Below are 121,896 nucleotides of genomic sequence, written 5' to 3'. Positions count from 1 at the left end.
TTTCCTGCATCAGCTCCTGTTCAATCATCACCCCTCTGCTTGCTAATGTTCCGAGATCCTGGTTAAACAGCAACTCGCCTTTAAAATTCTCACCCTTGTTTTCAAATCCCATCCTAGATCCCGTTTCTAATCTTCACCCCCAGCTGCCCAGCTCCCTCCAATTTTCTGGTCAATGCTTTTGGTCTTATAACCTGATGTCTCCTTATGAGGTTTGGCCTCAAACTTTGTATGGTAACGCTCCTGTGAAAGGCTTTGTGACATCACATCACCTCAGAGGCGCTGTAAAATGCAGGTTATTGTTGCATTCCGATCTAGACCTAGGTTTGAATTCATGATTCCTATCTCAGTGCTGGACCTGAGCCATGCTTTGAATAGGAATGTGATACGGTCAATAAAGTACATCAACATCAACTGCCAGGCAAGTACACACAGGACTAGATTAGAGGCGAGCAATCGGTCTAGATAATGATAAAACACAGGTAAATCTGATAGTTACAGATGCAAAACCACATCCATTAGGGAATTCCTTCATGCTAGTTACAACAGGAAACAAAGACTGAATGGATGGCAGGTGTTAAACTATTTTGCGGAACCAAACAACAGCAGGGATCACTACACATTGGCCTGATACCCAGCCTGATTAAGTGTCTGGAATGATAAGGCTAGACTGTCTCCTGGCTCCTCATATTTCCTCATATTTTCTTCCGACACAGGAGGAGACCTGGAGCGTTACCCTGTCTCTCCCTCCACAGAATGCTGGTCTTTGTTTTTACTTCACTTATATTCCTTCTGACATAGGAGGTGGCTGTTTGGGCCCATCGAGAATATGCTGGCTTCTCAGAGCAATCCCATTTCCCCCACTTGTTTCCCCATGACCCATTCCCTCTCACATGCCCATCGACCTCCAGCCTGATTCTCCTACCCCCCACTCCACATCCCCCCCCCCACGGACAGATGGTGCAAAGGACAGTGGCCAGTAAACCCACAGGCACCCTGAGTGGATCTGTGTGACTGCAGGAAGACCATGCAAACTCCACACAGACAGCGCCGAAGGTTAGGGTTAGGGTCAAACTCTGGTAGCATGTGCTATGTGGCAAATGCCCTTCCTTCTGTGCCACCCTCCCTCGACTTCCCCCCATGTTATTCAACACTTTAGATTCATAGAGAGAGTCCCAGAGCCACACAGCACGGAAACGGGCCCAGGCCCACTGGATCTGTGCCAACAACCGAGCTAGTCCTATTTACTCTCCCCATTCCCATCAACCCCCCCACCAGATTCTACCCCTCACCCACACACTAGGGGCAATTTACAGTGGCCAATTAACCTACCAACCCGCACGTCGTTGGGATGTGGGAGGAAACCGGAGATTTCCTGGGGAAAACCCACGCGGTCACAGAGAGGTTCTGCAAACTCCACACAGACAGCGCCCAAGATCAGGGTCGAACCCGGGTCGCTGGGGCTGCGAAACAGCGGCTCTACCTGCTGGGCCACTGTGCCCACCACCATTTTGGTGATGCCAATCATCCTACGCTGTGCACAAACATTTTAAGATGCTCCGCTGTCTGTAAATCACATTGGGCAGTCCAGTGATTGAGATTGGCTCCTCCTGAAGGGATGTTTGGCTTACTGTTTACAAAAGAGAAGGAATCCTCACTGATTAATTGGAAGTAAAGTTGATAACAGTTTAAAAAACACAGACACACACAAACTCTCATCTAATGCAGCACTCAAAGTTTTGACTGTAATTTAAATATAGTGAATGCTGCCTGTATAGTCTGCAGTACATTTGCATTGTTGAAGACAGCAACTCCCTCCGATGAAGAGATACTCCAGGTCTGGCAGAAGGGACCGGTTCTGGGATAAGTGGAAAGTTGTAGAAGGGACCTGGTCCTTGCTGCCCTCTTCTCTGCCACCATCCCCTCCCCACCTTCTCGGCGAGGGGGCTCCTGTTCACCAAGGGTAGTCACGTCAGGAAGTACAAGGATTATTCACCCCTCTTCCTCTGTCACAGCAGAATGAGGAAGTGTCACCATTGTTCATCAACGCTGAGACACTTTCTTCTCAACGTCTCTCCATGGCACAGACGGCAATCACAGTCCACCTCAGCCCGATGGCCATGATCTTCCTCTTCCTTCAAGCTGTCTGGGGCTGCTTCTTCCTCGTGATGGGGCATCTGAAAAGGAAGAGAATTTGTGCTCAGTTCTGGTCGCCTCACTACAGGAAGGATATGGAGGCCATAGAGAGTGTGCAGAGGAGATTTACAAGGATGTTGCCTGGATTGGGGAGCATGCCTTATGAGAAAAGGTTGAGTGAACTTGGCCTTTTCTCCTTGGAGCGACGGAGGATGAAGGGGGACCTGATAGAGGTGTATAAGATGAGAGGCATTGATCATGTGGATAGTTGGAGGCTTTTTCCCAGGGCTGAAATGGTTGGCACAAGATGACACAGGTTTAAGGTGCTGGGGAGTAGGTACAGAGGAGATGTCAGGGGTAAGTTTTTTACTCAGAGAGTGGTGAGTGTGTGGAATGGGCTGCCGGCAACGGTGGTGGAGGCAGATACGATAGGGTCTTCTAAGAGACTTTTGGATAGGTGCATGGAGCTTAGAAAAATAGAGGGCTATGGGAAAGCCTAGTAATTTCTAAGGTAGGGACATGTTCAGCACAGCTTTGTGGGCCGAAGGGCCTGAATTGTGCTGCAGGTTTTCTATGTTCTATGTTCTATGTTGAGAGGGTATATTTTGTTCAATGCCTTCCAGAGTCCTGAGACACACAAATCCACCCTGGAGAAGGATTCCGTCCCTTGTTCCGATCTGCACCAGTTGAATTTTCCTACCTTCCACGATCTTTGAGACAAGTGAAGATCTACTGAGCTCAGTCCTGAAGACTTCACTTTTCCCTCAGCACTCCAGCTTTTTTGGCAGGAGGAGGCCAGTTGGCCCGCTGAGTCCATGCCGGCTCCAAGCACGGCGATGCCATGAGGGCCATGCAGATACGAGAGACTGCGGATGCTGCAATCTGATGCAAAAAAAAACCAAACTGCTGGAGGGACTCAGAGGGTCAGTCAGCATCTGTGGAGGGAAAGAGATTGTCGACATTTGGGTCTGGACCCTGCGGGAAACATCAACCATCTCTTTGCCTCCACAGATGCTGCCTGACCCACTGAGTTCCTCTAGCAGTTTGTTTTTTGCCTCATTAGGACCCTTCCCCCTCTTATTTCCTTGTAGCCCAGCAACTTATGCTCTCAATGCCCATCAACTCCCCTTTGATTCTTTTGCCACTTAAGATATCTTTATTAGTGACATGTACATCAAAACACACAGTGAAATGCATCTTTTTGCGTAGAGTGTTCTGGGGCAACCCGCAGGTGTCACCACGCTTCCGGCGCCAACATAGCATGTCCACAACTTCCTAACCCGTACGTCTTTGGAATGTGGGAGGAAACCGGAGCACCCGGAGGAAACCCACGCAGACACGGGGAGAACGTACAAACTCCTTATGGACAGCGGCCGGAATTGAACCGGGGTCACTGGCGCTGTAATAGCATTACGCTAACTGCTACACTACCGTGCCTGCCACCTAGCTTGCGCTAAGGGGTAATTCACGACAGTAATTAACCTGCCAGCATGTCATTCCGATGGGGAAGGAATGTGGAGCACCAGGGGCAGCCCATGTGATCAAAGGAGAACATGCAAACTCTATGCAGACAGCACCTGAGGTCAGGATTGAACCTGGAACCTGGCAGCAGTGTTGACTGATAGTGATAAAATGATGGGGGGAGGGGCGGTGAATGATTTTCCAAATTTTTACTGTCCTTCTGTGAAAATAAGTGCTTCCTGATTCAATCCCGAACTTCCTAGCTCAGAGTTCAAAATTAAGATTATTTCCCAATATTCTATTCCTTCATCAGAGGATGTAGTTGTCAGTATTAACTGCTTCCTTTTACCATTCTGAAAATCCTGATCAGATCACCCCACAATTTTCCAAATTGTAAAGAAATACAAGTCAGATTTCTGCCCTCTGTGTCACACACTTATAGCCCAGGCACCAGCTTGATGAATCTCTACCCTATCTGAGACCAGTAAGTCCTTCCTGAGGAACTGCCCCCTTTTGCAACCTGGCCCTCACAATATACAGACCAACATTAGATTAGCTCTTTTATAACTTATTGGCTTTAATGATTTGTCCTTCCAATGTCTTCAGTTCTCTACAATACAATCGCAAGAGGCCGCAGAGGGTTGTAGACTCAGCTAGCTCCATCACAGGCACAACCCTCCCCACCATCGAGGACACCTTCAAGAGGCGGTGCCTCAAGAAGGTGGCATCCATCACTAAGGACCCTCACCATCCAGGACATGCCCTCTTCTCGTTACTGCCATCGGGGAGGAGGTACAGGAGCCTGAAGACCCACACTGAACATTTCAGGAACAGCTTCTTCCCCTCTGCCATCAGATTTCTGAACCCATGAACACTATTCCTTGCTATTCCTCTTTTGCACCATTTATTTATTTATTGGTAATTTTATGTCTTGCACTGTACTGCTGACACAAAACAAATTTCATGACATATGTCAGTGATAGTAAACCTGTTACTGATTTTTCCCATTTGGAAAATACTCTTGGGTCCTAGGAATTAACTTCATACTTTCTCACATGCCCTGATGCAGGGTCTTGACCTGAAGTTTCGACAATTCCTATCTCCCCACAGACGCTGCTCGAGCCACTGAGTTCCTCCAGCAGATTGTTTGTCGCTCCAGATCCCACCACCTGCAATCTCGCGCGTTTCCACTTTCCCACAAGAACTCCATTTTGTCTTAATTTTAAAATTCAATTAATTTGTGTATTCCCTGTTTGTAATTTCCCACAGTGAGTACTCTTCAATACTTGCTTTGTTGTAAGTTGCTTGGTAGTTTGCTGACGTCATGAAAGGTGCTATACAAATGCACTACTTACTAACCCACAAAACTGAGTGTCAGCTACAGACTTGGATACAGCATTCTATTCAAGCTATTAATATGGTCTCAGAACAGAATCCAGGGGAACCTCACTTGATAACTTTTACTGTTCAGAAAATCTACTCTTTATTCCCAGTGTTTTAGCTCTCAACTTCCAATTCAAAAATTTGACTCCAATTTTTGCAAATAATCTCTGATGGAACCTAATTGAATGCACTGTGGAAATTCATATGGACAACATTCATAGAATCATAGAACAGTACGGCACAACACAGGCCCTTTGGCCCACAGTGTTGTGCCGACCTTTAAACCTCGCCTAAGACTATCTAACTCCTTCCTCCCACATATCCCTCTGTTTTAAATTCCTCCATGTGCTTATCTAGTAATGTCTTGAATTTGACCAATGTACCTGCCTCCACCACCGCCCTAGGCAGCGCATTCCACGACCCAACCACTCTCTGGGTAAAAAACCTTCCTCTGATATCTCCCCTGAACTTCCCACCCATTACTTTAAAGCCATGCCCTCTTGTATTGAGCATTGGTGCCCTGGGAAAGAGGCGCTGGCTGTTTAATCTATTTCTCTTAATATTTTGTACACCTCTATCATGTCTCCCCTCATCCTCCTTCTCTCCAAAGAGTGAAGCCCCAGCTCCTTTAGTCTCTCCTCATAATCCATACTCTCTAAACCAGGCAGCATCCTGGTAAATCTCCTCTGCGCCCTTTCCAACGCCTCCACATCCTTCCTATAATGAGGTGACCAGAACTGGACACAGTACTCTAAGTGTGGTCTAACCAGAGTTTTGTAAAGCTGTATCATTACCTCGCGGCTCTTAAACTCGATCCCACGACTTATGAAAGCTAACATCCCATAAGCTTCCTTAACTACCCTATCCACCTGTGAGGCAACTTTCAGGGATCTGTGGATATGAACCCCCAGATCTCTCTGCTCCTCCACACTACCCAGAATCCTGCCATTAACTTTGTACATTGGAAGATCTTTGTGCCCTCCCTTTCCATATCTGCCTTCTCTCCATCATTATAGCCTTAGCAAGCAAAAACTTATCGATCTCTGACTTAAAATGAATGAGCCTAGCTGCAACTTCCAATTGTGAAGAGTTTTCCAATTTCAACCCCTTTCTGTATGGAAGGGTCATGGAGCTATGTTGCATGGAAACAGGCCCTTCAGCCCAACGTCCGAATAACCCACCCTTTCACATGTCTTTGGGACATGGGAGGAAACTGGAAGCCCATGCAGTCACAGGAGGAGCGTGCAAACACCACACAGGTGCTGCCTCAAATTTTTCCACATTTCATTACTTTTAAAGGTTTGGCTCCAATTTTAGAATCTGCTTCCCAGTCCTACTTTCCTCAAGCAGCAGAAATAGTTTTCCTCCATCTACTCCAACAGCTACCTACATTATCTTGAAAGTTCAGTCCAATCTTAGATTCATACAGTCCTAAAACAGAGAAGGGGTGCCTTAAGCTCATCATGTCCATGCCAACATTGACCCTTCTATTCTAATTCCACTTACTAGCAACTAGTCACCAGCCTTCTATAGGCTGTCTCCGGGTAAATAACGGGTTTCGTTTTAACAGATGTCCAAAGGTTGACTTTGTCCATAAGTTGGAAAACACACAAAAATCACTCAATACGGTAACCACATCTCCGCTGTGCTGTAATGAATGGCATCAAAAGTGTAAAAGGCTGATAAGAAAGGATGATGACTAAAAGTGGAGAGAGGGAGAGAGAGGCAACTAGTTCTGCCGTTCGTAGGAATGAACGTATGTTTGTACGTCGGGCATTGTTGAAAGTATCCTGACTGGTTGCATCACGGTCTGGTACGGCAATTCGAATGCACAGGAATGTAAGAAGCTGCAGAGAGTAGTGGACTCGGCCCAATACATCACGGGCACATCCCTCCCCACCATCGGTAGTATCTACAGGAGGCAACATCTATCGTCAAAGATCCCCACCATCCGGGCTGTGCCATCTTCTCGCAGCTCCCATCGGGCAGGAGGTACAGAAGCCTGAAGTCCCACACCACCAGGTTCAGGAACAGCTACTTCCCTTCAACCATTCGGTTCTTGAACCAACCTGCACAACCCTAATCACTGCCTCAGTATAGCAACACTATGACTGATTTGACCTATGACGGACTTAGCTTTTTTTTGTTCTAATTGTCTTCTTTCTGTAAAAGTTGTGTTTAATTTATGTTTTTCTTGTGAATGTTGTGTATCTGATGCTCTGTGCCTGTGATACTGCTGAAGGAAGTTTCTCATTGCACCTGTGCACACATGTACTTGTGCATATGACAATAAACTCAACGTTGACATTTTTTCTTACTTTGACTTTTGAATTTAATAATATTATGGGAGCTCGTCTGTATGTAAGGGTGGCCAGAAGTAGGGTGTTCCTAACCCGGGGACAGCATTTATACTGAGGCAATTCAAGTGCTCATTTGGATACTTATTAAACATTGTACCTGCTTCTAGCACCAGCTCAGACAGTGTGTTCCAAATAATTCCTCCTCAGATCCCCTCTAAACCTCTTTACCCACCTTACCCTAAACCCATGCCCCCTAGTTTTAGACAGGCACGGTAGTGTAGCGATTAGCATAACGCTATTACAGCGCCAGCGACCCGGGTTCAATTCCAGCCACTGTCTGTAAGGAGTTTGTATGTTCTCCCCGTGTCTGCATGGGTTTCGTCCAGGTGCTCCGGTTTCCTCCCACATTCCAAAGACATACAGGTTAGGAAGTTGTGGGCATGCTACGTTGGCACCGGAAGCGTGGCGACACTTGCAGGCTGCCCCCCAGGACACTCTACGCAAAAGAGGCATTTCACTGTGTGTTTCGATGTACATGTGACTAATAAAGATATCTTATCTTATCTCTGCTATGGGGAATAGTTTCCTATAGATTGCCTGAGTAGTATGTGGGAGCCCTACACCCAGTATCAGAGCCCTGGCTGTAAAAAGCTTAAAATCAGTCAAGGAATAACAGTGGGACTAGGGGGGTTAGGGGATGCATGTGAGGGTGAGGGTACAGTAGCAATGGGTTAAGTTAATGAACTATTAGACAGGCCTCTGAACACCTGGAGATGGATGGGGAATTTAAAATTTGAGTAATTAAGTAAATCTGGGAAAAAATGCTAATCTCAGGAATGTGACCAGAATGTTATGTATTTACATAAAGGGTCATAGAGTCATACAGTCCAGAAGCAGGCCCTTCAGCCCAACATGTCTATACTGACCATACATGAACCAAGTACACTAATCCCATTTTCCAGTAAATGTGATTAGTGATACAAATGCTTCTCTGGTTCATTGAAACTCCTTGGGAAAGGCAAGCTGCCATCCTTACCTTGTCTGATCCCGAGGTCCACAGCATTGTTTCTGGCTAGCCCTGACTCCATACAGTTTGCTGCCTCACAGCTTCAGTGACCCCGGTTCGATCCTGACCTCCGGCACTGTCTGTGTGGAGTTTGCATGTCCTCCCTGTGACCACGTGGTTTCCTCCCAGGTCCCAAAGGCATGCGGATTGGTAGGTTAATTAGCCATTGTTAATTACCTCTAGTATAGGGGCTGGTGGGGACATCAGGAAACAGTTGATGGGCAGGTGAGAGAGTATAGGTTGCAAGGACATAAATGGGGAAATGGGGTTGATGTTATTTTTCAGAGAGCTAGCAGAAGCTCAGTGGGCTGAATGGTATCCTACGTTGTAATGAAATATATGCACAGGACGTATGGATGGATGTTAACTGCTGTAAGGACATAAGGGGGGTACAACGGGCATTGATGGGTGAAGTGAGGAGGCAAGGACCTGGCAGATGGAGTGCAGTGTGGGAAAATGTGATAGTGACTAGTTTGGCAGTGCAAAAGGAGGCATTATCTAAACAGTGAGAGATTGCAGAGGGATTTGAGTGTCCTAGTGCGTGATTTGCAAAAGATTAGTCTGCTGGCAGAGTAAGTAACTAGGAAGGCTTACAGAATGTTATTGTTCATTGCTAGCAGAATTGAATACAAAAGTTAGGGGGGTTATGCTTCAGTTATGTTGGGCATTGGTGAGACCATGTCAGGCAAAGTGTACAGTATTAGTCTCCTGAGGATAATGTAAATTCATTGGGTTTGTCGGAGGAGGTTTACTAGACTGACACCTCAAATGGGTAGGTTGTCTTATGAGAAAAGGTTGGACAGGCTAGGTTTGTATCTGCTAGGGTTTACAAGAGTGCAAGGTGACTTGATTTGAACATCAGATCCTGAGGGGCCTTTACAGGGTGAATGTGGAAACGGTGTTTCCTCTTGTGGGAGAGTCAAGAACTATGGGCCACTGTCTTAAAATGTGGGCTCCGGGTGCTCCGGTTTCTTCCCACATTCCAAAGACGTACGGGTTGGGAAGTTGTGGGCGTGCTATGTTGGCGCCGGAAGCGTGGTGACACTTGCGGGCTGTCCTCGGAACACTCTATGCAAAAGATGCATTTCACTGTGCGTTTCCATGTACATGTGACAACCTTATCTTATAAAAATCTGAGACAAAGTGAATTTTTATCTCCGAGGATAGTGTGTCTTTGGAACTCCCATCCTCAAAGGGGAAATGGGTCTTAGAATATTTTTAAGGCAGAGGAACACCATAAGACCATAAGGTATAGGAACAGAATCAGGCCATTCGGCCCATCGAGTCTGCTCCGCCATTCAATCATGGTTGATTTTTTTTAAACCCCAATCTCCCGCCTTCTCCCCGTAACCCTTAACCCCCTACCAACAAAGAACCAATCAATCTCTGCCTTAAACACACCAACGACTTGGCCTCCACAGCCCTCTGTGGCAACAAATTCCACAGAGTCACCACCCTCTGGCTGAAGAAATTCCTCCTCATCTCAGTTTTAAAGGGACATCCCTTTATTCTGAGGCCGTGCCCTCGGATCCGAGACTCTCCTACTGATGGAAACATCCAAGGGAAGATAAATACTCAATAAGCAAATGGATGAAAGTTACCTGGAGTAGGTAGGGGTGTGGAGTTGAGGTTATTGATCTTATTGAATGACACAGCAGGCTCAAGGGTCCTAGTGACCTGCCCCTGCTCATTATGTAGGCTGGTGAGGTCAGTGACACCCATTTCCCATGAAAAAATTAAAATAACATTTACCATATAGGAAGGATGTGATTAAACTAGAGAGGGTGCAGAAAAGATTCACAGGAATGTTGCCAGGACTGGAGGGCTTGAGTTATAAGGAGAGACTGGATAGGCTGGAACTGTTTTCCCTGGAGTGGAGGAAGCTGAGGGGTGACCTTATAGAGATATATAAAATTATGCGGAGCATAGATAAAGAGTCACACACTTTTTCCCAGGGTAAGGGAGTCTAAAAGGGTGAGGGTACAGGTATAAGGTGAGAGGGGGAAGGTTTACCAGGCAGGGTTTTTCACACGGTGGGTATATGGAATGAACTGCCAGAGGAAGTGGTTGAGGCAGGTACAATTAGAACGTTTAAAAGACATTTGGACAGGTACATGGGTATAAAAGGTTTAGAGGGATATGAGCCAAACGCATTCAAATGGGATTAGCATAGATGGGTATCTTGGTCGGTATGGATGAGTTGGGCCGAAGGGCCTGCTTCCTTGCTGTGTAACTCTATGAACCTGTGAATCTATAAGCCAACACAGCAAAATACCCCAAATGCATAACAGGACATCTATCAAAATTCAACAGTCAAGGAGGTATTCATGAAGACAGAGGTGCACTTAAACGAGTGCCACACCCGGGTGGTGGGTGCCTGGAACGGGCTGCCAGGGAAGCAGATACAACAGCCACATTTAAGAGGCATTTGCAGAGGCCCGAGAGCAGGCAGGGAATGGAGGGTTGCGGACCGTGTGCAGGCTGATGGGATTAGTTTTGACTGGTATCGTGATCAAAGGGCCTGTTCCTGTGCTGTACTGTTCTACGTGAAAGAGATGGAGAGGTTTAGGGCCTGGACAGCTGAAGGCGATTAAATTTGGGAATGATTAAGAGGCTGGATTTGTACAGATTGCACAGGAGGGATTGCACGAAGATTTATCAGGATGTCGCCTGGGCTGGAAACATTTAGCCATGAGGAAAGATTAGATAAGCATGGGTTGTTTTCTTTGAAACCAGAGACTGAAAGGAAACTTAATTGGGGTGGATAAAATTATGAGGAGCCTAGAGAAGCAGTAAAGACCTACTTTGCTTAGCAGAAGGGCAGTGTAGTGGTTAGTGTAACGTTATTACAGCGCCAGCAAACCGGGTTCAATTCCAGCCTCTGTCTGTAAGGAGTTTGTATGTTCTCCCTGCGTCTGCGTGGATTTCCTTGGGGTGCTCTGGTTTCCTCCCACATTCCAAAGACGTATGGGTTAGGAAGATGTGGGCATGCTATGTTGGCGCCGGAAGTGTGGCGACACTTGCGGGCTGCCCCCAGAACACTCTACGCAAGAAGATGTCTTTCACTGTGTGTTTCGATGTACATGTGACTAATAAAGATATCTTATCTTATTAAAAAAAACCCAGAGGGAATAGATTTAAAGTAATTGGTAGAAGGATTAGTGCAGAGATGAAGAAACAAAAATGTTTCACCGGGAGGACAGTGGGGGTTTGGAACCCACTACCTGAGGAGGTAGTGGGAGCAGGAACCTTCATCGCATTGTAGAAATACTTGAGATTTCCTTGAAGAGGTGTGATCTTCATCTCTATGGACCAAAGGTGCACCTCTTTTTGACAGGCAAAGACCCAATGTGATAGAAAGGCCTTCTCACTGCTAACATTGTTGTAAAATTCACCACAGCAGAGGATTAATGAGAAGGAAATCTCCGCAGGCAAAGAAAGCCAATCACCCGACCACAGACTGAATCCACCAACGACACACGTAGACCACGGTGACCTCTCTCTGCCGCACTTGTACAACAGAAGCAGGCACCTGTACTCATGGAATGACTGCACACTCACTGGTTGAGTTCTGGCTCATCTTCCAGCTTGGTCCTCCTCCTGTGACCTTTCCTCTTGCTGCTTCTCCTGAAAGAAAAACAAATTGCCTGTGAGGGACAAGCAGAGGCTTCTGGTTTGAAATGTTCTCCCGAGATGTGCGAGTTTGTTGAACTAATACTGGGATTCCTGTACCTGTCGCCTTTCAATCGCTTCCGCCGTGGTCTGAAACAAAGAAGAGGAGAGACTGAAGAGGCAATTATCATACGAGACACCCTACAAAAGAGGCCATTCAGCCCATCTTAAATATGCTAGCTCTTTGAAAACTATCCAACTCTTTTCTCCTCTCCCAACAGCCCTGTAAATTTCATGTTTAAACATTTATTAATTCTGAATCTTCTATCAGGGCTCTGAGGAGACGTTTTCTACATCATAATAGCTCGCTATGTAAAATTAAATTCCCAAAGCCTCTCTAGTTCCTTTGCTGTTCCGGTTGCCTGCCTCCAGTTCCCAGATACAGTTTATCTTTAAAATAGAAACATGTTGCTGGAAATGCTCAACAAGTCAAGTATTTTAAGAGCAGGTTAAAATATTGATGAAGTAAATAAGAATAAAACGTCCAAAAGCAGATGCTGGAAATCCAAATTAAATCAGAAAGTGCTGGAAACACTCAGCGGGTCAGGCAGCATCTGTGGAAGGGAAACAGAGTTAATGGTTCAGGTCTATGATCCTTCATCTGAGCTGGGCTAAACTGGGTTGAGCCAATTCTGATGACCTGGACTTTTACCTCTGTCTCACTCTCTGTAGATGCTCCCTGACCCGCTGAGTATCTAGAGCATGTTCGGTTTTGCTTTAGATTTCCAGCATCTTAATTTCTTCATTAAGGTTTTGGCTTGCTACATCTGCTCTTAAAACTGCTCCAAATTCGGACAACAGAAGTCTTCCATCCCTGGTATTATTCCAGCAAATATTGTGTTCAGTTTTGGTCACTCTGTTATAGGAAAGGTGCCATTAAGCTGGAAAGAGTGGAGAGGAGATTTACAAGGATGTTGCCAGGACTTGAGGGACTGAGTTATGGAGAGAAGTTGAGCAGGTTGGGACTCTTTTTCAATGGAGTGTTGGAGAATGAGGGGTGATCTTATCGAGGTGCATAAAGTCATGAGGGGCATAGATCGGATGATTGTGCACAGTCTTTTTCCCAGAGTTGGGGAATCAAGAACTGGAGGGCATAGGTTTAAGGTGAGAGGGGAGAGATTTAATAGGAAACTGGGGGGAGAGCAAATTTTTCACCTAGAGGGCGGTCAGTATACGGAATGAGCTGCCAGAGGAAGTGGTTGAGGCAGGTACATTAACAACATTTAAAAGACAGGTGTGGTAGTGTAGCGGTTAGTGTAACGTTTTACAGCGCCAGCGACCCCAGTTCAATTCCGGCCACTGTCTGTAAGGAGTTTGTATGTTCTCCCCGTGTCTGCGTGGGTTTCCTCCGGGTGCTCTGGTTTCCTCCCACATTCCAAAGACGTACGGGTTAGGAAGTTGTGGGCATGGATAGGAAAGGTCCATATCCCTAAACACGGGCAAATTGGATCAGCTTAAATGGAAATCTTGGTCGGCATGGACCAGCTGGGCTGAAAGGCCTGTTTCCATGCTGTAGGACTCTATGACTGTAAATCTGCTCTCCACCTTCCCAAAGGCAGGTGCATTGCTATTATATGGACAACTGTATATGTCTACAGGTTCTGAGCCTACCTTGCTGTAGGGGGTCAGCTCTTAACCTCAGTATGGGCTGGGGCTACAGTTGGCTAGACCCCTTGACCATTATCCAGTGACTCCCGACAGTGACTTGCAAATGGGCATTGAGGGTAGTGGCGAGATGGGAAAGTACTCACTGGTTCGGGGCTCACCATTGTTGACCTAGCAAGGTCTGCGGACCCTCACTGGGGGATCGGCCACTTGGGACGGGTCCTAGTGAGAGCCCAGTGCCTTTGGATGCACAGAGTGAGGTCAGCACTTTAATCCGACGCAGACCCACTTGAACCCCACGCTCACCGGCATTCACAGCTACCGTGTTCTGTGAAGATCATCTCCTCCTGTTTGGTCACCTGCTCCAAAGGTTTTAACTTAATGACCTGAAAAATAAGATAGATAAATGTTTGTTATCTTAAAACAACATGAGTTACTGCAGCTGTTCACTCAGTAAGCAGTCGTCCGAGTAAGTCACCGCGATAACCCCAGGGTCGACAGAGAACAGGCTGCCTATCCCTAACAGCTCCATTCTTAAAGTCTCCACTGAGCCCCCTCTGCACCTAGGAGAACAACTTGACCTCTCCAGTTTCTCCGTGGATCCAAGATCCCACCGCAGGAATGGTTCCAGAAATGAGGGATTCCCAGGATGGATCAGGGAAGCTGGGATTGTTCTCCTTGGAGCTAACCAGGTTGAGAAACAACCTGATAGAGGTGGATAGGATTGTGTTCTGGTTCCGACAGGATAAAGGCAAGCTGTTCCCATTAGTGGAGGATTCAGGACCAGGGGAAATATATTCAAAACTTTGGGTAAAATTTATAAAGGAGATGTGAGGAATTTTTTTTGTTTAACTATGATCTGGAACTCATTCATTGTAAGGTTGGTGGAGGGAAAAATAATGGTAATTGGTATATTATTGTCACATGTACTGAGATACAGTGAAGAGCTTTTGTCTGCATGCCATCTGGATAGATCATTCCGTACATTGAGGTAGTAAAAAGGAAAACAGAATGCAGAATATAGCGTTACAGTTACAGAGAAAGTGCAGTGCAGGCAGGCAAATAAAGTGCAAGGGCCATGATGAGGTAGATTGGGAGATCAAGAGTCCGTCTTTAGCATATAAGAGGTCCGTCTGAGAGTCTGATAACAGAGGGATAGAAGCTGTCCTTGAGCCTGGTTTGTATATTTCACTCAACAAGAGAGGTAGATAAAACTAGAGGACATAGTTTTAGGATAAAGGGTAAGAGGTTTAGAGGGAATCTGATGGGGACCTTTATCACCCAGAGAGTGGTGAGTACCTGGAATTCCTGAGAGAGTGGTAGGAGCGGGTTCACTGACAGCATTTAACAAGTGTCTAGACAAGCACTTGAATCACCCAGGCATAGAAGGCAGTGGGCCAAGTACTGGAAGGTGGGATCGATACGGATGGGTCCCCATTGGTCGGCATGGGTGTGGTGGGCCGAATGGCCTGTTCTCTTGTTGTATAATTCTATGACTCTAAGTGGTGGGGATCTGGAACTCACGACCTGAAAGCAGAAACCTTTGTCACATTTTGAAAGCATCTGGTTGAGCAGTTGTAGCCTGCACGGCCATGGGCCAGAGCTGGGGAGTGGGTTTAACCCAAAGTCCATGTTCAACTGGCAGGGACGTGATGGGCAGAGTGGCCTCCTTCTGTGCCATTTCTGATTCTTTGATCCAAGCTATAGTGTTCCACAAAACTTTCAAATTGGCTAAAACAGTGTTTCTAATGCAGACTGCCTCAATTCATTCCATTGCCACTTTCTGCAATAAAACTATGTGGTAATTTGTTGAAAACCACTTTATTTTATGTATTTCATGGTGCTGAGTCATTTGGTAACATTTATTTGATTGTACAACTTCACCCTGAAAAGTTAAAGCCAATGGTATGACAAAACTTCCAAATTGGCTAAAACAGTGCTTCTAATGTAGATTGCATCAATTCATTCCATTGCCACTTTCTACAATAAAACTATGTAGTAACTTGTTGAAAATCATTTTATTTTATGTATGTCATGGTGCTGAGTCATTTGGTAACATTTATTTGATTGTATAACTTCACCCTGAAAAGCTAAAGCCAATGGTATGACAAAACTTCCAAATTGGCTTAAACAGCGTTTCTAATGTAGAAAGCATCATTTTGTTCCATTGCCACTTTCTACAATAAAATTATGTAGTGACAAGGCCTTTCAGGTGATGGAAAATACGTTTTTCAACTATTTCAAAGAAGAGTTGGGGTTTTTGTGACAGCGTCTTGTGGGAGCTTGCTATGCAAGGACATGCGGCCACGAAAGGTAGGACATAAATCCAAGTCTCTGCCTCAGTGCTGCAACCTGTGGCACCTGCACCCAAGGAGCTATAAACTCTCTCCCACCAAATGGTTAAGCTTCTCAACATGTATGGACAGAACTGTTCTCTCCTCTGAACTCAACACCAGTAGCGCGGAGGTGATGAACCTTTACCAACACAGTGGCGCAGTGGGTAGGGTCGCTGCCTCACAGCTCCAGAGACCCGGGTTCAATCCTGATCTCGGCTGCTGCGTCTGGAGTTTGTACCTTCCCCCTGTGAGTGGGTTTCCCCCGGGTGCTCCGGTTTCCCCCCACGTCCCAAGGACGTGCAAGTTGGTTAATTGGCCACTGCAAATTGCCCCTAGGTGCAGTTAAATGGCAAAAGAATCAAAGGGGAGTTGCTGGGCATGAGGGGAAGTTGCAGGGGTACAGGGAAATTAGGAGAAGGAGGTCGGGACAGATGAGAGTGCTGGTATTGACAACAGGGATAATGGTTTCCTTCTACGTTGGGGGAACTGGACATCCCCCCTCCCTTCCATTGGGAAAATCTTGGGGTGATGCCATTCTAAGGCCCAATCAGCATGGTTTCAGTATTGATGCTGCTTGGCACTGCTCCTTGCCCGTGCAGTGAGGTTACCTGTATCGTCACGTTGTACATCTCTCGCACCGTACAGCGCAGCTTCTCATCCCCACAGCAGCCAGCACACCGCAGGAGAGGGACACAGGAGGGTTTGAAGATGTACTCCGACTCGCTCGGATACTCCCGGACGACATCCACTAGCACCTCAATGGTCCTGCAATAACTACGGTTCCAAACCTCCTCAAACGGGACCACTGCAAAGGCAAAATGAAAGGCACCAGTCACTCACCTGGTGCAGGGCAGTGGATATTATAGGCTGGCTGAGCCTGAGACAGCTGCTTCCAGGAACCCCCACCCACCTGAGTATCAGAGGTTGCTGTGCTAAGGTTTGAGCTTGTGGACAGCAGGAAATTTGCCCCCTTGTGTCTGGTAACTGCCCCTATCATTTGGTTCATTCCTGCTTTTTGTCCCAATTTCCTTCCTTATTCAGACCGGGATAATACAGTCATACAATATGGAAGCAGACCCTTTGGCCCAAAAATTCTGCACTAGCCCACCCTTACTCTAATCCTACATTAAACCCATTTGCATTCCCATCGACTCCGCCCAGATTCCACCCCTCAGCCACACACTGGGGGCAATTTACAGTGTCCAATTAAACTACAGACCTGCACATCGTTGGGATGTGGGAGGAAACCGGAGCACCCGGGGGGAAACCCATGCGGCCACAGGGAGAACGTGCAAATTCCACACAGACAGCGTCAGAGGTCAGGATCGAACCCGGGTCTCTGGAGCTGGGAGACAGTGCCTTAACCTGCTGCGCCACTGAAGTATTTTAGCGTTCAGAATTAATGTCCAATTCCCAAAAGAGAGAGTACTGTATGTAGGTCAGGGTTAGGATGGCCATGAAATAACTCCCTTACGTCCACCATCTGGTTGTTATACGGAATGAGTTCCTGGCTGGTTCCCAACCATCCAGCTGTGGTTAATTAACAACGTGCTTTTATGAACATGTTAAAAGCTACATCCATGCCCTTGTTCCTGCTAGATCTGCCTTTTCCAATCCAAGTCTCCCATAACCGATTCCTGCAAGGATCACTCACCCCAAAACCCTGCTGCCTGCATCCCATCTCCCATTCAGCCATCGGTCCTGTTCTTGCCCATTGCCTCCCATCTCCATTTCAAAAAACCATCCCTTGGGTTCAAGTTCCTCCCCATCACCTCCCCATCTCTGCAGCTTCCTCCACACCCCAAGGTCCCTGCAACCATACAGTTCTGCCCTCTGGTTAGTCCCCAGTTTCCCTGACACAACCACAAGGGGGTGTATTGTCAGCGAACTGGGTTCCAATTCCTGGGAATTCCCTCTCCTGTAGCTAAACATCAACCACCAGAGGAACTCAGCGGGTCAGGCAGCACCTGTGGAGGGAAACGGACAGTCGACGCTTAGGGACAAGACCCTTCTTCTGGTCCAGAAACATTAACTGTTCATTTCCCTCCACAGATGCTGCCTGACCCGCTGAGTTCCTCCAGCAGATTGTTTTTTGCTCCAGATTCCAGCATCTGCAGTCGCTTACATCTTCAATTCTCTCTCCTGACCTCTTTCACCTTTAAAATCGTTGTTAAAACCTTTCTCGTTGACCAAGTTGTCCTTAAGGCTAATTCTCTGGCGCACTGCCAGTTTTACCTGAGCAAACTGCTACAAAGCCCCTTTTGGATTTTCTGTTCCATTGGTTGTATTTAATCCATCTCTATTGCTCTCGTTATCTCCCACTGCATGGACAATAAGTGCCATCTTGATGGAATTAGCCAGCTCAAGCATGTTGCTCCAATGAAAAAGACAAGCTGTTTGGTACAAGGCAGATTCGAAAAGCAGCAATCATATAACCCAGGCGCGGGACTGGTATTGGATTTGAGAGGAGGAGAGGTGACCCAGCTTTGTGTGCTGTGGGCACCACAGGTTTCCTGACCGACGTGAGACAATGCATCAGTCAAATAGCAGAGCGAAGAGTCTGGGGTTGATACCGCGCGCATCCTTGGGGGTTGGGAAATGCCTTCAGTTACTCCGGGCAGGGAGGTGAGAACGAGAATCCTGGCAGTGTTCACCTTGCCACTTTTCAAAGTTAAGTCAGCACACCCACCCCACTCCGCAATGCCACCCACCTCGTACCCAATCCTCATCGCTGCCCCTCTCTCATCCATTGGTCCATTCCCCTCACCCAGCCGGGGGAGGCCACACCTTCCCTGTCCAAGCCCCAGTCCCTGGACTCCTCTCTCCACCCCCCTAACTCCCTTTCAAATATTTGCCTAAAACCTGCCTCTTTGATGAAGATGTCCTAATGGCTAGTTCACCAGTTCAGAGCCAGTCTTCGATCGATTAAGTTCCTGGAAATGTCCTTTACCCCGATCAGCTTGTACATAGGCCGAGCCTCATCCTGCTCGTCTTCCCCGCCCCACCTCCCTGTCCCCTCTCCCACCCGTCACATTCCCCAGACTTCCATCGAGACCAGGCACCTCTTTACCCATTGCTTCCACTCATCCTCCACCTCCGTCTCCCCCCTCCCCTACCCCATTTATTGTGACACGGAGATCCATTCATCTCTGGTGGCTCGATCAGTGGCTGTGTGTGTGTAGTTGTGAGAGAGAGAGAACACAAGAAAGAGAGCGCAAGAGAGAGAGAAAGTGTGAGAGTGCAAATGAAAGAGAGAGAGAAAAAATGAGTGTGAGAGAGTGTGAGAGAGACAGTTCAGGAGAGGGAGAGAGAGTGCAAGAGAGAGAATGCAGGAGAGAGAGAGAGAGAGAGAGAAAGTCCAAGGGAGGGAGTGTGATAGAGAGTGTGAGAGAGAGTGTGCAAGAGAGGGTGCAAGAGCGAGAGAGAAAGTGTGAGAGTGAGAGAGTGCGGGAGAGAGAGACAAAGTGTGAAAGAGAGAGTGAGAGAGGGAGACAGTGCAAGAGAGAGAATGTGCGGGAGAGAGCGAGAGTATGAGAGAGAAAGAGAGTGCAAGAGAGAGTGCGAGAGAGTGCAAGAGAGACTGTGAGAGAAAGTGAGAGAGTATGACAGTGTGAGAGATTGCGAGAGTGCAAGAGAGTGTAAGTGCGAGAGAGAGTGTGTGAGAGAGAGAGTGACAGAGGAAGAGAGAGTAGGACAGAGAGAGAGTGAGACAATGTGTGAGAGACTGTGTGAGCATGTTCAGAGGAGGGGGGGTGGGGAGGCACAGCTCCCAGACACACAAGGTGGACATTCAACCGGTGACAGTTCTGGTTTTCCTCCAATCACGTTTCTTTGCCCTGAACTTAACACTGGGTCCTATGTGTAACAGGAAGGCCACCGCTTACCTCCCGGAGCCTGGCTGGACAGCTGGAAGAAAGAAGAAAAAGTAATTTAGTGCTTTTTATTCAGAGAAGGAAACCGTCCTCCCCTTCCTCAGCCTCTCTGTTCCCAGCTGACAGGGTCCAGGCTAAAAATGAGCAGAACACCCGCAGTGAAGATTCACACTTAGGGAGCTTGGTAACAGGAAAGGAACAACCTCCTCGGTGAGCTCCAAGTTCCTCTTCCTCTACCATCACATGCCAATGCACAGGGTGCCTGGTCAGGAGTTCTTTAACTAAGCATTTGGGCTAAATGTCTCCTTATGTGCTCAGTGTCACATTAATAGACCAATGAATAGCGTTGGGAGATATATCCTTTAATTAAGTCATTCACTGGTAAGACCCAGTTTTTATTGCCCATTGCTAAGTGCCCTTGCTGGGAGATTTCGGAGGGCAGTTCAGAGCAAACACATTACCATCAAAAGACATCAGATTTCCTTCCATAAAGTACATTAGTAAACCAGATGGGTTCTAATGTCAATCCAGTAATTCTGCAACTTCTGGCACCATCTCACAACTCCAGATGTGTTCAATTAATAATATTAATTCTACAGCAGTTGTGGTGGGAATTACACTCATTCCTCCAAGTCATTATGCCAAGTCTCTTGATCATTATTCTAGTAACATAACCACCATTGCTACCAGACACCATCAACACAGGTGCACCTCAGCGATGCATGCCTAGCCCACTGCTCTACTCTCTCTACACATGACTGTGTGGCTAGGACAGCTCAAACGCCATCTATAAATTCACCGTTGACACCACTGGTGTTGGCAGAATCTCAGATAGTGACGAGGAGGCATACAGGAGTGGGATAGATCGGCTGGCTGAGTGGTGTCACAACAACAACCTCGCACTCAATGTCAGCGAGACCAAGGAGTTGATTGTGCACTTCAGGAAGGGGAAGTTGGGAGAACACACACCAGTCTTCATTGAGGGGTCAGTAGTGCAAAGGGTGAGCAGCTTCAAGTTCCTGAGCGTCAACATCTCAGAGGATCTATCCTGGGCCCAACACATTGATGCAATCATGAAGAAGGCACGCCAGCACCTCTACTTCATTAGGAGTTTAAGGAGATTTCGTACATCACCAAAGACTCTTGCAAATCTCTATAAATGTACGGTGGAGTGCATTCTGACTGGCTGCATCACCACCTGGTATGGAGGCTCTAATGTGCAGAATTGCAAGAGGCTGCAGAGGGTTGTAGACTCAGCCAGCTCCATCACGGGCCCAACCCTCCCTGCCACCGAGGACATCTTCAAGAGGCGGTGCCTCAAGAAGGCGGCATCCATCACTAAGGACCCTCACCATCCGGGACATGCCCTCTTCATGTTACTACCATCGGGGAGGAGGTACAGGAGCCTGAAGACCCACACTCAACATTTCAGGAACAGCTTCTTCCCCTCCGCCGTCAGATGTCTGAATGGTCCCTGAACCCATGAACACTACCTCGTTATTCCTCTTTTGCACTATTTATTTATTTCTGTCACTTATACTAATTTTTATGTCTTGCACTGTACTGCTGCCGCAAAGCAACACATTTCACGTCATGTGTCAGAGGTAATAAACCTGATTCTGATTCCATCCATCACATTTTACTGGTTAAAGAGGTGTCAAAGCAATAAAAGTTGCTCCTGTTAAAAAATCCATTATCTTAGATTATTCCTCTTAACTAATCGATTTTTGACCCAATACATTAATGTCAGGGGTGCTTGGGAGATACAGTAGATTTTTTTTTTGGTTTGAAGCGGTTCTATATAAATGGATGTTGTTGTAATTGTCTCCGCAACCTGGTTGGTTGTTGGAAAGATTTCCTCTCCCCCCACTTTATGTTGAGAAGAGATGAGTTGTGGGGAACATGACTGTAATATACAAAACCCTGAAGGGTGTGAAATATATTTATATCTTTTTCCCCACATAGGAAAAGGCCATTCGGCTCACTCAGTCTCTGTCAGCTCTCACAGCTATCCCACCAATCCCATTCCCCCACTTATTTCCTTGTGACCTATGCCCATACAACACTACAGGAAGGATGTGACAGTGCTGGACAGGGTGAAGGGGAGATTCCCCAGGGTGTTGCCTGGGACAGAGCATTTCAGTCATGAGGAGAGACTGGGTCTGTTCTCCCTGGAGCGGACGGGGTTAAGAGGGGACATGATTGAGGTGTAAAACATTATGAGAGGTATAGATAGGGCAGACTACAGGAAACTTTTCCGCATATCAGAGGTGGATAAAACGAGAGGAGGTAGATTTAGGGGAAAGGGCGGGGGAAGAGATTTAGAGGGGATCTGAGGGGGACCTTCTTCACCCAGAGAGAGGTGAGTACCAGGAACACACTGCCCGAGAGAGCGGTGGAAGCAGAGTTGCTGTCAACATTGAGGAAGTATCCAGACAAGCACTTGAATCACCAGGCAGTGAAGACTATGGGCCAAGTGCTGGGAGATGGGATTAACATGGAAGGGTGTCTGCTGGTTGGTACAGTGCCCTGTTTCTGCGCTGTTCGACTCTGTGATCTATTATCTGAGCCTTAGGGCACGTACCACCAGGCTCAAGGACAGCTTCTATCCCACTGTGATAAGACTATTGAATGGTTCCCTTATACGATGAGATGGAGTCTTGACCTCACAATCTACCTTGTTATGACCTTGCACCTTATTGTCTACCTGCAATGCACTTCCCTGTAGCTGTGACACTTTACTTTGTATTCTGTTATTGCTTTTACCCTGTACTACCTCAATGCACCGTGTAATGAATTGACCTGTATGATCGGTATGCAAGACAAGTTTTTCACTGTACCTCGGTACAAGTGACAATAATAAACTAACACCAATACCAATACCAACCTACTCTCTCTCACATGCCCATCAACATCCCTCCTGATTTTCCTACACTGGAGGCCTGTTACTGACCAGTGCATATTTGGGATATGGGAGGAAACCGGAGCACCCGGGGGAAACCCTCACGGTCCCACGGGTATGATGTAACCTCCACACAGACAGCACCAGAGGTCGGGATCGAACCTGGGTCTCTGGAGCTGTGAAGTAACAGTTCTATTGGCGGCACCATTCTGCTCCCCTCATAGAGTTATACAGCATGAAAACAGGCCCTTCGGCCCAACTTGTTCGTGCAGTCCAAGGTGCTTCCCTGAGCTAGTCCCATTTGCCTGTGTTTGGCCCATATCCCTCTAAACCTTTCCTATCCATGTACCTGTCCAAATGTCTTTTAAACCTTGTAACTGTACCCACCTCCACCACTTCCTCTGGCAGCTCGTTCCATAAACCCACCATCTTCTGTGTGAAAAACTTGCCCTTCAGGTTTCCTTTAAATCTTTCCCCTCTCACTTTAAACCTATGCTCTCTAGTTTTAGATTCCCCTACCCTGGGGAAAAGACTGCCGACCATTCTCCTTATCTCTGCCCCTCATGATTTTATAAACCTCTATAACCTCTATGGAGGAAGATCTAAGGGGGATGACAGGGGTAAGTTTTTTTACATAGAGAGTGGTGGGTGCGTGGAACGCACTGCCCGGCAGAGGTTGTTCGGGCAGATACATTAGGGACATTTAAGAGACCCTTAGATAGACACATGAATGATAGAGAAATGGGGGGGGGGGTGCAATGTGGGAGGGAAAGGTTAGATAGATATTAGGGCAGGATAAAATGTCAGCACAGCATTGTGGGCTGAAGGGCCTGTACTATGCTGTAATGTTCTATGTTCTAAGGTCACCCCTCAGCCTCTTTCACTCAAGGGAAAACAGTCCCAGCCTATCCAGCCTCTCAAGCCCTCCAGTCCTGGCAACAGCTTGTGAATCTTTTCTGCTCCCTCTCCTGATGAAGGCAAATGTGCCAAATGCCTTCTTCACCACCCTGTCTACCTGTGTCACCACTTTCAGGGAACTATGTATTTGTACCCCAAGGTCCCTCTATTCTACAACACTCCCCAGAGCCCTATCATTCACTGTGTATGTCCTGACCTGGTTTAACTTCCCAAAATGCACCGCTTGTCACTTGCCTGAATTAAATTCTATCTGGCATTCCTTTGCCAGCTTTCCCAGTTGATCTGGATCCTGTTGTAACCTTAGATGACCTTCTTCACTGTCCATAAACTTACAAGTCACATCACCTACATTCTAATCCAAATCGTTAATATATAAACAACAGAGGACCCAGCACCGATCCCTGCGGCACACCACTGGTCACAGGCCTCCAATCTGAATAACAACCCTCCACTACCACCTTCCACCAAACCAATTTTGTATCCAGTTACCTGGCTCACCCTGGATCCCATGTGGTCTCACCTTCTGGACTAACCTACCACACAGGCCCTTGTCAATAACCTTACTAAAGTCTAGGTAGACAACATCTGCTACCCTGCCCTCATCGGTTCTCTTGGTCACCTCCTCAAAAAACTCAACTCTTGTGGGTTTATGGGAGAATGCAGAACAAGGGATCACTGTTTAAAAATAGAAATGAAGTAAAGTTTTTTTTAATCTCAAGAGGTTGTGAGTCTCTGGCACTCTCTCTGGTAGAAGATAGCTTTGAATGTTTTTAAGACAGAGGTAGATAAATTCTTGATACACAAGGGATGAAAGGTTACAGGAGTAGACAGGAATGTGGAGTTGAGGTTATGATTAGAACAACAACACTTTTGAGCAGCTCAGTGGCACAGCTGGTAGAGCCACTGCCTCACAGCACCAGAGACCCGGGTTCAATCCTGACCTCAGGCACTGTGTGGAGTTTGCACGTTCTCCTTGTGACCGTGTGGGTTCCCCCCCCCACCCCCCCCCCCCCCGCCCCCCGGGTGCTCTGGTTTTCTCCCATGTCCCAAAGACATCAAAATCAGGTTTATTATCACTGACACATGTTGTGAAATTTGTTGTTTTATGACAGCAGTACAGCGTAAGACAAGTTACAAAAATAAATAAATGGTGCAAAAGAGGAATAACGAGGTAGTGTTCATGGGTTTATGGACCGTTCAGAAATCTGATGACGGAGGGGAAGAAGCTGTTCCTGAATCGTTGAGTGTGGGTCTTCAGGCTCCTGTACCTCCTCTCCGATGGTAGCAACGAGAAGAGGGCATGTTCCGGATGGTGAGGTCCTGATGCAGGTTGGTGGGTTAATCAGTCGCTATAAATCACCCCTAGTGTGTAGGTATTGGTATTGGTTTATTATTGTCACTTGTACCGAGGTACAGTGAAAAGCTTGCCTTACAAACTGATCGTACAGGTCAATTCATTACACACTGCAGTTACATTGAGTTAGTACAAAGTGCATTGATGTAGTACAGGTAAAAACAGTAACAGTACAGAGTAAAGTGTCACAGCTACAGAGAAAGTGCAGTGCAATAAGGTGCAAGGTCACAACAAGGTAAATTGTGAGGTCAGAGTCCATCTCATTGTATAAGGGAACCATTCAATAGTCTTATCACAGTGGGGTAGAAGCTGTCCTTAAGTCTGGTGGTACGTGCCCTCAGGCTCCTGTATCTTCTACCCGATGGAAGAGGACAGGAGAGAATGATCTGGGTGGGTGGGGTCTTTGATTATGTTGGCTGCTTCACCAAGACAGTGAGAGGTAAAGACAGAGTCCAAGGAGATAGAATTGAGGAATAGAATTGGTTCCATGGAAAATTAGTGCGGTGATGGGATTGGTCTGTGAGCCAGTACAGACCTAAAGGGCCAAATGTCCCCTTCTACATCTGAGGAACTGTAAATATAATATAGATTAAACTATAATATAATGTGACAAAACAATATGGATTTTATTGAATGGCAGAACAGGCTTGAAGGGCTGAGTGGCCTACACCTGCTCCTAATTGAGCCGTAGAGATCGTGGTGGGGAGAGCCTTTAAATGCAGAGATTGTCGTCACATGACCTCCTCCCCACACGCACAGGACGTCATTGGCCAGTCTCCTACCAATCTCCGAGGCACTCCCTACATTAACAAGGAGATGAACAGGCTCATTATTTCCTAATGTCAAGAACCATCAATGTGAGCTTCCAATATTTTTATAACTAATAAAAAGACACCCCAACAACGTGCGGGTCGGTAGGTTAATTGGCCGTTGCAAATCTAGGGGGGAATTATAGAGTCATAAGCATGGAAACAGGCCCTTCAGCCCAACTCATCTATGCCAAGCAAGGTGCCCATCCAAGCTAGTCCCATTTGCCCGCATTTGGCCCGTATCCCTCTAAACCGTTCCCATCCACGTACTTGTCCAAATGTCTTTTAAATGTCGTACCTTCCTCAACTACTCCCTCTGGGAGCTCGTTCCATATACGCACCAGAATTGATGGGAATGTAAGGAGAATAAAATGTAGGCATAATGGGTGTTTGATGATTAGCATGAACTCAGTGGGCTGAAGGCCTCTTTCCTTCCCTGAGTCTATAAATATGTATTCAACTTTAATTAAAAATAAAATAAAAAGGTAGCCTATGAATCTTCTCCCAGCTGTTGATCGCAGAAGTGACAGCGATTAGTCTTCCAGGGTCACCCTGAAGAACTGGGATTCTACGCTGACTCAAGGTGATTCCCCAGGACTGTATAAAGATTTACTATCCCAAGCTCTTTTTCACATCTGTTCCATAAACAGCTCCTGGTTACGGCAGGAACTCCACGTCTCTGGTGACGGACAGACCGACCGAACCCCACATCTACTGCCGGTTGGGGCGGTGGGAGAGAAGGAAGGGAAAGCACTCAGGGGATCCTGGATCAACAGTCTCATCAGCCTCCGAGCTAACATGGGGTTAAAGTTCACTCTTTCCAACATTCCCAGTGGAACACTGGATCAGTTGAATTCCTTGCTGGGTTTAATTGTTTCTGTGGTTTGCTGTGGTAGAGTTTGAAAAATTTGCAACATAGAAGCTCCTCCAAAAAATAGGACAAAATGTTCTTGGCAGGAAAAAGAAGAGAGTGAGGTAAGTTTTCTCCTAATGCCAGATCTTTCCTGTGGCATAGTGCGGCTTCATGTCTTATGGGAGGAAAAGGAAGGGGGAGATGGAGAGGGTGGGCAATGTTGCCCCTTTTGAGGGCTCCAAGGGGGTGATGATGTCCTGAGGGCTGTGGGGTGGAGGAGAGGCGCCAGTGGGGGCAAGTTGGGGAGGAGCCAACCATGAGTGGATGGGTGATGGGGAGGGGCCATGACTGGGAAAGGGGTAACAGTGGAGTGGCATTGACCCAAAAGGAAAGCAGTGGTAAGGAAATAGGGGACAGAGAGAGGGAAGCAATGATGGGGGGGGCACCAGAGAAGTGGGGGCTCGCTCAGCGATGGGGAAGGGATGGGTGAGCAAAGAAGGGAAGAAACCATCACAGCAAAGTTCATCACCGTTCAATGACCACCTGAATCACACATGGACTCCTTTGGACACCCAAACTCCCAGAACCCTGAACTTTTAATTCCTAAACTTATGCCAACCAGAACTGTGACAGAATTGGAGTATTGGACAAACCAGTAACAATGCAGCTGTGAAGACAATTAGGGCAAGGGTAGGAAATGGGGAAGGAGTTGAACTAGCGTAACCTCACTGGAACTGCTTTACAGAGAAGCATTGATAATAACCTCCCCATCTGCACAGGAACAGTAGCTCAGAGAGTATTGGTCCACTGCAGCCAATCATGAGGAGTTTCACTTCCTCCGCAGGCTATTTTTGACTAGTTGCAGCTTTCAGTTTAAGAATGCTGCTGATGCAATTTCTCCAGTCATTGCTGGAGTTTAATAAACCACCTGGGGCAGGCAGCCAGATCAACCCCCCCACCACGGCTGAAGTGACCTTGCTATTCCCTGAAGGCAAGGAGGGGTCAGAGAGACTGACCAGGGGCAGGATTCAGGGAGCTGAAGAACAGCTGGGAAATCAGGAGTTTCCCGGACACTTTTATACAGAGGGCAGGCACGGTAGTGTAGCAGTTAGCGTAACGTTTTACAGCGCCAGCGACCCGGGTTCAATTCCGGCCGCTGTCTGTAAGGATCCTGTACGTTCTCCCCGTGTCTGTGTGGGTTTCCTTTGGGTGCTCTGGTTTCCTCCCACGTTCCAAAGACATACAGGTTAGGAGCTGTGGGCATGCTACGTTGGTGCTGGAAGCGTGGCGACACTTGCGGGCTGCCGCCAGAACACTCTACGCAAAAAGATGTATTTCACTGTGTGTTTCGATGTCCATGTGACTAATAAAGATATCTTATCTTAAAGGGGCTAAAAACCTGAGTTGTTCATGCAGATAAATCCCCAGAAAGGTGGTATGGCAGTGCACTGGTTAGTACTGCTACCTCACAGCTCCAGAGACCCTAGTTCAATGCTGATCCTCAGGTGGCGTCTGTGAGGAGTTTCTCCCTCTGACCACGTGAGTTTCCCTCTGGGGTGATCCGGTTTCCTCCCACATCTCAAGGACCTGCTGGTAGGTTAATCGGCCGCTGTGAGTGATCCCTTAGTGTAGGTATGTGGCAAACTGAGTCAAACGGGAGTTGATGGGAGTGAGAGAGAGGTAGGGCTACAGGGGAAATAAGGAGAGGGGAAATGGGACTGCTGGGATTGCTCTGCTGGGAGTCAGTATGGGTTGAATGCTCTCCTTCCGTGTCATCAACTCGTGTCTCTGTGGGTTCGATTCTCAGTCCAGCCCAGTATGAAGATGCAAGAGACTGCAGATGCTGGAATCCGAAGCAACAAACAACCTGCTGGAGGAACTCAGAAGGTTGAGTTGGGGCATCTCTGGTGGTGGGGGTGGTGGGGCGGGAGTGGGAAAGGAATTGTCGATGTTTTGGGTCGAAAGCCTGCATCAGGACAACTTGAGTATGAAACCTACACCAACTTTCCTTATGCAACGCGAGGGGAGTGTGCTGTTGTCCAGGAACCACCTCTCAGGCCAAGCATTAAACCATATCGAGCAAAAACTCCCACAGCACTCTTTTAAGTAAGGGCAGGGGAGATGCCCCAGTATCGTGGCCCGTTTGTAACCTTCAACTCAGCAACTAAAATCTGATGAGCCGGCGGTTCCAGTTTGTGCTAATTGGTTGCTGCAGACCCGACGTTACAACATGCAGAGAACAGGCATCCAAAGGCCTTTTCTAATCAAGGGTGGCTGCCACTTTACAACAAGGTTGCGTTCCCAAAGAATGGTCCGTATTGCAGTTTTCCATAATGCAAAGACCGTGTCATCTGCACGTGCATCAAGAAATGCAAGCTGAAAAAATAAATCTTGTGTTTATTTATTCATTCCCCACCCCCACATAAATTCCATGAGAGCAAATTTTTGGGTAATGATTTGTGCAGGAAGTCACTGTAGTGTAGTGGTTAGTGTAACATTATCACAGCACCAGTGACCCGGGTTCAATTCCGGCCATTGTCTGTAAGGAGTTTGTACGTTCTCCCCGTGTCTGCGTGGGTTTCCCCTGGGTGCTCTGGTTTCCTCCCACGTTCCAAAGACATACAGGTTAGGAGTTGCGGGCGTGCTACGTTGGTGCTGGAAGCGTGGCGACACTTGCGGGCTGCCCCCAGAACACTCTACACAAAAAGATGCATTTCACTGTGTGTTTCGATGTACATGTGACTAATAAAGAAATATTTTATCTTATCTTATCCTTCCGTAAGGGCGAATTTTCATAACCCGAATGGCCGTAATGCGGGGGTGGGGAGGAGGGGGTCATCAAGGGCATCAAGGGACACAAGTTCAAGTCCCACTACTGTAGTTGGGGAATGAGGTATCTGGAATTAACAGTGACCACACATCTACCGGACTGCCGGCTCAATGCCTTCCCTCAGGGAAGGAAACCTGCCGTCTTTCCCCAGATTGGTCTCTATGCGACTCCAGACTGGGTAATGTCGCTGACTCTTAATGAACACTGACATAGCCATTAAGGGCGATGAGGGACGAGCAGTGGATGCTAGTCTTACTGTTAATGACCACACAACAAAAGCAAACTTCAAAATGCTTTAAATACACAATGAGTGTTTCTGACTTAAACACTCATGCAAGGAAACAGGTTCAAGACACCTAAAGCTCCTTGGGTGATTATTTCCCTCTTCAATTTCCCTCTAGTCTTCTGCCCATTATCTTCATCAATGGCCCTCTCGTTATCGACCTCTGCTCCCAGGGCAATTTGCCTAAAGATATTAATGTTCCATCTGAAGGACTTCCTATCCAGGGTAGAGGGAACCACTGGGGGGTGGGGGGAAAAGAGTTAACTTTTTCCCTTCCCAGTTGGTCCATGCCACCACCCCAGTGTTGCCTGGTGTAGGTCTGGCAGTCAAGGCATTAGGGGACAATACAGTTACAGGATGGGGGGAATCCATTTGGCCCATTGAGATGCTAGCTCTTTCAAAGAGCAATTGATTGGTCCCCTTCTCCTGCTCTTTCCCCAATCTTTACACGGCATTTATTCCATTTAGTTTCCTCCAGCCTCCGCCCCACTCTGCATCAAATAGTACGCCTGGTGCTTTTGCAACTTCCCTATAATATGTTCCCTATGCTTAACAACGCCTCAGAAAGTAGTCTAGAGGTCCAAGGCCAGGAAAGTGGGGAACAGAAAGAAGAATGACTCCTTCCACCCTTACTGGCAAAACCCACCCCACCTAGCGTAAATGGGAACTTGGCGCTCAGCACAGACTCAGTGGGCTGTGCCGTATCTCTCTCTGACTCTATGACACCTTAGCCTTAAAAGAGGGGCAGTGACATGCCCAGATGTTGGCAGCCTGGTTCCTTGGTGCTGCTGGTAAGCTGGTTGAGAAGCCAAGGTGCAGATTACTTAAAGGCACCATCAAGAATGGATTTATGGATGCTCCTTTCATTCTCCGACAGATCTAGCCTTGGGTACACTGGACGTGTTAAAATTGTAGACCGCACAAATGTGGTTATGGTTAACTGTGGAGGGACTACAAGCGAGGGTGGCACAGTGGCGCAGCGAGTAGAGCCGCTACCTCACAACACCGGAGACCCCGGTTCAATCCCGACCTCCGGTGCTGTCTTGTGGGTGGAGTTTACAGGTTCTCCCTGTGACTTCGTGGGTTTCCCCCGGGTGCTCTGGTTTCCTTCCACATCCCAAAGATGTGCAGTTTGGTAGGATAAAGGGCCACTGTAAATTGCCCCTAGTGTGGAGGTGAGGGGTGGAATCTGGGGGGGGGGGGGAGAGAGTTGATGGGAATGTGGGGAGAATAAAAGATGGGATTTGTGTAGGATTAGTGTAAATGGGTGTTTGATGGTCAGCACGGACAGTGGGCTGAAGGGCCTGTTTCCGTGCTGTATTGCTCCATGGCTATGGGCAGACAGGCTAATTGATGAGAGAAATGAGATTTACTGAAGGGAAGTTGATGGGAAAAATGTTTTGTTAGGATGAAACTGCACTGACACAAGACCCTTACAAAGGAGCAGAGCATGCCAGATAAGTGGGAGGACAAGTTAACTAAACCATTAACCAAAAGCATATGGGGACGGCGAGCTTTATAAATGGGGACTCCCAAAGGATGGAGCCAATGCCAAACTTGTACAAGCGTGGGAAAGCTCTGAATACCCAACAAGAGTGGAGACAAACGATTCCAAGGGGCCGTGTGTCTGAGTCCAGAATAAGGACAGGAAAGGGTGGGGATGGGGGGGAGGGGATGTTTCGAGACCCTTTATTGGATCCGATGGGAAGCAGCTGGTTGGGAACTGCACTCAAGCACAAAAGGTTTGGCGCAGTCAGTTGACTCAGTACTGTGGAGGAAGGCTGTGGTTTTCAGCCTGGATATCAAGGGTTGGGTTGGTAAGCAAGGCTGGGACGTGAGGCATGGAGGGAGCTGATACCAGCCCTCACCATCAGTTACAAACACCCCACAGCTCCCAACCCCCCCAACCCATTTTATTCATTACTTATAATGTTGGCCTGTTACTAAGGCAACATTTACAAGAAAGACTGCATGTCAAAACGACCCAAACTGCTTTACAACCAATGATGTGTTGTCACATGGCAGTGAGCCATTGCACAGCAAGATCCCAGAAATAGCAATTGACCGGCTAATCTGTTTTGGCTTGTAGAAGGACAAGTATTCATCAGGAAAGTGGACGGAACACCTCTGCTCTTTCTGCAAATTAGTTCCATGAGATCTCCTACCCTGGAGAGGGAACGGAGCTCCAGTTTAATGTTTAATCTAGCAGTTTAATGACCCCCAGGTGCCATCTTAAATTGTACGGGTGGACCCGTAGGGTAGCTAGTAGGGCCACTGCCTCAGACCCCCAGGGACCTGCGCTCAATCTTGGCCTCCGGCGATATGCGTGTGGAGTTTGCATGTTCTCCCCATGACCCCGGGTGCTCCGGTTTCCTCCCACATCCCAAAGACGTGCGGGTCGGTGGGTAAATTGGCCGCTGTGAACGGCCCCCCAATGTGTATGTGAGGGGTGGAATTGATGGGAGTGTGGGAAAGACCAACAGGGAACGGGAACATTCTGATGGCGTGATGAGCCATCTAGCCATCTCCGTGGTAAGGAAACTTGGGAAAAGTCTCAGGAGTGAGGTTCAAACCTGCAACCTTCAAATGAAAAATAGGCAGCAAGTGAGACTGAAGAAAGGTTCCCGCATTACTCTGTGACTCAGGCCCATTAATCTACCTTCAGTGGTCCTCTCTTTAGGTTTAAAACTTTTTGACACATGGCTCTTTCGCAAATGTATTAGTTGCTTTGTTGCCAAATGCCGTTCATTAAAATAAGCTCTCCATTTCTGGCACAGAAAGTGAGATTCACTGACCAGTCAAATTGCTACAACACACAGAATACAACGTGCACTGGGAGAAGTAGCATCTGCGCAGTTCCAATAGGCAGAGAGAGTGTGTTTACACAGCTCACTTTCAGTCACTAGGGGCCACAGCTGCTTACACACTCACACATCTGGTCTATTTTACGGCATCTGTAACTTGCACCGGTTGCAAAACATGATTGGAACCGGCAGATCATTTCGAGTAGTTAGAAGTCGGAGGCTTAACCCTGAATTTGAACCTCTGCGTTTTTGCTGCCTGCATTTTATTTACTTTCCCCCTCCTTTATTGAAAATGTGGCTGTCTAGTAACCACAGGCGATTCACACTGAGGGGCATTGTCCAAAAATTAAAATACTGCAGATGCTGGAAATCTGAACTAAAATCCCCACCCCAAAAACAAAACTGGAAACACTCAGCAGGTCAGGCAGCACCTGTGGAGAGAGAAACAGAGGTAATGTTTCAGGTGAAAGACTTTTTACTGAAACGATCTGAAACATTAATTGTTTCCCTCTCCACTGATGCTAATGGACCTTCTGAGTATTCAAGGCATTTTCTCTTTCATTTCCAGAGGTATTATTAGTGGTCTGGGAAAGGTCCAATCTTTACAGACTTCACATAATGACAAATCTATTCTCGGAAGAGCTGGGGTCATTCTGTTGGCAATTAAAGCTGGTTACTGATTGCTGTAACTTCATGAGATGGAATTGAAACACAAAGTTTGTATGTAATTATCCTCAACTGGCAACTTTAACCTGCTTTTATTTGGAGAAGCTTGCTGTAGTTTTAGTTCCCTCTGCTATTTACAGAGGGAATAAGATCATGAGTAAGATATAAAATCATGAAGGGCATAGATAAGGTGAATGCACTCAGTCTTTTTCCCAGGGTTGGGGAATCAAGAACTTGAGGGCATAGGTTTAAAGTTAGAGGGGAGAGATTTAATAGGAACTTGAGGGGCAACTTTTTTGTTTACGCAAAGGGAGGTAAGGTAAGGTTTCTTTATTGGTCACATGTACATCGAAATACACAGTGAAATGCATCTTTTGCATAGAGTGTTCTGGGGCAGCCCGCAAGTGTCACCACACTTCCGGCGGCAACATAGCATGCCCACAACTTCCTAACCCATTCGTCTTTGAAATGTGGGAGGAAACCGGAGAATGAGCTGCCAGGGGAATTGGTTGAGACAGGTACAGGGATTGGAAAGGTTTAGGAGGTTATGGGCCAAACGCTGGCAAACGGGACTAGCTTGGATGGGGCATCTTGGTAGGCATGGACCAGATCGGCTGAAGGGCCTGTGTCTGTGCTGTATGACTCTGCGACTCCATGACTACTTTCCTGCAAGTTCAGGTACATGTCCACCCTGCTGCCAACTGATTCACTGACAGAGTAACCAATGGAAATTTGGGTGAAATGGTTTCTAACCTTGGATGGATGGCGCAGCCTCTAAATAAAGGGACGTCCCTTTAGAACTGAGGTGAGGAGGAATTTCTTCAGCCAGAGGGTGGTGAATCTGTGGAACTCGTTGCCACTGAGGGCTGTGGAGGCCAAGTCATTGGGTGTATTTAAGGCAGAGAGTGATAGGTTCTTGATTGGTGAGGGGGTTAAGGGTTATGGGGAGAAGGTGGGAGAGTGAGGTTGAAAAAATAATCAGCCATGATCGAACGGTGGAATAGACTTGATGGGCCAAATGGCCTAATTTTGTCCTATATCTTATCGTCTTATGGTCATATCCTCTGGGAAGGGTTGTGTGTCAAAGATTAGAGTCACAGAGAGATATAGCACTGAAAAAGGTCCTTCGGCCCATCGATTCCATGCCAACCATCAACTACCCATTTATGCCAACCTTACACAAATCCCATTTTATTCTCCTCATCAACTCTCTCTAGATTCTACCCCTTAGCTACCAGGTTAGTTACTGAGGCCAAATAACCCACCAACCTGCACGCCTTTAGGATGTGGAAGGAAACTGGAGCAACCCACAGGGAGAACATGCAAACTCCACACAGACAGCACCAGTAAATTAGTTATAAAGAAGCAAAAATAAATAAAAATATACTAGGCAAGAGAAGTCCTAGTCTTGGGGCTGCTCACAATCCCCAGGATAGTCCCAGCTCCCTAAAAGGAGTGGTTTATAACACAACGAGGGGAACAAAATCGGCAAAGCTTGATTGAGTCTGAACATGTCAGGCTTTCACTCAGAAGGACTGGGAGTCTCTGAACTCAAGCACCGGTAGAGTGCATTGGGTTGTCGATTCAGCAAGAGCCCAGTGACCAAAAAAAAATTGCCTTCAATTGCATAATTCTGGGGAAAATATAAATAGAATTATGCAATTAAATTCCTAAGTCTTTCCTTTACATATGAAACCAGAAGGTTTGTAAGATGTTTATGAACGTAAGAAACAGGGGTAGGCCATTCAGCCCCTCGAGTCTGTGATGGTATTCATCAAGATCACTGCTGATCTGCTACCTCAGCACCATTTTCCTGCACTGAATATCCCTGAATATCCAGATTAATTGAAAGCAGCTGAGCCTCCTCTGTGCCTGGGATAGAGAATTCCAAAGGTTCAGCACCTTTGGAGTGAAGAAATTTCTCCTCATCTCAGTCCTAAAAATACTGGCTCTTATTCCGAGACAGTTTCCCCACCCCCCTCCCCCCCACCCCGGTCCTGAACTCCTCAGCCTGGGGAAACATCCTGTGTGTAAGAATGCAGAAAGTTTTGGTGAGATCTCCTCTCGTTCTTGATCATCGAGCCTCATTCTCTCCTTGGCAATTATCCCGAGGCATTTGCAGCTTCCAGGAGCACAATTAGTGTGACCTCCCGCTCCCTCACCAGCACAGAGCACTGCAATCTGCCAACTCAGCAGTGCAGAACAGCAACCTTTCCGATCTGGCTGAGGCAGGTGCTTGCAGCCATTAACTAGCTGAGTGCCAGGGAGCTGCTGTCGGACTACCCCATTCTGCCTATATCTTAGTGCATGCAGCTCATTGCTGCATTGTGCTACATGCTTGCACCAGGCAGAGGGCAGAGAGCAGCACCAACAGTGCATTCATTGCGCATGCATTCCCCTCTGTTCTGGATGCACGGTTGGAAGGGAGACAGAGTAGGTGGTGGTCCTGGGGGGGAATTGTGCAGGGATTAGGACGTCCAGGACTAAGTCAGGTTCAGGGACTGTCTGGAAGCAGGAGCAACACTAGACATGGTGGGCAGAGGTTTCAAGGACACAGCCTGCCCTGGTGGTGCGTGTGTCAATCGATGGGTCGCTGGGAGATGCCCCCCAGGTCTGGATCGGGCCCTATTGGAACCGAGCCTTGGAGTGAGGGAGGTGGAAACAGTCCCACCCACCAGACAGTGAGTGCGGAATGCCAATCCCTCACTCCCCGGTCTTCACTGCAGACAGCGCTGGGATCCCTACAGGAGCCTCAAACTACCAATCATTTCAAAAAAATGCTTTCTGCCAAAAATAAACACGCCTAATGACTGTAACAGGTCACCCCTCGATAATGAATGGGTTCTGTTTATACAGATGTCCATCAGTGGAAAAATACACCAAAACAAAATCACTCCACAATACTGCAATGGATGGCATTGAAAGCACATAAGATTGATAAGAAAGAACAATTACTAAAAGTGGGGAGGGAGAGGAAACTAGTTCTGTTGTTCGTAGGAATGAACATTTGTATTTACGTCGGACTTTTGAATTTAATAATATTGTGGGAGCTCCTTTGTACGTAGGGGTGTCCATGAGTTAGATGGTTGTAAAATGGGCATGACCTTATTAATAAAAAGTCAGGATTACTTTTCCACAATCCGGTCTGTCTTACCCTCAACTCAGCCATGTTTCCTTTTAAGTTAATCCTGCAGTTAGGATGGGCAAGGAAGGATGTTCCTGATGGTGGGCGAATCCAGGACTTGGGTCACAGTCCAAGGGTAAAGGATGAGCCATTGACAGCTGAGCTGAGGAGCAAGTACTTCTCCTAGAGAGTGGTGATCCTGGGGAACTGTCTACCTCAGAAAGGAGTTGAAGCCAAAATTATTAATTATATTCAGGAAGGACCTGGGAGGGCACTGAATCTGAATGATCAGCCATGATCATATGCGATGGTGGACCAGGTACCAAGAGCCGACTGATCTACTGCTGCTCCTAGTTGCTATGTTTCGATGTAATTGGTTTATTATTGTCACATGTATCGAGGTACAGTGAAAAACTTTGTTTTGCGTGCCATCACATCAGTACATCGAGGTAGTTCAAAGGGAAAAAGCAATAACGGAATGCAGAATAGAGCGTTACAGTTACAGAGAACGTGCAGTGCAGGCAGACAATAAGGAGCAAGGCCATGACGAGGGAGATTGGGAGGTCAAGAGCTCATCTTTGGTGTCCAAGGGGTTGTTTAAGAGTTTTATAACAGCGGGATAGAAGCTGTCCTTGAGCCTGGTGGTGTGTGTTTTCAAGCTTTTCTATCTTCTGCCCGATGGAAGTGGGGAGAAGAGAGAATGTCCAGTATTGGAGGGGTCTTTGATTGTTGACTGCTTTCCTGAGGCAGCAGGAAACGTAGACAGAGTCCATGGAGGGGCTGCTGGTTTTCGTGATGGACTGGGCTGTGTCCACAACTCTGCAGTTTCTTTCCTATCCTTCCTAAAGCTTGCTTCTTAGCTGCCAACTTATGTCATTACGTGCCCATTGCAAAAAAGGTCAAGATTCTTTACTGTGTTAGAGGTGGCATATAAATGCAAACTGTTGTTATGCTAGACCTGGAAATGTTTGCTTGGCACTTTGGTTACACAGCCCAACCTCTTTCCTCCCCATTATAATGCGAGCCTGCACACTCCTGCCCTGATCCAGTGTCTGCTGCCTGGAGCTGCAGATTCCTGGCAACACATACTACGTCTGTTGCAATGCATTTCTTCAGCCCTGCCTCAAGAGATTTTGCTACTCATCCATGACTTTGCTGTTTGTTCCAACGCTCTCCAGCCTCCTGGAAATCTGAACTCATCCGAACTCTGCTGTTTGTATCCTAACTCCCGTGCATCCCTCAGTTGCAAGGTGCAATTGAAAATTCTCATTCCTGCTTTCAAACATGTACAGTGTAAACTCAAGTTGTTCTGTCACTCTGCAGGTATGTCCACACCATGTCCAGCTCTTGAGTGGCTTAGGTAAGAAGGCAGAAGCAGTTCCCCACTGGATCTGGAACTCACTGCCTGTAGGGTTGGTGGAGAGAGAACCAAGTGGGGCTTTCGGAAGGAAATTAGATAAGTGAGACAGCATCTAATCTGCAGGGTTCTGGGCAAATGGACGGGGGGGGGGGGGGAATTGCCCAGATAGCACCCAGCATCCTCAATGCACTGAATGACTTTATTCTGTGAAACAGCCTGACATGGAGGCTCCAATGCACAGGATCGCAAGAGGCTGCAGAGGGTTTTAGACTCAGCCAGCTCCATCACGGGCACAACCCTCCCCACCATCAAGGACATCTTCAAGAGGCGGTGCCTCAAGAAGGTGGCATCCGTCACCAAGGACCCTCACCATCCGGGACGTGCCCTCTTCTCGTTACTACCATCGGGGAGGAGGTACAGGAGCCCGAAGACCCACACTCAACGATTCAGGAACAGCTTCTTCCCCTCCGCCATCAGATTTCTGCATGGTCCATGAACTACCTCATTATTCCTTTTTCTCTGCATGATTTATTTATTTTGTAATCTATAGTAATTTTACCTTTGCACTGTACTGCTGCCGCAAAACAACCAATCACGTCATCCAAGTCATGATAATAAATCTGATTCTGATTCTATAATTTATAAGTCATCTGCCATGGAGTCCCCTGGTCTCACTTATCTGAAGCCAGAAGTTATTAGAATCATAGAGCTCATTTAAACCAGGCCCTTCGAGCCATCAAGTCTGTACCAACCATCAACACCAATCCTATAGCAATTCCATCTTTTTACTCCCCACATTCCCATCCACTCCCACCAGATTCTATCCCTCACCTACACACTTGGGGCAATTTACAGCGGCCAATTAATCTACTGATCCGCACATCTTTGGGATGTGGGAGAAAACCGGAGCACACGGGGGGGTTGTGGGTGGGGGGAACCCATGTGGTCAAAAGGAGAACGTGCAAACTCCACACAGACAGCACCGGAGGTCAGGATTGAACCCGGGTCTCTGGCGCTGTGAGACAGCAGCTCTACCAGCTGTGCCACAATGCTGCCCATAAATTTTGACATGAAAGTGCAGATTTGCCCAAAAGGTTGGGGCAAACTAACTCTCAGCAGAACAGTGCACAAAGGACCAACCCAATGCATATTACTGAGGGAAAAGGGGCTCAGGAACAGCAGAGAAATGGCAACAGAAGGCTTTCAAGCAGAGCGACGCAATAAACAGGAAAAGTTGGGGAATTTTAAAATAAGGCCAGTGAGCAAGATATATAAAAGTTTTAAAACTGTGAAAGGATTTGATAGTTTTTGAGAATGTTGGTACAGGCATCAACTCTAACCCACTCATCCCCGAGTTAACCCTAACCATAACCCACTCAACATTTGGGTGAACCCTAACCCACTCAACCCCTGGGTTAACCCTAACCCTAACCCACTCATCCCCTGAGTTAACCCTAACCCTAACCCACTCAACCCTTGGGTTAACCCTAACCCACTCAACCCTTGGGTTAACCCTAACCCTAACCCACTCAACTCCTCTAAATGATCTGCTAGTTAGTAACTAACTTGCACCTTTTCCCACTTCTGCTAATTATTTTGGTTAACAAAAACCTACCAGCCTTAAATTTAAACTTAATATCCAGTTAGCATCAGAGAACATTATGAGAGTAGATTTGTTTCCTAACACCATTCACTCTGTCTCCATTGACTCTGTCTACACTTCCCACTGCCTCGGGAAAGCAGCCAACATAATCAAGGACCCCTCCCACCCCAGACATTCTCTCTTCTTCCCCCCTCCCATTGGGCAGAAGATACAAAAGCTTGAGAGCACGTACCACCAGGCTCAAGGACGGCTTTTATCCCGCTGTTATCAGACTCTTGAACAGACTTCTCATACACTAAAAGATGAACTCTTGATCTCCCAATCTACCTCGTCGTGGCCCTTGCACCTTATTGTCTGCCTGCGCTGCACTTTCTCTGCAACTGTAACACTATATTCTGCATTCAGTTTTTATTTGCTACCTCAGTTTACTTATGTATGGGATGATCAGGCTGGATGGCATGCAAGTAAAAGTTTTTCACTGTATCTTGGTACACATAAACAAATCTCCAACTTCACACTGAACTTCTTTTAAACTGAGCACCTAAATCCAAACTTCCCATTCAGTGGAGAGAAAGACTGAGCTAACATTTCAGGTCAATGATCCTTGGTTCTGATGAAGGGTCTTTGAAATGTTAACTGTTTCTCTCTCTGCAGATACTGACTGACCTGCTGAGTGCTTCCAACATTTTCTGTCTTTATTTCAGATTCCCAGCATCCGCAGATCTTTTGAGTTTCATGTAAATTATTTCCAATATCTAAATATCTTGCAAATAATCTAAACTCTGTCAGGTACAATCCTGGAAGGTGAGAGGATGAATCCCACATAAAACTAGGACCCATAAGTAAAATATAGAATCATAGAAACATACAACTCAGAAACAGGCCCTTTGGCCCACTTTGACCATGCTGACCCTGATGCCAATCTACACTAATCCCTTCTGCCCACATTAGACCCGTATCCCTCTACACCTTTCCTATCTGTCTACCTGGCCAAATGTCATGGTATTGGTTTATTATTGTCACTTGTACTGAGGTACAGTGAAAAACTTCCCTTGCATACCGTTTGTACAGATCAACTCATTACAGAGTGCATTGAGGTAGTACAGGGTAAAAACAATAACTGAATACAGAGTAAAGTGTCACAGCCACAGGGAAGTGCAGTGCAGGTAGACAGTAGGTACAAGGTGCTAACAAGGTAGATTATGAGGGACCAGCCTCTCTCACTTCCTCTGGTGGCCCATTCCAGCATTCTCTGTGGGAAAAATCTACCCCTCAGATCGCCTTTAAAATTTCTCCCCTCTCACCTTAAACCTGTGCCCTCTAGTTCTAGACTCCCCTGCTCTGGGAAAACAGATTCTGACTATTGCTCCTATATATGCTGCCCATCATTTTTTAAACCTCTGTAAGGAGACTCCTCATCCCCCTACCTTCAAGTGAGAACAAACCCAGCCTGTCCAATCTCTCCTTATAACCACAGCCCTCCATTCCAGGCAACATCCTGGTGAATCTCTTCTGCACTCTCTCTATTGCTGCCACACCCTTCCTGTAGTGTGGCGACCAGAACGACATACAAGGGCAGTCCGACCAACACTTTGTACAACTGCAGCGTGAAGTCCCAACTCTTACACTCACTCTCTCGACCTCTGAAGGCAAGCGTTCCAAATGTCTTTTACTCTCCCCTATCCGCCTGTGTCAACACTTCCAGAGAGCTATGGACCTGTGCCCCACGGTCTCTCTGTACATCGATGCTCCCTGCCATTTACTCCTTATGTCCTAACAGAATTTGACCTCCCAATTACGCTTATCTGGATTAAATTCCATCTGCCACAGATCCACCCAACTCTCCAGCTGTTCCAAGTCCTGTATCTTCAGACAACCTTCCTCATTATCTAGGACTCCACTAATCTCTGTGTCTTCTGCAAATTTACTAATCACAACCCTTACATTCTCATCCAAGTCATTGGTATATATTACAAACATCAGAGGTCCCAGCACTGATCCCTACGGTTTACCACTGGCTACAGACCTCCAGTCAGATAAACATCCCTCCACCCTCTGTCCCCTCACCCCCCCCCCACCCTCTGTCTCCCATCACCCCCCCCCCCCAACCCTCCGTCTCCCGTCACCAATTCTGGACCCACTTTGCCCACACTCCTCAGATCCCTTATGCCTCAACCATTAGGACCAGCCCACCTTGTGGGACCTTGTCAGAAGGCCGACCTGAAATCGACCGCCACTAATAAACTCGGCCGGGAATTCAGTAGAAACTCCTCAGCCGGGCAGAGGGTCCCAGACCGCGGGGCTCGCTCCTGCGGGGAGCGGCCGGGACGATTAAAGGAAATCCTCGATAACTACAGAAGGAAGGTGACAGTCAAAGGAGGGTGGGTCTAGACTCAGGTGGAGGGGAGACGCTTGAACGTTGGGACAAATTGCCCGTCTCTGTGCTGCGAGCGTGATTTTAACGCTGCTTTCAACAGTGTCCAGGCAGGGCAACCGATGATTAAACCATGAGGCAACAGTGAGTCAGACCGCAAACACCAGGAGCGGACGGGATTAGTATTAAAAGCGGCTTTAGAATCAAAAGCCACAAACTATGGGCACCCCTCATTTATTGGCCATCTCTGTCTACCCCCTGAGCCACTTTCAGATAAGACAGAACCATGTCCCAGTGAGACTGGTGTCACAGTCAGGAGAAAGGCGCTGCTAACGGACGGTGTCACCAGAATTCTAGCTTCATGGAACTCCCTGAATCTGAACTGCCGGCTGGGATCCGAATGTCTGTCCTCTAATCATCAGTCTCCGGTGGATTAACAGCCCGGTTAGTAATAACCGAAATTCACTGTCAACAGTTTCAGAAAACAAAAGGCGAAATTTGTGACCGAACTCGCCGCACTGAAATGCAAATCAACGCCCGGGACATACCTGACACACTGACAGAAGCAGTAACTGGAGCGGCACGGGGCGGAGAGCCAATCCCACACATCGCGGTAGAGTCCCGGGACTCTTCATGGGAACCGGGGCGAGAGGCGTCCGATAAGGGCAAAATTCCTGCAGGAGATCAGGCAGCGAAATGAGAGGCGTGTGTGTTTGTGTGTGTGTGTGTGTGTGTGTGTGTGTGTGTGTGTGTGAGAGAGAGAGAGAGAGAGAGAGGGAGAGGGAGGGAGCCAGACAGCGATACAGATTAGATAAACAGTGTAGCGAGACTCGTGGTTCAGTTGTATAAACAAGTTACAAAGGCACGAATCAGCAACAGACACAGTCAGATACAAAGTTACACTGGCTGGATCAGACTGGGAGTCCCACAGTTACTGTCACCAACCTGGGCTCAGGATGGGACTCTCCCAGCGAGGGTCCCAGCCCCGGGGGTCGCCGGCTCCCGATCGCAGCCACTCTCTCTCTGCCCGGCTCCTGTAACATTTGATGGGTCTCAGATCGTGGAGCCCAAGCTCCCAGGCGCGCTCCCGAGTCACGGGATCCCCGGCGCGCTCCCGAGTCACGGGGTCCTTGGCAGAGAGCGAGACTGGGATTGGGTTTAAATAAACACGCAGACTAGTCGGAGCCCGAGGGCCAAGATTATCGCTTTATCTCCATCCCACCGCCAGTCTCTCTCCCCCTCTCTTCCCTCTCTCTGTACCACAGGCTCATTCTCTCACCTTGTGTCCACTCTTGCGTCTCTCTTCCCCCACCCCCTCTCCCTCTCTCCCCCACCCTCTCTCTCCCCTCATTCTCTCTCTTTCCCCCATCCTCTCTCTTCCCCACCGTCTCTCCCCCCACCCTCTGTCTCTCTCTTCCCCCTCTCTCTCTGGCAGAGTCCAGTTCTCTCTCTCCTTTTTCTCTCCTGGTCTCTCTCTATCTCCCCCCCCCCCCCCCGGGGTCTCTCAGTCCCTCCTTTTCTCTCTGGCCGAGACTCTCTCCTTATCTCCCCCTCAAATCCCTTTTTGTTGCTGTGTAGATGGTCAGGAATAGTCTTGAGTTCAGTGGGGACAGTCTGAGAGAGATGGGCTGAGTGGCCTGGCTCCCTTTGTCCGATGGAAACTTCCCCACTGCTGACCAACCTGACCACTCCCCCAGTGTGACCTCTCTAGCCTCCCCGGACTCTCCCTCCCCTGTAATTTCTGCAGGGGATGTGGGGAGTGATGCTCTAGGTGGGATTGGCAGGGGGTCTCACGGGGTGGGGAGGGGGTGTCACTGACTTACCTTGCCTCTTGCCCAGGGGTTCAGGCGACGGTGCTGCCCCTGGGGTGATGTGCTCTGGCAGACCGGCCACATCAAGAGGGGCCGCCAGGCATCCACTCCATTCCCAGTCTGGGCAGAGAGCCAGTTCATAGCAGAGGCCGTGCTGACTCACACCTGAACTATGACAAGGTTGTATTCAAATTCCTCCCATGCTTTGCCAGACATGAATTCTGCTCTTCACATTCCACTCTGGGGCGGCTGCTGTTTATAATCACACTGGCCTTCCTCCCCCCGTGCTATCTCTGTGACCTCTGTGTCTCTTCCAGAGCTCCACACTCCTCTACAGCATTCCCCATCTCCACCCCTTCCCTTTCACTGCCTGAGCTCCCAGTCTCAGTGACTTTCTTCCTACTCTGAAAGGCAACATCCATAGAGACCTGCGTTTATATAGCACCTTCCACGGTGTCCTGGACTATTTCACAGCCAATAAAGCACATTTCAGGAAGACTAATTGTATCGAGAAAGATGCCTGCATCGAGAAAGATGCCTGCATCGAGAAAGATGCCTGTATCGAGAAAGATAATTGTATCGAGAAAGATAATTGTATCGAGAAAGATGCCTGTATCGAGAAAGATAATTGTATCGAGAAAGAAAAAAGGCCATTCCCTTTTCTCTCTTCTACCTTCTGGGAGAAGATACAGGAGCTTGAAAGCCCAGACGTCCAGACTCGAGAACAGCTTCTTCCCCACTGCTGTCAGACTCCTGAACCAATCATCTCTCTCACACCCCCTTCCTGACAGTGCTGCCTCTCTTAACTCTCCCTCTCTCGGTTATTCCATTATTGTCTCTTTAGCATTTCCTTCTGCACTACCTCAGACTGCACTACAGACTTTGTCCCATTCTGCTGTTTTGTGCTCATCACTGTAGTTATTGTTACTGTTTGTACAGTTTACCCTGTGAGCTTCACGTGAGCAAGGAATTTCATTGCACCCTGAAGTGTGTGATAATCAACTAATCTGGTCACCATTGCATGACCATGGCGGTCAATTTGCATACATGGCGGTCCGCAACATCGACGTAAACTGTTTCCAGTGATGCTTATTCCCAAGGATACCTCCCACTGTAGCCATGGGATTGACAATGAGCTTGTGAGAGAACTTCATATTCACTCTCTCATTCCAAGAGCAGCCACTCTTTCCCATCTACACCACAGCTTTAGTGCACTGAATGTGTCTCTGCCACAGGACTTGAACCCACAACCTCCCGCCTCAGGGCCGTAAGCTCTGCCCGCTGAGCCACTGGGCAGTCTCCTGGACACTTAGCTTTTTGCCCAAACTGTGTCACTTGTCTCAACACTGTTCATGCGCTGGACTCCAAACTTTGTTTGCTAACACTCAGCTGAAGGATGCTGGGATGCTTTACCAGTGGTACCATGCTGTCGCACCTGGTGGAACCGCTGCTTCACAGTCCCTGGTTCGATCCCGACGTCCGGCGCTGTCTGTCTGTGTGGAGTTTGCACATTCTCCCTGTGACTGCGTGAGATCCCCCCTCCCCCCAGGTGCTCCAGTTTCCCCCCACATCCCAAAGAGTTGCGAGTAGGATAATTGGCTGCTGTAAATTTTCTGTAGTGTAGGCGGGAGGGTAGAGGCATTTGAGCAAGAGTAGGTCACAGCAAAGTAAGTGTTGGGGGGGTGGGATTGCTCCAAGAGCTGGCATATTGATGGGCTGAATGGCTCCCTTCTACTTCACACGAAAGTCAAAGTCGAGTTTATCGTCATGTACACAAGTGCATGTGTGCACAGGTGCAATGAAAAACTTACTGCAGCAGCATCACAGGCACATAGCATCAGATAAGCAGCAATCACAAGAAAAACATAAATTAAACATAAATTAAGATAAAATATCTTTATCAGTCACATGTATATCAAAACACACAGTGAAATGCATCTTTTTTGCGTAGAGTGTTCTGGGGGCAGCCCGCAAGTGTCGCCACGCTTCTGGTGCCAACATAGCACGCCCACAACTTCCTAACCCACATGTCTTTGGAATGTGGGAGGAAACCGGAGCACCCGGAGGAAACCCATGTAGACACGGGGAGAACGTACAAACTCCTCACAGACAGCGGCGGGAATTGAACCCAGGTCGCTGGCACTGTAAAGCATTATGCTAACCACTACACTACCGTGCCTGCCCAATTTTTACAAGAAAGAACACAATTAGAACAAAACAAAAGTCCATTTTAGTGCAAAGTGATCAAAGAGGTCATATTGTTGCTAAACTGTAGTGATTAGGGTTTTGCCAGTTGGTTCAAGAACTGAATGGTTGAAGGGAAGTAGCTGGTGGTGTGGGACTTCAGGCTTCTGTACCTCCTGCCCGATGGTAGGTAGCTGCGATATGAAAAGCATCACATGAAAAGCTTTAGTGTATTGACACTGCAGTGTGGGAGATGCCATCTCTTACATGAGATGTTAAACCAAGAACTCCTGTGTTGCTGTGAAAAATACCATGAACGGCACCAAAGATCCTGTGGCACCTTGGCAGGGCTGGTGTGGAGAATGTGTTCTCTTGTGGGAGAATCTAGAAGCAGGAGGTCACTGGTTAAAAATAAGAAGTTGTCCTTTTCAGACGCAATATTTTATTCATCTCTCAGAGGCTGGGGGAAACAGAGTCTTTGAACATATTGCTTGATAGATCCTTATAAGATAAGATAAGATTTCTTTATTAGTCACATGTACATCGAAACACACAGTGAAATGCATCTTTTGTGTTGAGTGTTCTGGGGGCAGCCCACAAGTGTCGCCACACTTCTGGTGCCAACATAGCACACCCACAATTTCCTAACCCGTACGTCTTTGGAATGTGGGAGGAAACTGGAGCACCCGGAGGAAACCCTCGCAGTCACATGGGGAGAACGTACAAACTCCTTACAGACAGTGGCGGGAATTGAACCCGGGTCGCTGGCGCTGTAATAACGTTATGCTGACCGCTGCACTACCGTGCCTGCCCTTGATAAGGAAGTGAGCAAAAGGTTAGCAGGGGTAGCCAGGGATGTGATGTTGAACTTACAATCAGATCAGCCACAATCTTATTAAATGGTGGGATAGGTTGAGTGGCTTACTCCTGCCCCTAACGTGGATGTTCAGGGGTAAACTGCCTGTGTTCTGCCCAGTGTGGATACCTCACACAGCACTACAACAGAGAAACGCAACTCCTTGTTGTAATCTGACTGCTGTTTGAGGGAGTTGCAAGCTATTTCACTGTGTCCACAGACAAGGCTTCACTAGAGCTCCTTGGGCTGGAAAGGGCTTTGGGACATCTGAAGGGGATGTGAGAGGCACTTGGAAATTCCAGCCTCTCTACCTCGTGCCACACTGAGGCCCCAGTCACCCGCTGAAAGGGTCAACCCTGGCCGTGCCTATAGATCTCATTATCAGTGATGCTGAATGGCTGGGCTTCCTGTTGCTTTGTGTCAAGCTCCCCTGGGGGCATCAATCCTTAGCTTGTTTATTATTCAGCGATGTGGGTCCACACAGACTCTGCTGCTGGTACTGGGTCTTCACAGAGCAGTCTGGGTCTCACAATAAGCAGTGTCTCGTGCGCACATTCACACACACACAGAGGGAGAGAGATAACGCACCAGCTAACTCTCTCTCTCTCTCTCTCTCTCTCTCTCTCTCACACACACACACACACACACACACACACACACACACACACACACAAACACAGACAGGATATAGGTACATACACACAGTCAGCCACACTGTGGCATGGACAGATACAGTTGCATAGATACATACATATGCACACATGTATACACACACACACACACACACACACACACACACACACACACACACACACACACACAAACAAACACACAGTCATATAGATACAAGCCAATGCACACACATCAACACAAACTCACCCACAACACATATAACACAGTCACATAGATAAGGTATAAGCCAGTGTGCACACATACAACAGACAACAATACACACACACAAGAGCACACAGTCTCACTGTTACAAGCTAGTATACACACACAATGCATACATATGTAACACACACAACACACAACACACACACACACACACACACACACACACACACACACACACACACACACACACACACACACACACACACACAAATGACCATGAACAAAATTCCCTCGCACTATTTCAAAAAAGAGCAGGGGAATTCTCCCAACATTTAGTCCTTCATCATTATCACCAAAATAGATTAGCTGGCCACACTGACACAGCTGTTGTGGGATCTTGCTGTGTTCAAATTGCCCACCCACAATGCAACAGTTTCTGCGCTTCAAAAGTACGACATCGGCTCGGAAATGCTTTGGGAACATCCTCAGGTTGTGAAAGGTGCTATACAAATGCACAGGATCTTTAACAGGCCCTTTCCTTCGCTGAGCAGAATTCTCACCTCAGAGGCAGACGGCGATGGGGGTCAAAACCTGGAGGAGATCCGAGAGCACAAAGTCTCAGGCTGGTGCTCGAGGACAGTACTGAGCAAGGGCTGCCCTGACAGAGCGCTATTTTTGGATACAGCATTAAATCAAAGGCTGATCAGCTCTATTAGGAAGGTGTGAAATAAGCTCTGACACTGTAGAGAGGCAGGGGCCTTATGTCATAGTTATTATTTAACCCTTAACCAGTAACACAAAAATAGTAGAATTATCATTGTCACATTGTTGTGTGAGGGACCTGCCTTTGCATTAGTGAGCTCTTGTGTTTCCAACGTTACAACAGTGGCAATGCTTTGAAAGGACCTACAGACATTCAAGGCTTTCTTTCCATTCAACAAAATACACAACATCAAAAAATAAAAATAAAAATGGAAAATGCAGGAAAGACTCAGCGGGTCAGGCAGTGTCTGTGGAGAGAGAAACAGTGAATGTTTCAGGTCAATGTCACTTGCACTGCACTTTCCCTGTAGCTGTAACACTGTATTCTTCATTCTGTTTTGTGCGACCTCGATGTACTTATGTACAGAATGATCTGTCTGGATGGCGCGCAAACGAAAGCTTTTCACTGTATCTCGGTACCTGTGACAATAATAAACCAATTACCAATTTTTTTCTGGTTCTGCTGCGTTGTGGTGCATTCATTGGCCTGATTGGTTCTGCTGCATTGTGGTGCATTCATTGGCAACTTTTTGAGAAGTTTATTCATTCAGTTGGGCCATCAAGGTATACAGTTAAAGCCCATTCACCATTGCCCTGAACCGCACAATGTGCAAGGCCATTCAAAGGACACTCAGTCACTGAGGCTGGAGTCACGCACAAACCATAGGACAGTGGATTTATTTTCCTAAAGGACATTAGTGAATTAATTGGGATTCTTTTACAGGATCTACCACCATGACTGATGTATTATTTAATTTATTTAATTAATGAAATTTAAGTTCCCTTGTTGCCATGGTGAGATTTGAACTCACGTCCTCAGATTCTTGGTTAGGCTGCTGGGTCGCTTCCGTACTGTGTGTAAGACCAACCTGTCACTTCATATCACCGTCCTCTGCCCAATAAAACCACCTGATTTCTGGCAGGCTGTGTCCACTATACTCCCGTCTGGCTTGGTCCTGTTCCAAGCTCCTGTTGTTATGACGCAGTCATTAGTAATGATTGAACTCCAACAGCTCTTGAGGAGCTCAACCCCATCCAGGGCAGAGTAACCCACCCGATCAGTAACCCATCAACCACCCGAAACCATCCATTGCCATCCACAGCAGCCCCATCTACAAAATACTTGCCCGGGCTACTCCCGACAGCATCTCCCAAGCCTGCCACCTCTACCATCAAGCAGTTCAAGGCTGCACCACCACCTGAAGGTTCCCCTCCGTCATACGCCATCCCAATTTTAAATATATCGCTAGTCCTTCGTCGTCACAGGCCCCAGATCCTGGGACCCCCTTCCCGTCAGCACTGTGAATGGACCTTCACTGCAATTGTGTATTGTCTCGGAGCATTGTGTTCAGTTTTGGTTTCTTTACCTAAGGAAGGATGCGTTTGCAGAGAAGGAGTGCTGCAAAGGTTCACCCGACTGGTTCCAAGGATGGTGAAACAACAAATGACCTGCTGGAGGAACTCAGCGGAGGGGTGGGGGGGGGGGAAGGAATGGCCAATGTTTTGAGTCAAGACCCTCAGAGTGAGAGGGAAGATAATTCCTCTCTCCTTTCCCCCTCCAACCAATTGATTATTTGTACCATGCCCTCCCCGCTTTTATACTCCATGCCTCAGCTAATGAAGGCAAATATCCCACATACCTTCTTCACCACCTATGTTCCACCTTCAGGGATCCTTGGGCTTGTACACCAAGGGTCCTTTGTACTCCAGGGACCTACCACTCATTGTGCATCTCCTGTCCTTAAAACGTCCACCCGGTCCATCACCGCAACATGCCCCAGTCTACATTGGGGATCGGCGGTGGAGAGAGTCAGCAGCTTTAAATTCCTGGGTGCTAACATATCGGATGACCTGTCCTGGGCCCTGCACATAGATACAATCAGAACAAAATTGCGCCAGCATCTCTACTTTCTTAGGAGGTTAAGGAGATTTGGCTTGTCACTGAACACCGAACAAACTTCTACAGATGTGCTGTTGAAAGTATCCTGACTGCTTGCATCACGGTCTGGGATGGCAATTTGAATGAGCAGGAATGTAATCAGCTGCAGAGAGTCATGGACTCAGCCCAATACATCACGGGCACATCCCTCCCCACCATCGGGAATATCTACAGGCAGTGCTGCCTCAAGAAGGCAACATCCATTATCAAAGATCCCCACCATCCGGGCTGTGCCATCTTCTCGCAGCTCCCATCGGGCAGGAGGTACAGAAGCCTGAAGTCCCACACCACCAGGTTCAGGAACAGCGACTTCCCTTCAACCATTCAGTTCTTGAACCAACCGGCACAACCCTAATCACTGCCTCAGTAAAGCAACACTGATCATTTTGCCTTAAATGGACTTTGTTTTTTTTTGTTCCAATTGTGTTCTTTCTTGTAAAAATTGTGTAGAATTTATGCTCAATTTATGTTTCTCTTGTGAATGCTGCTTCTCTGATGCTACGTGCCTGTGATGCTGCTGCAAGTAAGTTTTTCATTGGACCTGTGCACACGTGGACGTGCAGGTGACAATAAACTCGACTTTGACTTTGACTTTAAATTCCATCTGCCACTGCTCTGACAACTTAACCAACTCACCAATATCTTCCTGTAACCAAAGACTATCAACAACATGATTGACTTCCATGTCTCCGGTGAAATTACTAATCATACCTCCAACATCCTTATCCTATTCATTAATGTATATAACTAACAGTGAGTGTCCCAGCACCGATCCCTGTGACGTGCCTGCAAAACCAACCACAAAAATAACCCTCCACTATCACCTTCTGTCTCCCATCACCAAGCCAACCTTGGTGACTAATTTGCCAACTCGCCTTTGATCCCATAAGTTCTAACCTTTTGGACCAGTTTTCCACATGGGACCCTGTCGTGGTCCATGTAGACCACATCAGCCACACTGACATCATCAACACATTATGTACCACTCTGAAGAATTCAATTGGTCAAAGAGGCCTGCGAAACCATGCTCACCATCTCTGTCTTGACAAATGTAGATTAATCCTGTCCTTCAGAACTTCCTTAACCGTGATGTTAGAATCTAGTAATTATCTGGTTTATCCCTGCTCTCCTTCTTCAGTAAGGTCCCACACCTACTGTCCTCCAGTCACCTGACTCCTGCGGCCAGTGAAGATTTAAAAATCTCTGTCAGGGCCCCAGAAATCTCCTTCTTTGGATCTCAGAGCAGCCTGAGATACATCTCATCAGGCCCTAGATATTTATCCATCTTTAAGCCTGCTTAAACACTTAGTACTTCCTCCTATTTACTGCTAACATGCTCTAGAATTTCTCTGGCTGCCCTCCCTGAATTCTCCAGCTACAGTGTTCTTCTCCCTTAGACTTCTTGGCCACGCAATGAAGGAAAGAGTCGGGTTAGATGTTTAACCTGTCCAGTGCTAAGCAGACTTAGTCTGGCCCGTGACCTAGGGTTGCTGTGTGAAGATATTAACCAGATTATGCATGGTGTCACACTCTGGGCATGAAATAAAACCACGTGTGTGCTCCTGGAACTATAGTGAAACAGTACACCCCCTGATGCATTGAGGGTTGACACCTCACTCCAAAGAACATGGAGCATCCACCCTTATCGATGTGGAGCCCCTACCCATTGGAATCTTCTTTCCCAGTCGGAATACACCCTGTGACCCAGTGACAGTCATATTTAAATTTTATTTATTTATTTAAGTCACATGTACATCGAAACACACAGTGAAATATGTCTCTTTGCGTCACTAAGAATGTGCTGAGGGGGCAGCCTGCAAGTGTCGTCATACTTGCAGCACCAAAATAGCATGCCCACAACTTCCTAACCCGTACGTCTTTGGAATGTGAGGGGAAACCGGAACACCCGGAGGAAACTCATGCAGACACAGGGAGAATGTACAAACTCCTTACAGGCAGCAGTGGGAATTGAACCCGTGTCGCTGGCGCTGTAATAGCGTTACGCTAACCACTACGCTACCATGCCGCCCCTTTCCTGGTGAACCCCAATCACAGTGGGTGGTGAAACCCCTTCCGCAGTCTGAGTGAAACCAATAATTAATTGAGGATAAGCTCCTTCCCCGAGTGAACCTCTGTCTCGATGGGTGAAACTACCCCACTAAGAGTTTATTCACTTCCTTTCAAACTTATAAGAACCTGAGGGGGCTCGACAGGGTGGATGGAGAGAGACTGTTTCCTCTTCTGGGAGAATCTAGATAAAGGGGCCACTGGTAAAAAAAATACGGAATCACCCATTCAATATACAGATAAGGTCATTTTTTTTCTCTTTAGTTATGAGTCATGATTCATGAGGTTTTGAATTTTTTAAGGCAGAAGTGGTACATTCTTGATGAGAAAATGTGGTGAAAGGTCACTGTGGATTGATGGAAATAGGTCACAAAAAGATCCAGATATGGAGTTGAATTTACAGTCAGATCAGCTGTAACGTCATTAAAGGATGAAGCAGGATTGAGGGGGTGAACGCGCAGGAACGCAAGAAGCTGCAGGGAGCAGTGGACTCAGCCCAATCCATCACGGGCACATCCCTCCCCACCATCGGGAGTATCTACAGGAGGTGCTGCCTCAAGAAGGCAACGTCCATCATCAAAGATCCCCACCATCCGGGCCATGCCATCTTCTCGCAGCTCCCATCGGGCAGGAGGTACAGAAGCCTGAAGTCCCACACCACTAGGTTCAGGAACAGCTACTTCCCTTCAACCATTCGGTTCTTGAACCAACCTGCACAACCCTAATCACTACCTCAGTAAAGCAACACTGGGACCACTTTGATCACTTTTTTGTTCCAATTGCATTCTTTCTTGTATAATTTTGTATAATTTATGTTGTTAATTTATGTTTTTCTTGTGAATGCTGCTTATCTGATGCTCTGTGATGCTGCTGCAAGTAAGTTTTTCATTGCATCTGTGCACACATGGACTTGTGCAGATGACAATAATCTCAACTTTGACTTTGACCTCCTCTTGTTCCTAATTCACATGTTTGTATGTCCCCAGTGAGAGTGGTACACACACACCGGTGAGAATTACGTCCCTCACCCACCAAGGGTGAACCCCCTTTCCCAGTGAGTGTTAGGTTGGGTGTGTTAACCCTCTATCCCAGTAAGCGTGGTATCTCTTCCCCAGAGAGCAACTCCAACCCAGTGAGAGTAACCCGCTTCCCTACTGAGCAGGATTTCCACTGACTGGAGAGGGAATCCCAATCCGTTCACAGTGGGAGTGAACCCCAGTCACAGTTGGAGTGATCCCCCTTTTCTCCAATGAGGATGGAGCCCCTACACAGGTAAATGTTGAGCACTACTCTGGTGAGGAAATGTCACTGGGGGGGGTGAGAGGTGGGGAGAGTGAGAGACCGCAAGATAAGATAGGATAAGCTATCTTTATTAATCACATGTACATCAAAACACACAGTGAAACGCATCTTTTGCGTAGAGTGTTTTGCGGGGCAGCCCCCCAAGTGTCGCCACGCTTCCGGCACCAACATAGCATGCCCACAACTTCCTAACCCGTACGTCTTTGGAATGTGGGAGGAAACCAGACCACCCAGAGGAAACCCGTGCAGTCACAGGGAGAACGTATAAACTCCTTACAGACAGCAGCCGGAATTGAACCTGGGTCGCTGGCGCTGTAATAGTGTTACGCTAACTGCTACAATGACAGAGGGAAAAACTCAGAGAGAGACAGATTTTGGGAAGTGAGTGAGTGACGTGGTGGTTCTTGAAACATCATCTAATTGTCTCTGCGTGGACAATCAGGGATCAGTCCAGGGTCTGGCCTGCCCATGACCTTCTGTCCATCATGACTGAAGTGGCTGAGTAATTGCACTGTAATGCCCCTGTAATCTCAGTAGATGGCACCAGTTGTCCAATTTCCCCACTCTTCTCAGACAGACCCTCGGGATCGAGGGTGACTTGCTCCCACTCCGGATCTGTGGGTTCTCGGGCGGCTGATGAGACCAACTTGAGGTGCACAGGCTCTGTCGCAGACAGGGCAGGAGGTGCCTGATTGGGGTGGGGAGTGGGTGGGTAGTTCGCCCGGTGGTGCGCCCCTTCTGCCGTTTACGCAGGGCTCCCGATGCACGTCCTCTCAGCTCTCAATCCCATCCCGACTGTTCCTTGTGCACTCCGAGCGGTTGTGGGCCGGGGATTCCTGGGAATCAGAAGGGACACTAAATCCCAGACCATCTATCACATGCCAGCTCTTGCTCCACCCTTGTCCTCCATCTCTCGACACTGACCACCTCCCCTCAGTCGAAACGTCGACTGTCCACTTCTCTCCATAGATGCTGCCTGATCCGCTGAGTTCCTCCCAAGCAGTTTGTGTGATGTTCCAGATTTCCAGCATCTGCAGTGTCTTCTGTCTCCACACCCCCAGGTTCAGGAACAGCTACTTTCCTACAACCATCAGGCTCTTGAACTGACCTGCACAACCCTAACCCTACCTCAGCAACGGAACACCATGGACCACCTCTTGCACTGCCACGGACTTGTCTTCGATTGTGTCTTCTTTGCACTAACGTCTTCTTCCACACAGCCCTTTTTTCTTCACTGTCCTGTATAATTTATGTCCTGTGTGTTGTCTGTACCTACGTGCCTGTGACGCTGCTGCGAGCAAGTTTTTCACTGTACCTGTACCTCACCGTACCTGTGCACATGAGAATAAATTCGACTTGACTTGACGTGGATGCTTTGAGAGCTCCCTTGAACCTTTCCCTCTGTCCATCAGTTATCTTGTCCAGTGAAGGAGCTTTAAAGAGACTGTCTGCCCCCGGGAGTCTGATGTCAGCACGCAAACAGCGTCACCTGGTCAATGGAGCTGACCGGGTACAGCCAGCACCTCAATGCTGGGGATGTCAGCCTGGGAGAGAACTGAGGTTGGTTTGCTTATTTGCTTCATTAATTGGGAAGATTCTGCGGAGATGGGAGTTGGTGAATCTCGGCAGCGGTTGCTGTAGGTAGTCCAGGTCTCAGAAACATAAAGGGGAACAAGGATACCCAGTGTGTTGATAAATACCAGGTAATCCCAGGAACCTTATTCATTAACCCGAGTGCTGGAATCAAAAAAACTCCAGATGCTGGAAAGCTGAAACAGAAAATGCTGGAAATACTCAGCAGGTCAGTCTGCATCTGCTGGAAGAGAAACAGAGAGAGTGTTTCAGCTCGGAGCCCTTCAACATAAAAGGAGAGAAAAGCTGCAGGGCGGGTGGTGTCTCTGATAGGCTGAAATCGGGGTGACCATGGCAATAAGCCGTAAACAAGGTTGTCTGGTCACTGAGTGAATGGGAGCAGTTAGAGAGGGAGAACGGAGACAAAAGGATGTGGGAGTTGCAAAATGAAGAGCAGGAGGACAAGCCTGGCAGGTCAGGCTGGGCACGTCCTCCACTCCCAGAGAGAGAAAAGGATTAAAACAAACAAGCTGAGCCAATGTCACAGATGGATGATGATACAGACCGAGAAATCAAGTTACCTTAAGTTGTAGGAGTCAATGTTGAGTCCAGAAAGCTGCAACGTGCCCAGACAGAAGATGAGGTGCTGTTCCTCAGGCTTGTGTTGGGCCTCAGTGTAACAGTACAGGAGGTCACAGACCGATAGGTTGGAGTGGGAGTGGGATGGGGAATTAAAGCCTTGCTGTATCAGTTATCCATCCTCATCAGTCTGCTCCTGGGCCCGGCCAAGGTGGCCATTCGCTGGGCTGGGTTGCGGTCCATCACGGGATCTGCCTGAGCTGAATGCCTGCCTCACTTCTGAGGCTATGTGGGTGCCAGGGTGCCCCTGCAGAGGAAGTATGTGATGTCCACTAGCTCGCTGGAGGCCTTCCAGGACCAGTGGGCACTGCAGTGCGCTCCGGACCCCGATGACAACATTTTAATTTAACCACCTCTGTGGTTGATCCTTTCATAAACGAGAAGAGGGAGCCCTGCCTCCTGCTGTGCTTGGAGTTAGGGTACCAGGAGCTGTACCAGTCTCACTCCGTGAAGTACAGGCAGGGCTCCCGCTCGTACTGAGACTGGGCGAACAGTCACAACCTGAATGTGTGCCACAAGTACTTCAGACAAGCAGCCTTGTCAAGTTGCATGGAATTGTAAATGGAGCATGACTGTCAGTGAGAGACGTTCCAAGTACATTGGACGTTGTCCAGCTCTGAATGCGAGAGAAGCAAAAGTTTCTGGTGCTCTGATTGTGTAAATAACAAGCTCGCGTTGTTCACAGAATGGTGACGTCCGTGCTCTGTGGCAACCGTTGGTTACTTTACCCCCACACCCCCCCACCCCTAACTTTTGCCACCTAGATCCAGATGAAGCTAGTGAATTTGTCATTGCACAAGAGGGCACCCTCCTTTAGTCTCTGCCCCAGGTCTGAGTCCCAGTTGAGGAGAGGACGGTCAGTCAGTGGGGTGCGTCTGTATACAGGTGGCGACTCCACCCGGGTCATTCTCTCTTCTCTCCTCCTCCATCGGGCAGAAGATACAGGAGCCTGAGGCCATGTACCACCAGGCTTCAGGACAGCTTCTACCCCACTGTGATAAGACTATTGAATGGTTCCCTTTTACAATGAGATGGACTCTGACCTCACGATCTACCTTGTTGTGACCTTGCACCTTATTGCACAGCACTTTCTCTGTAGCTATGACATTTTACTCTGTACTGTTATTGTTTTTACCTGTACTACATCAATGCACTCTGTACTAACTCAATGTAACTGCACTGTGTAATGAATTGACCTGTACGATTGGTATGCAAGACAAGTTTTTCACTGTACCTTGGTACAAGTGACAATAATAAACCAATACCAATACCCTTGGACTTGAAAACAGAGCCCCCTCGCCGATAGTGTGTGTGCTTGTGACGTATTTCTTCTACCAGGGGCACTGCCTTCAGAGTGACACCCAGCTCCCAGCGGCGAGAATCAGCCGTCCTGCTCTGTGCGTTGGGGGTGGTGGGGCAGTGCCTGTCTATTAGTGGGATCTCTAATGAGAGTCTGGGACCTGGTCGCCTCCTGTTGGGGTGCACCCTGCCAGCAGGAGGCAGGTGCTCTGGCTGCCTGGTTGTAGCTCCTGGCATTCCCATCGCAATGGGTGGTGAGAGGGCTTGAAGGTGGGGGGCTGATCCAACCGAAACCACCCAGGCTTGTCTGGAATTGCTCATCAGACCAAATTTCCAAACGTCCCCCCCAGGAGCTGGTCCCACACAACGTGGGCCGTCTCTCACAAACACCCTCTGTGCTGCACCACACCGCGCAGAGGCACTTACTGTGCAGGTGGCTCCGGCACTCTGTCCACTGTCCCGTCCACTGAATGCCATCAGGACACACCGTGGCTGTCCGTCCTACGACCTGGCAATGGGGTGTTCCCCACCCAGGTCTCTTCACCTGGGCACCCTCCCCCTTTACATCAGGGACCTGGGGTGGATTACACAGGACTGGACAGAGAAATGCAGAGTTGGTTCATGAACTTACAGAAGTGTTTAAAATTATAAGATGTACAGTAACGGTCTTTTCCCCAGGGTAGGGGAGCCCAAAGCTAGGGGGCATAGATTTAGGGCGAGAGGGGAAAGATTTAAAGGGGACTTGAGGGGCAACTTTTTTCACGCAGAGGGTGGTGAGTGTATGGAACGAGCTGCCAGAGGAAGTGGGTGAGGCAGGTACAATAGTATCATTTAAGAAACACTTGGATAGGTAGATGGAGGATAGGGGATTGGAGGGATATAGGCCAAACGCAGGAAGTTGGGACTAGCTGGGTGGACAACATGGTCGGCATCCGTGCTGTATTGCTCTATGACTGCTTACCATTTCTGTTATCTTGTTCCATGTATAAACAGAACATGTACAGCTGCAGCCGTTATCTGAATACTTAAGGAAGCTGCTCAAGTTTCTGGTCACACATCAGCCCCCACCCTCCTGATCGTCTGCCATCCAGTGAGGGGTGCAGGTGTGGTATGGCGGACAGACCTCCACACCAGTCTGCTCCTGCAGCTACGCACAGGTCCAGGCAGCAGGACATCTGTCGGTTGATTGCCTGCCCCACTCTCGAGGCTATGGTTGTGCCTGGGTACACCTGGAGATGGAGGATTCTGTGCCCACTGGTTCATAGTGGGCACAGAATTCATTTTCATTTGTTTGTTATTAATTTTAATAAACTTATTCTAAAACCAAAAATCCCACACAGAAAATTAGGTGCTGAGGATGGTGTTGGTAAGGATAATGTTCTAGAGCATGTAGATATCAAGAGAGAGGATGTGTTGGAGCTGTTAGAAAATATTAGGACAGATAAGTCCCCGGGGCCCGACAGAATATTCCCCAGGCTGCTCCGTGAGGTGATGGAGGAGATTGCTGAACCCTTGGCTAGGATCTTCGAGTCCTCGTTGTCCACGGGAATGGTACCGGAGGATTGGAGGGTGGCAAATGTTGTCCCCTTGTTCAAAAAAGGTAGTAGGGATAGTCCTAGGAATTACAGACCAGTGAGCCTTACGTCTGTGGTAGGCAAGCTGTTGGAAAGGATTCTTAGAGATAGGATCAATGAGCATTTAGAGAATCACGGTCTGATCAGCGACAGCCAGCATGGCTTTGTGAAGGGAAGATCATGTCTCACAAGCCAAAGGGCCTGTATTATGCTGTACTGTTCTATGGTTATAAAGGTAAGAAAAAGTAATTGCTTAATGCCCCTTCATGGCCATTTTCATAAATAACACACAAACAAATGTGGATTTAGCATCAATGGTTCCTTTATTAACACATAGTAAAACATTGCAAATTTCAGTTTTCATGCAGATTATTGATGCAACAAACTCAGATTTCACTGTGTAACAGGGAGCAAAATATTTATAAATATCAAAATAAACCTTAATTTCACAAAGTGCATTGAACTCTGGTGGATCGAGGGCATGTCAGGGTAATGGTCAGAAAATGAGGAAGTGGGGGGGGGGTGGAAATCAAAGTCATGGACACACAGAGAGGCAGAGAGAGGGAGAGCAGGTGTTGAAGAACAGAGGCGCACACACACACAGGGAACTGCAGAGACAGGAGGGAGGCAGAATAAGGCAGAGGAAGATGGAGCAGGAGAGAAAGAGATGCACAGAAATACACTCGAGAAGGGGAAAGACAGACACAAGGAGGTTGAAGTCCTTAAGATGGAGAGAATGACTAATCGTTCAAGATTTTAAAGTGTGGCTCAATATCAGTTTCACTTAAAGTGTTGTCCCCACCTCCACCCCATCCAGAAACTGTGGAATGCTTGGGTTGGAGACGGAGGTACAGTGAATGGTCCTGACTGAATTGGTTTAATTAAGTCATGCCCAGGCATCCAGCAGGTTATGCTGATCCCACCGACGGCAACACAAGCTGGAGAGAAGGAACGCACAGGGCTGTGTCGATCTCCCAGAGTTGTGACACATTTGAGAGTAAAAATTAGAACAACCCTGATCCCCATGTGAATGGTTGCATATAAAAAAGGTCCACTTATTCTCCCCCCCTCCCCACCCAATGCTTTGGGATCCTCTCCAGCGAAGAGGGCATTAATTTCCTTCCAAAGCCCCTTAGAACAGGCAGTAGATTGTACCACTGGAAACTGCCGCTCCCCTCAGTGGAACCACAATGTCAGCACCACATCCTGAATCTGGCAGTGGATCTGTCCAGGCCTTGGGTGACGGGGCACACCTTGGCAAGCACAAGAAATGGGAGCAGGAGGAGGCTGTTCAGACCTTCCAAGCCTGCTCCACTGTTCATAGAGATCGGGGCTGATCCAATCTTGGCATTGTCCCCTGTTCCCCACGACCTTCAACCCTCCTACAGACCAAATACTTGTCCATCTTGGCCTTCAATACATTCAATGACTCAAGCAGTGGTCAGTAGTATTACTGGGTTGATGTGTGGTGGAGAGGTGGCAGTGGTACAGGTTGAGCATTACAGTTTGAGTACCAGGAGTGGGGCTAACAATTGTATTCCCAAACTGGGTGAGGGAACCACTCTTCAACAATTTCTACTCTCAAATCTGGCTTAAAGCCTATTGCAATGCCACAATATATACACACAACTCTACAGTCACAAATTCAGAAATAGATTTCAATATTTTTGAAATAATTACAATATAATTTTTTGATAAACAACCATGAACATTGTCATAGTACAGACACAGGAACATACAGTATACAATCGTCTGCGGTAACACAGTCTGAGTTAATCCCGTGTCACAGTAAATAACAGATCTGGTTTTGAAATGTTGTAGCTGGTCTCCATGCAGTTTTTTGACATAAATTTTAACATTTTTTTTTAAAAGCTTTAAGTAACTAGAGCTTAAAAACTAGACACTATTGATGGACTAACACTTGATAAGCAGTGGCAGTTTGAAGCAGATTGTTTCCCACACCAAGACTACATACAAAGGAAAAGGAACAAGGGGCGGGGGTCAGTAGTTTTTGTATCCTATAGTCTGACACACAGCAGGACTGATTTTAATTGTTCCCCTTTTAGGAATCTGTTTACAAGTCAGTAAATTGTTTATGGCTCCAGACATTTTGTACAGTTAGTCCTGAATTCAATCTGGTCTTTTTTTTGCAAAGAAAATGTTGCATGTTTTAAAAGTACATATAGAAATAAAAAAATAAATATTAAAATATAAAAAGTATAAAATGGAGCCTGCTGTAGCAAGGCTGCCAATTGGTGGGAGATGCATTATCCTTCATACAGGAAGGGAGGTACCAGCTAAGCCCATGGGAGACTGGAGCAGTGATCATCTCACTGCTTCTCTGCTCCTGAGGGGGGATGTAGCCATTCCCAACTGCAGTTCAGTCTAAGCCAGCAACTCCGCCAGGGGAGGAGGGCAGGGCTTTGGGTCGCAAACTTCATTTCAAGTCAAGCGCCTGATCCTCTGTGGACAGGGTGAGCAGCATTTCCTCTCCCACCCCCTCTACACACACACACACAGACACAAACACCCCCCCCCCCCCCCATGGACCTCGCCCCTTTCCCCACCATGTCCGATTACAGTTGCTTGAACCAGGATAAGCTCAGTAGCGACCCAAGGTTTGAGTTTGCATTGACACACAGCTTTAGGAATGTCAAGTAAGATGTGAACACAGGCTAGAACTGTTGGCTATTCATTAGATCATTGCAAAAGCTTAAATACATCATTGTAGTCAGCCAGTTTGACATAATGTTTACCTGTTTTGCAAATTACATTAAATATTGATTAAAATACAATAACTTAGATGTGATATTCTGCATTCAGCACAATAGTTAAAGGGAGCAAACCTCCTGCATTGCACAGAAATATCAGGTGCACTTTCCTCCTCTCACCTCCCATCTCAGTGGTTTAAAGTCAAACAAAGCTTTTACACCAGTCTGGGCTGGTGGCCAGAGTTGATATGGGTGACCAGGTCTAGGTGAGCCACAGTAGGGTGGGGTAGGGTTGGGGTGGGGAGGGGGGCGGGGGGGGGGGAGTTGGTGTGCCAAAGAGGCAGGGCCAGATTCTACCTGGAAGGGGCCGTCTCTGGTTCTGGAAAGGGAGACCTCTGCCACCTGACTTGGGCGTTGCTGTTGAAGGACAAACCCTGTGCCCCAGATATGACAATAGAAAGGTGTTTCCTCCCTCATTCTTACAGAACTGGCAGTGTTGTTACTGTATAACTTCTGCCCGGATTGGTTTCCCCCTCAAATCTCTCCGCCCCTGCCCCTCCCGAAGGCGCTCCCACCAAGGCACCCCTTGTGGTGGGGCGGCTATTCGACTGCAGGGGCACCACAAAAGTCAGTTTCTTGGCCATGCACTGAGATGTTCAGAGGAAGAGGGCCGTTTCGGGAGAACAAGGTGGGGGGGGGGGGCGGAAGAAGTGATCCGATTGAATCTTTACCTCGCCAACCTAGCGGCGCCTGTTGGGAGAGGCAGACTTCGCGGCAAGGATGGAGCATTTCTCGGGGCGAGGGCTTGTGAAAATGCCAGGTCACAGCTGCAAACCCCATCCCATCTGAAGGGGACGGGGTGGGGGGGGGGGGGTGGTAGGAAGAGGGAAGAGACTTTAACTCAAAAATCCCAGGTGATTGGGCCGGTTTTACATGCCTACTGATTTGCCTGTCCCTTACAGAGTTTAATAACCAGGCGGGATATAAAACCAGTGATTACCTCCCCACCCCCTTCTTTTCTGCTTTTGGCTTCCCGAAGGTCCAGATAGATTAAAACTAGTCTAAAAATATAAAACTTCACATCTTGTTCAATTGGAAGGGGAGCATTTCCCTTACAATGAAGAAAGTACATCGCCCCTCTCCCCTCTCAGCCACACACACACACACACACAATAAAACATGTCATTATTTCACAAAATGTCTGGATTCACAGTATGTTAGAGAGAGCAGGTCCCCGGCGAAGCGGTGGAACGTTCAAAGCAGAATTGCCCCCCTTAGTTCCACCGTCAGTGAAACAGCTCAGTCCGTCTTTACATCAGGGAGGGGTTGCAAACACCCTCTCGGGTACAGCCGACTAATGCAGAGAGGGTATCGAGGGCAACACTCCGTCAGCAAGACATTCGCTGGGTCAGGGTTCTGGGTGACAGTACATTCGGGAGCGCCTTGGTGTAGTAACAGTGCAGCTTCGGAAATGCAAAGCACGCTTGACTGGCTCCGCCACGCTGGTTGCTCCTCTCCGCCACCTTTTTATATTTTGGAGTGGCAAAGAGGAGCTATTTGGCAGTGTGTGTGTGTGTGTGTGTGTGTGTGTGTGTGTGTGTGTGGGTGGTGGGGTGTTGTTCATGACGCTTTGACCCCCCCACCCCCCATCCTCTCCCCTCCTCCCCGGGGGCAGCGAGGTGGACAGAGAGAGGGTTGGGGGGGGGGGGGCAAGGCGAACAAAGAACGAGGCAGGCAGGCGATTTCACCCCCTTCCTCCAGAGCCCGCCCCAATCCCCTCTCCCTCCCTCCTTCCCCCACCCCACCCTCCCCCCGGGTATCCCGGGCTGCTGGGGGAGGACGGGCCTCGGGGGGGGGGGGGGGGGTGGGGGGGGTTTAAAGCAGCCCCGGGGCGCTGGGGAGTGAAGTGAGGTGAAAGCAGATTAGAGAGCCAGCAGCGATGGCGAGTTCAAAGAGTCCGAGGATTGGTCACTGCTGCTGTTCCGCTGGTGGACGAGGCCGCAACTGCTTCCCTCTGGGTAGGTGAACACAAATGAAGACGTGTATGAGGCGTTGGGGCTAGTATTCAAAAAGGACTGGACAGTCTCACAAGGCGGATAGAAGGGGCTACTGAACGGTACCTCCGCCGGCAGCTGATAGCCCGACGGGTAGCTCCCGGTCAATGGGGGCTCCTTCCCATCCAGGGTAATAGGCAATCCCAGAGAGCTCACCTCGGCACTGGCAGCGCTGGGCTGCGGGCTGAGAGGGTCCTGGAACGGGATCTTGCAGGCTGGCTTGTGAGCGACCAGCACGAACTCCAGCCGCTCTTTCTCTTTGTGCAGCTCGGCGATCTGAGACTGAAGCTCGGCTTTCTCCTCCTCCAGCTGGTCCGTCTCCTGCGGGGGGGAACCCGAGGCAGGCGGTTAGTGCGAGCAGCGGGGGGGGGGGGGGGGGGTGGGGAAAGGAGGATGTGAGGGGAGAGAGAGGGAGAGGGGGTGACGGAGTGGGGAGGGGTGACGGGGGGGGGACGAGAGAGGAGGGTGACGGGGGGGGACGAGGGAGGAGGGTGACGGGGGGGGGACGAGGGAGGAGGGTGACGGGGGGGGACGAGAGAGGAGGGTGACGGGGGGGGGGGGGACGAGGGAGGAGGGTGACGGGGGGGGGGGGGGGACGAGGGAGGAGGGTGACGGGGGGGGGGGGACGAGAATCCCCGCCGTCCCTCCCACCGCCCGTCACAGGTCCCCGCGGGACGGGCACGGTGCGACCCGGGACCTGTCCTGATGCCCCTCTCCCCTCGTCATCCCCGCCCCTAGAGCCCTCCCAACTCCCCGGAGGGTCGCATACTCCCCCGGGGAGCCGGGCACCCCCTCCCCTGTCCCGGGGAAAGCAGGCACGGACAGTGTGCTTACGGTCTGCAGGCGGTCGGTCAGCTCCCGGCGGCGGTTCCGACATTTGGCGGCGGCCAGTTTGTTCCTCTCCCGGCGGACGCGGCGCTTCTCCTCTTCCTCGGCGGTGAGCTGCGGGCGGCAGACGAACAGGACACTCAGTTTCTCCGGGCCATTATCACCATCCCGCACACACTGCCCCCCCCCCTACCCTCCCTCCCCCAGCCCAAACTTCTCTGGGGGAGCGAGGGTCCCCACCTCCGAGCCCAACAGACCTCTGGGGGGGGGGGGGGGGTTGGTGGGTGGGGGGAAGAACCAAAACATTCTGGGGCTATCTCATAAGTCAGCGGGCCAACTTGGGGTCTTCCTACCCTGAGTGTTTGCTGGGTCACTTTGGGGGGTGGGGGGTGGTTTAAGAGGGATATGGGCCAAATTCAGGCTAGCTCAGGTAAGGTACTTGGTCGGCATGGAGGGGATGGGCCGAAGGGCCGGTTTCCATGCTGTACATCTCTATGACTATCTAACCCAGGGGTGTGTGGTAGGGCTCTGCAGAGCGAGATTGGGGTGCACAAAAAAGGGTTGGAGGGATATGGGCCAGGCGCAATTGAGGGGAAAGGTCAGGTGGGCAGCACGGAGGAGCTGGGCTGAAGAGCCTGTGTTTCCATGCTGATTCATTCTATCTCACCCAGGAGTGTGTGATGGGACGCTGCAGAGGGAGCTTCATCTAACCAGTGGTTGTGGAAGACCTAGTGAAAGCCCAAGAGAGGGAGAGCTTTCCACTCCCAGCAGTAACACTAAAACACAACCACCCTTACACAGTTCTGATCTCATGCCGTTGACCACTGCCGCTCAACAGGGCGCCTACACTGTGGATCCACACACAATGTGTGTGTATGTGGGGGGGGGGGGGGAAGAAACGGGTCACCTTAGAGTCATAGAGCACTCTAGCATAGAAACAGGCCTTTCAGCCCATCTAGTCTATGCCGACCTGATCTTCTGCCTAGTCCCATCCACCTGCACCCGGACCATATCCCTCCAAACCCCTCCCTTCCACGTACCTATCCAAACTTCTCTTAACTGCTACAATTGAACCTGCATCCACCACTTCCGCTGGCAGCTCATTCCATGCTTGCACCACCCTCTGAGTGAATAAGTTTCCCCTCTGATTCCCCTGAAATATTTCACCTTTCACCCTAAACTTATGACCTCTGGTTCTAGTCTCACCCAACCTGAGGAGGAAAGCCTGCATGCATTCACCCTGTCTATACCCTGCATAATTTAGTATACCTCTATAAGATCTCCCCTCATTCTCCTGCGCTCCGGGGAATAAAGTCCTAACCTATTCAACCTTTCCCTGTAACTCAGGTCCTCAAGTCCCGGCAACATCCGTGTAAATTTTCTCTGCACTTTTTCAAGCTTATTGATATCTTTCCTGTAGGTGGGTGACCAGAACTGCACACAATACTCTAAATGTGGCCTCACCAACATCTTGCACCACTTCAACATAACATCCCAACTTCTGTACTCAGTGCCCTGATTTATGAAGGCCAATGTGCCGAAAGCTCTCTTTAGGGCCCTATCTACCTGTGATGTCACTTTCAAGGAATTATGGATCTGTATTCCAAGGTCTGTCTGACACCCCACACCTCTACCATTCACTGTGCAATTACTACCCTGGTTTGTCCTCCCAAAGTGCATCACCTCACACTAGTCTGCATTAAATTCCATCTGCCATTTGTCAGCCCATTTTCTTCGCCCAACTTCACTCACCGTTTCATCACGTGCCCTCCGAGAGCGACTGGCTCGGGTGGGTTTTGATGGCTCTCCGGTGCTGTATGAGCACATAGCTGGGGTGGAATAGCTGGTCCCGGGGAGGTTATATGGATCCATGGAGGGTTGAGCCATGGGGGGAAGGTGAGATTGGGTCTGAGTCTGAGCCACTGAGGAAATGACAGTCGGTTGAACCATCCATTGAAGATCCTGGCTGGTGGTGATGGCGGTCAGGGTTGGTACAAAGGATCCCGGCATCTCCCCAACGCCCGTGGTACACTCCTGAAATAGATTGGAATACAGGATCTTTTTTTAATAACGGGGGCTTGGGATGGAGAATGGGAATTGAGGGGCTGGGAGGGGAATCTGCAGGGAGTTCCAGCCACCTGAGGGATCTCTCCCACCAGTTGGAGTCAAGTTTGGGTATTGGGAATTAGGAACCCCTCTCTCCCCCGTCCACCTGCATAGCAGCTGGGGTGATGGGAGGGAAGGGTGTGGGAATATTGCAATGGTGAACCTCCCCTCGACCCCTTCCTTTCTCTGACGGGGAGGGGGATTCATGAACCCCCTTTCTTATCTTCAAAAATAAACTTTATGCATGAAAATATAAAATAAAATCAGTACATGGCCCTCCTTACATTGAGAGTTACACTCATAGTTTCATTGTTAATACCTGTGTACAAACCACCTATGCCTTTATGAACAATAGCGTTTGGGAGGCTGCTACCCAGGATCTCCCACACTGACCACTGGCAGCAGGACCCCAGACTGAGGCCCTTCTCCATTTGGGAAGGGTTACCATGACTCCTGATCCCCATTGGCTCCACCCAAGTCTCTTCCAAAAGTCACATTAACAATGGGCTCACTGATATCAAAATGGGGAAGGATTGGTCCCTAACCAGGAGGATTCACAAATTTCCCACCCCTTCAGCCCTCCTCACCCCTCTCTCCATTATGGATGGGCTGTGGGGAAGGGAGAAACTTTGTGTTAGTTTTAATACATTCTACTTCATGAACTGATCTGTCAATCACCTGAAGGGAACTTGTGAATCAGTCTGGAAACCACAGTCTCCTACCAGATTGTCCTATATAGGAATGAACCGTGCTATACAAATGCAAATTTAACCTTAAGCATAATTATTAAATAATTGTTGCTACTCACACAGACCAGTTTTCATCCCCTAACACTGACCTATTTAAAGTTTCCTTTGCAGTGTTAAGTAATGTAATAAGCCAAAGGATGCCACATTGTGGCGGGGAAGGGTGGGCGCTTTAGAGCGGCAATTCTGGGTTTGGCCAGAAGGAGTCGCCTCATTGCAGATAGTCGCCATACGAAGGTTATTCCTCAGGCGGACCCTGCACCTCAGGTCTCGCAACCAGTGCCCTACAAAGGTCGCTCCGTCAACGGGAGCAGACATTTACAATGGTCCAGTGGTGGGAAGCCACGACTAATCCAGGGATTCAAACATGAGCTTTAACCAAGAATTATGAAAAAGTAGAGGTGTTTTTTGTCCTAAGCTGATTTAATCAAAATTAAGAACGAATCCAGAAGACATTTGAGGGGGTTGAGATATGTGGCAAATACAGAAGGGGAGAGGGGCAGCAATTATTTCTCACGGCGATTTGTTGGAATCTGGAATTCACAAGTAAAAAGGTAGATGCAATCACTTGTCAACCAATGTAAATAGAGTTCATCGAACAGTACAACACAGGAGCAGGCCTTCGGCCCACGCTGGCTGTGCCAACCCAATAGACAGATACTTCAATTAAGGGCGGTGGGGAATTGAATAAAATTGAACGTTTTGTTTTGCAAAGAGCCAGGACACGTTGTACTCCTGGTGCAAATCTAACCATCCCATCCATGTCCCTGGACCTCGTGGCCATCGGTTGAGGATAAAAAAAACAGTTTCTGAATGTTAGAGTTGGACAGCATTGAAACGGCCCTTTGGCCCACTGCTCCCATGCCGACCTTTTTGCCCGTCCACACTCATCCCATTTGCCCACATTAGAACCGTATCCTTGTATGCCTTGCCTATTTAACTGCCTGCCCAGATGTCTCTTCAACGTAGTGATTCCCACCTCCTCTGGCAGCGAGTTGCTGATACCAACTACTAAATAGACGTCACCCTTCAGTCTCCTTCGCTCAAGCACAGCCTATCCAATCCCTCCCATAACTGAAGTCCTTCAATCCAGGCAAGAATCTCCTGTATACCTTCCCCAACGCAACCACATCCAGAATTGCACCGAGGACTCCAAATGCGGTCTAACCAGTAGAGTGTCCCAACTTTTATATTCGATGTACCAACCTGTGAAGGCAGGCATGTGGCTTCTTCGCCACCCAATCTACTTGGGTGTTGCCACTTTCAGGGAACAATGGATTTGAACCCCAAAGTCCTTCTTGTTTATAAACATTCGTCAGTCGTGCCACCCATATGTGACTTCCCAAAGCTTTTCTTTAACAGCTCAAGTGACAGGATACCAGCGACCTTCCTCGGAGACTTGTGTTTATGGATCATGTTTATCTCAAAGCGCCTCAGGGTCGATAAATAACTTTGAACTCCAAGTGACGGGCTCACAAGGCACAGGTTGAATGAGCTCTGCAGATTCAGGGATGGGGGTGGGGGCAGGAAAGGGATGGGGGGGGGGGGATGCGTGTTACCGATGACAACACCCCTGTTACTTATCAGATGATGTGACAGCGAGTCAAGGCCTGACCCCTGCCATGCACTGCGGATACCGTGGTGCAAAGTGCTGCAACGGAGTTAGAATTCTTTTTTTAACCAAAATAAACTTTCTTCATAATAAAAGACAAACTATATACAATAATAAAACAGTGCAAGCCTTTACATTCTTGTACAGATCAATCATTAGTGTTACCTTTCTATATATAACAAAAAACACAGCACCGGTCCACTCCTGTGGCTCCCTGGGGTGATACCCCAATCCCATATTTACAATATTTAAGGGGCTGGGATTGGGGTATCACCCCAGGGAGCCACACGAGTGGCGTCGGTGCTGCGCCTGTTGGCCCGAGGGGGCGGCCGGGAGGTGTAAGCAGGAGCCCGCCTCTTTCCATTCATAAAAGCCGGGGCTGTGGGCGGGGCCGCCCGACTCGCCAGCCACTGACAGCGCGGCTGCCCTAGCAACCGTTCCAAAATAGAACGCCGCCCGGCGTCAGCACGTTAGCGCGGGGGGGGGGGGGGGGGAGGGGTGTGGAGGGGGGCGGGGCCAGCGCGGCGTCACCAGGAGGATTCCAATACGTCAACCTTACGCACGGAACCGAGTCCGAGGGCAAACATGAGGTTTCCAACCTGCGGGAAACCGCTGCAACTTATCGATAATCGATTCCAATCGACCCGAGGCTCCGAATGCAGCGGGCGGGCATAGACCCCGCACATGCATCTGTCTCTAACGTTCACTTTAATCGTCGCGGTTTGCACCGTTCAGCTAAACACTCGACTTTTCTTTTGCACCGACCAACAATCAATTTCTTTCCTATTTATTCCTAATGTGGCTGCAAAATAATCCCGGGAGGGTGCGAGAGGGGTCCCTCATCACTCCGGACAGTTGTAACACGTTGTAAAGTTCGCTTGATTGGAAGTGTCACTTACCTGGGCTGCAGTGGTGGGACTGCCTATACTCTGACTGAAGGAATCCACGGATGACAGGTACTGAGGTTCCGACGGGGAAGAACTACAGCGAGAAGCCGAGTCGAAGTCGCCTGAGAATCCCTGGTACATGTCCTCCCAGTCGCTGACGAGCCACGATTTGTCTCCCCTTGAATCCAGTTTCCCGTTTGTCAATGAACAGCTATTCCAAAAACCGTGTGGTGTAGTAGCGCCTGTCCGCCCCTCCTCGGTTGCGCCGCACTCTTTATGAATGAACCAATTCCTCTGTCTGCCTTTTTATACCAATGTATTCCTCTGACGTCAGGCTCATTAGAATAGTAGCCTGCCAGATCGAGAAAATGGTCCAATTCCGCACGAAACAAAAGGAGCAGCGAGTCCGAAACCGTCAGAAGTGAAGCCGCCGACGACCGAGCTGCTAATGGCACTCTCGCCGAGCTTCCACTCCGATTTATTGCCGGGAAAACGCGATAAAATCCCTCCTGCGAGGAAGCTCCGCCCATCCGGGATCCCTGACGTACATGCCCAAATATGGAACTGTATCGTTTGCTGTTTACTGGTAACCAAGCAGTGACGTAAGAGGGAATCCCTCTCTAGACAGCGGCTTTATCATAGAGAGAGTTTTAAATAGAAATACAGTCTCCGGGAGCTTTATTTTTAAATTTGATGCCATAAATTCGATATTTTTTAATAGTATTAGATTTAAAATCCTCCCGGGGTGTACAATCCCACAGAATACACCGATGCTTCAGAATCGGGCTCTGTTTGCCCCACTTTCACCTCCAGAAAGTCAATTTATCCTTTAAAACAACATGAGTTCGTTATCTCAGTGTGGGAACTTATTGTGCCTTGACTGATATTTCTGTTTCTCTACAATTACACCAGTGACTACACAGGAACAAACTGCAAGGCCGTGTAGGATGCTAATATAAGTGCGATTCCTCTTTATCTTAGAAACGTGCCTTTTAAGATATTTTGGTTTAAGCTTCAAAATATTAAGTTTCGTGGATCTGACGCGCTCGAATCGGACCCCAGCCCTGACACACAGACGCCGGGGCGAGGATGGAAGATTTCAATGTAGTAATTTATCGATCAAAATCCACAGAAAAGAGTGGAATGAAGACTTTGTTTCAGTACGTCGCAGTTGCACGGTTGTTGGCAGGTTTGTGGTTTGTGTTTACCAGAGAAAGCGACTTCCCTTTGTCATATTCACCCAAGGCGCTTGGGAGGGGAGGAGGTTAGCTCCGAACTTCGCCACCCCCACAACCCCTTCCTTACCTCAGACAGTTTTATTTACATTCCGAAACCTGAGCAATGACTGCCTTGTGGGAAAGTGGCCCTTGGTCGAGGAATCGAGCACTCACGTGGGATTCCTGTAAAGAAGGCGGCGCCGAGGTCTGTCCTCTTTGCCACTGCTTCCCCGCCAGCGCCTTAACCTCAGTGGGAACACACCTCCACCAACAGCACAGAGCCGTCTGACACTTTGCGCCCGGGGAACTTCAGACAAAGTTCAGAAAAGAAAATATGGATCTTGAAATTAATATTTAATAGGAAAAACTGGATTGAAACGGCGCATTTCTCCGCAGCAGCCTTCAGTGCCAATTAAGCACTTATTTTGGTGGAACTGCAATCCCAGAACGTGACACCATTTCTTCCACAACACTTGGTTTTCCATAGGACCATACAGGGCAGAAAGAGGCCCTTCGGCCCACCTCGTCCGTGCTGACCTTGATGCCCATCCACACACTGGTCCCATTTGCTCACATTAGGCCTCTATCCCTCTGCACCTTTCCTATCCAAGTACCTGTCCCAGCGCCTGTTAAACGTTGGAATTGTATCTGCCTCCTCCACCCCCTCTGGCAGCTCGTTCCGGAAAACCTACCCCTCAGATCTCCTCTAAGTTTCTCCCCCTCTCTCCTTAATCTTGTGCCCTCCAGTTTTAGACTTCCCTGCCCTGGGGGAGAAAGGGATTCTGACCATCCACCCTATCTACGCCGCTCATAGTTTTATAAACCTGGATAAGGTCATCTATCAGCCTGCTACGTTACAGTAAGAACAAATCCAGCCTGTGCAGTCTCTCCCTGCAACTACAGCCTCTAGGTTGGTGAAACACACAAAGGGCAGCTTCTACCCCACTGTGATAAGACTATTGAACGGTTCCCTTATACGATAAGATGGACTCTGACCTCACGATCTACCTTGTTGTGACCTTGCACCTTATTGCACTGCACTTTCTCTGTAGCTGTGACACTTAATAAGATAGGATAAAATATCTTTATTAGTCACATGTACACCAAAACACACAGTGAAATGCATCTTTTGCGTAGAGTGTTCTGGGGGCACGCTTCCGGTACCAACATAGCATGCCCACAACTTCCTAACCTGTATGTCTTTGGAATGTGGGAGGAAACCGGAGCACCAGGAGGAAACCCACGCAGACATGGGGAGAACCTACAAGCTCCTTACAGACAGTGGCGGGAATTGAACCCGGGTCGCTGGCACTGTAATAGTGTTACACTAACCGCTACACTTACTGTTATTGTTTTTACCTGTACTACCCCAATGCACTCTGTACTAACTCAATGTAACTGCACTGTGTAATGAATTGACCTGTACGATCGGTATGCAAGACAAGTTTTTCACTGAACCTCGGTAGAAGTGACAATAATAAACCAATACCAATACCAGCTGGAGGAACTCAGCGGGTCAGGCAGCATCTATGGAGGGAAGTGGACAGTCAGCATTTCGGGTCGAGACCCTTCATCAGAACATCCTGGTGAATCACTTCTGCACTCTCCCTACTTCTACCAAAGTCAAAGTTGAGTTTATTGTCATGTGCACCGTACATGTGTGCACAGGTGCAATGAGAAACTTACTTGCAGCAGCATCACGGGCACAGAGCATCAGATACACAACATTCACAAGAAAAATATAAATTAAACATAAATACACGATTTTTACAAGAAAACACAATTAGAATAAAAAAAAGTCTATTTTAGTGCAAAATGGTCAAAGGGGCCATATTGTTGCTAAAATGTAGTGATAGGGTTGTGCCGGTTGGTTCAAGAACCGAATGGTTGAAGGGAAGTAGCTGTTCCTGAACCTGGTGGTGTGGAACTTCAGGCTTCTGTACCTCCTGCCCGATGGGAGCTGTGAGAAGATGGCATGGCCCGGATGGTCGGGATCTTTGATGATGGATGTTGCCTCCTTGAGGCAGCGCCTCCTGTAGATACTCCCGATTGTGGGGAGGGATGTGCCCGTGATGTATTGGGCAGAGTCCACTACTCTCTGCAGCTTCTTACGTTCCTGTGCATTTGAATTGCCGTACTAGACCATGATGCAACCAGTCAGGATATTTTGAACAATACATCTGTAGAAGTTTGTTAGAGTGTCCGATGACAAGCCCGAACCTCCTTAACCTCCTAAGAAAACACCTTTTCCTGTAGTGTGCTGCACGAACTGTACACCACTACTCCAAGTGTGGCTTGACAGCGGCAACATGACATCCCAACTCTTATACAATGCCTCGGCCTATGAAGGCAAGCCTACCCTAATGCCTTTTTCACCACCCTATCCACCTGTGTCACCACTGTCAGGGAGCTGTGGACTTGCACTCCAAGGTCTTCCCTGTACGTCAACACTCCTAAGGTCCTTGACATTTACTCTACCAGAATTTGACCTCTCAAAGTGCATTACCTCACACTTGTCTGGATTAAATTGCATCTGCCACCATTATGCCCATCTTTCCAGCTGATCTTTGTCCTATTGTATCTTTAAACAACCTTCTTCACTGTCCATGACCTCCACCAATTTTACTAAATCGTACCCCCTACATTCTCATCCAAGACATTTATCTATATGACAAACACCAAAGGTCCCAGCACCAATCCCTGTGGTACAGTACTTGTTACAGATTTCCAGTGAGAAGAACACCCGTCCACCACTACCCTCTACTGCCTGTTACCCAGCTAGTTCACCAACACATCAAGGGTAACCTGCCTGCTCCGTGAAACAACATCATGGGAGCTTGAGACTGCCGCTTGTGTCTTGGTTGACAACCCCTCTGCCAATGTAGCACCCTCTCAGTACTGCAAGCTTGTGACAATACTTCAATACGATCCTCACTGCTGTACGGTTGGAGATATAGAACATAGACCAGTACAGCACAGGAACAGGCCTTTGGCCCCACGATGTCTGTGCCAATCACAATGCCAAATCTCTTCTGCCTGCACATGGTCCATGAGATGCAGCGGTATGGTTTATGTACAACTGCCACAATCCCCAGTGTGACAATCGTCATGTAAACCCTGTCTGTAACATTTACTATTGGCCACTATGTAGGTCATTGAAGTCCTGGAAATATCTCCCTCCAAAAGGACTGTATAAGCTGAGATAGTTGGGGCTTCCAAGCCTGAACCGAATAGAAACTTGTTCAAGCGATGGGGGTAAATCCAGTTAAAGGCCAGAACAGCCCATAGTCCAATGGAGTGGCTTATCTATGTTCCCTAAATGTATTAGAAAATATACAGAGTGATTATTGCATTATTGAGTGCATGAGTGTCAATAGTCAGCTGTCTATAGCAAGGTTTTCCTTAGTTTTCTTCCCATTTTTTTTCCTGGGGAAAATCCCTCTTTGATGTTGGGTTCCATGGACAACATCCCTTCTTACCTAAGGGTCCAATCTCTTGTGCGAGTCCAGTTGGTGAGTATCAGTGAGGTTTCCAGCATGAAATGTATCAGAATGTCCTCGCTGTCTTGTAGCATAGTAAGGTAACAGTTAATTTATTGGCCCTGATACTGACTTGGACACATGGAGAATTAAATCAATTTCAATGAAAACAATCTGCAATCTGAAAGCTATTAATGACCAAGAAACCAATGGATTATTGGAAAAGTGACAGAATCCAGCACATATCGACTGGGGCCTATGTATAACTCCAGGCTGACAGTGATAGAAAGTATTCTGGGGCAATTAGGGACGGTCAAGGAATGCTGGCCTGGGAAGGTGAGATGATGAGATGAGATTTCTTTACTAGTCACATGTACATTGAAACACAGTGAAATTCATATTTTTGCACAGAGTGATAGAGTGTTCTGGGGGCAGCCCGCAAGTGTCGCCATGCTTCTGGCGCCAACATAGCACGCTCACAACTTCCTTTCTTTTCAATCTTTTTATTAGTAGTTTCCAAATTAATACAGATTAATATATAACATCAATGTTTGTACATGTAATACAAAGAGATCAGGAGAACAATCATGGCATGGATAATCATAAAGAACAACAAAATATTAAAAAAATCTGTAGATCCAATGATCTCTTAGTAAATGAATATAATATAAAAGAAAGGAAAGAAAAAGATTTATTATATATAAAAGAAAGAAAAAAATCCCCAAATCAATAAGAAAAATCATAAACAATATGTCAAACCAAACTAACTAAACAGAAAAATTAAAAAAAAACAAAAAAAAAGACTGGACTACAATTTCTCAGTAGAAACAGAGCAATGTTATGTCGTCAACTCCGTTCCTCTAAGTTGGAAAGTTATTGAAAGGGGATCTATATCATGTGAAAATATTGACTAAATGGACTCAAGTATCTTCCAATTTAAGCGAAGGATCAACAGTACCACTCCTAATTTTTTCCAAGTTAAACATGATATAGTTTGAGAGAACCATTGAAAAGTAGTAGGGGGTATTGGATCCTTCCATTTAAGCAAAATGGATCATTTGGCCATTAATGTAACAACAACTTCCTAACCCGTATGTCTTTGGAATGTGGGAGGAAACCAAGCAAGTCTCTTCATCTGCAGGAGACAGGACAGTGATCAAAAGCAGTTAAATCTGAAATTGGTAGCTAAAGGCATGAAGAGAAGTAGGAAAAAGCATCTAAATGGAATTACATTGTGGATGGTTGTACTGAATGGTGGAGGCTCAAGAAGGCAGCATCCATCACTAAGGACCTCATTAAATACTGGGACAGGGCTCACTCAAAGTCAAAGTCGAGTTTATTGTCATATGCACAGTACGTGTGTGCACAGGTGCAATGATAAACCTACTTGCAGCAGCATCACAGGCACAGAGCATCAGATACACAACATTCACAAGAAAAATATAAATTAGACATACACAATCTTTACAAGAAAGAACACAGTTCGAACAAAAAAGAAGTCCCTTGTAGTGCAAAGTGGTCCCAGTGTTGCTATACTGAGGTAGTGATTAGGATTGTGCAGGTGTGGTTCAAGAACCGAATGGTTGAAGGGAAGTAGCTGTTCTTGAACCTGGTGGTGTGGGACTTCAGGCTTCTGTACCTCCTGCCCGATGGTAGCTGCAAGAAGATGGCAATGGCCCAGATGGTGGGGGCTCTTTGATGATGGATGTTGCCTTCTCGAGGCAGCGTCTCAGGTAGATACTACCAATGGTGGGGAGGGATGTGCCTGTGATGTATTGGGCTGAGGCCACTACTCTCTGCAGCTTCTTACGTTCCTGTGCATTGGAATTGCCGTCCCAGACCGTGCTGAGTAGTGATACAACATACTGAGGGGCCGTGACAAGGTAGATGTTGAGAGTGTTTCCATGAAAGGGAGAATCTTGAACAAGGGGACACAATTATGAAATAAGGGGCTGGTCATTTAAAACTGAGGTGTGTAGGGCCTTCTTCTGACGGAGGGTGGGAGTCTCTGGAATTCTCTACTGCAGGGGATTGTGGAGGCTGGGTCACTGGGTGTACTTTGAAAGGAAGTAGATAAGTTCTGAAAATTCGGGGAATTGAGGGCCATGGGGAACTGGCACAGAAGAGGAAGTAAAGCCTAGGAGTTAACTAACCACCATCATATTGAATGGTAGTGCAGGTTTGAGGGTCCGAGTTGGCCTACACCTGCTCCTATTTTAATCTCCAACCCTTGTTGCCACCAACTCCCCCCAAGGTTCTGTCACTCACATACACACTGGGAACAATTTACAGCAGCCAATTAACCTACCAACCCGCACGTCTTTGGGATGTGGGGAGCACCCTGGGGAAGCTCACGCGGTCACAGAGAGAACACGCAGACAGCGCCGGAGGTCAGGATCGAAGCTCGGTTGCTGGAACTGTGAGGCAGAGGCTCTTCCAACTGCTCCACTCTACTGGCCTGACGCCTGCTTGTTTTTATTCTCCCACTGCCTAATGCCCCCACCATTTATTTCCTCCTTGTCTAAGCCTTCCTTTCTAACCTCCTCCTGCCAGCTTGGAAATAGTTTGAGGAACATAAGATCAAATTGAAAAAGAAGGGTTATACAAAGAGACGTGAAATGAAACGTGGCAGATGGATTGAGTTTTGGGTGTCCTGGGCACATTGAAGGATTTCAGTCACATTTTAGGGAGCAGTTCTGTCTAGTTGGTTTTGTGACGCAGACTTGTTTACTTCTCAGATTTCTACTTCCTCCTTGTGGCTGATTCTTCGCAGAGTCACGCAGCACGGAAACAGGCCCTTCAGCCCAATGCATCCATGCCAGCAAGATGCCCAGAGGGCAGGCACGGTAGTGTAGCGGTTAGTGTAACACTATTACAGCACCAGCGACCTGGGTTCAATTCTGGCCGCTGTCAGTAAGGAGTTTTTACGTTCGCCCCCGTGTCTGAGTGGGTTTCCTCCGGGGTGCTCTGGTTTCCTCCCACATTCCAAAGATGTACGGGTTAGGAAGATGTGGGCATGCTACGTTGGCGCCGGAAGCGTGGCGGCACTTGCGGGCTGCTCCCAGAACACTCTACGCAAAAGATGCATTTTCCTGTGTGTTTCGATGTACATGTGACTAATAAAGAAATCTCATCTTATCTTATCTAAGCTAGTCCCATTTGCCCGCATTTGACCCATAATCCTCTAAACCTTTCCTATCCATGTACCTGATCAAATGTCTTCTAAATGCTGTTATTGAATCTGCCTGAATCACTTCCTCTGGCAGCTCGTTCCATATACTCACCACCCCCTGTGTGAAGAAGTTGCCCCTCAGGTCCCTTTTCAATCTTTCCCCTCTCACCTTAAACCTATGCCCTCTAGTTTTTGATTCCCTTTCCCTGGGAAAAAGACTGTGTGCGTTCACCCTATCTGTGCCCCTCCTGGCTTTATACACCTCTATAAGATCATCCCTCAGTCTCCAACGCTCCAAGGAATAAAGTCCCAGCTTGCCAACCTCTCCCTAGAACTGAAAGCCCTCGAGTCCTGGCAATGTTCTTGTAGACCTTCAGTCACTGTGTACCTTCTCACCATCCACAGGCTCATTTTACAGTGAAGTCGGTGTAGTGTCAGCAAGGCATTCTTCTCTGGGAGTGAGAGTTTGTTAAAGAGGGATAGAGTTAGCTGTGCAGGGGGCATGATGATGGTGGTAGGGTGGGGGGTAATCCTACAGCCCAAAATGACTATACCCTCTGGCATCTGTCACACAAATACACACACAGTTGTGCACTGCATTGAACTACACACTGCACTGTTGAAGATGCTGTTTTCTGAATGAAATGTTAAATTGAGAAGCTATTGCCCTCTGAAGGAGTTGGAATCATGACAAGTTCAAAGGAAAGTTGAAAGGTTATCCCTGGGTCCTGGTCAATGCTTAAACCCTCAATCAATAACAGAAAAGAGACTCCATGAACATTATCATGTTATGTCCAGGAGAGCTTGCTGTGGTGCAAACTGGCTGCCATTTTCCCACATTACCACAGTGACTGCACTTAAAAAAAAGTTTTGATGACTGTAAAATGCTTTGTGACATCCCAAGGTTGTGAAAGGTGCTATGGAAATGCAATTCTTTATTGCTTTTACACAAGAAATCCAGCATAATAGTAAACACGCGCGCGTGCACACACACACACACAGACACACAGACAGCCATAAAACCACAGACAGAATCATACAGAGACACACCACTGATACAGACACTTCTACAGTCCCACACAGACAGAAACACACACACACCACACACACACACACACACACACACACACACAACACACACACACACACACACACACACACACACACACACACACACACACACACGGCTGTTGAGATCAAACAAAGTCAGCAGATGGTGTTTGAGCTCTTTGGCCTGTCTGGATCAGTCCCAAAGTACAAGAACCCAGCTGAGAGTTCTGGTCACCACAGTACTGGATGTTGCCAGAACTGGAAAATTTTAGTTACAGGGGAAAAAAATTGGATAGGCTGTGATTATTTTCTTTGGAATAAAAGAGGTTGAGGTGAGACTTAACAGAGGTGAATAAAATTATGAAGGGCCTAGATAAATAGGAAAGACCTCTTTCCTTGAGCCAAGCAATCTAAAACCATGGGGCTTAGTTAAAGCAATTGGTTGAAGGATTAGAAGGAAGGGTAAAGTGTGGTGAGGATCTGGAACTCACTGTCTGAGAGGCAGAAACCCATACCACATTTCAACAGTACCTCAATGCGTACTTAAAGAGCCGTGAACCCCAGGGCTGCAGACCCAGTGTTGGCAGGTGGGATGAGACCAGGTAGCTTTTGTTTCCAACCATCACGGACATTCCACAGTCAGTACAATAGCCGTCAGCTAATCCTGTGTGAGAAACAGATATATAACTGAAAGACTTGTATTTATTGATCAACTTTTACAAAATCCAGAACAACTTCATTGCAGATGTTGCATTGCAGGAAGTGCAGCAACCCAAAGAGAGCACAGGAGGATCCCGCCAGTCCACAAGCAAAATACTGCAGATGTCAGAATACGAAATAAAACTAGAAATGTTGGAAATACTGAGCGAAACGGGCAGCGTCCATAGAGAGAAACAGAGTTAACGTTCAAGCTGATCATGTTCCATCTGAGCTCATGACCATTTTGAAGGATGATCATCAACCTGAAACACCAATGGTTTCACTACAGATGCTGACTGACCTGATGGGTATTTTCAGCATTCGGATGGCACAGCTGTGGCAGTGGGTAATGCTGCTTCCTCACATCCCAGAGACCCGGGTTTGATCCTGACCTCCCGGTGACTGTGTGGGCTCCCTCCGGGGACTTCGGATTCCTCCCACATCCCAAATACGTGCGGGTTGGTGGGTTAATCAGCCACTGTAAAATTTCCCCTAGTGCGTAGCTGGGTCATAGAATCTGGGGGGATTTGGTGGGGATGTGAGGAGAATGGGTTACAGGGACAATTAACGGGGGGGGTCACTCTGCAAGCTAGAATTGACTTGATGCCAAATGGCCCATATTATTCCAAGGAATATGATATTCTGGCATGGAGGCATTGCAGTCAGCCCAACTATGCCTTCCATGGATGAAAACACAAGTGCACTCTTCAGAAGCAAATATTGGAATGGGTTTCAGCATCAGAAAATGCTGGGCAAGGTGCCCCTCCTTAGCCTACAGGCCCCATGTTAGATAGAGCTGACCTCACAGTACAGGATCGGGTGAAACATCAGCCTGCAGCCAGTGATAAACCACAAGCAGCAATGATCTAAGAGCAATTAAATTGTAAGTGTGCGTAGTTTTGGTTGAAGGATAAATATTGGGTCAGGATACCACATGCCGTGAGAAATGTTGGGTTCACTTGCAAATGTAGAGAGATCCTTCAATACTCCATCAGACCTCAGCTCCCATGGTGTTTGGATCAGTGTGTCAGCTATGGCTCATCACTGACTCTGGCTCTGGATTCAAGTATCACTCTGTAATCTAGACTGACACAACCACTGCAGTACCAGGGGAGTGCTGCACTGTCAGTGTTTCTGTCCTTTAGATGCAACGTTAAACTGGGACCTTGTTTACTCTCTCAGGCAGATGCAAGAGATTCCCCAGCTCCGTTCTGAGCAAGATTAGGAAGGTTCTGCCCAATATTCAGCCTTCAATCAACACTAAGCACTGATTATGAGGGCAGGCACGGTAGTGTGGCGGTTAGCGTAACGCTTTACAGCACCAGCGACCTGGGTTCAAAATCCGGCTGCTGTCTGTGAGGAGTTTGTATGTTCTCCCTGTGTCTGTGTGGGTTTCACTGTGTGTTTTTGACGTACATGTGACTAATAAAGATATCTTATTATCTGACATTTTTGCTGCTTGCAGGAGCTTGCGGTGTACAACTTGGCTGCACTGTTTACAGCACTTCCACAGCTCAATAACACCTAGGATAAGGTTGTCTGCTGAACTGCCACCGACTTACCACTTAAACATTCACTCCTTGTGACATTTGTGCAGAACATCCACAAAATCTATTGCAGTTACTCACCAGGCTACTCTGACATCACATCCTACTGCCAAGAAGAACCAGGGCAGCAGGAACATGGGACATCAGAGCCTGGTTTTCTCCTAAGTGAATTGGAAAAATATGACTGTTCCTTCATCCTCACTGGGTCTAAACCCTGGAACTCCTTGCCCAACAGCACTGCGGGAGCACCTTCACCAGAAGGACTGCAGTGGTTCGAGAAGCTGACTCACCACCACCTTCTCAAGGCCAATTAGGGATGGACAATAATGTTGGAACTTGCCACTTATTCCCATTTTCCCATAAGTGAATACCAACAGATAGTTTGGGATATCTCAGAAGGACATGAAGTGTGCAAGTGTTTCTTTAAGTGTCAATCCGGTTATTGTAATGGAGACACCAGGGACTGCAGATGCTGGAATCTGGAGCAACAAACAATCAGCTGGATGAACTCAGTGGGTCAGGCAGCATCTGAGGAGGGAAATGGACAGCTGACATTCCAGGTCGAGATTTCACTGATGAAATCTCACCAGTCCATTTCCCTCTACAGATGCTGCCTGACCCGCAGAGTTCCTCCAGCATGTGTGTTTCTCCAAGCTCCTGTAACTGGAGTTGGTATTGGGATTGGTTTATTATAGTCACACGTACTGAGATATAGTGAAAAGCTTTTGTTTGCGCGCCATCGGACAGATCATTCCATAAAGAAGTGCAATGAGATAGCAAAAAAGAAAACAGAATATAGTGTTAAGAATGTTGTGAGATCCCCAAACCCCCTGACTCAGAAGCCTCCACTGAGGCAGAGGCTGATCACTTTGCATTGTTTAAAGTCCGGGCCTTATCATGTCTGCTGGAGGTCAGGCAGATTGTTAGGAGAGGTGTGTAGCTCTGTGGATACAGGAATCAGGGAGGCAGAAAGCACAGAGAGCTCTGATAAAGGTCATTGCCTCTCACAGTAACACCCACACAGTGGCAGAGTACGGCAGGGGGAGCCAGTGAGGTGGGCAACACAGTGGACGGTCCTTGATAAAGCATTTTTAGGACAGCAGTGATTTCTGTTTAAGGACAAACATCACTGGAGGTGACTGAATCTGCCCCGTGTATTCATTGACTGCCTGGGTTGGGAGTACAATAAACTCACAACACTCCCCAAGAACTTCTTCACCTATATGGAAATATTTACTGTGTTTACAAAAAACTCCCTTCAACTGAGACCAACAGCCTACATGAGCAGACAACGTAATCAAAGACCCCACCCACCCAAACATTCTCTCTTCTCCCCTCTCCCATCGGGCAGAAAGATACAAAAGCTTGAAAGCATATACCACCAGCGTCAAGGACAGCTTCTATCCCACTGTTATAAGACAATTGAATGGTCCCCCTTGTATGATAAGAAGGACTCTACCTTGTTATGGCCTTGCACCTAGGGCAGGCACGGTAGCGTAGCAGTTAGCGTAACGCTATTACAGCGCCAGCGACCCGGGTTCAATTCCAGCCGCTGTCTGTAAGGAGTTTGTACATTCTCCCCGTGAGAGTGTGGGTTTCCTCCGGGTGCTCCGGTTGCCTCCACATGCCAAAGACGTGCGGGTTAGGAAGTTGTGGGCATGCTATGTTGGCGCCGGAAGCGCGGCGACACTTGCGGGCTGTCCCCAGAACACTCTACGCAAAAGATGCATTTCACTGTGTGTTTCGATGTACATGTGACTAATAAAGATATCTTATCGTATTGTCTGCATGCACTGCACTTTCTCTGTAACTGTAACAATTTATTCTGTGTTCTGTTATTGCTTTTCCTTGTACTACCTCAATGCACCGTGTAATGCAATGATTGGTATGGATGGCATGAAAAACAGGGTTTTTTGCTGTGCCTCGGTACATGTGACAATAATAAACTAATTTACTGACTTATATGACCTTGTGTCTGATTAGCTTGCATTTGACAGATCTGAGTGGAAGTATTTGCGTAGAGATCACTGGCGAGCATAGCATTTATTTCCCTTCAGATTCTACCTTTAGTTGGAGGATACATGGGTCATTTCAGTGACAGTCAACCAGGTGATGGTAGAAGCTGGAGGCTGTGAGGGTGTGATATCATGAAGGTTCCAGTGCAGTTGGACAGAAACTGTTCCCATTGGCAGAGAGGGTCTAGAATCAAGAGGTGTAGAGCGAACATGATTTGCAGAACAACCAAGAGTGACAGGTGGAAAATCTTTTTTTCCCTCGCGAAGCCACTGGTTAGGGTCTGGACTGCTGCCAGAGGGAATAGTGAAGACAGATTTAATCATGAGGTTGGTAAAGGAACTGGAACAATACTGGAAAGACAAAAAAACAGGAGCACGAGGAGATGGTGGTGGAGTGGGACTGGCTGGATAGGTTATTGGTTTATCATTAGTTTATTACTATTATTGTCATGTGTACCGAAATGCAGTGAAAAACTTTCATTTGCCTTGCCTTACGCAAGTGCTATGGAGGTAGTAAAGAGCAAACAGAATGCAGAGTACAGTGTAGAAGCTACAGAGAAAGTAAGATAGATAGGTATCTTTATTAGTCACATGTACATCGAAACACACAGTGAAATGCATCTCTTATGTAGAGTGTTCTGGAGGGCAGCCCGCAAGTGTCACCACACTTCCGATGCCAACATAGCACGCCCACAACTTCCTAACCCGTACGTCTTTGGAATGTGGGGAGGAAACCGGAGCACCCGGAGGGAAACCCATGCAGACACGGGGAGAAGGTACAAACTCCTGGCCGGAATTGAACCCGGGTCTCTGGTGATGTAAATGCAGTGCAGGTGGACAAATAAAGTGCAAGGACCACAACGACTGGGAGATCAAGATAGCTCTTGTATTGGCATTGGTTTATTATTGTCACTTGTACCGAGGTTATAGTCAAAAACTTATCTTGCATACCGTTCGTACAGATCAATTCATTACACAGTGCATTGAGGAAGTACAGGGTAAAAACAATAACTGAATACAGAGTAAAGTGTCACAGCTACAGGGAAGTGCATTGTCAGGTAGACAATAAGGTGCAAGGTCACAACAAGGTAGATTGTGAGGTCAGAGTCCATCTCATCATATAAGGGAACCGTTCAATAGTCTTATCACCATGGGATAGAAGCTGCCCTTGAGCCTGGTGGTACGTGCCCTCAGGCTCCTGTATCTTCTGCCTGATGGGGAAAGGGGAGAAGAAAGAACGACCCGGTCGGGTAGGGTCTTTGATTACGCTGGCTGCTTCACCAAGGCAGCGAGAGGTAAAGACAAGGAGGGGAGGCTGGTTTCTGTGATGTTCTGGGCTGTGTCCACAACCCTCTGCAGTTTCTTGTGGTCCTGGGCAGAGCAGTTGCCGTATCAAGCCGTGATGCATCCAGATAAGATGCTTTCTATGGTGCATCTATAAAAAGTTGGTGACTGTCAAAGGGGACATGCCACCTCAACGGGCCGAATAGCCTCGTTGGTGCCGTATATTAATTGCCTCTGATGTAGGGGACTCGAAGAATAAAATGCAAAAACTCACCGGCATCTGCGGACAGAAAGAAAGCGAGGCTTAGGTCAGTGTCTCAGGCTGACCTGCTGGATTTGTGTGTTTGTTGCAGATTTGTATTCTTCACGCAATGCATTTCATTTGCAGGTGACACAGTGGGGCACTGTCCCTCCATCGTGACACCCCACTGTGATTAGACTATTGAATAGTTCCCTTATACGATGAGATGGACTCTGACCTCACAATCTACCTTGTTGTGACCTTGCACCTTATTGCACTGCACTTTCTCTGTAGCTGTGACACTTTACTCTGTGCTGTTATTGTTTTTACCTGTACTACCTCAGTGCGCCCCGGACTGCCTCAGTGCGCCCCGGACTGCATCAGTGCGCCCCGTGTTGCCTCAGTGCGCCCCGTGTTGCCTCAGTGCGCCCCGTGCTGCCTCAATGCGCCCCGTGCTGCCTCAAATGCGCCCCGTGCTGCAATCAGTGCGCCCCGTACTGCCTCAGTGCGCCCCGGACTGCATCAGTGCGCCCTGTACTGCCTCAGTGCGCCCCGTGCTGCTTCAGTGCGCCCGTGCTGCATCAGTGCGCCCCGGACTGCCTCAGTGCGCCCCGGACTGCATCAGTGCGCACCGTGTTGCCTCAGTGCGCCCCGTGCTGCCTCAGTGCGCCCCGTGCTGCATCAGTTGCGCCCCGGACTGCATCAGTGCGCCCCGTGTTGCCTCAGTGCGCCCCGTGCTGCCTCAGTGCGCCCTGTGCTGCATCAGTTGCGCCCCGTACTGCCTCAGTGCGCCCCGGACTGCATCAGTGCGTCCCGGACTGCCTCAGGTCACCCTGTACTGCCTCAGTGCGCCCCGTGCTGCTTCAGTGCGCCCCGTGCTGCATCAGTGCGCCCCGGACTGCATCAGTGCGCCCCGTGTTGCCTCAGTGCGCCCCGTGCTGCCTCAGTGCGCCCCGTGCTGCATCAGTGCGCCCCGTACTGCCTCAGTGCGCCCCGGACTGCATCAGTGCGCCCCGGACTGCCTCAGGTCACCCTGTACTGCCTCAGTGCGCCCCGTGCTGCTTCAGTGCGCCCCGTGCTGCATCAGTGCGCCCCGTACTGGATCAGTGCGCCCCGGACTGCATCAGTGCGCCCCGTGTTGCCTCAGTGCGCCCCGTGCTGCCTCAGTGCGCCCCGTGCTGCATCAGTGCGCCCCGTGCTGCCTCAGTGCGCCCCGGACTGCATCAGTGCGCCCCGGACTGCCTCAGGTCACCCTGTACTGCCTCAGTGCGCCCCGTGCTGCATCAGTGCGCCCCGTACTGGATCAGTGCGCCCCGGACTGCCTCAGTGCGCCCCGTGCTGCCTCAGTGCGCCCCGTGCTGCATCAGTGCGCCCCGTGCTGCATCAGTGCGCCCCGTGCTGCCTCAGTGCGCCCCGGACTGCATCAGTGCGCCCCGGACTGCCTCAGGTCACCCTGTACTGCCTCAGTGCGCCCCGTGCTGCTTCAGTGCGCCCCGTGCTGCAATCAGTGCGCCCCGTACTGGATCAGTGCGCCCCGGGCTGCATCAGTGCGCCCCGTGCTGCCTCAGTGCGCCCCGTGCTGCCTCAGTGCGCCCCGGACTGCATCAGTGCGCCCCGGACTGCCTCAGGTCACCCTGTACTGCCTCAGTGCGCCCCGGACTGCCTCAGTGCGCCCCGTGCTGCATCAGTGCGCCCCGTGCTGCTTCAGTGCGCCCCGTGCTGCATCAGGTCACCCTGTACTGCCTCAGTGCGCCCCGTGCTGCCTCAGTGCGCCCCCGTGCTGCCTCAGTGCGCCCCGTGCTGCCTCAGTGCGCCCCGTGCTGCATCAGTGCGCCCCGTGCTGCCTCAGTGCGCCCCGGACTGCATCAGTGCGCCCCGGACTGCCTCAGGTCACCCTGTACTGCCTCAGTGCGCCCCGTGCTGCATCAGTGCGCCCCGTACTGGATCAGTGCGCCCCGGACTGCCTCAGTGCGCCCCGTGCTGCATCAGTGCGCCCCGTGCTGCATCAGTGCGCCCCGTGCTGCCTCAGTGCGCCCCGGACTGCATCAGTGCGCCCCGGACTGCCTCAGGTCACCCTGTACTGCCTCAGTGCGCCCCGTGCTGCTTCAGTGCGCCCCGTGCTGCATCAGTGCGCCCCGTACTGGATCAGTGCGCCCCGGGCTGCATCAGTGCGCCCCGTGTTGCCTCAGTGCGCCCCGTGCTGCCTCAGTGCGCCCGTGCTGCCTCAGTGCGCCCCGGACTGCATCAGTGCGCCCCGGACTGCCTCAGGTCACCCTGTACTGCCTCAGTGCGCCCACGGACTGCCTCAGTGCGCCCCGTGCTGCATCAGTGCGCCCCGTGCTGCTTCAGTGCGCCCCGTGCTGCATCAGGTCACCCTGTACTGCCTCAGTGCGCCCCGTGCTGCCTCAGTGCGCCCCGTGCTGCCTCAGTGCGCCCCGGACTGCATCAGTGCGCCCCGGACTGCCTCAGGTCACCCTGTACTGCCTCAGTGCGCCCCGGACTGCCTCAGTGCGCCCGTGCTGCATCAGTGCGCCCCGTGCTGCTTCAGTGCGCCCCGTGCTGCATCAGGTCACCCTGTACTGCCTCAGTGCGCCCCGTGCTGCCTCAGTGCGCCCCGTGCTGCATCAGTGTAACTGCACCGTGTAATGAATTGACCTGTACAGACGATGTACAAGACAAGTTTTTCACTGGACCTCGGTACAAGTGACAATAATAAACCAATATCCACACGAATACCTCACACGCCGTCAGGGCTCTGGAATGTCCTGGAACTCTCCGGAATGTCCCGGCGCTGTCCGGCCGGGGTCGGGTCACTCTCACATTCCAGCCCGCCTGGCGGACCACGTGACCCCGCTCGCAGCGCCCCGCGCCGTACACAACGCACGTCGCCATGGCGACCGCTGCCGCAACGTTCCAGGACGCCGTGACGTCGGCGCACCCGCCGCTGCTCTTGTTGTGCTGTCGCCCGCGGCAACGCTTCCGGTACAAAGCGGCGCGGGGGCGGGGCCCCGGCTGACGCAAGAACGTGAGTGACAGTCGGGGGGTTAGGGGGCGGGGCCTGGCACTCATCCAGGAAGTTGCCTGCGCTGTGGCTTGGCCGGCAGTCCCCAGCACGGAAGGAGGCCATTCGGTCCATCCTCTCTGTGCTTGCTTGTTGTAAAAGCTATAAAGTCTTGGTTACCCTGCTTCTTTCCTGCAGCTTTGCTGCGTTAATCCCTAAAAAATAAAAACTTTAAAACTCCCTACAAAGTTCCTATTGAATCTGCATGCACCACAGTGCCTTCCTGATTGAAAACACAACTTCCTCAGGTTCCTCTGCCTTCTGACTGCAGCCCTTGCCAGCAGTGAACCAAGTTTCATAGAATCATAGACTTGTTTGACACTGTAGTAGACAATTACAGGAAAATAACGACAAGGGGAATGAGATTACTTACTAAACGAAAACTTGAAAAATAAAAGCAAAACGTTGGAAACAGCAGCTCAGGGAGCATCTGCGGAGTGAGAAATCGAATTAACATTTCTAACAAGGGTCTCTGACCTTTGCTGCCTGACCTCCTGAGTGTTTCCAGCATTTTCTGTGTTGTAAGGATAACCCTCAGGCAGCCAGCAAGGGCTCAACGGGTCTGTCATTGATGTATACAGCACGGAAACGGGCCCTTCGGCCCAACTGGTCCAATGCTGACCAAGGTGCCCCATCTAAAGCCAGTGTTATGGGTAAAATGGGTGCTGGTGGAACATCCCTTCAGTGCCATTCCCTCCTCTCCCCACAGCCCTGCAAATTACTCAAGCAACTATCTAATCCTGACTGAGGACACCGATTGATTCTGCTTCTCTATTTTTATATTTCATTATGCCCTAGAAGGTGGTTATTCAGCCCATCGAGTCTATGCCGGCTCTCAGCACATTCCCATCAGTCCCACTTCCCCACATCTGCGTTAACCTATTCCCTCCCATCAACTCCAATCTGATCTCCTACCACCCACGTACACAAGGGGGTAATATTCCAATGAATTTACCAACCTGCACGCCTTTGGGATGTGGGAGGAAACCGAAGCACCCGGGGAAAACTCATGCAGTCACAGGGAGGACATGGAAATTTGGGAAGAGACACGGGAGGTCAGGATTGAACCCGGGTCACTAGAGCTGTGAAGAAGCATCACTACCCATTGCACTCCTGTACCACTCACACAGGCAGTAAGTTCCAAATCCTTAGGCGATCATTGCACAAGAGTATTATTCCCCCCTTGGAGCTTCCTATTCCCTCTGTCCAAATCATTCCTTGTTCTGTAAAGTCCCCTCTTAACCTCCATGCATCAAGGGGAACAACTCTGACTTTTCCAACAAGACAGAAATCCCTCATCCTTGCCTCCTTTCTTGTAAATCTCCTCTGCATCTCATCTCCGAGCTCCGGACATCTTTCTGAGAGGGTGACGTCTGGGACTGAACACAATGCAGCCTCTGAGGCCTCATCGGCAACCTTATCGATGATTTCTAAAGGCTCGTCCTCCCCTCTGTGCCTTCACGCAGTGTGCTCCGGTAACAACGGCTCAGGAATGCGGACTGCTTTTACAAGAACCTCATCATCCCTCAGCCTCAGGCTTTAATTTAACCGTCAAGCACCTTAAATTTGAAGTATTTCCACCCTAAATAGAGGCACAAGAGTCTGCAGATGCTGGAATCTGGAGCAAAAAACTAACTGCTGCAGGAACTCAGCGGGTCAGGGTGTGGAGGGAAAGATAGTTGGTGTTTGGGGTTGAGACCCTTTTTGCCTGGCAGCCCACCTCACCCGCCCCCTCACCTGTTTATACCGGCTCTCTCCCCTTTACACTCTCAGTCCTGATGCAAGGTCTCGACCTGCAACGTCAATCATTCCCCTCCCTCCACAGATGCTGCTCAACCCACAGAGTTCCTCCTGCAGTTTGTATTTTGCCTCATCCCAAGTGGGCAGTCCAGGTGTTCCTCTGCTCTCCCCACATGTGGTCTCTGTTCAGTTGTCTGTGTGTGTGTGTGTGTGTATGTGTGTGAGTGAATGTGTGTGTGTGTGTGTGTGTGTGTGTATGTGTGTGTGTGTATGTGAATGTGTGTGTGTGTGTGTATGTGTGTATGTGAGTGTGTGTGTATGTGAGTGTGTGTGTGTGAACGTGTGTGTGTGAGTGAGTGTGTGTGTGTTTATGTGCGTGACTGTGTGGATGTGAGTGTGTGTCTCTGTGTATGTGTGTGTGTGTATGTGAGTGTGTCTGTGTGTGAGTGTACTGTGTGTATGTGAGTGTGTGTGTGAGTGAGTGTGTGTGTGTATGTGTGTGACTGTATGTGAATGTGTGTGTGTGTGTATGTGTGTGTGTGAGTGTGTGTGTGTGTGTCCATGACTAACATGTGTCCACCCGTGAACAGCAAAAAAAGCGCAGATGGTGGAAATCTGAAATAAAAGATAGAAAATGCAGCAAACCCTCAGCTGGGGTCAGCAGCAGTTCACTCTAATTCCCCTCTCCACAGACGCTGCCCGACCTGCTGCGTGTTTCCAGCATTCTCTGTTTTTATGTGTGCACGTGTGCTGGGCCTTTGTGCAGCACAAGTATCTTCTCTTTGTCCTTAGGTGAAGCCACCGGTTCTAGACACCCCAGCCAGGTGAAACATCATCCCTGCATCTACCCTGTCAAGCTCGAAGGACAGGTGAAGATCTGGGCAATGTTCCCATCCTGGTCTCTATCCAGTGAACAATGATCTATCCAATGGGCTTTGGGTTAGGGGTGATGCACCCACAGTTGAATGCCTTTATTTACAAGAGCAAGTCTTTGTGGGTTCAATGAGTGCAGGTTTCCTGGGCCAGGATCTGAAGCTGGCTTCATTATTGGCTGGCTGACTGATATCATTCAGGGAACTGGTGCTTACATTATCTGTACCTGCAGCGTGGCTTAAATTCAGATTAGATCTTAACTTCCCTTGGACAACTTTGCAAACCACCAAGGGGGTTCAAAAACAAGGCTTCCTGCCACATAAAGAACATAAAAAGAATCAGGAATAGGCCATTCTGCCTTCGTGCATGCTCTGTATTCAATGAGATCTCCGTTAATCTTTACTTCAGCACCATTTTCTTGCATCTCTTATTTTGACTGCGATCCCTGGTTCTACACGCACCATCCAGCGGACACAGCTTCCACACCATCGAGCTCCTTTGTACCTGTCAATAAGATTGCCTCTCGTTCTACTAACTGGTGGAGAATACAGGCCCAATCTACTTAACCTTACCTGCCTGACAAACTTGCCATCCCTGGGATCGATGTGATGAACTTTTGGTTCACTCCCTCTATCACAAATATTATCCTTCGATAAGAAGACAAGTCCTGTACACAATGTTCTAGGTGTGGTTACACCACAGCCCGATTTAGTTTCAGTAAGATGTTGTTACTTCTGTACTCAAATTCTCGTGCACTAAAAGGCTTTATATTATTTGCCTTTTTAATTGCTTGCTCTGCCAACACGTTGGTTCTCACTGATTCCTGTATAAGGCCCCCTGGGGTTGCTTTGAACACTAACCCTTTTCAACGCCTCACTGTTTTACCACTGTGGATGACTTCACATCTTTTCCTGCGTTATCTTCCATCCGCTGCGTGCTTGCCCATCCTTCTGGGAGCTTCTCAGCATCTTCCTCACGTGGGGCCACTGCCTCTGCGGACTTATTCCCACCTGAGAGGCTTTGGGCATCGTAAACTCTGCCCTGTAGTATTTTCAGAGCACTTGGATGGGAATAAATGCTGACTCAAGGATGGTAGGGCACTCGGAGTATAATGGAACAGAGGGACCTAGGAGGACAAGTGCGTAGTTCGTTGAAAGTGGCGTCACGGGTAGACAGGGTGGGTGAAGAGGGCATTTAGCGCGCTGGCCTTCATCAGTCAGGGCACTGTGTAATAGGAGTTGGGAGATTATGTTGCAGTTGTATAAGTCGTTGGGGAGGCCGCACTTGGAGTACAGTGTGCAGTTTTGGTCCACCCTGTTAATAGGAAGGATGTGGTTAAACTGGAAAGATTGCAGAGGAGATTTACAAGAATGTTGCCAGGACTCGAGGGCCGGGGGTTATAGGGAGAGGTTGGCCAGGCTGGGTCTTTATTTCTTGGAACATAGGAGAATGAGAGGCAGAGATAAGGTGGACAGTAACAGTCTTTTCCCCAGGGTGGGGGGAGTCCAAACTAGGGGGCATGGTTTAGGGCGAGAGGGGATAAGATTTAAAGGGGACCTGAGGGGCAACATTCTTCACGCAGAGGGTGGTGAGTATATGGAACGAGCTGCCAGAGGAAGTGGGTGAGGCAGGTACAACAGTATCATTTAAGAAGCAGTTGGATGGGTACGTGGAGGGGGCAGGGCTGGAGGGATACGAGGCCCGAATGCGGGGAATTGGGACTACTGGGTGGGCACCGTGGTCGGCATGGATCTTGGTTGGGCCGAAGGGCCTGTATCTGTGGCGTGTTTTCTCTGTGACTCTGTGACTAGAGAGACTACAGATGCTTGGAATCTGGAGCAGGAAAACAAACTGCTGGAGGAACTCAGCGGGTCAGGCAGCTCTGTGGAGGTCGACGTTTTGGGTCGAGACCGTTCATCAGGACTGTGTGTGTGTGGGGGGGGGGGGTGGTGGTCGCCTGTATCAACAGGTGAGAGGGAGGGGTGAGACAGATGGAACCAGGTGGGGAGGGAGGTGACGGGCAGAAGGAGCCAGGTGAGTGGAAAGGAGGGTGGGAGGTGATCAGTGGAGACACACGAGGCTGCAGATACCGGCATCTGACGGACAAAGGCAATAAATGGAACCAGATAAGGGAGGAGGGGATAATGGGGCAGTTGGAACTGAATGGGGAGGGGGGAGGTGGATAGGAGACCCAGGAGATGTAATGTGTGAGTGATAGGCAGATGAGTACCAGCTGGGAGAGGGATTGAACTGGGGCGATGGGGTGGGAGGAGCTGAAAAGAGGGAGAAAGCTGCACAGGGAGTGCGGCCTACCTGAAATGGGAGAATTCAACGTTCATGTCAGGACCTGAGGGCCTGAGTCAGAGGGAGAGGCTGGGCAGGCTAGGATTTTATTCCTTTGTGTGTAGGAGACTGAGGGGTGACCTCATGGAGGTGTATAAAATCACGAGGGGCATCGACAGGGTGGATGGGCACAGTCCTTTTCCCCGGGAAAGGGAACCAAAAACTAGAGGGCACATGTTAAAGGTGAGAGGGGAAAGAATTGACCCGAGGGGCAACTTCTTCAGCCAGAGGGCGGTGAATCTGTGGAATTCGTTGCCAGAGAGGGCTGTGGAGGCCAAGTCATTGGGTGTATTTAAGGCAGAGGTTGATCGGTTCTTGATTGGTGAGGGGGTTAAGGGGAGAAGGCGGGAGAGTGGGGTTGAAAAAAAATCAGCTGTGATTGAATGACGGAGCAGACTCGATGGGCCAAATGGCCTAGTTCTGCTTCTATATCTTGTGGTGTTATGGAACGATCTGCCAGGGGAAGTGGTTGAGGCAGGTACAATAACAACATTTAAAAGACATTTGGACAGGTACATGGGTAGGAAAGGTTCAGAGGGATATGGGCCAAACGCAGGCAAATGGGACTAGCTCAGACAGACACCTTGGTCAGCATGGTTGTTGGGCCGAAGGGCCTGTTTCCATGCTGTATAACTCTTATGACTTTGTGTAAGGATTGTAGGTTACCCCGTCCTTGCCTGAGGGGTCCACATCTGGAGAAAAATATTTTGAAAAGTAGCTGACTGTCAAACTTAAAGCACGTCCTCAGAGAAAAGCAGAACTGTGTAAAGTAGGGGCCACCGGATTGGCTGCTTTAGTCCACTCAGTGAGTGGCTAGTTTGATGTCCACCCAGGAAGGTATTGAGAAGCTTAAGCCCACAGGTCAGGATGGTGCAGAGGACCCTATGTATAGGATGGAAGGAGTACGTCCTCTCACACACTACCTGGCCGATATCCCAGCCGCCTCCTGCCCCGCCTGCGGGAGGTTCTGTGGTTCCCAACAAAAGCAGGAGTGGTAGTGATTCGTCCTCGATCCTGAAGCAACTCAAGTGTCCCCGAGTCGGGATCGCAGGTCTGCGGGTGGTGAGGACCGCCCCGAGTCCCCAGTCAGGAACAATGCGTCCGGCTCCGCTCTCCCTGTTCTGTTCCTGTCACGTGGGTCTCTGTGCCTCGGCCTAGGTGTCTGCCCATGCATCCGTGTGCACCTCCCCGTGTTCCTCTGTTTCCCACACCTGGGGCTCCTTCTCAGCTCACATGTGTCCACATGGAACATGTATGCGTGGCCTTTGTGTGGGACACGCGTTTTCTTCTAGGGCAACGACCCCCTATCTGTCAACACCCCCGCTGGAGGAAACACCATCCCTGCCTCCACCTGTTGGGACCCAAAGGAACTTGGTACCTTTCAATGGAATCACCTCTCCTCCTGTGCACAGGGCCACACGCAGGGGCACACGTTAGACACACATTAGTGGAGCACGGCTCACCCATGGGACAAAAGATGGAAAACATGGACTGTACATAGGTACGTGTAAGGCGGGGCACTGAGGTCAATGCACATCAAGCACTGGGCCTGAGAGAGAATACAGACCCAGCCTGTTAACCTCTCCTCCAGCTCATCCCCCATCCCGGGATTCAATCTGCTGAACCTGACTCAGGCACGATAGTGTAGCGATTAGCGTAACGCTATTACAGCACCAACAACCCGGGTTCAATTCCAACCACTGTCTGTAAGGAGTTTGTACGTTCTCCCGCGTGTCTGCGTGGGTTTCCTCCGGGTTGCTCCGGTTTCCTCCCACATTCCAAAGACGTACGGGTTAGGAAGTTGTGGGCATGCTATGTTGGCCCCGGAAGCGTGGCGACACTTGCGGGCTGCCCCCAGAACACTCTACGCCAAAAGATGCATTTCACTGTGTGTTTCGATGTACATGTGACTAATAAAGAAATCTTAAAATCTTATCTCTTCAATGGGATTCCCAACACCTTCCTAAGGTCGGGGGACTAGAATCTGTGCACAATATTCCAGGTATGTGTGCATTGCTGTGGGGTATAGTCTCTGTGTATGGCTCCCATGCAAGCAGTGTATACCTGTGGGCACAGTGCATGCACCTACCCCTGTCCCACACGTCTCTCACTCCCCATCTGAAACGGAGAGATTCCCAGACTCTTGCCTCAAACACTGGTTTCCCGTCCGGAACCACTCTACAATGGGGACAAACTGCATCAGTCACTGTGAGACCCATTGGCAGCTCTCGGCTAAAGCAGGAGGGTCAGGGAGAGCAGGATAAACCCTGTCAGCGCATGTCGCAGAGGGACTCGGATGAGGCAAACAATGTGGAATGCAAACACACAAGTGTGTGTAGCAGGGTACAGCTCCTGGCAGTTAAGGTGAGCTTGACCGTATAGAATGATCATTCTCTCGAAAGGCTGGGAGGGTGGCCATCGTAATGTTCGTCTGCACTGGTGGCAGATGACAGCCCCGTGCGGAGGGGTCCAGTACTGCAGCCTGTGTCAGCAGTGGGAGACCGGCGGTCAGTGAAGGGTGATCCCTTTCACCACCCACCTCAGGGGTAACAGAGACACCCACTGAGGGACGGGGGGAGCATCGGGGGATTGGGAGTGGGACACTGTGTGTGTGTGTGTGTGCGCGCGTGCGCACATGAACATGTTGTGTGCTTATGTGTATCAGTGTGTGCGCAGGTGTCTGTGTGTGTGTACATGTGTGTTTGTGTTTATGTGTATGTGTGTGAGCATATGTGCATGCATGTGTCTGTGTGTGTGTATGTGAGTATGTGGGTGTATGTGTGTCTGTGTGTGTTTGTGTGTATGTGAGTGTGTGTGCGTCTGTGTGTGTTTGTATACGTGTTTGTATGTATGGGCATGTGTATGTGTGTGTGTCTGTGTTGTTTGTGTGCATGTGAGTGTGTGTGTGCATCTGTGTGTCTCTGTGTGTGTTTGTGTGTGTGTGTCTGTGTGTAGGTGTATGTGTGTGTGTCGGTGCGTATGTGTGTGTGTGTGTGTGTGTGTCTGTGTGTGTATATACGTGTGTGTGTTTGTGAATGTGTGTGTATAGGTGTGTGTTTATGTGTGTGTATATATATGTGTGTGTATGTGTGTGTGTACATGTGTGTGTGTGTACATGTGTGTACGTGTGTGTGTGTGTGTGTGTGTGTTTGCATGATGACAAGCTGCCTTGCTGGTAGTTGGGGATGGGGACGATTGATCACCCAGCGTTTGAAGCTGTACACCAGTGACCACGGTGTAGCCGCTGCCGCCTGTATCAGTGACCAGCCCCCTCTGCAGGAACTGCCTCACACAGCGAGCCGCACAGAAGTTGTGAGCCGAGAGCAGCACTGCTCACTGTCCTGAACGAGGGCCAAGGTTCCAACGCTCGCCAAGCCTGGACGCCAGCCACACTAAACAAGGCTGTCATTCAGCAGGATGCTGCTTGTTGCTTAGCAACAAATATTTGGCACATGTCATCCGTCACTGGCACAAGACACGCCCTCAACACTCCACCCCTTCCAGATGCAAATATTAAACCGCCCCAGGCTGTTTTATCTTAACTTTGCAGATTTATTGTCTTACGTATGAGTTAATCTGTTCCCTTTGTTGTCCCCACACACACCCACAAGACTTCTCAATCACAACAACTGCGCATTCTTGGTGCTTTTAAATCCAGTCTGTTCACTTTCAACGTTGTTTAGTGTTATTTACTAAGTCAACTAATGTCCTTATTCCAATGATCCTGCGTATCTCTGGAGATTTGCATATCACCAACTAGAAAGCTGCAAAACATAAATTTAGTTTTCTCTTCTGTTTGAAGGAGACAAGAGGGGCAAGATCACATTAACCTGGTGTTTAAGGAGTTTTAAAGTACAATGTACAGTTGGCGGAGAACTAGGGGGATCTTACCTGGAACTTGGCCACTTTCTTGAGTTGGTTAGTCCAGTTCGTTTAGATCAATTGACCCTTTTTTGGTGAGGGAATGAAGCCCCAGAGGGGTTAATTGGGGACCAGCAGAAGGGTCTGTGGGCCTAAAAGAAGTCTAGGCTGCTCAGTGGGTTGAGCTGGCTGCCGGTAATTGGTGGGGCTTGAATCCTCACCAGGAGGGAGGACGGGAAGTGAGGAGGGAGGATTGTAGGGGAAGTGATAGGAGGGCACGGGAGTGGTTGTGGCTTGATGGGTGTTGGTGGTTGGGGGAGGTGGGGGGGCAAATCTGCCTCTGGGGGTGAGGGGAGTTGGTGTTTTTGGTGAGAGGAGTCAGTGTTTGGGGGTGAGAGGGTGATGTTTGGGGGCAAAGGGCCAGTGTTTGGGGATGAAGGGCCAGTGTTTGGGGTGTAGGGCCAGTGTTTGGGGGTGAAGGGCCAGTGTTTGGGGGCAAAGGGCCAGGGTTTGGGGCAAAGGGCCAGTGTTTGAGGGGGAAGGGCCAGTGTTTGGGGGTGATGGGCCAGTGTTTGGGGGTGATGGGCTTGCTCGGTGAGGCTTTGAGAAGAACGTTAAAGGCGGAGGGAGGTGTATTGAGGCTTAGAGAAGAAATTCCAGAGATCGGGGTGATTAAATCTGGCATTGAGCAGGGGTTGGAGAAACGGAGAGACTGGGCAAGGCCGCAGGACTGAGAGAGGTTTGTTGTTGCGGGTGGGGGGGGGGGGGTGGAAGTGGTCACGAGGTGGAAGGAGACAGCAGAAAAATGACCGGATGATGAAGCCAAAACCTTGATGGGGGTCACAAACACAATTCTGGTTCATTTGGTGCAGAGTGTGTGTGTGCGACACAAGGATTATTACTGACCTTTAAAACGCAAACATCTCTGGACACCCTGTACGTCCACCAGGGTGAGAGTCCTTTGGAAATAAACCCCACACAACACACACAATCCCACAGAGCCACCGCATGTATCATCATACGTGTACCTGGACAGAACTCCCGCGTGTATTGCAACGTGCATGTAGTAAAATCGTCATGTCACATGACATGAGCAGTCACGCAGAACATCTTCAACGTAACATGGCCACTGTATCGCTGTGACTCAGAACAAATCCTATCTAGTCCTGTGATTAATAAACCGTTATGTTATCAACCTTCTCACTTCTCAATCACTAACCACAACAGCAACTTGAAAGTGCAGGAATGGTTCCCAGGTGCCTCTCTATCTGTCAGCTGGTTTTACTTCACTGTTTTTTTTAACTGCTTGTGTATTCAGAAAGGGGGAAGTCACTCAGAGAGGGTTATTTTCCAATTGTTAGGGCCAGACTGGTCCCTCTTGTAAAGGTTTACGTTGCTCTCGCTGGGTGAGGCCCCCTCGAACTCTTGGAAGCATTTCCCCTTGAAACAGGGAGGAAGGAGTCTCCATAAAAAACCCCACAGACTTCTTTTCACCCAGCACGGAAACAGGCCCTTCGGCCCACAGAGTCTGTGCCGACCATCAACCACCTATTTACACTCATTCTACATTAAAAATGTTGTTCAATGTTCTTTGTTGTATACTTTTGCACAATTTATGTTTTTCTTGTGAAAGTTGTGTCTCTGATGCTCTGTGCCTGTGATGCAGCTGCAAGTAAGTTTTTCATTGCACCTGTGCACACATCGACTTGTGCAGACGACACTAAACTCGACTTTGACTTTGACTTTGATCCCATTTTATTCTCCCCACGTTCCCACCAACTCCCCCCAGATTCTACCCCTCACCTAACACACCAGGGGCAATTTACAGTGAACAAATTATCTACCAAATTCTTTGGGTGCATCCATTGCAAACCCACCCGGTCCCTGGGGCAATACACACATGGACTGTGCCGGAGATCAGGACTGGACCAAGTGCTCCAGAGCTGCGACGTGTTGCTCCGCTGCCTCTGTCTCCTTTGCAGATAGAGAGCAAAGTAGAACTTTGCAGATAGAGAGCAAAGTGGGCTTTGCAGGCTGAGCCAGCATTTAATTGCCCATCCCTAGTTGCCCTTGAGAAGGTGGCAGTGAGCTGCCTTCTGGGAGTCATAGAGCAATACAGCTCAGATACAGGCCCTTCGGCCCAACCAGTCCATGCTGACTATGGTGCCCACCTTGCGAGTCCCAACTTTCTGCGTTCGGCTCACGACCCTCCAAGCCCCGCCCCTCTATGTTCACTATTGAAGTGCAGCAGTCCTTGAGGTGTGGGTACACCCGTGGTGCTGTTCCAGGATTGTGACCCAGCGACGGTGAAGCAACGGTGATATATTTCCCCTTCAGGATGGCGCGTGGCTCGGAGGGTAACTTCCGGGGGTGTTCCCCATGCTTTTCCTGCCCTTGTCCTTCGAGCCGGTAGAGATGGTGGGTTTGGAAGTTGCTGTCTAAGGAGTCTTGGTGAGTCGCTGCAGTGCGTCCTGTAGAAGGTACAAACTGCTGCTACTGTACGCCGGTGGGGGAGTGAGTGAACGGTTGTGGATGTGGTGCCTATCAAGAAGGCCGCTATGTCCTGGGTGGTGTCGAGCTTCTCAAGTGTTGTTGAAGGTGCCCTCACCCAGGCAAGTGGAGAGTATTGCAGCACACTCCTGGCTTGAGCCTTGTAGATGGTGGACAGGCCTTGGGGAATGGGGAGAGTTCAATCCCAGCTGGAATTAGTAAACAGGGGGAGGGTCCTAATCCAGAGGCTGTGTCTCCTGTGTGGGCTGAGCTACCAGTGACATTGGTTGTGGAATAAATATTGGGCAAAGTTCCCCTGCTCCTAATGAAATTAACCCCTAGGCGTCTTTCATATCCCAACTGAGAAGGTAGGTAGGGCCTTAGTTTAACAACCCTGCACCTCTAACACCGCCGCACCCCCTCAGTACCGTACCAGGAGAACCAGCCTACAGTGGGGGGAGCACGGCACCTCCCACAGGCAGCTGACGAGGGGCGAGAGCACTGTCTGTAGAGTCCTCGGAAGGGGAGTGTGAAGCTCAGTCATGTGATCATTGGCTGCTGCTTCATCTGCTGCAGGTTCCTGGTGCAGAAGCGGTTTGTTTCGCTGACACCACATTACTTGCCGCTGCCTTTGTTGTTGAGTGCCTCCCACAGCTGGTTGCAAAAACACTTTGCCTATTACAAGGGTGTTGTAATCTCGCAGGCCTGTCCCGTGTTGTTTGTGTTGACATCACTGATACTGACTTTACAGAAGTCCTTGCAAATGGCCCCGGGCATCTTACATCTGTTTACACTGCACCCCACGCATGTTTCTACCTGTTCTAGTACCTTGCCAGCTGCAGCCTCCCAGAACTTCTCTCTGCAGTAAAGAAGCAAAAGAGAGGCCAGGAGAAAGGATTTTCACGTATTGCTTGGTTAGGGTCTGCTGGGGAGACGGGTTCACCTGTGATGTTCAAAGGGAGCTGGAGATGTACCCGAGAGAAAGGAGTCTACAGAGCCCTGTGAGGAGGGAGGGCAATGGATTGGTTGGATGGTCTTACAGAGAGCTAGTATGGATTTGCTGGCCTGAATGGCCTCTGTTCCTTCACACTGCCAGTTTGGGTGCTTGTGTGTTGGGGTCAGACTGGGAACAAAGGTGAAGGGGCAGGTAAAGTGAGATTGGACAGACACCCTCCTCTCACCAACAACCCCCACCCAGCCCGACCCCCGGGCCCCCCAACAGCTCCCATGTCTGATCAGGTCTTCAATTGATGCACTAAAGTCCCACTTCCCTGAGGTAAGGGAGTCAGCAGGGAATCGGACACCAGCATCTGACCCTGGCCTTTGACCTTGGCTACTGACCCTGGCCTCTTACCCTGGAATTTAATCTTGGCTTTTGACCGTGCCCCTCTTACCTCTGCCCTCCAAAGCATGCCTCTAACCCTGATCTTTGAACCCTGGCCTTTAAACTAGACATCTGGCCCTGCCCTCTTAACTCTGGCCTCTAAACCTCAACTTTAACCTGACCTCTGACCGTGACCTTTGTCTTGGCTTCTACCCTGGCCTTCAACCCTGGTCTTTAACTTTGCCTTTGACCCCTGCCCCTCTAACCCTGACCCTGCCCTCTAACCCTGGCCTCTAAACCTCACTTTTAACTCTGGCCTCTTTACCCCAGCCTTTGACCTTGGCTTCCAACGCTGACCTCTAACTTTGGCCTTTAACCTTAGCCTCTGACCCTGCCCTCTAATCCTAACCCTGCCCTCTAACCCTGGCCTCTTGCCCTACAACACCCAATATCTCCATTCTTGGCTGGGCTCACTGGACTGAAACCCTGGCTGATTCTCTCCCCATCTCCCATCTCCCCCTCCAGGTGATCGAGGGGTTCTGAGCCCACAGTTGGCCAGCTCAGCACAACACTGCCAGAGGTCAAGGCCATACCCTTTACCCTTTGATCTCCTGACTCCACCCTGCTCCAGCTCACCAGGGTGGAAGCCCTGATCCCACATCTACAATGCTGTTGGACTCAACTGTTCCAAAGCTCTCTTGATCAGCCTCCACTTACCCAAGGCCCTCAGTGCTCGTCCCAACCCGACGTTTACCTTTCTTCCAGTAGGATTTAAGAACATGAAGTAGGAGCAGGCCATTCTGCCTTTTGACTTCGTTCAACCTTCTTCGAATTCACTAAGATCTTGGCTCATCTATTACCTCAGCACCACTTTCCTGCACAGACCCCATATCCCTCGATTCCATAGAGCTGTGCAGCACATAAACAGGCCCTTCGGCCCACCGAGTCCGTGCCGACCACCAACCACCCATCTACACTGATCTTTCCTTAACCCATTTTATTCTCTCCACAATCCCCCCCAGATTCTGCAACTCACCTACACGCTGGGGGCAATTACCAACGGCCAATTGACCTACCAATCCTCAAGTCTTTGGGATGTGGGAGGAATCCAGAGCACCCGGGGGAAACCCACATGGTCACAGGGAGAACGTGTAAGCTCCACACAGACAGCACCGGAGGTCGGGATCGAACCAGGGTCTCCTGCACTGTGAGGCAGCGGCTCTACCCACTGCGCCACTGTGTCACCCAAACATCTGAAGGAAATATAAATGATAGAAGCAAGGGCAGGACATTCGGCACTTCCCACTTCTTCCAATTTTCCCTCGTTGCCAGTCTCCTGCACTAATCCCATACCCCTGATTCCTTTAATATGTAAAAATCTATTGACCTCTGTCTTAAACATATCCAGTAACTGAGCCCCACAACCCGCTAGGGTAGAGAATGCCAAATCTGCACCACCCTCTGGGTGAAGATATTTCCCCTCAGGTCAGTCCTGAATGTCTGATTCCTTATTCTGAGAGGGTGATCCTTAATTCTAGATGCTGCAGCCAGGAAAAACGCCATCCCTGCACCCACCTAGTCAAGGCCTGCGAGAATTATAGATGTTTCAATCAGATCACTTCCCATTCCTCTAAACTCTGGTGAGTTTAGGTCCAGTCTGCATAATCCCTCCTCGCGCACCAATGTCTTACTGAGATTGTGTAGGGTCCTGGTGATATTACATGTAGAATATTGTGTACAGGTCTGGTCTCCCTACCTAACAAATGGTATGCTTGTGATAGACAGCGGCCGCAAAGATTCATCAGACTGATCCTTGTGAATAGGGATCTTCCTAAGACGAAAGATAGAACAGATAAGATAAGATTTCTTAATAGTCACATGTACATCGAAACACACAGTGAAATGCATCTTTTTGCGTATCGTGTTCTAGGGGCAGCCCGCAAATGTCGCCACGCTCCTGGCACCAACATAACATGCCCACAACTTCCTAACCTGTACGTCTTTGGAAGGTGGGAGGAAACTGGAGCACCCGGAGGAAACCCACACAGACACGGGGAGAACATACAAACTCCTTACAGACAGTGGCCGGAATTGAACCCGGGTCGCTGGCGCTGTAACAGCGTTATGCTAACCGCTACACTACTGTGTCTGCCCATACTCCCTAGAGTTTGCAGAATGAAAGGTGATCTCACTGCAAAGTACACAATTCTGAGAGGGTTTGACCGATAGGTTCACAGTTGAGATTTTCCCGGCTGGGGTATCTAGAACCAGGGCTCATACAGGTTGGTCATTCGAGACTTGAAAAGAAATTGCTTCACCTGGAGGTTGGTGAATCTTTGGAATTCTTCTAACGAAGAGGGCTGTGGAAGCTCCGTTGCTGAGTATACTGAAGACAGCCAACATAATCAAGGGCCCCCAAATAATCTGCTGGAGGAACTCAGCGAGTCGAACAGCATCTGTGGGGGGAGAGGAACTTTCGATGTTTCGGGTCGAGATCCTGCAGAATGGAGGTGGCCTGTATAAAGAGGAGAAGGGGGTTGGTGAGGAAGCAGTCCGAGGTGATTGGTGGACTGAGGAGGGGTGTGAGGTGAGGGACAGGTGGTGCCAGGTAGGGGAGGTGAGTGAGGGGTGGAGCTAGGAGACAGTGGCAGGTGAGGGGTAGATGGAGGCAGACAGAGAGAGAGGAAAGAGGGAAAAGGGAGAAGCGAGGTGGGGGGGGGGGGAATGTGAAGAATGGAGATGGCTGCTGGAGGGAGATAAGCAGGAAATGTGTCTCCATAATCAAGAACCCCTCCTACCCCAGTCATTCTCTCTTCTCGCCTCTCCCATCGGGCAGAAGATACGAATGCTCGAGGGCACGTACCACCAGGCTCAAGGACGGCTCCTATCCCACTGTTATCAGACCCTTGAATGGACCTCTCATACACTAAAGATGGACTCTTGATCTCCCAATCTACCTCGTCGTGGCCCTTGCACTTTATTTGTCTACCTGCACTGCACTTTCTCTGCAACTGGAACACTGTATTCTGCGTTCTGTTTTTACTTTTTTACCACCTCAATGTGCTTACATGGAATGATCTGCCTGGATGACACGCAGACAAAAGCCTTTCTCCGCATCTCCCTACGTGGCAAAAATAACCCAGTTACCAATGCCGAGATTGGTGGATTTTTGGATACTAAAAGGAATTGAAGCAGGGAAGTAGCCCTGGGGTAAAAGGTTCTATGAGGGGTGGAATGGCCTGCTCCTGCTCCTATTTCATATGTCCTAGTTCTCCTCAGAAAAAACCCATCACACCCTCTTCTCGCTGACGCAGACTGGCCTCTGGGTTATCAATGCAGCAGATTTAAAGATCGCATCATTATCTTCAAACCACTCCGTGGCAACACCTCTCCCTCCGATCTCTGTAACCCCTGCCAACCTACAGCTCCCTGTGATGTCTCTGCTCCTCCAGTTCTGGCCACCTGTGGCAGAGATTCCTTTAGAATTCCCTGCCTAAGTGTTGGAGCCTCTCCACATCTCCTTCCTAATTTCTCCTGTGGATTGGTCTCAAGTCCTGTCCGTTCGTTCCCCTTTGCTGAGGCTTTGGAAGTTTTGCTATTGACAGTGGGTAGTGGTGGAGGGGTGTTTCTCTGACTGGGGTCTGTGACCGGTGGTGTTCAGCGAGGATCAGTGTGCTGGGACCTCTGTTGTTTATGATATATATTAATGGTTTGGAAGAAAATATAACTGAGCCGATTAGTAAGTTTGCAGATGACACAATAATTGGTGGAGTCATGGAGAGAGAGGAAGGTTGTCGAAGAATGCAGAAGATTATAGAACAGTTGGAAACATGGGTAGAGAAATGGCAGATGAACATTAATCAGGTGCTGCATTTTGGGAGGTCAAATGGAAGAAGAAAGGATACAGTAAATGGCAGGACCCTGAGGAGCATCGATGTACAAAGGGATCTTGGGGAGCTAGTACATCGCTCCCTGAAATGGCAACACGAGTAGATAGGGTGGTAAAGAAGGCGCACGGCATGCTTGCCTTCATCGGACGGGGCATTGAGTATAAGAGTTAGGAAGTCATGTTGCAGCTCTATAAAACTTTGGTTAGGCCGCACTAGGAGTATTGTGTGCAGTTCTGGTCACCACACTACAAGAAGGACATGGGTGCTTTGGAGAGGGTGCAGAAGAGGCTCACCAGGATGTTGCCTGGATTAGAGAGTACCAGCTATAAGGAGAGGTTGGACAGTCTTAGATTGTTTTGTATGGAGGCCTGACAGAAGTTTATAAAAGATTACGAGGCATAGATAGGGTAGACAGTCAAGAGTCTTTTTCCCAGGGTGGAAATGTCAAATACCAGAGGGCAAAAATTTAAGTTGAGAGGGGGTAAGTTTAAAGGAGTTTTATGAGACATGTTTTTACACAGAGGGTGGTGGGTGCTGGAGCACACCTGCATGAAGTAGATACAATAGTCGTGTTTAAGAAACATTTAGACAGAACATGAACAGGCAGGGAATGGAAGGATATGGACCATGTACAGGCAGATGGAATTAGTTTGGATTGGCATCACTAAGATACGGTGGGCCGAAGGGCCTGTTCCTGTGCTCTACTGTTCGATAAGAGTGCTACGTAAATGTAAGTCCACTGTCCGCAGCAGCCTCTTGCAATGCTGCCCCCCCCCCCTCGCTGTCCAGCTGGGTGGGACTGCCCTCACCTGAGCTGTACATGAAATGATTTCTAACCCCCCTCCCTCTTACCTTGGAAGCCCCCCCCCCCCAACCCCGCCCCACCCTAATGCACCATTCTTCTGCTTCCAATTCCCATCCTGTCCCCAAACTCCACTGATTCCCCTTCTCTCGTCCATCCAGGTCGCCCTGGACACCTCCCACTCTCACTTCCCCGCTCCCACCCCCCCAAGTCCCAACATCCCCCGACCCAATCGTGCTCGATTGCACTCCCGCAGACTGATTTGTGCCCCCCCTTAAAAGGCGCCACGTAAATGCAACTTGCTGCTGCCTCTCTGAGCTTCCGTGGTAGAGGAGGCAGGCACGTGATGAAAGTGGTGATGCTGCGATTTCAATGTGTGACGTCTGCTGCTTGCGTTGTTATCACCAATGTAGTCAGTGCTGCTTTCGGAGGCAGCAGGTGGGACAGGCTCTGTGTGAAAGCCAACAGGCTTGAGGAAGCCAGGTCATCGCCCTGACACAGACAGACCTCACCTCCTGATCTCCTCATGGGCTCCAAACTGGCAGTCTCCCGTCCCCTGGAGCCAAGTCTTCACACACCATTTCCTCAGACCCAAATAAAGCAGAGGTCTGACCAGAAGCTGCTGAAGTCAAACTAATGGGCTGCTTTTTCCTTTAAATGAGGCACCATGCTGGTAAAGAAGAACTAAACACCTGAATTGCCATAGCACCTGCCTTGGCCATATAGTCAGAGCTACAGGCCCTTTGGCCCACTGGGTCTGTGCCGACCAGCTCACACTGATCCCCTTTTATTCTCCCCACATTCTCGTCAGCTCCCCCCAGGTTCTACCCCTCACCCACACACTGGGGGTTATTTACAGCGGCCGATTAACCCACTGACCCGCCAGCCGTTGGGGTGTGGGAGGAAACCGGAGCACCCGGGGGGAAACCCACGCAGTCACAGGGAGAGCGTGCAAACTCCACACAGACCGAAGAGGGGTTTGAACCCAGGTCCCTGGTGCCGTGAGGCAGTGGTTCTACACACCGTGCCACTGTGCTGCCCTGACACATCAACCCTTTTTACAGCCAGCAAGGTATTTCCAAACTGTTGCAATGGAAGCACAGCACATGCCTTAATATATCATATTTATCAGCTTCACAGCAACAGATTGACGGCCAGGATTGGATGTGCCCTCCAGGGAATGGTTTGGAAGAGTCAGGGGGGGATGATTGAAACATTTAAGATCCTGAAAGGCCTTGACAGGTAGGGTGTGGAGAGGATGCCTCGTCTTGTCGGGGTATCGAGAACTAAGGGTTGATGTTTAATAATAGCAGGTCTCCATTTAAGACAGAGACGAGGAGAAATCTTCTTCTCCAGAGAAAAGTCTTTGAAACTCTCTTCCTCAAAGTGGGTTGGAAGCAGAGTCTTTGAATATTTGAAGGCAGAGGTGGATGGATACTTGAGAAGCAGGAGGGGAAAGGTATACGTGGGAATGAGGTTGCAGTCAGATTGTGCGTGATCTTATTAAACAGAGGAACATGCTCAAGGGTTAGCGTCACCTACTGCCCCTAACAGGTATGCTCAGACAGGCAGTCCCCAGGGTTCGGCCCCTGAGAAGTGATCGCGACCCAAACCGTCCATAAGTCAGAAATGGTCAACAACAGTGGGTGGGAGAGGGTCACGGGAACAGCGGAGATGGGACAGCGTGCATGCACGGGAACAGCGGCCAATAGCCGGCCTCACTGAATCAGTGACTGAGTGAGTCTGCTCACCGCTCCCGGCTCTGCTCAGCTCCCATCGTTAGGGCTCAGGGAACGGGGGAGGTTGGGGGGGAGAGAATGCAGGTGTAAATGCCCTGTTCCCACCTGGCAGAAGATGCCTGCAGCCCTGAGGCTGCCAGCAGATCCCTCCCCATCCATCCCACTTGTTCGTATGTACGGGGTGCCCATGAGCTGGGGAGGACCACTATGTTTGATTAACTTGCTCCCACTCACTGGTATGAAGGCAGCATCCTAACGCTGTGTGTAGACAAAACAAGGACGGGTTTGACATGGAGACAGGCACAGAATACCTGGTGCCAGAAAGTTTGTGTGCATGAGCAGGGGTCCAGAATTAACTCAGCGCTGGGTTTAATACAGAAGCTGGAATCAATGAGGGGAGTGGCGGACACTTTCTTCAAAGGTTAAGGAGGTTCGGCTTGTCACCGAACACTCGGACAAACGTCTGCAGATGTACTGTTGAAAGTGTCCTGACTGGTTGCATCACAGTCTGGGACAGCAATTTGAATGCACAGGAACGTAAGAGGCTATAGAGAGAGTAGTGGACTCTGCCCAATACATCACGGGCACATCCCTCCCCACCATCGGGAGTATCTACAGGAGGGGCTGCCTCAAGAAGGTGACATCCATCATCAAAGATCCCCACCATCCGGGCCGTGCCACCTTCTCGCAGCTTCCATCGGGCAGGAGGTACAGAAGCCTGAAGTCCCACACCACCAGGTTCAGGAACAGCTACTTCCCTTCAACCATTTGGTTCTTGAACCAACCTGTACAACCCTGATCACTACCTTATTATAGCAACACCATGACCACTTTGATCACCTTGGACTTAGAAAATTGTGTTCTTTCTTGTAAAAACTGTGTATAATTTATGTTTAATTTATGTTTTTCTTGTGAATGTTGTGTATCTGATACTATGTGCCTGTGATGCTGCAAGTAAGCTTTTCATTGCACCTGTGTGCACATGTACTTGTGCGTATGACAGTAAACTTGACCTTGACTTTGACTTGACCCAACCACAAGACTGTGCCTGAGGTACCAGAGACGCATTCTCTGAAGACCAATACCAGTCATAGCTGCACTGGGAACATGCAACACTGGAGCACTCAACCGGCAGTGTAACTCAGTGATTAACTGTGTAACTCAGTGATCAGGCTTCCTTCAGTAATCATCCATGGGATGCAGACATTCCTGGACAGGCCTGTCTCCAATTGCCCTCAACAAGGTGGCAGTGAGCTGCTTCCTTGAACCATTCTGGTGAAGGTGTTACCGCAGTGCTGTCGGGGAAGGGATCCCGGGATTTGGACGCAGTGATGACAGTGATATCTTTCCCACTTTGGAGGGGGACCTTTAGATGTTGGTGATGATGACTCTTCTTGAAGGTTAATGTACATTCAGTTACATGGGCTTAGCAATGAGGGGATTCAGGTCCACAGTGCAGACCCTACCTGCCTGTTCCGTCAACATCTGCAGACGTCCACTGCGCATCTGCCCAACACTCCCACCAATATTACTCTCAGCACTACTCTTGTTACTAGGATCCTGATGGGTGGATGTGGAGAGGATGTGTAGCCTTGTGTGAGAACCTAGAATTGGGGTCACCCCATAAAATTTAAGGGGTCGCTGGTTTAAGATGGAGATTCTTTTCTCTCAGATGGTCGTACGTCTTTGGAACTTTCTTCCTCAAGGGGTGCTGGAAGCAATGTTTGAATATTTTAAAGGGGTTGGTGGCGATGTGAAGTTGAGGTTGCAATCAGATCAGCAAAACAAAAGAGCTGGTCGTTGACTGCAGGAAGGGGGTCAGTGCACATGCTCCTGCCTACATCAACGGTGCTGAGGTCAAGAGGGTTGAGAGCTTCAAGTTCCCAGGAGTGAACATCACCAACAGCCTGTTCTGGTCCGACCATGGAGATGCCACGGCCAATCAAACACACCAGCGCCTCTAATTCCTCAGGAGGCTAAAGAAATTCATCATGTCCCCTTCGAATCTCACCAATTTTTACCGATGCACCATAGAAAGCATCCTGTCTGGATGCATCACACTTGGGACGGCAACTGCACTGCCTGGGACCGCAAGAAACTGCAGAGAATTCTGGACACAGCTCAGCACATCACGGAAACCAGCCTCCCCTCCATGGACTCTGTCTACACTTCTCGCTGCCTTGGTGAAGCAGCCAACATAATCAAAGACCCCACTCGACCCGGACATTCTTCTTCTCTCCCCTCCTGTCAGGCAGAAGATACAAAAGTCTGAAAGCACGTCCCACCAGGCTCAAGGACAGCTTCTATCCCGCTGTTATAAGACTATTGAACAGTTCCCTAGTCCGATAAGGTGGACTCTTGACCTCACGATCTACCTTGTTATGGCCTTGCACCTGCACTGCACTTTCTCTGTAACTGTGACACTTTATTCTGCATTCAGTAATTGTTTTACCCTGTACTATCTCAATATAATGTTGTAATGAATTGACTTGTGCAAATGATATGCAAGACAAGTTTTTCGCTGTACCTCGGTACATGTGACAATAATAAACCAATTTACCAATTTAATTTAAATTTAGCCATGAGCTTGCTGAAGGGTGGGGCAGGCTTGAGAGGCCGAGTAGCCTACTCCTGCTCCTAATTCACGCGTTGTGTGCATCATCTGGGTAGCTGGACGTCCCTGGCTGCAGGGTGCCTTCTGGGCGTTTATCGGTGATGAGGGTGGCGAGGAAGGTGGGCGTCCAAACGTATTTCCTTTCCGGTAATCAAGGGCACTGCAAACCTTGGGCCGTTTCTCCCAACCAGCATTCTGTGGGAGTGCAGCCCCCTGGAGACTGAGCTCCCATCGCAGCATACCCCAGGAGACCTGAGCCCAGGGAGACAGGGGCAGAAACAGCTGTGAGATCACAGCTCCCTCTGACAGGGCTTCGCCGGATGTGTGAGCTCTCAGCATTCCAAGTGGCCCTTGCTATTTCTGCCTCTCCTGTTCCCTTGCAGTACCTCACTGCTTTATAAATAGCACTGTCTGCAATAAATAGATCAGTGAGGTTCATGGAGTACGTGCTATGACTGCAGCTTATTTGATGGTGTGCTGTTCTCTGTCACTGACTCAGATCCTTATTATCAGTCCTGGGTCAGTGATCGTACCAGGGGATCTATTGGGCAACGTGAAGGTGCACTTCCCCCCCTCCACCCCACCCCCAGAGATGGGGGCTCCGTACGAGGGGAAGGTGCTGAGCGAGTCCTTCTTGTATTATTTAACAGTCAGCTGGTGCTGAACGTATAGAGTTCCCTAAGGGTGAGGTGGTCCAGGGAAGGTGGGAGTCTGGAAGGCGGCGGTGGTGGGGGGGGGGGGGTGGGAGGGGGTGGGGGTAGGAGGAGTGACCCCTCCCCACCCAGCTGGGGATGAAAGCTGAGATGAACCAGCAGGTGGAGGGAAAAGCCAGTAGATAGAGGGAGAGACCAGCTGACTGAGGGGAAACCAGCAGATAGAGGGGAAAACCAGTAGATGGAGTGGGAAACCAGTAAAGAGTGGGAAACCAGTAGACCGAGGGGGAAATAACCAGCTAAGGGAAGGGGGGAACCAGCAGGAGATAGTTAACAGCATCATCCTTCACCTGCTTGGCAAGATGCTTGACAGAATTTTCTCATAGGAATGGGATCTTTCTGTGCTCTTAGCAGGCCCCACAGCTCACTGAAGAGATGCAGCACCTCCTGTGGTAACGAGCAGCACAGATGCCTGTCTCTGCTGAATGACTGATCCCAGCTGACGATGACATTCGGGCTGGGTACCTGGGCTCCGGGAGGGATTACCCCACCTCCTGGGGTGCAGGTTACCCCCAGGAAGGGGACCCGGCGACAACTGAAGACTGAGACCGCAGTGAATTGGGCCCCAACTGCTTCAAACCAAGGTAGATCAGGAAAAGTAGAGCCAGAGAGTCACAGAGCATAGAAACAAGCCCTTCAGCCCATCGAGTCTCTGCGGACTGTCAACCACCCATTTATGATAAACACTTTTCATTGTCCCCACATACCCATCAACTCCGATTCTACTCCTCACCCACACACCCGGGGCAATTTACAGTGGACAATTAACCCACTGACCCACATGTCTTTAGGATGTGGGAGGAAACCCACACGGTCACAAGGAGAACGTGCAAACTCCACACAGACAGTACCAGAGGTCAGGATCGAACCTGGGTCACTGGAGTTGTGAGGTAGCGGCTCTACCTGCTGTGCCATCGAGCCACACTCAGGTGGAGAAGAGCTTGGTTAAGGAGGTAGGTCTTAAAGGAGGAAAAAGAAATGGCAAGGGGGACATTCCTTGGGGCCAAGGCAGCTGAAGATACGGTCCCCAATGGAGTGATTAACATTGAGGATGGCCATGTGGGTGGGACGGAGGAGGCAGAGTAGACAGAGAGACATATGGCTGGAGGAAGACCGTGGACAGACTGGAACTCAAGATCCAACCATCACTGGTGGCAAGACAACAACCTTACCCTCAACGTCAGCAAATCGAAGGAGCTGGTCATTGACTTCAGGAAGTGGAGCAGAGCAGCCAACCACCCCAGACATTCTCTCTTCTCCCCTATCCCATCGGGCAGAAGATACAGAAGCTTGAGGGCATGAACCTCCAGGCTCAAGGACAGCTTCTATCCCACTGTGAAAGAACATAGAACATTACAGCACAGTACAGGCCTTTCAGCCCACAATGTTGTGCTATCAGACTCTTGAATGGACCTTTTGGAATTGGTATTAGTATTGGTTTATTATTGTCACTTGTACCGAGGTACAGCGAAAAACTTGTCTTACATACCGTTCGTACAGGTCAATTCATTATACAGTACAGTTACATTGAGTTAGTACAGAGTGCATTGAGGTAGTACAGGTAAAAACAATAACAGTACAGGGTAAAGTGTCACAGCTACAAAGGAAGTGCAGTGCAGGTAGACAATAAGGTGCAAGGCCACAACAAGGTAGATTGTGAGGTCAAGAGTCCATCTCATCGTATAAGTGAACCGTTCAATAGTCTTATCACAGTGGGGTAGAAGCTGTCTTTAAGCCTGTCATACCACCTTAAGCCTGGTGGTAAGTGCCCTCAGGCTCCTGTATCTTCTGCCTGATGGGAGAGGAGAGAAGAGAGAATGACCCGGGTGGGTGGGGTCTTCGATTATACCGGCTGCTTCTCCAAGGCAGCGAGAATTAAAGGAGGGGAGGCCAAGCAGTGGAGGCTGGTTTCTGTGACGCGCTGGGCTGTGTCCACAACTCTCTGCAGTTTCTTGCGGTGCTGGGCAAAGCAGTTGCCAAGCCTTGAACTCTTAATCTTCCAGTCTACCTTGTAATGGCCCTTGCACTTTATTTGTCTACCTGCACTGCACTTTCTCTGTAACTGCAGCACTACATTCTGCATTCTGTTTTCTCTGTACTACCTTTGTACTACTCAGAGGGTAGTGAGTACCTGGAATGAGCTGCCAGAGGAAGTGGTCAAGGCGGGTACAATTACAACACTTAAGAGGCATTTGGACAGGTACATGGAGGGGAGGGGCTTGGAGGGACACAGGCCCAATGCAGGCAACTGGGACTAGCAGGGAGAATGATGTGGTCGGCATGGACCAGTTGGGCCGAAGGGCCTGTTTCCGTGCTGTATTACACTATGACCCTACCTTATGTACAGAATGATCTGTCTGGGTTGCATGCAAGCAAAAGCTTTTCACTGTATCTCGGTACCTGTGACAATAAAAAAACAATAACAATACCAATACTGGGAGTCAGAGGAAGTGGGAGAGCACCGGGGACCTGGATAGAGTTAGGGTGAGGGGCAGAAAGCTAGGGGGCGAGATGGAGTACAGGGAGGACGGGACACAGCCTGGAGCGCAATGGGGTGGTTGGGTCTGCAGGTAACGAGTGGTGCGGAAGAGGGTGTCTAACTGGGAAGGGTTGTAGTGGCATCAGATGTAACGGAGACACAGGAGTCTGCAGATATATTAACAAAAAAGTCAAAACCACAGAGGGGGAGAAGTATTGAAAGAAAGTACACACTCCCTCCCACCAGGTCCCCTCCCCCACTGGTCCCATCTGCCCTCCCCAACTCCCTCGGTTCCAGGCTCCACCTTCCCCCCCTGTCGGATTCCATCATCTGCAGCCCCCCACCTCTCACCTCCCAGCCTCTGCCGCTGTCCCCACCCTCCCCTCCTCCATCCGCCCGTCACCCCTCCTCACCTGGATCCACATATCACCTGCCAGCTCCTGCCCCACTCCTTCCCCTCACCTCTTTATACCGGCTCTCTCCCCTCTACTCTTATAGTCCAGATAAGGAATCTTGATCCAAAACGTCGACTGTCCATTTCCCTCCACAGATGCTGTCCGACCCGCTGAGTTCCTCCAGCAGTTTGTTTTTTTCCAGAGGAAGGTTATGCCGTCAGATGGAAATGCCTTCCACCATTCCTGAGGTGATGTAAGGCACACACTTCCGCCACTTCTGTTAATCCAATGACGGTCTTGTTATCTCAGGGTGGTTCTTTTATCCAAAAATATACCTTATTCTTAAAATTTCCATATATATACATAGCACAAGACAGATTATATTCCTTCTATACAGTGTATCAAACACTAGAGCAAGTCATTCACTTATTTACAGGATTAACTTTACATCACTGTGACATCAATTATTACAACTATTCTCTGACAGTCCGAGACGTTTTTACATGGGTTCCCCCCTCCCTCAGTGTGTGATGGGGGGACGGCCTTAAACCGCCACCTTTCCCTGTGGAGATTCTGCACCGAGCTTCAGTGCATCTCTCAGCGCGTGGTCCTGGGCCTTGGGACGTCCCACCTGTGACGTTTGCTGGTGGGCAGCTCCTGGTACGGGAAGACCAGCAGGTTTCAGGAAGACCAGAGGGACGATCTCCCAGCGGCGGTCAGTGTCTGTCTCGGCGTGCGTCCCTGGGCGCAGCCCGTAGAGCAGAGAGTCCCGTGTTACACAGCTGCTCGGGACGAACCTCGACCAAGACCCCTGCCTCCCCTTCTGGGCAAATGGACGTCCCAGAAGGAGACGGATGACCTCCATCCCCAGCGCAGCCACCCTGAGGGTGGTGAACGGTGGTCCTGAGTCCGGCTGTGGGTGAAGGATCTGACCGGGAGGGGTTCTGTTATTTCAAAAATAAACTTTATTCTTAAAAACTATGTACAAAAAGTACAAAACAGTACATGGTTTTCTTTACATTTATAGTCTTATCAAAGTCAAGGTCGAGTTTACTGTCAGACGCACAAGTCCATGTGTGCACAGGTGCAATGAAAAACTTACTTGCAGCAGCATCACAGACACAGAGCATCAAATACACAACATTCACAAGAAAAACATAAATTATACAAGAAAGAACACAAATAGAATAAAAGAAACAAAGTCCATTGTAATGCAAAGCGGTCATAGTGTTGTTATACTGAGGCAGTGATTAGGGTTGTGCAGGTTGGTTCAAGAACCGAATGGTTGAAGGGAAGTAGCTGTTCCTGAACCTGGTGGTGTGGGACTTCAGGCTTCTGTACCTTCTGCCCGATGGTAGCTGCGAGAAGATGGCATGGCCCAGATAGTGGGGATCTTTGGTGATGGATGTTGCCTTCTTGAGGCAGCGCCTCCTGTAGATACCACTGATGGTGGGGAGAGATGTGCCCATGATGTATTGGGCTGAGTCCACCACTCTGCAGCTTCTATTGTTCAAGTCTTGGGGTCAAAGCCCTTAGCTCCCTGAAGGTGGCAACGCAAGCAGATAGGGTGGTAAAGAAGACATACGGCACGCTTGCCTTCAATGGCCGGGGCATTGAGCATAAGAGTCAGGAAGTCACGCTGCAGCTGTATAAAACTTTTGTTAGGCCACATTTGGAGTATTGCGTGCAGTTCTGGTCGCCCCATTACAGGAAGGATGTGGGGGCTTTGGAAAGGGTGCAGAAGAGGCTTACCAGGATGCTGCCTGGATTAGAATGTATAAACTATAAGGAGAGGTTGGACAACTTGGGTTGTTTTCTCTGAAGAGTCAGAGGCTGAGGGGAGAACTGATAGAAGTTTATAAAATTATCAGAGGCATAGACAGAGCAGACAGTCGGAATCTTTTTCTGGGTGGAAATGGCAAATACTAGAGGACATAAAGACATAAGTGCACAATACTAGAAAACAATAAAGGTGAGGGGGGGGGGGAGATGTGTGGGGCAAGTTTTTTACACAGAGAGTGGTGGGTGCCTGGAATGCACTGCCAGGGGTGGTGGTGGAGGCAGATTCAGCAGAGGTGTTTCAGAGGCTTTTAGACAGATACATGAATATGCAGGGAGTGGAGGGACGTGGATCACGTGCAGGCAGAAGAGATTTAGTTTGATTTGGCTTTGTGTTCAGTGCAGACGTTGTGGGCTGAAGGGCCTGTTCCTCTGCTGTACTGTTCTGTGTTCCAAGTCTAAATATTCGTAGTATCATGAGGTTAACATATTGTATGTACAAAGCACCAATGCCATTCACGTGGCTTCCTTGAACAATAGACCCTTCAAGTGTTTGAGAGGCTGTTACACAGGTCTCAGCCCCCCAATGCTGGGTGAAGGATATTAGATGTCAGTCCTTCTCCATAGAGCCTTTGTAAGTGGCTGCACTGATCCTCAGTGTATCCCTCAGCACGGACTCCGGACTCCGGCAGCCTGGACTCTGACAGGGAGGGTCCTTCTCAGCTCTGGCCAACAAGGTGCTCGATGTGGCAGTGAGTTCCAGCAGAGGGTTAACCCCCAGCACTCCACAACACTGTCAGCAGTCGATCCTACTGAAAAAGGCCTGGAGTCACATATAGGGAAGGGCGGGAGGTTTTCACCCCTCTAGATGGGTTTCCTACAAGAACCCGACAACATCACACAACGGTCCCACACAGGACTTGAAATGTGACAGAGGGCATGCATATTAATTGGTAATTGGTTCATTATTGTCACATGTACAGAGATACAGTGAAAAGTTTTTGTTTGCGTGTCATCTAGACAGATCATTCCGTACATAAGTACATCGAGGTAGTACAAAGAAAACAGAATGCAGAATATTGCGTCATGGTTACAGAGAAAGTGCAGTGCAGGTAGACAGATAAAGTGCAAGGTCCACGACAAGGTAGACTGGGAGATCAAGAATTCATCTTTAGTGTGTGAGAGATCCGTTCAAGAGTCTTATAACAGCAGGGTAGAAGCTGTCCCTGAGCCTGGTGGTACATGTTCTCAAGCTTTTGTATCCTCTGCCCAACAGGAGAGGGGAGAAGACAAATTGTCGGGGGTGGGAGGGGTTGCTGATGATGCTGGCTGCTTTCCCGAGGCAGCAGGGAGTGTAGACAGAGTCCATGGAGAGGAGGCTGGTTTGCACGACGGACTGGGCTGTGTCCATGACTCTTTGCAATTTCTAGCAGTCTTGGGCAGAGCAGTTGCCATACCAAGCTATGATGCATCCGGATAGGATACCTTCTACAGTGGATCTGTAAAAATTGGTAAGAGTCATTGCTGAATTTCCTTAGCCTTCTGAGGAAGTAGAGGCGCTGGTGAGCTTTCTTAGCTGTGGCGTCTATGTGGCTGGACCAGGACAAATTGTTGGTGATGTTCACCCCTGGGAACTTGAAGCTCTCAACCATCTCTACCTCAGCACCATTGCTAATGACAGGGGCATGTACTCCAGCCCGCTTCCTGAAGTCAATGCCCAGCTCCTTTATTTTGCTGACGCTGAGGCAGAGGTCGTTGTCGAATGGACGCCTGTACGTAAACTCACTTTTCACATTGCAAAGCAAAACCAAAAAATGCAGATGCTGGAAATCTGAAACAAAGAGACAAAATGCTGGAAACACTCGGCAGGTCAGACAGTGGAGGGAGAAACGGTTAATGTTTCAGAAATGAGCTCTCACTGACCTGAAACATTAACACTTTCTCACTCCACAGGTGCTGACTGACTTCAGCAGTTTCTGATTATATTTCACATTCTGCATTTATATTTTGGATCTTTGTTAGTTGGGAGGCAAACAGTAGCCTGAATTGACCCCACCCTGATTACACACACCTCTCTGATATTACAGTCAGCAACCCGGGCATCTGACCTCATTGGCTGTCTATGTACAGGTGTCTGATGTCATTGTGTGCCTCTCTATACACCTACTGCCTTTCTCCATACGGTTCAGCTTGTGTGCTTGTCTGTACTCTGTGCATCTGACTGCGTGGAATCTATCTTACGTTCTACACTCTAACAGCACAGAAAGAGAGAGAGGGAGAGAGGGCTCTCAGCCCACGCACACGGCACTGGCTGCTATGAATAACTATATTGACGTGAAGCAGTTGGTGACGATTTTATTTTTGTTATTGTATATTTTTGTCCACCTCCTGAAATGAGTCTTTCAGCTGAGAGCAGTGTCAGCTATTAATAGAAGCGGCAGTTACAAAATGAGAAAATGGAGAGAGAGAGAGAGGGGGGAGCAGAGAAAATAGACATAAACATGGAAGAAACCAGGAAATAATGAACAAGCTGGTCACACACACACACACACACACACACACACACACACACACACACACACACAGACATAGACACAAACACACATATATTCAACACAGACACACACAGATACACAGAAACACACAAAAGCACACACACGTAAACATACACACATATATAGACATAGATATACACACATAGAGAGACATACATACATGCATGCACACAATTCAGACACACAGTTTTGTACATGTTCACAGACACACATGTGCACACTGGTGCACAGACATACACAGGAACACTTGTATACATACAGACATGCACAAATGCACAGACAGACAGACAGATAGACACACACGCACACACACACACACACACACACACACACACACACACACACACACACACACACAAAAACTATTAATGCATATGCACAGATAGGTGATAGGAAAATATAAAGAGAGACACGTGCAGAAGAGGTATATTCAGACAGATATGTATAAAGAGACAGATTTGGATAGATAAATAGCAAGTGGGAAATGCATACAATGATATATTGGTATAGTTCAAGGGATTGATATGTACAGACAGGTTTATGTATCTGGCCTGTGGGTTCAGTGAGATCTGTGCTGTTTCTGAATGGAGAGAGACTTACAATGTAACAGTGAAGGGACAGGATAAAAGCCTGTAGGTGGGACTGAGTGAGGAAGGGAGGTAGGTTTCGTGGATATTGTGCAGGAGGGGGGTTCAGGGTCAGTGTGGTGGAGTTCAGGGAGAGGGGGTGGGGTTAAGGGGGATAAGATGGGGTTCAGGGAGAACAAGTTGGTTTCTAGAGTAGGGTCAGTGTAGTGGGGTCCAGGGAGATGGAGAATGTGTTAAAGGGAGTGTGGTGGGGTTCAGGGAGAGGAGGTGGGTTTAAGGGGGATAAGATGAGGCTGAGGGAGAGCGAGTTGGCTTCCAAGGTCAGTGTAGTGGGCTTCAGGGGGAGGGAGATGAGGGTCCGGAAGGAGGAGAGTGAGATGTGGCTCAGCAAGGGGTCAGTGACGTTCTGGTGGGGAATGGGGGTCATGGTCTGTGGCACTGGGTTCATGGGGAGGGAGGTGGGGTTCAAGGTCAGTAGGGTGGGGATGAAGGTCGGTGTGGCGGGGTTCAGGGTTGGTGTGATGGGGTTAGGGGGTCAGTGGGGTGGAGTTTGGGGAGAGTAAGGTGGGGCTAAAGGGGGGTGGAGAGGGGAGGTCTAAAAGGGGAGGTCTAAAAGGGGAAGGAAGAGGCAAAATAGGCTTTGATTGTGTGTAGGGAAGGGACAGATCCAACAAGGGTACATCTCCAACTGGAGTTGGAGCAGGGAAAAGTGTTTAAAAAAAAACTGGATGCTCACATGTGTGAACGAGAAGGGTGAATTAATGATGGATAGGGATAGGTGGGAATAGTCCAAAAACTGTTGTAGACCAAGGTTGGGAATTAAGTTTTCCACAGTGAGAGAGATCTCATTGAAATCTACCAGTTACTGGAAGGCCTGGATAGATTGGACATGGAGAGGATGTTTCCATCAGTAGGAGAGTCTGGGATCTGAGGGCACAGCCTCAGAATAAATGGACATCCCTTCAGAACTGAAATGAGGAGGAATTTCTTCAGCCAGAGGATCGGTGAACCTGTGGAATTCGTTGCCACAGAGGGCTGTGGAGGCCAAGTCATTGGGTGTATTTAAGGCAGAGATCGATAGGTTCTTGATCAGTCAGTAAGGAGGTTAAAGGTTACGGGGAGAAGGTGGAAGAATGGGGGGGGGGGGTTGAAATAAAAATCAGCCATGATTAAATGGTGGAACAGACTAGATGGGCCAAATGACCTAATTCTGCTCCTATATGTTATGATCTTATCTTATGAGCCTTAGCTTTTGGAAGATTGAGACAGAATGGAAAAGGAGGTGGGGCATCCTTCATAATAACGAATGGGAGAAAGGCAGCAGAGAGAGCACACATAGCTTGCACGTTGACCAGTCAGGTTAGGTGAAGCTATGACAGAGCATTGGGCAGAAACATTGGTGGAGTTGCCTGCAGGCCCCAAACCAAAGTAGCCATGGTACAACTCAGGAAATTAGACACATCTGTAATAAGAGAAATGTAATAATTAAGGTCTATCTATCCACATATGGCAAACCAAATAACACCAATGGTGCGAAGAGTGAATTCACTGTGCATTTTAGAGATGGTTTCCCAGATGTATATGTTGAAGAATTAATGAGGGAACAGGCTAAATCAGATCAAGTATTGTGCAGTAAGAAAGGGTTAATTGATTATCTGGTGTAGGGAGCCTTTAAGGAAAAGTGCTCACTAGATGATAAAAGCTTTATGTAAACATTGAGAGTGATTTTAGTTCAATTTGAAACCAGACTCTTAAATCTAAACAAAGCAAACCATGAAGATGTGAGTTAGACCATAAGGTATAGGAGCAGAATTAGGCCATTCGGCCCATCGAGTCTGCTCCGCCATTCAATCATGGCTGATTTTTTTTTCACCCCCCACTCTCCTGCCTTCTCCCCGTAACCCTTAACCCCCTTACTGATCAAGAACCTACCAATCTCTGCCTCAAATACACCCAGTGACTTGGCCTCTGTGGCAACGAATTCCACAGATTCACCACCCTCTGGCTGAAGAAATTCCTCCTCACCTCAGTTCTAAAGGGACATCCCTTTATTCTGAGGCTGTGCCCTTGGATCCGAGACTCTCCTACTGATGGAATTGGTTTATTATTGTCACTTGTACCGCACAGTGAAAAACTAAATGGATTGTTTAAGTTAAGATAACGAGTTGATTGGGAGACTCCTGTACGCGAGTAGATCTAACGCTTAAAGAAGTAGTACATGGCTTACGACTAACGTGCATCCCTCAAAGGCATAAATACCCCACAGGAGGAATGGTCCCGCCACAGCTAACAAGAGAATTAAGGATAACATTGTTAGCAGCAAAAAATTGTTGCAAAACAAGGATTGTGAGGCTGAAGGTTGGGAAATTTCTTAATTTAGTACAGCAGAGTCAAGAGGTGATGAGGGAAGGGAACGTAGCAGGGAACAGTGGAAATAGGTACGTAACACAGAAGAGATGAGTGTTGGCCCCTTACAGTCTGAGACAGAAGGAATTACAATGGGGAATAAGAAAATGGCAGTGAAATGAAACAACTATTTTGAGTGTGCCTTCCTCGAGGAAGACACGGAACACTTCTGGGAGGACAACAGGTCGGGGTGAAATGAGGACCTGAAAGGAATTAGCATCAGTGCAGAAAAAGCACTGGAGAAATTTAACAGGACTGAGAGCAGGTTAATGGCCAGGGGCTGAGGCCTGGGATTCTGGAGGAGGCAGTGCAGACAACGGACACACTGGCCATCGTCTTCCAAACTCCCACTGGTTCTAGAACAGTTGCCACAGATTGGAAGGGAGCAAAGGTAACCTCCTGGCTTGCAAAGGAGTGAGAGTGAAAAGGTACAGGGGGTCAGGGAGGATGAAGTGGGGGTCAGAGAGGGTGAGTTGGGGGTCAAGGTGGGTGAGGTAGGGGGAAGGGTGAGGGTCAGGAAGGGTGAGGTTGTTTGAGGTCGAGTGAGGTTTTTATGTTCATTCAAGGGACGTGGGCTTCGCAGGCTGAGCCAGCATTTAATTGCCCTCCCTAGTTACCCTTGAGAAGGTGGTGGTGAGCTGCCTTCTTGGACCGCTGCAGTCCTTGAGGTGTGGGTACACCCACAGTGCTGTTCCAGGACTTTGACCCAGCGTCGGTGAAGGGTCAGCGATATATCTCCTTGTCAGGATGGTGTGTGGCTCGGAGGGCAACTCCCAGGGGGTGGTGTTCCCCGGGCTTTTGCTGCCCTTGTCCTTCTGGCTGGGAGAGGTGGTGGGTCTGGAAGGTGCTGTCTGAGGAGTCTTGGTGAGTCGCTGCAGTGCATCCTGTAGATGGTACAAACTGCTGCTACTGTGCGTCGGTGGTGGAGTGAGTGAACGGTTGTGGATGGGGTGTCTATCTGCTATGTCCTGGATGGTGTCGAGCTTCTTGAGTGTTGTTGAAGCTGCAGTCACCCAGCAAATGGAGAGTGTTGCAGCACACTCCTGGCTTGAGCCTTGTAGATGGTGGACAGGCTTTGGGGAGGTAGGAGGTGAGTTATTCACCACAGGATTCCTAGCCTCTGACCTGCTTTTGTGGCCACTTTGTGTATATGGCTGCTCCAGTTCAGTTTCAGTGATGGGCTGCAGGGGATCTTGGTGTTCAGTTTGGGGGTGCAGGTTCTATTTGCTGGTAGTTTATGCTTAACCCCTTTCAGCAGGCAGGTAGGATGTGGAGGCTTTGGAGAGGGTGCAGAAGAGGTTCACCAGGACGCTGCCTGGATTAGAGGTTGGACAACTTTGGGTTGTTCTCTCTGGAGCAGCAGAGGGTGAGGGGAGACCTGATAGAAGTTTATAAGATTATGAGAGGCAGACAGAGTCTTTTCCCCAAGGTAGAAATGTCAAATACCAGAGGACATGCATTTAAGGTGAGAGGGGAAAAGTTTAAGGGAGATGTGCGGGGCAAGTTTTTTTTACACAGAGTGTGGTGGGTGCCTGGAATAGGCTGCCAGGGGTGGTGGTGGAGGCAGACACGATAGTGTGTTCCAGAGGCTGTTAGATGGACACCTGAATACGCAGGGAGTGGAGGGATGTGGATCATGTGCAGGCAGAAGAAATTTAGGGAAACAAAGGACTGCAGATGCTGGAATCGAGATGAAAAACACGACGATGCTGGAGGAACTCAGCAGGCCAGGCAGCATCCGTGGAGAAAAGCAGGCGGTCAGCGTTTCCGGTCAGGACCCTTCTTCAGGACTGAAGATAGGAAAAGGGGAAGCCCGATATATCAGAGGGAAAAGCAGAGCAGTGATAGGTGGACAAAAGAGGGGAGGCGGGGTGGGCGCAGGGTGGTGATAGGTAGATGCAGGTAAGAGATAGCGATAGGCAGGTGCGGGGGAAGAGGGGAGAGCAGATCCCCCGGGGGATGGGTCAAAGGTAAGAGAGAGGGGGAGAAAAGAGGCTAGGAAAGGGAAGAAGAGAAGCCTGGTGGGGTGGGGTTGTGGGGAAGATAT

General features: G+C 49.0%; 2 protein-coding genes across 4 annotated transcripts; both read right to left on the bottom strand.

The window, feature by feature from the left end:
- Positions 1-955: 955 nt before the first annotated feature.
- On the bottom strand, positions 956-42,790 carry LOC127586376 (snake venom vascular endothelial growth factor toxin ICPP-like). The gene is made up of 8 exons (XM_052044292.1): positions 42,654-42,790; positions 42,257-42,382; positions 19,841-19,862; positions 16,565-16,761; positions 13,927-14,006; positions 12,076-12,105; positions 11,905-11,970; positions 956-2,174 (listed from the first exon to the last, which is right to left on the bottom strand). Exons 2-8 carry the CDS (start codon positions 42,341-42,343, stop codon positions 2,135-2,137), a joined length of 522 nt encoding a protein of 173 aa, XP_051900252.1. The 5' UTR covers positions 42,344-42,382; positions 42,654-42,790; the 3' UTR covers positions 956-2,134.
- Positions 42,791-58,854: 16,064 nt separating this feature from the next.
- On the bottom strand, positions 58,855-69,943 carry fosb (FBJ murine osteosarcoma viral oncogene homolog B). Of its 3 annotated transcripts, XM_052044278.1 has the most exons (5): positions 69,507-69,943; positions 65,896-66,177; positions 64,150-64,257; positions 63,472-63,636; positions 58,855-63,275 (listed from the first exon to the last, which is right to left on the bottom strand). In XM_052044278.1, exons 1-5 carry the CDS (start codon positions 69,633-69,635, stop codon positions 63,210-63,212), a joined length of 750 nt encoding a protein of 249 aa, XP_051900238.1. In that variant the 5' UTR covers positions 69,636-69,943; the 3' UTR covers positions 58,855-63,209. The 3 variants fall into 3 exon arrangements, with proteins under 3 accessions (XP_051900238.1, XP_051900237.1, XP_051900239.1); XM_052044277.1 differs by having other exon boundaries at positions 58,855-63,636; XM_052044279.1 differs by lacking the exon at positions 65,896-66,177 and having other exon boundaries at positions 58,855-63,636.
- Positions 69,944-121,896: the final 51,953 nt, after the last annotated feature.

Source organism: Pristis pectinata, chromosome 35, assembly GCF_009764475.1.
Source record: "Pristis pectinata isolate sPriPec2 chromosome 35, sPriPec2.1.pri, whole genome shotgun sequence".
Taxonomy (NCBI): domain Eukaryota; kingdom Metazoa; phylum Chordata; class Chondrichthyes; order Rhinopristiformes; family Pristidae; genus Pristis; species Pristis pectinata.
Note: the sequence above shows the minus strand (reverse complement) of the source record. Positions and strands in the feature narration are given on the sequence as shown.

Excerpts from the sequence above, each read along its gene's own strand:
- LOC127586376 (XM_052044292.1), bottom strand. The coding sequence starts at position 42,343 with ATGAAGAGTCCCGGGACTCTACCGCGATGTGTGGGATTGGCTCTCCGC. Across the intron at positions 19,863-42,256 it reads TGCTTCTGTCAGTGTGTCAG|CTGTCCAGCCAGGCTCCGGG; the intron begins GTATGTCCCGGG and ends TCTTTCTTCCAG. Across the intron at positions 14,007-16,564 it reads TGTACAACGTGACGATACAG|GTCATTAAGTTAAAACCTTT; the intron begins GTAACCTCACTG and ends CTTATTTTTCAG.
- fosb (XM_052044277.1), bottom strand. The coding sequence starts at position 69,635 with ATGTACCAGGGATTCTCAGGCGACTTCGACTCGGCTTCTCGCTGTAGT. Across the intron at positions 66,178-69,506 it reads GTCCCACCACTGCAGCCCAG|GAGTGTACCACGGGCGTTGG; the intron begins GTAAGTGACACT and ends AATCTATTTCAG. Across the intron at positions 63,637-64,149 it reads TGACCGACCGCCTGCAGACC|GAGACGGACCAGCTGGAGGA; the intron begins GTAAGCACACTG and ends TCCCCCCCGCAG.